Source organism: Oreochromis aureus, linkage group 13, assembly GCF_013358895.1.
Source record: "Oreochromis aureus strain Israel breed Guangdong linkage group 13, ZZ_aureus, whole genome shotgun sequence".
Taxonomy (NCBI): domain Eukaryota; kingdom Metazoa; phylum Chordata; class Actinopteri; order Cichliformes; family Cichlidae; genus Oreochromis; species Oreochromis aureus.
In genome coordinates, this window is record NC_052954.1 from 29,891,517 (window position 1) to 30,013,412 (window position 121,896).

At 39.8% G+C, this 121,896-nt stretch overlaps 1 protein-coding gene across 1 annotated transcript; it reads right to left on the reverse strand.

Annotated features, from left to right (window-relative positions):
* Positions 1-38,228: 38,228 nt before the first annotated feature.
* LOC116309924 lies at positions 38,229-121,506 on the reverse strand. The gene is made up of 5 exons (XM_039621384.1): positions 120,442-121,506; positions 63,234-63,338; positions 55,793-55,929; positions 50,957-51,081; positions 38,229-47,859 (listed from the first exon to the last, which is right to left on the reverse strand). The coding sequence occupies exons 1-5, from the start codon at positions 120,550-120,552 to the stop codon at positions 43,562-43,564; spliced, it is 4,776 nt and encodes a 1,591-aa protein (XP_039477318.1). The 5' UTR covers positions 120,553-121,506; the 3' UTR covers positions 38,229-43,561.
* Between the last annotated feature and the right edge of the window lie 390 nt (positions 121,507-121,896).

Below are 121,896 nucleotides of genomic sequence, written 5' to 3' on the forward strand. Positions count from 1 at the left end.
CCAAGGCAAAAAGTGCTGAAGTGCCAGGACCGCGGACTGCAGCTCTAACATATTGTTGTGGCAAGATGCTCATTTGGCCGGTCCAGTGACCGCTCCCCATCCTACCAGGGAGGGGTGTGAGGAGACTTGCTGGCAGTGAGTCATGGGAGAACATGGGAGACCAGGAGGGCAAAGTGGCTGCGGCACTGTTGCTGTTGCTGACAAGGCGCAGACCAGCCAGTCGTCCGGTTAGTTCAAGACTCTGAGGCCCGCAGCCTCATTGGAGCTAGGGCCGCATCTATACACCAGGTGAATGTCTAGAGTGCCAGGGAGATGCCAAAGGGGAGGACTCGGAACTTGAAGATCCGCCCCTTGATCCTGAATCTGAGGAACCACCAGTGTCCCTGCCAGATAGAGATCTGGAAGTAGACATCCTTTAGATCGATGATGGCAAACCAATCCCCTATATTGATGGCCTAACACACCCTGGGGACCGTCAGCATCTTGCATCCTGTCCAGAATGAGGCAGAAACCCCCATCCAGCTTTTGGGGACCAGGAAGTGGGGGAAAAAAACTCCCGCTTGACGGTCCCTAGTGTCTACCTCCCATATGGCTCCCTTTACCAGAAGCATGACCAGTTCTTATTGGAGCACGAGGGCCTGCTGGGGGTCATCCACTGAGGTAAAGGTCAGGATGGTTGGGTAAAAAAACATGTTGAGAGCCAAGGCATAACACACATTTATCATGCCCATCCTCTAGTGGAGATATCATCTGAATTTCAGGAGCGGGACCACTGCTCCTTCACGGCCCTTCCGACCTCAGACTATAAATGCCCCCTCATTTCCATGCGAACATCCCTCGTCGTCAAACGTCTGGCGAACTTTCTAAGAGCTTAAATCCTACTCACCTCTTTTGGCTCATCACCATGGATTCCCTGTCACTCAGCCCATTGGACCAAGACCTCACTCTTTCTCTACCTGATTTTCCCCAGGCAGTCCTGGACCTGCATCCTGAACTTTCTAGCGGGACAGCCGCGGAGAGCCCGATTACCACCGGCCCATCTGGGGAGCGCTCCAGCGGCAGTTCTCGCCACTCGGCTGTCAGGTGCACTGTGTCCGTTCCACCGAACTCCTCTCTCCACTCGATTCAGGAATACAGCGGCTCTGGTTGCTCCTCATCCCCGCGAAACTGCAACCTCCGAACCGCTACTAGAGGACTACCCACCCCCAGCAAAAGTTCACAGCAGAGCTCTGAGACGCGTCTCCAGCCCCGCTGAGCATCCTGGAAATCCGACCCATCTCCGTGTCCAACTCAGAGGACACGCCGCCGTTCCCACACCCCGGTGAGGTCTGCCGAAGACTCTTTACCGTTGAAGATCTCAGACTGGACCGTCGCCCGTCTTCAAAGAGTTTTGAAAGAGAGAGGCATTCGCTTTCACCGATCCGACAACAAGGCTACATTATTCCACTACTTCTTAACGTCCCAGCGGTACCGCTCTCATTCGCCGAACAGTGTTAATTCCCCTCTGGGCGTAAATGAAGCCAACACCTAACGTTGCCTCCTCGCTCCTCACAGCCTCACCCAGCCAGCAACAGCCACATCTCATCACCACTTCGCACGCTCTCTCCTCAGTTGCTCTTCCCACTCGGCGGGGCACTCTGCGAGGGTTGCCAGTTCTATGGTCTCCATTCCCTCTTTCGCAACTCGCCTCAGCAAACCCTCAGCTATACTCCGCCAACCTCGGCACCAGGTTGCCAGGTTCTCAGTCGCTCATCCCTCCTCTGTTAAACCCTGCAGCCAGCCTCAGCACCAGAATGCTAGGTTCTGAGCCTCCCATTCCTTCTCAGCTAAATTTCGCAGTTAACCTCGGCACCGAGTTGCCAGGTTCCCACTCCTTCCTCTTCCCTTAAACTCCACAGCTAACCTTGGCACCGGTTTGCCAGGTCCTCCTATGTGGCACCGCTAACGACACCCAGCCACAAGCACTTAGAACAGTAGGCAAAAAAGAGCAATACAGGAGTGCGGGGGTTAACTCCCGAGCGATTGAGTAGGTTCCTGCTGGCCGCGTAAACCCGCAAACCGCGGGTAATACGCCAGATAGGAACCCGGCTATATAAGCTGGAGAACTCTCACTCGCCGCAGCAAGGTCCGACTGGTGCGTAAGCCAGCGAGGCAATACGCCAGGGGAACTCAGCCTACAATAGCCACTTGAGCATTGCAGCTTCTTATTGCCTTATAAGTGAGATAGGGGCTAGGGGATAGGCAGTGTCCATGGAGGCTGTGGAGACAGACTCCCACAAGCGGACACCACTGCCACACACACACCGTCATGCAGTACCACACATAGGTACCAGACAGTCAATCACACACACATACACAAGTGAAGATCAAACGATCACCAGTTTCACGTCTGCACAGCTGTTTTATAGATAAGCTGTGGGGCGTGGCTGGGCTAGCCAGAGTGTTTTAAAGTAGAGTTACCCCGTACATATGGAATATGTAACTGAGTGGAGAGATAGTCTCGATATGATAGAGAACCATAAACTTCTCAGGTAAGTTACAGAGCATTATACACAATTCCTGATGCCTTAAAAGGGCACAGTGAGCATATGCTGGGGTAATATAAGGTTGTGCACACAATGTAAAGCAAAGTGAGATTGTGCATTTACTACCTCAATAGCAAAGAACAGCAGGGGAGCACTGCTGCAGGGGGGTGGACACAATAACACGAATATCATTCAGTCTATAATGTGCGATACAACAAAACAACAGCTGTGCAGCAAATGCTAATCCTACAGGCCTAATGGTGAGGTTTGGATGAGATAGTGTGCAGAGGTGAGAGTGACTCACATGTAGTTACTCATGGAGATGGGTATGCTGTTGAAATAATGGTTTTGTAACAGAGAAAAAGAGATGTTAAAATTAGTTTGGGAGAGTCTTCTATGATAGATATATAAGAGTTGTACTGAATATCATAAACTCTAGATTGTAAAGCCCCCTTGAGACATATTTCAAATTTGCGATAATAGGCCAAAGTGACTTGAAATGACTCAAATGACTTTGATAAGGAGTCTTTCATCAACAGCCTTCAAAATTTCTTTTTGACTTATTCTGATTATTTATGACTTTTAAGGTTCTAGGTTAGGTTCAGATTCCCAAACTTCTTAGGTTTAGGAAAAGATAACGAGGCTGGATTAAAACTTAAAACCACACAGAAGCATCTTGTACATTTCAGTCGATGAAAACCTGTCCATTTAATATATGTAATATGTTTGGCTAACTTAGAAGGAGCTAACAGTAGTAAACACTCTTTATTGACAATGCAGTTTAGTTTTATGAAAAGGCACTTTTTAAAGGGCAAGGTATATTATAGGTGCACAGGTAACCTGAGATGCATTATGATTTTATTTTTTAAATATTAATGTCATGTAAATTAGAAATACTTGTGTGTTCTTTTGTTTTTAATTGAAACTCATTTTTACAAGCCAAAGCAAAAGTTGTGTAGACACTAAAAGCGATTTGCAATGACATGGCAGCGAGAGAGCATACAGAGTGATGATCCAGAACCTCTAGCAGCTATGGGCTTTTTTTAGTCTCAAGGATGTTGCTGTCATGTTTTTACTGTGATGTGACTCATTAGACTGCTGAATAGGTGGATGAATACACAAATCGTTGTGCTAACATTCAGTATTTGAGTCAAATACTCAAAGGATTCCTTTAAAAAAGGAATACAAGAAAAAAGTTTCCATTTTAATGTGTTGTTGTTTTTAAAGGTGTTCAGCACATTTATTTTGTATACAAATAAAATTAGTCCGTATTGCCAGATTTATAGGTTGTATAAAAAAAATCTAAATGTTAAGCTGTTTCAATTAGTCTTCTTGCAGTCCAAAAATTTTTACAACTTCTTAGGCAGAACAGCCACCTCACCTGAGTCATCACTGCATCTGTTTTATTCATTTTATTCATTGAGTTGTCGTACAGTGTGTTCATGCTTGAGTGCCACTTCTTTGCCCTGCAGCCCAGCAGAAGGTAAATTGTGGGAGTCTCTGCTTATGGCTGAAGGAATTCTTCCCAAGGCGGTCAAGGTAAGAGGAAAGCAATGTTTGATAAAAAGTAGGTGCTGGATATAGAAAAATCACAGAAAACAGTTCTTTAACTATTTTTATGCATACATATACATATTCATGAATAAAAATAAACATTCTCAATACTTGAAAAACTTCAAAGTACATTTCTTGAAAGGTTTACCAACTCTCACCAAGTCTTCAGTCAGAAAAGCAGAATTTTAACATCTCTTGGGGCAAAAATTATTGGATTATTATGTGTTTTTGCTGAAAATAATATAGAGTTGTATTATTTTGTACTTTGCATGGGTGGACTGGTAGGTGGGTAAAGGACCGACATCCTACTGACAATCAGATTAAAGAAAAAAAAAATCTAATTCATGTCCTTCATTTTGCATAACACAGTTAACATTGAGCATGTGAGGCTGTGAGCCAGTTGTATGGGAGGTATGAGTCCAGATCCTGTGGAGGTGTGCCGAGCTCTGCAGAGGAAGCCGAGCGGTTTGAGAAGGGTGACAGAAAAGAACAGTACATTCCCAAAGCGCTCCTCACTATAGTTCCTACACTCAAAGCAACACAATGTTTCCTTCACTCTTCAATTGGCTCCCATTACCAACCTCCTGACAATGAAAACACTGGCTGTCTGCTACAATAAATCATCCTCTGTTTGTGTTATGGGATGCCTGTGCTTGTGAGAGCTAAATTCAGAAATATACTGCAGACACACTAACACACACACACACACACACACACACACACACACACACACACACACACACACACACACACACACACACACACACACACACACACACAGAGAATCAGCACAAGTTGGACTTTGGTAAAAATTCAATGAAAATACAACCGCAGTGGAGTAACGGCAGATCCTTACTTGAGGATGTTAGGGTGAAAATTACTGAAAGTTGCATTAACATTAACTGATTTCAGAAATATACACTGAGGAACCCTTTTTTTTTTTTTTTTTTTTTTTTTTTTTTTTTTTTTACAGTTCACAGCAGTCTTTAAAGTCTTTAAGATTCTTGGAAAACAGGCGATTACAGATCTTCCATACTCTACTTATGCGTGAGCTTCATTTGTGAAATTTCCTCGCTACTAAATACTCCACAGTCAACTGTTAGTGGTATTAAACCAGAGTGGAAGTAACTGGGAATGACAGCAACTCAGCCAAGTAAAATCACAGAGGGGGGTCAGCAGATGCTGAGGCAAATAGTACACAGAGTTCAAGTCACTCACTACAGACCTCCAAACTTCACAGGCCCTTCAGATTAGCTCAAGAACAGTGCATCGAGAGCTTCATGCAGTGGGTTTCTATGGTTGAACAGCTGCATCCAAGCGTCAGTTTAATGCAGTGGTGTACAGCACACTGCCACTAGGCTCTAGAGCAGTGGAGACGTGTTCTCTGAAGTGACAAATCACACTTATCCGTCTGGTAATCTGATGGACAACGCTGGGTTTGGCGGTTGCCAGGAGAACTGTATTTGTCTGATTGCACTGTGTCGAGTGTAAAGTTTGTTTGAGGCATGATTATGGTGTGGGGTTATTTTATTTTTAGGAGTTGAGCTCAGCCCCTAAGTTACAGTGAAAGGAACTTAATGCTTCAGTATACAGAGACATTTTGGACAATTTCATGCTTCCAACTTTATGGCAACAGTTTGTGGATGGCCTCTTCCTGTTCCAACATGTCTGCAATCTAACGCACAAAGCAAGGTCAATAAACTTCTTGATGCATGCATTCAGTGGTGCTAGTTTCAGTCATTATGGTAATGTACTGTTTATAAGATTGGGGAAACCTGCAGTCAGTTGAGACTGAAGAAGTCACTTGGATGAGTGACGAAACGTTTCTCGCACTGAAAACGTTACATCCAGATGAACAGAATCAACTTTTGGGGACAAGGTCAATAAAAACATGATTGGTAGTTGCTGTATCAATCATCCATGTTGTATCTGGGAGAACAACCTAACTGAGAATCAGAAAGTCAGTTTTACGATATAGGGTGAATTTGAGCTACGCAGGTAATCTTATATACATTAACATTTCTAAATTGCACCACAGTAATACTGAAAGCTATAATGAAATCATAAAGTGTTTTCGTGAAAGTAGCTCCCTGGCATATCAAGCATGCTAATGGTGCTTTTATTTCCTAATTTTCTGAAGTAATAGTCCAACATCAAGTGAACTACATAAATGTAATTTATTAATTTTAGATTGATAGCTACCAAATAGCTTACGCCTCCAGCTGTTTCACAATGCTAGCCAATAAACATGTCATACCGATTCTTAGGTATCAGCACTGTAGATGGTGTGTGATTCAGAAAGGAAATACACAAGCCAGGCTTAAGGTAAAAAGATATCATTCCTAAAAAAACAAGTTTGTAGCGTGCATGGATGCTGTACCATGTAAGTTCTCCTAAGTCTCACCATGCAGTCAAGAAAACAAACTTTCCAAAAGCGGCAGAGAAGTGACCCAAGAAGTTTTCAGCACCTAAACTAACCAAAGCACAAATGAAAATATGTCTGAAGTGTGAAAGATTAACCAAAGAGAGTGTAAAAATGATTGGTTCTATGTGGGACTCAGACTTATGCTACATCTGACCCTCCCAGCCTCTGAATGCAGTATTTTCCACTTTCAAACCTGGAAAAAAATCATTCTGTTTACATGGGTGTATGTGATTTTGAGACCGGTCAGATGAAAAGAGGACAAAGGACAACATTTGTGTCTAGGACTATTAAAGAGTGAATTATTACATGAAGTGACACACTGTGTTGAAATATCAGTTCTTCTGATCTAGATGTTTCTGTTTCAGGAATTGATTCCTACAGTTTATGGGCATTTCAAACTCAATGATTTATATTTTTATCAATAAAGGGGGACAGAGGGGAATATGAATACTGTAGAGCACCTGTTTGGTAGGAACTGCTTTTCTTTCCTCCTGCCATAGATGTATGCAAACTCTCTGATAACTGCATGAACCACTGAAGCAGGTCTGAAGAGAAGAAGAAAGGTTCGTCAGCATGTGACAGACTTGTCACTGAGATCTTTCGGCAGTGGCATTCAATATCCAGGTACAGTGAGACTTCAGCTTGTGTGTGTGTGTGTGTGTGTGTGTGTGTGTGTGTGTGTGTGTGTGTGTGTGTGTGTGTGTGTGTGTGTGTGTGTGTGTGTGTGTGTGTGTGTGTGTGTGTGTGTGTTTGTTTGTTTGTTTTGAAGAAAAAACAGTAGTGTGCCTTTATTTAAATCAAATAAGCCACTGACATAAATGCATGTCATGCGAGTGTCACGAGTCATGCCGTGAATTGTTAAATAAACAAATGCAATAATAAATAGGCACATAAACATTAACTTGGCGTAAGATTTGAATCATCTTACATCGACTACCTTCTACTACATTCATCTATTTTTTTTAAAGATTATGGGGCTAAAATCATTTGTTTATACAATAATGTGAGTGTACAAATCCATTTTATTTATATATTCTGAGCCAGTATAATTTTTTTTGTTTTTTGGACTGGCAGCTGAGAATTTATTAACTTAACTATATATTTACCATGGCATTTAATATCACTGGATGGATAAACATTTTTAATTAAAATTCTATAAATATAAAAAAAATCAAGCCAATGTAAACCGTTGATTCTTCTCTTCTTAATATAGCACAATCTGCAATTAAGGAAAAAGAGCAGCAAGTCTCACAAGATGGCTGGTGTAATAAAATGTGTATGAAAAGATGAATGTTTTTGTACACAAGAATGTGCATCAATATTTATAGTACAAGCCTGAGTTTTACTTTAAGGAAATAAGTGGTATGGCACATCATTGGTACTCTATGCTCTATTCATTAATAAAATGAAAGCTAGAGTACTTGTTCAAATGTGATGGCTTCTCTAAGAGCGCAAAGTGTTCTAACTATATTATAATTAGATAGCTGGGTCATTATTATTGATACATTAACATGTAAACAGTACTTTAAAAAAGCGATCTCTCTCTATAATTAAGCTGAAATACTGACAGAGATACAAAACCTCTCAGGGCCTTCATAACTTCTACAGCAACTGTGTTAAACATATAAGGTATTATGAGGTGCATTTCACTTGTAGTTTGTTGTACTTTTCAAATACAACACTTTTAGATTAAATGTATGTCCATAATTTAAATACCTGACCACTACAAAATTTTATGGAAGGACAATAACCAAGCTAAGGTTTTAATATCTGGTTGAAGTCGAGTGGAGTTTTTACTGCAGTATTTACTTTGGGCTATTTCAATCAATATAACACCATTACATGCCCACGTTCCAGATTTATAAAGTGTACAACAAGGTAAGATATTTGCCTCTGAAATGACTATAAAAGAGCAGAATGAAGGGACGAGTCAACGTTCTGGGGTTATCAAATTGTAACTGGTCCCAGAGTAAATATTTAACCTGAAATAAAACATTAAGCAGCCTTTAGTTAACAAAGTATACAGTATAAAAAGTGGTGACTCTTAACAGCTCATTAAAGGGTTTAGCTTTTTATTTAACCCCAAACACGCTACAGCATTGTATGAGATTCAAATGCAGTTTTCCCGTGTTACTGTGTCATCTCAAAGCTCAGACCTCAGAGAACATAGTACTGGGGTCATGTTGTCATGGAGAAGAAAGAGCTGGCAATTCTTATTGAGGTGTCACAGTTTGAAGGCTGTGTGGACTTTAGACTTAAAGGGGCCCCAAAGTGTGGAAATAAGGAGCCAGAGTTTATTTGAAACATGAAAAAAACACATAAGCATTTAGTGCTGATGCCCAGTTTTCGAGTATAACAAAATCCAAAGTCCAATCCAAAGGAGACCAAAAACAGCAGGAGCAATGAATGAATTCCACATAGTAGTACTGACAGATAATGCTGACTAAACAAACAATCTGATAGTAAAAATGCAGGGCTACTTATACACACAGACACACTGACTGGGCAAAGGAGACACAGCTAAGGAATGAGACTGGGGAGGATGTAATGCTCAAAGCACAGGGTACAGGAGACAGCAGCTTTCAAAACAGGAAATACAGTCAGAATCCAGCAAAATACACAGACGAGACAATTCACACGCATAATAAAATAAAGGTCAACTTTAGAGGCTGAAAGTCAAAACAGCTATCAAAAAGTATGATAACATACAATCTGAGCCATAAACACATTCAAAAAAAAAAAAAAAAACCCAAACAGCAAACCAAAACAGGAACTGTAACTGAGGTATTTACAAGATAAAACTGAAATGCACAAAATCAAAAACTGAATAACTCAAACCAATACTCCACAAAAAGAATTGAGTGGAAAACCAGAGACCTGTACTACAGAAAGGATTTGGAGTTATCCAGGTAACTTTGGGGTTAACTTTAGGTTTTCTGCACTACAAAGATGATTCACTTCTTACTGGGGTCCATTGCCATGGTAACTTATTCTGTATACTTTACCTGCTCAGCATATTAGAGATCAGCACGTAGGGAAGCACTGCCTACTGTAAAATAGCCACCATTCCTGTAAGATGCCTCGGACGTCTGTGTGTAGAGAGTGGAAAGGTCTAAATTTTTTCAGTAAAGTCTTTAATAAGATTCCTTGACACAACTTTATTCAGTTGGACAACGACTTATTGTTATTGTTCTATAAGGATGAAAATATGATAATAAAATAAGACATGATTTACACAGTTTATTCCTTCAAATGACTTATAAGATTGTTATTAAGCTGTGGAATTATTACTTTTTTATATATCAACAGCACTCGACCTTGCAAAAATAGGCACATACTGCGACTGTCAGTTTTCCTCTCTTCTTTGTGCAGGCTACCTGCTTCATTCAGCGCTTATACCACTGTCACAGTCAGAATTTGATATTATGAGAAAAAGCAGGCGGCTCTCTGCTGCTCTTATTTACCGACTCAAACCGGCTTTCACATCTGCAGCTCAAAGTGTTTTGACTGTGTGAGATGCTGTTCAGATGTGGTACTCTTTCTGTTTTAGTGCACTGCAAAGGAAAACAAAGACCGGCAGTGTTTTGTCTGCAAATCATGTCTGCAAATCACCACCTACTGGTATCCGTAAGCAGATAAAAGGAAATTAAAAAGAATAACACTAAGAATGGAAATAAATGTGCTGTTGTTTTCTTTCTAAAACTTCACAGAGAACAGTAGAGCTTAAAGTCAATTAGTTGATTAACGGAAAGTTAATTAATTGCTTTGATGGGTTATTAATTAGTCTTTCAAGTAATGTTTCAAAAAAAACATGCAAAACATTTTGTGCAGATACTTATTTGTGATTATTTGCTCCCTTTTTTAACTGACAAACTGTGGCTGTGAACTCTTTGGACAAAACAGGACACCTGTTGCTTTATATTACTGCAACTCTTCACAATTTTCTGACATTTTACAGTAATGCAGATGACCTCTAATAGTCGACCACACACTAATCCCTGAAAAAAGTCTTAGGTGAAAAAACTTTGTTCGCTTGTTTGGTCCGAGGGGAAAAAATAGATTCACAAGAAGGGCCAATGCTCAGTCACACAGTCTGTTATGGACAGTGGCTATCATTTACACAGCTGGTCCTTGCTTTTAATGGATTGTAATTACAACAGTAATCAGTAAGAAAAATCATAATGTATGTAAGGAAATCCAGAGTGTGTGATAATTCCTGGAGTCACCAAGAAGGTAACTTGCAAACTCTGCAGGCAATCATTCAGATTGCCTCATTTGAAACACATAAATAGCTTTGGCTTTTGCTCACAGTGACATTAGACAGTCCTCCCTGCTGGTAGGTGTGACATTCAAAATTAGTACAACTAATGTCATTAACATGCTGCTCGATCTGTGAGTGCACTTAAAAAACAATATTTTGAAGGCTTGTTATACAGTTTGGTATTTCTCTATCATGATGCGCTGTGTCAAGGTTGTTTCTTAGAGAATAATGATCTTTCTTAGCTGGGAAGTAAAATTATTTTCCACTAAAATATCTATTTAAGTAGTTAACTAGTCACCGCATGACTGTAATATATATTAACTAATTGCTTGAGTGATTACTAGTCTTCTGTCTTACTTTTGTGTCTCTCTTCTCCTCTTCCTGGTTTTCATCTTTGTCTCTATTGTGTGTGTGTGTGTGTGTGTGTGTGTGTGTTGTTGTTGTTGTTGTTGTTGTTGTTGTTGTTGTTCTATCACTGATAAATGAAAAACTGCAGTAAATGCACAGGAGGAATCGACAGTACTGAACAGACGAATCACAATACTTGGGGGACTGCGTCAGCCCGATGTGTACTTACATTTCTGCACGTCGGGTCTGCAGTTATGATGTAGCTATAGTGTAGATTTCCTGCTGAAGCACAAATCCCCAGGAAGACTAGCTTGTACAGGGTTGGCCATTCTCCTACTCAGTGCAGAACAGTCATTCAGGCCACTTTGAAATTAGTTGCACTGATCTGGTTCTAAACCTTTACTTTCCTTACTTGTCTTCTTCCATCATACAATGACAGCCTCCCTGCCTCTGGAAATTAATGCCTGTATTCTGGAAAGAAACACACCTGCCAGGCAAAGGTGAAAGCTGTGGTACAAATAGATCTGGAAAAGCCTTAGAGGCCTTGAGAACTGAACTTGAGTATCCTAAAGAAAAAAAATCTGTTGATTAATTCTTTCTTGAATGCACAGTGCAAAATCTTGACCTATAACACCTCCCTAAGTGCCTCATTAATACCTGTTGAGCTCTCAGCTTTTTGACTGTGAGTCCTTTCAGATCACGAATAACAGAACTCTTTGGCTGCTCCTCATGAGTCATGGTCACTTTTGGGGAGATCATTTTTTGAAAATTCTGACTTTTTAAAAAGCCAAATCATTCTCAGATTCTGGCCAGTGGTTACCTGATGCATTTTGAAAAATGTCACGACTGTTTCTTTCTATATAGACCATTTACCTGCATGCAACCAAAGCTTGCTCAAACATTATTGGTCACTGGAGCTGGGACTAAAAGCTCCCAGTACTGAAATCTTGTCCCTTGCCTACAAACAGTTTAAATTCAACATATCCATTTGCAGATATGTATTTGGAAAGATTAAAGTTAATCACTTTTTGTAATCTTTAGTTGAGTTAATAATGGAAATGTTTCCACAGCAAAAAAACCCCCAAAAACTGTTCCATTTCCAGCTGAAGTAATCTTGTTTGAACCAGCTTGTTAACCTGAACATTTTGGGATATTGTTATTTGTTTTGGGGGGCAAACAGAGTAACTTTAACTCCCTATTGGAGGTTTTTTTTGTTTGTTTGTTTGGGTTTTTTTTGCACACTTGGATATAAGTTTGCTCTCTACAAACTCAGGATGAAAACATCTGACTCTATAGGTCCTATGTACTCATCTTCAGTGTGATCTTTACTGTGTCTGTTTGGTGATGCACAGGTAGTGAACAGTGGTTTATCGCAGCGTGTTTGTTGAAAAGGGCTGCTTGCTGCTGCTGCTGGAAAACGAGGTTTCTGAGAGCACTGAGGCTGAACCATACTGTGCCTTAAAATTTAAACTGAGCTGAAAGTGGCTGAAAACTTCTACAGAGCTGCAGTGGTTTGCTATGAGAGTCTTTTTTTAACATAACCATCATTTAAGTTTGGTCAAAGATATGCAGTATTTTAATATTTAAGATTCTTAGAGGTTGAATTTCCACAGACTTCAGGTAGACACTGTACTTCCCATCATTTGACCTCCTGTTGCCCTTTTCTCAGTAAACTGACACTGTCCTTGTCACTGAAGGTGTGTGACAGAGTTTGTGTATCTACCTAAAGTGGCCGACAGCCTTTGTCCCTCAGCACTCAGACTTCCTGATTGCTGCTATTTGGTCAGCCATGGCACCCACTCACTGCAATTTAAAAGATGCGAGAGGTTGGGTGTGTATGTGTGTGTGTGAGCGAGTGAGTGAGGAGAAGCGGGAGAGAGAAGAAGAGGAGTGAATGGAAAGAGAAGAGTGTGGCAATTTGGAGTAAGCACAAGTGTGTGTCTCCAAATGTGTTTGTGCGTTGTGTGTGTAGACAGTTCAAGCAGCAATTTGGAGTAAGCAAGTGTGTGCGTGCACATCGTATGTGTGTGTCTGTGTGTGTCGACAGCTCCAGCAGCTTTTCTAGTGGCTACTTTGATGTCTGACCCACTTTGGCTGTTGCTGAGTATAAAGCTATTTATTTAGTTTCGAGTGTGTGTGTCTGTGTGTATATCTGTAGTGTGTGTGTGTGTGTGTGTGTGTGTGTGTAAAGCTATTTATCTGGCAGTGGACTGGGAGAGTTTTGCTGTGTGTGCGTTTGGACCGTCAGCATCTGCTGGTGGAGACAGCAGAACATCTCAAACCCCGTCTGCTTTCCCTCCCTCTTCTCCTTTTCTGTTTCCTCTGTCCATTTTCAGTATTTTCTTCTTTCTTCAGCTCCCCTGCCTGTGCTGCTGTTTTTCCTCCTCCTCCTCCTTCTCCTCTTCACTTAGTGTAATGTGTTCTCCTCTTCATGCCTCGTAGTACCCCGTTCTTCCATCTTCCTCGTGCCATTAACTCTCTCTGATATAGTGGTTAGTTGCGGTTCTCAGTTTTGATTGGTCGAATCGTGTTAGAAGCTATTACAAAGCACCAGATAAATCTTTTTTTTTCTCCCCCTTCCAGAAAATGAACGCTGCTGTCTAGACTTGTGTAAAAGTGCCGTCATTGGAAGGGAAAACCAGAGCTTACAGTACCTTAATAATAATACTATTAAAAATCTATGTAATTGCTATTAAATATGACAAATCTCACCAGTTTTCTACTCTCTCTTTAATGAGCAATTTTATTTATTCACCAATTTCTTAATAATAACCATAGCACAGTCTCTGTGATGGGGGTGTGAGGATATCAAGTACCCCCCTCCCCCCACAGATCCACTAACATCTTATTATTAAAATAGTTTGTATTTCATGTTATTACAATCCTGGCACACCTTGACTACAAAAATTAGCATCTTCAGATGAATGTGTACATTTTTATTAATAACTTATTTTTTTATTAATATTTTTTAATTGTTTTTCATTGCAATTTAAAAAAATATTTCAGTAAATCAGTCAAGAGGAAATGTTGGGGGCTGTTTTCCGTGCAAATTAATCTACACTACAGGTCCATGCTGCAGTATCATGCATAATTCAAGTTTGTGGATATAAATGAGATGTCATTGTTGTGAAATTGAAATGATACAGTCGTTTTGTAAGGTGTTATAAGTGCATAAATGCTATACAAATTGGCCCTTTTAGCCTGTTCATAGGTAGTTGCTAGGCGACATGATGCCATCATAATTTGTGATATAAAAGACTATTCAGGGTCGTAAGATGTACCTGTGTGCCGATTTTGAATGCTCATCTGTTCGAGGGCAGTACAAATTTGTACATTTATGGAAGCAGGGTGGTGGGACTGAATTAGAATAACCAGTACTACTAAATACATACTGCATGTTAGTTGAATCAAAATTACTCCTTGCTCACAAAAAAGACACTGCTTCCAGCAATAACTGCCCAGCTGTAATGCTACACTTACATCTGCTGCAGAGAGTGCTTGGATACCATTTCTACATTACACCCAAGCAGCTTTTTTCTATACAAAAATATTGGAAAACATCGTCCAACAAACACATTTACAGTAAACTGAGAGAAAGGCCAATATGGGCTTCTGAATGTAATGATGGAAGATTGGGTGTCACAAAACTGTATCAGTGTAACATCTGTGGGTTGAATGATTTCATTTTAGGTTCTGATATCTTCATGGGCTTTATAGACAATAAGAAAATAAGACTTTTTTTTCTAAAGCTCATGTGAACTTGATTTTTGTCTGATAAAGACAACAAAAGGTGAGGCAGATCAAAACAGTTGTTTTATAAACATGAAAAATGCGATCGTCATATAATATTTTGACTAAAACACGCTTGACTAAAACTAGTACAACTTTTTGTGTATTTCTTCTGTTCTGAAAATCTGTTAATGAAGGTTTACAACAAATGGTGATAATACCACTAACTTGTTTTGACATGTGACAAAATAATCTCACCAAAGTCTGATTCTGTTTTCCTTGTTTTGTTAATATCATACAACCCTCATTGGTAGATGGAGTTTGCATTGTTTTCAATGGCTCGCTTTGACATTATATGCTGACATTTACATTCCTCTCTTTTCGTTATGTGTATTTTCTGCAACAATGCTGCTCTGTGGCTATTTTTGTACTGTGGTTTTTAGAAATCATTTGTCAGTGCAGCCAGTGCTATGACGTCTTTTTTTTTCTTTCTGTGGATAATCTGTCGACCACAGGAGTGCCCTTTTTTTCCTTTGTATGTGGTATTTCAGGGCATGTTGACTCTTCGGTGCTTTTTAAGATATAAACTCAACCTCCAAATACAGCTTAGACATTTGGACATACATCAGGTAATACTAAAGCAATGCGCCGTGCATATCGATTAATTGTTCTGGTTTTGTTTTGAATGACCTTTACAGTTTTTAAAAGCCCAAGAATGACTCCTTTGTTTGTTCTATTCCAACATCAGTCAATATCACAAAGATAGTCAGATTACACTGCTTTTAAACTTTGAAAAGCAGCAAGTTGTGTTCTTTAAAATAATTAATGCACTAGCCAGTTCACCAACACTGAATGGCCAGGAAGACCAAAAGTGGATGAAGTCATTGTAGAATTATTTCCTTGCTTAAGAAAAAGTCTACAATTAAGAGATGCCGTATTGAATGGAAATACTGAAGATTTACAAAAGAGTGCAAATCATTGATTGTCTGCATCTGCATACAGTTTACAATTTAGTTGTATTTGCATAGCATTAAATCACAACAGCATTTACCTCAAGGCACTTTATACTTGATATTGCACTTTATATCAGCAAACACTTGGCGACAGTGGGAAGGAAAAACTCCCTTTTAATAGGAAGAAATCTCCAGCAGAACCAGGGTCAGGGAGGAGTGGCTGTCTGCAGTGACCAGTTGGGGGTGAAGGGCCACGTTTGACATTCGTAGTCCTTGCTGAAATAACTTTGAGCAAGTAAAACAGCCTCAGATGAAGTTAGACTCCTAAATCCTTGGATGAGGAAGGGGAAGAGGAAGACTGACTGTATGGAGTCATATGAGTTTAACCTTTGATTTAAAATGAAAACTTCCCTGACAGTAGAAACCTTGGCATGCGATGGGATTTGAGTCAGGTCACTGGAGTTGAAGGTAAATACACACTTTGATCCACCGGCTCAGCCTCCACACTCTGACTTTGCACTTTGCAATTTCACTCTTAGACCTCTGACTGTATGTGCCGCTGCCTGCTTCATGTACGCGTTTCATGTCAGGGGAAACATATTTCTCTCATTTTTCATGCATTCAGTCATTTCTCGCCATACCACATTTCTTCAGCTCTGTCTGTCACCCTTGTTTTATTAGACAACACATGAAATAGTCTTGTGTGTATGTATACACTGGCAAAATTTAAAATCCCACCACTCCTTTCATTTAGCATGATCTTCAAAGTAAAGGTGCATTACGCCATAAGAACACTGTGCCCAATCAAATTTTAGATTCCAGCTTTGTCATATATAACACTGCAGTCTTTTTATTACACTGGTGTTAAGACTATTTTATACAAGCAATAAAAGAGCAATAAACTGCTTGACAGCTTTCTTTACTCTGATGTTAAATCAGCTAACAGGATTTTTAAAAGGCAGAGACTTCTCTTCTGAAATCACTCTGGCCTCTCGTGGTTTATTCTTTAATTTTCTGCTCCTCCAGTCTCCTCTCAACTCGATCCCTTTCTTCTTCCTCCTACATCTCCCTCTTGCTCTCCTCCTCCTCAGCTCTGTGTTTTGATGTAATTGAGGAGGAGGTGGTGTGCAGTTCTCCCCCACAGCCAAGGGTCCAGCGAGCAGAAACGTCTAATCAGTGATGTCAACAGCCGACACTTTACAACACTGCAATAGATGCTAGAAAAAAGACTGACTTTGTGGACTCGTAATGATTGTCTGAGCTCCTGACAACCAGATCACATTCATTTCAGCAAGGCTACAACAGACAGGAGCTGTAAAGACACTTCTCTATACTAACCCCAATGCTAATGCAGGCATACTCTCGCTTTTCCCCTTTAATGTGACGAGGCTTGAAGTGATGAAAGCCCAAGAGGCTGAGCTGGAGATGTGAAGCCTCACACCAAGCTGGTTGTTATTTCTTTAACAAAACAGGCTGTAACACAGAAATGCTCAATAAACGGACCTCGCTCCCTGTCCTCTTCTAATAAGTGAATCCTTCCATCGAGCAGTTTAGCTCCCGTCAGGGTGTGAAGGCTGATCTTCTTTTGGCACATTAACATTTAAATTAACATTTATGCGGTCACAGGTGTTCGTTTATTGGGTATTTAAAAATGGCTTCAGCTCAGCCAATCAGAGCCTAGGACAAGAAGTATCCATTTTATAAGTCATCATTAACATCGGCGAGCGGCACAGATGTCACACTCACTGATGTTTCTGGGGAGCACTATCTGCGTTCACAAATCTATTTCTGACTTTCTGGGATCTCGTCTCAATTATTTTTTTACACTTAAAGGCAGGCAGGACTGAAATTACCTCCCTATCTTTTCTTTATTATTGAAGGGGGAAGAAAAAACCTGATGAATAAACAGCACTTAAATGAGAGACAGAGCCTTGCACTGTCATCTGTAGAGCTTCAGCTCAGATGTCACACTTCAGTCACTGTGGATTACGTCTTTAAAAGGAGCCTCTGCGTGCATTTCTGTGTGCACATTTTCAATATATACACAATGCTCTTATTGAATTTTACTTCAGCCTTTACTCTATTAAGTGATTTTCTGAAAAAAATACATACACTTAAATGGCTGTATGGCTATTTTGTGTTCAGCTCTGAATGCACACATTAGTTGAGAAGCTATTTGTTGAGACCACAAAGGTTTCTTTACATGTTATGGCGTGTATATGCTGGTGAGAAAGTCAAGTGTAAAAGAGCATTTCAGAGTATGAAAGAAAGCTCAAATCTAAGACCTGATAAAAGAAAAAAGAGACAGCATAAAAGTACAATGACATTTTGGTGGTCTTTCATGATGGCAAGATGTTAAGATGACGAGGGCTGCAACTATCAATTATCTGTTATTCTGTTTATTTTATTTAAAAAAAAAAGAGAGAACCACAGATAAGAGCTGAAATTATATTAAAACAAGCAGCAAACCCTCACAGTACATGACCAGTTTTTGGAAGACCTAGTAACTTTGTGTGATTCACAATTCAAATGAATTCTTATTTGTCTTATATCAGCCAAAGATGGAACCCCACAGTTCATCCACTGTCTGAAGCAAGCGGTTTTTAGCTCCCCTCCCCCTCCCTTTAAGCAGTCTTTCTTTGGATTGGCTGCCCCTTGTAAACAGAAGGTTTGAACAACAAGTGGGTGGGGCTTCTTGGTTGCATTTAAAAAAAAACAACTTTTGCTATGTTGCAATTTTGGAATGTGTTTTGCTGTTTTCACTCACTTGTTAGTTTTATTTAAACATATTACCTCCTGCAGTGTTTCCCAACCAATGTGCTGCAGCACATAGGTGTGCCGTGAGAAATGATGATCAGGTGTGCCGTGGAACACTATCTGGTTCCACCTGATTAGTACTCTAAGTGATCAGCATGAGTAACGGGCAGAACAATTACATTCTCTTCCAGTAGAGGGCAGTACAACTACCTGCTCTAATTAAATGGGTTTGCCAACTGCCAGTAAAACAGAAGAAGATGAAGAAGGAAATTACATAATAGTCATGCTGTGAGACAACGCAGTGAGTAATAGCAATAGATAAATATTGGAAAAGAAAAAGTAGTCAATCTGACCTGGGTCCTGGAGAAAATTCCGACCCAGATGAAGGCCCTAGCATGAGTAGTGGTCAGAAGAAAGCAAAAAAGGTACAATGGGGACAAACCGAGCCAATTCCACTATACCTGATGCACGGGGAAAAATTATCAATATGCTTTTTGTGACGTTTTTGTTTGGTGGTGTGCTGTGTGATTTTTCTAATGTGAAATATGCGCCATGGCTCCAAAAGGTTGGGAAACACTGACCTACTGTAACCAGGGGACACCAGAAGCCCCCTGGTTACAGTAGGTTGAAATAAACCCACTGATAACAGTGACCATGCATCTTGAAAAATTCAGTTTATTCAGGCCGTTTAATTGTGGTATAAAGGAGTGTCCAAGCTCATCTATTTGGCAATGAGTTGGGAGTTAAACCCATCTCACTATTATCATATTCCACTCTATTATGTCATGGCAGATCTTGCTCCATTAACCACTATCTGTGCTTCTAACAGCCATACGTACAGATAATTTAAACAAGCAATCTGTTCAACTATTGAATCAGTCAAGTAAATGTAAAGCACTCAGTAAGCAAACCATATTTGTAGTTTTTAAAAAAAATACATTTATCTGTAGTTTTAACTTCAGTTACTTTGTTTTGTTTTCTATTTTACTGAGCTATTCTGCAATTTTTTTCTTTGCTATTGGTTCTGTTGATTGCTTTGAGTGCTGTAACACAGAAGTGGTAGAAAAAAGTACATCTTAAACTATGTTATCTTACATCTTACTCTATTTTATTTCCCAAGCTCCCACAAAAAAAAAAAAGAAACATAATGAAAAACTAAACCAAGGCCTAGGCTGTTACAGCCTAAGAAATCCCATAAAAGCATGTAGTTATGGTAAAAATGTGCAAGTTTTGCAGCTCCCTGGTAGATTCTACAAACTAAGTTTTATGACAGCAAAATCACTGCCAGCACTTAAGAGGAACAACTGAGACACTTTGACTGCAAGATGAAAGGGGAAGCTTTAAAACATATCATAAAGTACTCAAGACAAATCAGACCTGTCCACCTACCTGTAATGTAATTCAAGAGACTGACAGTCAGCACATTAATGTCACACCAGCTGAAGCACTGAAGGCCTATGCTGAACCCCCAAAGAACCACAGTAAAGCTCTCACATGAGGCCCGTTCATCCACTCTGCTGCTGAACCATAATCACTTCGCTGCTCCGCGGCTGGCCGGTGTGATCGCCACCTGTGCTGACAGCGCTGGCAACGGGAACAGCAAACGCAGCCAGGAAGTGCATCAGCATTTCACCACCACACCGCGATTAGAGCACACACTCTGTACTTCATTTCATGGCATAAGAGTCTGTGAGATTTCTGTTCCACAGCTGTGAGAATGCAGTAAAAACAATAAAGTGTGAGTTTTGCAGGTAAAATGTGAGAACTGACTGTTGTTGGCATTATGCTGCTCTAAATAATTTCCTGCAGAATTTTTTAAAACTGTTTTGACATTTACATTAATACGAAAGCCTAATTCTCCTTTTATTGAAAAAGCAAAGACTCTAAGTTATTCTTAAACTACACAATATTGCTTTAAATCATCAGACTGATCCTTCATGAGATTTTGAATGTATAGCTTTTAAGGTCTGCTATAGAACCACCATACATTAATAAATACATAGGTAAACACGATGGATTCCCATCTTACATCACTTCATGTTGAGAATTATCACTGGTACCATGATCGAGACGTTTGACTGTGACCGAGAGACCAGGAAGCAGTCTTTGCAGAGGAAGACTTCAGAGTACCCAAGCCAGAAGGAGATTTACTTCAGCATTGTGCTCCATGAATCTGTCCACAGGGTAAGTGTCAACACTATCATCTAACATAACTGTAACATCGTGATGCCTCTGAGGGAAAACACTGGTTGCAAAAATCTCAGATGTGACACGCCAGCAGTTGGGTGATCCATCACAACACTGCACAAGTTATTTTGGAGTAGTATCACTGCCCACTTGTCCTCTTCACCAGGTTCGCCCTCATGAATGAAATCCAGGTGTCTTTCACACAGCTTTGCAGACTGTGCTTTAAGGACTTACAGGGAATGTTGAATGTGCATGAAATGGTTAGCCAGTTTTTGCTTTAAATAAAAAGATCCAGCATATTACCATTTTGGGTCACACCCACACCCAAATGTTTTAACCTTGTTGGTATCTTATTTATCCCAAATACGTAAATCTATAGCAGGGGTAGGGAACTCCAGGCCTCGAGAGCCGATGTCCTGCAGGTTTCAGATGTGTCCTCTTATTCTTCTTCTTCTTCTTTGTTTTTAACGGCGGTTGGCAACCAACGTAAAAGGAGCATTACCGCCTCCTACTGTTCCGGAGTATGGATCAGACAGTGAGCTTACAATCTGTATCAAAAAAAACCAAAAAAAAAACCCCCAAAAAAAAAAAAAAACAAACAAAAAAAAAAAAAAAAAAAACCTCACACTCTTTCATACACACCTATAGCCTTCAAAAACCCCACCAAGTCCCTCACCTGTGCCCTACTACCCTCCAACACACTCTTCAGATTAAATTCCCAGATTCCCCGCTCCCTCAATCTATTCTGCAGAACTTTTCTCTCCACATCATAACCCTTGCACCGCAGTATTACATGCTCTACCGTCTCCTCCTCCTCCTGGCACACCCCACAAAGCCCCGTCTCATGTTCTCCTATCATCTGTAGTGTTTTATTTAACGCACAATGTCCCAGTCTAAGCCTGGTAATGACCACCTCTTCTCTCCTATTACCCCCATACAACCTACACCCTGCCACCTCCTTCTTAAAATGATACAAGTGCCTGCCCTTACTCCCTGAATCCCACCGCCCTGCCACTCCTGAACAACCTGCCTCCAAACAATACCCTTTGCTTCAGATCCGCTGCTTTTAATTTCCATCTCAGTCCTATGTTTAGTCAATGCTCCTTTGCCAACCTATCCACCTTTTCATTTCCACTGATTCCTACATGAGCTGGCACCCAAAGAAAGTGAATATTGCCACCACAACACCTTATTCTGCTTATAGTCTCCAGAATAGTAAACAGCATACCCTGCCTTGTCTTCGAACAAAATGATTGTAGACTTGAAAGAACAGCTGCTGAGTCAGAACATACTACTACCTGCCTGAGTTTTGAACACTCTATCCATTTCAATGCTACCAAAATTGCTACCATTTCAACTGTGTACACTGAAAGGCCATCCGAAGTGCGTCTGTTTATTTCAATATTTTTGGATGGAACTGCTATTCCAAACCCTGTAATCCCAGTATCTGGACTTTTAGCACCATCCGTGAACACATGAACATACCCAGGGTATTCATTCGAGCTGTGAAAATGAAATGCTGACACAAGATCGACTTTTCCTTTCAATTTCCTCTTCAGATCCAGCAAGTACCAGTCCACAGGAGCGGTCTCCAATAACCATGGAGGAACCACAGGAACACAACTGCAGGACATATTTTAAGTTCATACACATGACACTCCTTAGCCCACTGATTCCCCACCTTTCCAAAATGATCCTTCTGACTTTTCCATACTCCCAGCACTCCAAAAGTACCTCCTTTGTAGGATGTGCGTCACCATGACCACCAAGATGAACCCAGTAATTCACTGATACTTGCTTCCTCCTAAGATCCAGGGGCATTTCTCCCATCTCCACCTGTAGGGCACTGACTGGAGACGTTTTAAAAGCTCCACAGCACACTCTAAGGGCTTCCGATTGCAAAACATCCAAACGTCCCAACACAGAACGAGCTGCTGAACCATATGCCACACACCCATAATCGAAGACAGATCTAATCAATGCCTGGTAAAGTCTTTTCAAAGCAGAAGAGCTTGCTCCCCAACCCCTCCCAGCTACACACCCTCATAACATTAACAACTTTTTACATTTGGTTTCAATCCGGTCAATATGCTCCTCCATGTCAGTCTTGAATCAAACACAACACCTAAGTACTTAAAAGAGCTCACTTTCCCAATTTCCTCGTCATACAGTTTCAATGTCAAAGTCTCACTCACTTTTCTTTTGGTAAAGAACATCATTTTGTTTTTTCCACCGAAAACCTGAATCCCCAGTCAAATCCCCACTCAACCACCATATTTACAGCCTCCTGAACCTTGCCCACTAGGTGCTCAATATTTCTTCCTTTTTCCATAACACACCATCATCAGCGAACAAAGACCTCCCAATACCCTCAGGAACATCAGAAAAACATCATTGATCATTATAACAAAAAGCAGGGGACTAATCGCACTGCCCTGTGGCGTCCCCATTCACAACCGTGCACTGACTAGAAATTGTAGACCCAATTCGCACTTGGATCTTCCTACCAGATAAAAAGTCTTGGATCCAATTAAATGTCCTGCCACCAATACCCAACTTATGCAACTTGATTAAAAGCCCATCCCTCCACAACATATCATATGCCTTTTCTATGTCAAAAACACTGCCAAAACAGATTCTTTATTGGCCTGCGCTTTCCTAACAACATTCTCAAGTCTAATAATAGCATCAGTCGTGTTCCGAGCTGTCCTGAAACCACTTTGGTAATTGGCTAAAGCCCTTTTCTTTCCAGTTCAAAGGACAGTCTTGCCATTATCATACGCTCCATTAACTTGCACACATTTGATGTAAGAGCGATTGGTCTGTAGCTATCTGGTTTAGATGGATCCTTCCCGGTTTTCTTATTGGCACAATAACAGCCTCCTTCCAAGTACTTGGGAGCTCACCCTTAATCCAAACTGTGTTAACCAAGCACAGCAGTTTATTAAGCGCTTTCGTACCAAAGGTGCTTCAACATTAAATAACAAATTTGATCCTTTCCGGGGCTGTGGGCTTTGTTTTTGAAGCGCTCACCATTTCCTCCCGAGAAAACACCGCATCCAGACTACTGTCCATGTGTGCCTTTCTTGCTAAATCCTCCGAATATCGTGCTTTAGTTTGGCACATTCTGTCCTTTCCCAACACTGAGATGTTATCAGAGCTATGAATCTTAGCAAAGGTTTTCACCATAACCTCCACTTTTTCCTGAGCTGTTACAAAGTTCTGTTGGCCCAAGATAGAACTGGGTAATCCCATTCCCGCCGGTCACCTCCCATTCTTCTGACCATGCCCCAGACCTCCCCACTGGAGTGGTTCTTCCTATTTTAGAACAGAACAACCTCCAACTGCTCCGCTTAGCTTGTCTCACTGTTCTCCTGACCACTGCCACTGCTTTTTGTATGCAATCAGAGCTTGTGTGTTAAGGGTTCTTCGGAGAAATTTAAATGCCTTGTTCCTTTCCTTCACAGCAATTCGACATTCCTCTGTCCACCATGGCACCAAAGTCCTACTTGCCATGCCTTTACTGGTCGGGATTGAGGCCTTGGCGGCTACCATAAGCACTTCAATAAACTGATTATTCATTTGTTCAACGCTACCAGACTCATCAACCTTGCCAATTGTGTCCTCACATAGTTTTTGGAATTTTGTCCAGTCAGCCCTATGAAAACTCCACTTCTTATGCACCTCTCTTAGAGACACCCGTATCTGCCCTCCAACATCACAGAAAACAGGATAGTGGTCACTGCCTATGGTAGTGTCTGTTCTGATGGTCCACTGAGTTATTCCTGCAAGGACAGTTGAGACTAGAGTTAAAACCAAAACTGACTCTGTTCCATTAACAACATTACATCGGGTCCCCCTACCATCATTCAGGCACACCAAATTGCATGTATCCATCAATTCCTCAATTACCTTACCATTTTTATCCGTGCGTGTACCTCCCCACACTCTGCTATGGGCATTAAAATCTCCACACCAAATAACTCTACGACAGTCACTTCCTTCAATCGAACGAAGACGCGGCAGCTCCAATCTGGCACAAGGATTGTAGAAATTCACAATAACATTTGGTTCATTCCTGTCCCAAACCTCAATAGCAATATACTCCAAATCATTGCCTTTACCCAGGAGTCTATATGGAATGTCTTGCTTGACAAACGTTGCACACCCTCCCCCTCCACCACGGTCCCTGTCATTTCTTATTATCTTGTACCCATACAACACAAAATCCAAAGAAGATTTAAGCCAAGATTCCTGTACACAAATGACATCCGGTTTAACATCAAGGAGTTTGATGAAATGCTTCAACTCCTGGCCATTGACCAACAGACTCCTTGCATTCCATTGAAGAATAAGTACCATGATTACATAAAAGAACATCATGTTTCCTGACTTGACTGATAATTGAGGTTGTCCTCACTTCTTCCCATGTCAGTCCTACTAACCCCAAGTGGTTAATCGCCGCCTAACAATGAGCCGAATTTTCTCCTGCTTAGATCTCACATCAGCTGTGGTGTTTATCACTCCTGCAATGAATGTAACCAATGCCATCTTATCAATAACCATAGTATTCGTGTTGAGCCGGGTAACTCCTTGATCCTGAGATGCACCCTGTCCTGGGTTAACGTTGACCTGTTCACTCACTCTCATCACCCTCACTGCTTCAGCATAGGAGATCTTCTTCTCCACCCTCACTTTTTGAATATGATTTTCTTGTTTCATCCTCTCACATCCAGCATACGCAACACTGTGACTCCCACCACAACTACAACACTTTGGTTGAACTCCATCTCCACATTTCCCATATTCGTGATCTCCACCACACCGAGCACATCTCCTCTTTTCCTTACAGTTCTTCGCTAGGTGTCCAAACCTTTGACAGTTAAAGCACCTCAGAGGTTTTGGAACATAGGCTCGTACTGGATAACTAATGAAACCCAAAACACTTTCCTTGGCAGATTTGCTTCTTCAAAGTGTATCAGGACACTCTCACTGTCTACCTTAAGTCCTTCTTTTGTTGCTTTCATTCTGACCACAGAAATCACATTTCCTCCTTTGATTTTGCTTTTCAGATCATCCATTTTCACACTAATGGGCACCCCAGAAATTACCCCTTGCATCCACCCCCGTCTGTGCACCCACTTGCCCAGCATTTTCTACTTTAAACTTCCCCAATTGTTTTAAGTTCAAAGCCTTTTTGAGCTGCTCTTCAGTCACACATTGCACAAGAAGATTACCATCTGAGAGTACTTTAGCAGAAGCTATATCTCCCACTTTACTGTTAAGTTCAGCTGTCAACACAAACGGACTCAATTTTTTAATAAGGACTTGTGTTCTTTCATTGAATCTCAGAACAACAAATATTCTCGCTCCTCTCTAGCTTCTAAAGAATCATCCCTACCACCACTGCTCCCACCTCTTTTACGCTTTTCCCTCCTCTGCTCACCTTGCACTTGCTCCAGAGGCATTTCCTCCTCTTCGTCAAAATCAACATAGTCTTCCCAGCTGCCCACAGCTGACCCACTCACGGAACAGTCGTGCTCAACCGCCACCACAGGTGGACTGCCAACCAGGTTCGAATTTTTGGCAGTGCTCCAACCAAGTTTGCCAGCAGACGCCGCTGCCATCCGTCCTCTCTCCTCCTTCTTCTCCAGCCTCTCCAGATGTGTCCTCGATCCAACACAGCTGATTTAAATGGCTAAATTACCTCCTCAACATGTCTTGAAGTTCTCCAGAAGCCTGGTAATGAACTAATCATTTGATTCAGGTGTGGTGACCCAGGGTGAGATCTAAAACCTGCAGGACACCAGCTCTCGAGGGCTAACGTTCCCTACCCCTGATCTATAGCATAACATTTGTCACATAATTTATATTTGTCTTGAATGCTTTTTCACCAACAAAATCGGTTCATGTGTAGCTCAAACAACATATATGACCTATCTGGTGTAGTAACAAATCCTTTTTCAATTTATATAATATATATATATATATATATCTATCTATCTATCTATCTATATATTTTTTTTTTTTTTTAAGAAACAGATGGGCTGTTTGTGTGAAGAATTTAGGAAGAGGAAATTGCTGCGTCAACACACAGAGTCACTAAGTAACCATTTTGTTTTAGCACATGGTTTAGCCAAATGCTGCCAATATGTTCTCTTCTTTTGGAGTTCACTGCATCTTGTTCCTTATTTTCTGTCATATAAATATAACATAACATAAAATTCAGTTGTGGACATTTATATTAACTATTTTTTAGCATTTTGGCCAAAAAGCTCAGGTCTCAGAAGGCTCTAATTCTATGTGGTCATTTACTCCATGCACAGAATGAAACAAAAAATGTTGTTCCAAGGCAAAAATCTGCCCAATCCAGATGACTTTTGAAATGAACATATGTTCAAAAAAATAGTCTATTGGCGTAGTATTACCAGCATACAAATGTATTCTACCCAAGCATATAAATTACTGACTGGGCTCAGTCAGTTTATTAATAAATTATGTAACTGGTTAAGTTTGTTTGACTTTTTAGCAGAGAAACATTTTTTAGATGGACTTCTATGAAAATTGGTTACATTGCATGTTAGGATGCCTGGGTCGTTGACCCAGAGTTTTGAGTTTAATATATTATTTATCATTTCTAGTCTTTGGTTTCTTTGTTAAGTTCTGTCTTATGGTTTATGTCTCTGTTCTCTAGTTGCTGTCTCCCTGTGTCCAGTCAGAGTCTGTCTGTAGTTCATCCTGTGTTATGTTTCCTGTTTTACTTTGGAGGTGCATGTCTCATGTTAATATGTCTGGTTGTGCTTCCTTTGTCTCGTTAGGCCTGAGTTGCCCCAGCTGTGTTTCCCTCCTGTTACCCATTCCCTGATTGCTCCCTCTGTGCATTTAAGCCCTGTGTTTCTCTGTGTCCATGTCGTGATCTACCTTTATGCTATGCTGTGTGTTCTGTCAGGCTTCCTGTGTAAGTTTATTTTGACATATCCAATTATGTTACATTTGAGTTTAGCATTAAAGCTGTTTTGAGTTCACCTTTTGTCTGCGAGTGTCTGCACTTTGGGTCCTTTTCCTGCCTGCACACAGCCGTTCCATAACACTGCAGTCTGTTTCTGGAAGCCATGTGAGGGGCAGCCAGTCAGAAGCAAGCAGGCACATATATGGGGAGACTGGCCTTAAAGGGACAGGAGATAAAGTGGCTTGTTTCAGACAGAAGATGAATCGAAGGCCTGCATGAAGTTGAGAAGCATGAAGATGAGAGACCTATGGATTATTTTGAACACTGACATGTGCAAAGCTTCTCTAGAAGAGTCCCAGAATCAAAATTTAGACCTGAAAATAAACATAATAGGCCCTTTTTAATGTCAAATCAGGTAGTGATTCATAAGTTATTAACTTTGTGGGTTTTCTGAGAGGGTTTTATGGCGGGGATAAAAACACTTCGCACTTGTTCATTCGGGAAGGTTCCCCTGCAAAAAAAGTCATTCTTGAAGCCTTTTTCTCTCTTAAAAGTGAAACATGAAATAGCATTAAAGGCAAACACAAATCCCATAGTTGCCTAGTTTCTCTGCCAGTCACATAATCAAACAGCTTCTACTGTCTGGTTCTTGCAGCTGACGAACATTTTGCAGCCCTTCAGACATTTTTCCTTTTCTCTTTTTAAGCTCCTCGTTATGACACTCAATGACAGCAGTAATTCTTGGTTGTTCGACAGATCATTTGGTCCCCAGTTTGTTTCACTTCGCTAGTAAAAATGTTGAGAGATGTTTCCGACGTTTTTTGATGCCATTGAGGAATTTATTTTCACTTTTTTTCCCTCTGGCAGCAAAATGCATTACCTCCCCGAGTCAGAAACTACTGAACATTAACCTGATCTTCCCATTAACTTTAAGGGCTGGCTAAATCTAAACGACACACCATAAAGAGACTTGAAGAACATCGTGAGCCTAGCACCATTAAGGCTACTAATGACCCATAATGCAGTGTCACACTGGTGCTCTCTACATCCAAAAAAACTATATCTGAATAGATTAGTGTCTCGTCCTCACTTAGAATATGACCACAAATGCAATTTTCAAAAATAAATGTAGCTGCACGTTAGGGTCAGTACTAAATGAGAAATCCAAACTGCCCTTCAGTCTTTAATTTTATCCCCAAATGTTTTCGCTAAAGGAAATAGATCGTTTAACTGAAAAAAAAAAAAAGTCAATCCAGCTTCTTTGGTCGATCACGGCAAAATCAAGATTCTGCTAATGATTTCTCTTTTTTTCGGAGAGCAGTTCAATGTCAAATCCATTGCACTCTCAGACAGGCTGGATTTGACTCTGTGCCACACGTTGTGTAACTGGGTTTTAGGCTTCGTACGGAGAAGAAAACAGGTGTTTGGGGAAGCTTTAAAACAGTTGGTTATTGAGCACAGGAGCTGCTCAAGGTTGTTTCGCCATCCTCTGTTGTAATTTCTGCACAATTGGTTGTGTTTATCAGGCTGAGTCTGTAAAGTTGTTTAAGCTCACAGACAATGCCGCTGTTGTTGGGCTGATTGCAGATAATGAATCACTTTGCATAGCTAGCACTGAAGCACAGTGGAGAGGTTTTCAATCCGAAATAACCTTTTGTTTCGCCTGAACAGGAGCAACAATGAGAAAGAAACTCCAGGCGAGAAATGAGATGCAATCAGTCATCCTAAATGAGCAGAAAAGTGGAAAGGCTAGAAAAACTTTTTAGTTCCTCAGCACTAAAATACTGTCAGCTTTGAAACTGGAGAGCAATGTTGACAGCGTGGTGAGAAAGACCCATCAGAGATTCCACTGACTCAGACGACTACAAGATGTTTGATGAGTTTCTGGCAGCCATGACCCATTTCTGCACTAACAGGAGTGATCAAAAATGTTAGAACAAATGTTATTGCTTTCTGTTGCTTCCCTGTGGTTTGGGGCTTTCTGAGTCTTGACTTCCTGTGAGAGGAAACATTCGCCCATCCTGCTTAGCCATTACCAACCATCCCACTGTGTGTCGGTGCACCGCACACAGGCAGAGTAATGCCTTGAGGATCCCACTGATGCTCTGCTTCCTTGAGTTAATGTAGTAATGCCACAATGGTATAAGCCTTCGTTACAAATAGAAGTCTTTTAAGGACATATTTTCTTGGTTAACATTAGGAGTAAAATTAATTCAAATAGTCTTTGTTTTTAAACGCTCAGAATTGAAGAAATTAAAACAGTGAAGCATAAAAATCTCCAAAGCTACAGATAAAATGTTTAAGACCCACCAGAGGAAGGATTACATGCTCCTTCACTGGCTGAGGTAAGTCTCTAAAACTCTTAAGATAATGTCTAAAAGTAATTTTCATCGAGGACATATTTTATGACCCCAGCGAATCAGAACCTGCAGAGCAGCTCGAAGAGATACTTCTCAGATAAATGTAGCTGTAAAAGACAAAGTAAAATAACTTCCCACTTTCTTTAAAAAAGGAGAAATTGTATTTACCACCCACAGCTCCAGCCAAGGATGCTAATAAGCTTAAAGTCCTAAACAGAACGGATGGGGAGTCTCATGTTCCTCGGAGTCATTGAGCCTTTCAGCCCAGCAAAGATAAATACATACATTAAAAAAAAAGCACAAGCCACCTTTCAGTCTCGAGGTTTTTCTCTAAATTTATCCTCCGAGTGATATTTCACCATCATCAAGAGCGCCGAATCCCTCTCTATAAAAATGAAAATTGCTCTTCATATGTCTGTGTTTAAATTTTTCACATTTATTAGATTATATAATGCAACAGACAGAGAGCAGCATTCAGTGCTCATAACTAAATTCTGTGTATTATTATTCTGCCGAGTCTCTATAAGCTATGAGCTGGGGTATATTATGCTGTACCCTTGTTATGGTGCTCTATTGACAGAATTCGATATGTATTTATTATTTTCCAGTATAATATAATCCCATCTGCTTCAATAGCTAATATAGCTAACAGTTTCTGTGAACAGCAGCACTCTGTTTGAAAATGTTATCAATCCACTAAATGGTTTTTATCAGTCCCATATTTTTACTTGGAACCCTCCTCTGCCTACTAGAAGGCTCTTATCACATTCTGTGGGGTCATTTTGCCTTTCTGAACAGAAGTAGAAATGAATTGTGTGTTTCCAGGTTAAAATAAAAGAAGCCATATCTGGATGCCGGAGGGCTGGAAGTTTTTCAGTCCGCTCAACTTCTTCTTTTTCCCGCCGCTCCCTTTAGCAGTCACCAAAGCAGATTATCTGTCCCCATCTCACCCTATTCCTATCATCCTCCTCTGTCACACCATCGCTGTGTATGTCCTCCATCACTATATCTATTCGATCTTCCTCTTTCCCTCCTGCCTAGCAGCTCCATATTCAACATCCTTTGTTTAATATCCACCATCCCTCCTCTGCACGTCCAAACTGTCTCAGCCTTGCCTCTCTAACTTGGTCTCCAAGCTGCCCAACCCAAGCTGTCTGATATATTTGTTTCTAATCATGTCCATCCTAGCCACTTCCACTGAAAAATCTTAACATCTTCATCTCCTGCCACCTCCAGCTCTGCGTCCTGTCTTTTGTCAGTGCCACTGTCTCCAAACTACACATCAAAGCAGGTCTCACTGCTATCTTCTAAGCCTTCCCTTTCACTCTTACTGATATCCTTGTGTCAACCTTGACACTTGTTTCCACCCACTCTACCCTACCGACACTTTCTTCTTCACTTCTATTGTGCACTAATCATTACTTTAGATGGTTGACCCAAGGTATTTAAGCTTATCTGCTTTAGGTACTTCTACTCCTTCATGTGATGCATGAATTAAAGTTAACTTCATTTTGTTAAAACATTTATGTGATTTTCACATAAGATATTTGATCAGGTGAGGCATCAAAAGTTAGTGGTAACTAACTTTGTTAGTTTTGGTAAAAGAATTTTTTCACTTAAAACACACAAATTTCTGAATTTCAAAGCACATTTTATAGAGACACATTTGCCAGCTTATGGTTGTCATAGTCCAGTGGACACATCAGAGAGCAACATGAGGTTCAGCATCTTGTCCAATGATACTTGGCCATACTTGGCTAGGCATGCATACTGGAGATTGGAGCAGCTAGAGATTGAATCACCAACCTTCCCATTAGGAGATGACCTGCTCTACCTCCTGTGTTACAACCACCCTGGGTGGGGTACAGTAACATCATGGAAAAGTGGTTGGAGATGCAATGCAACCAAAATTATTGTAGCATGTGCAATGACAGTGTACAGTCCTTGCCTTCAACACTTAAAGGCTGAACAATTAAATAATTGCCAAAAAAGATTTTATTTTCTTTTTGAAAATGGAGTGTTTATTGAACCTTCTGACAAATTTAAGAAAAAAAAAAGAATTAAATATTAATTTGTATTATGTGTGCTACATTAGGCATCCTTTTTTTTTGCAATTTATTTCTTAAAAATGTAAAAATCTACATGATACACTTGGCGTGAAAGGATTAAAATGGTTGATTCAAAGACAGGGATCTAGATTTGTGACCACTTGCAGTTGGTTGCCATGTTCAACGCCACTTTGATGAATCAAGATGAGAGTAAACCAGCAGTAAAAGAGAGTCGGTCTGCTACCAGTCTGATTCGACTGCCACTGTTTTGATGACAGGTTGCCTCCCACCAGGCAACCTGTGCAATCGCCTTGCAGATTGAAGCTGTTGCACGCTTAGTGTCTGGGTAATCAAGTGACTACTGCAACTACTTGCAACTGGTTTCCGACACCAAAATAATTCAGTGCAGCAATCGAACAATCACTAATTTTTCCCAGTTGCAAAGAGGTTGATATCCTATTTTTACTGTGACTGAGTCTTAACACATTTACTGCTCACATTTTACATGCACTTCTTCACATGATCTCTAGAAGTTTTTACATCGCCTGTGTGTCTCTCCGTTTGTGGCTGATTAAATTGCATAATAACAGCCTGCTACTAATAACAACTGATCAGTGCCATAATATCTGAATCAGATGCTAGCTTCAGGGTGGCAGCTATGTAAATTTTCATCTGACACATTCCATGTCACATGTGGACGATGTAGCTTCAAGCAGAGATGAATTTCAGACTACAGCCGTCTGCTAGGCTCACTTTTTCTGACGTCACACTTCCAGATTGTTTTCAAGCTCGTAGTCATTAGCATCAGCCAGCAATTTATGAGACTTGGCTCAGCTCCCTCTGGAGCATCAAAAGGCTTTATACGTCTTCTATCTGAAATATGTAGACCTCTGACCTGTCAACAGATTTTAAAGTGTTGTTCCCTTACACTCGTGCTGAGCTGTTGGTTGATATATATACAGACAACGCATGTGCGTAGGGGCCTGTGACTGCCAAAGGCCCTGTTGCGCAAACATATTTTTCCCTTCTGCAAATATAAATTGATACATTTGGTAATTATAGGCCTCAGTACTGTCGCAGTGCATAACAATCAACTCTCTGCCCTCCGAACATAAGATTCTTCTGTGTGCTTTTCCAGCACTGCCCAGTTGGCTCAGTTGGTTAGAGCTCATCTTTACTAACATCAAACAATCTTTTGCATCAGAAATGGAAACAGTCCTGCTTATATGCATAACTGTAGCAGCTTTTAGATGTAAAACCCATTAGCAATCGTAAAGACATTTTACACAAAATGGACGAAACACATCCAATAAATGTCATCCAGTCCTTTTTTAAATTTTTTGAACCTTTGATCTCTGCCTCCTGACATCTGACCCACGTTAAACTCATGGACTGAACATACACACACACCCACAACCACCTACACACACACACAATGGACAACTGTACCCTCAAACACACAATAATAACATGGACTGAACCACCACTCACAACCACTAGCACTTTATATAGCCTCTGTAGAAATTATCCACATATCTCACTTATCTTAACTGCACTACTGTATAGTTCTGTGTAAATAATCATTCTGTACATACGATAATTTTTAATCCTACAACTGTTCATAACTTGCATAGTTCACATTTCTGTATAACTGTATATCTCATATTTCTGTATTGTTTTTTTATTCCATATTTATAGCCTGTACATAGCTTGTACTCACTACAGCCTGTACATACTTATAGTTATAGCATATTCATAACATACTTCATACCGTGTACATTATAACATACCATAATAGACCCATTTCTGTAATATACTTACATATCTATATTATTGCTAATATATATTGTAATATATCTATATCATGGCTAAAGCACTTCGGATGGATGCAAACTGCATTTCGTTGCCCTGTACCTGTGACATGTGCAATGACAATAAAGTTGAATTCTATTCTATTCTATTTTTAATGTGTGGACTTGAAAAATTTCTGATGAAATCAAGGAAAATCTTAATCCCAAAGCATCAAATGACAATTAAGAGATGAGGGCATTTCCAATTTTGTGAAAAAGGCTTTTTTCCTGTTTCAGTGCCACATGTCAGGTAAAGAAAAGGTTTGGCCATCTCAACCCTTTAACCCCATCCAAGAATTTTACAATGACCTGGATCGCCGCCTGTAAACCCGCTCTTATCGCCAAAATGCGATCGACCTTATAGATAGTCTTGTTGCTGAACAGAGGCAAATCCCCACAGTCAAGTTTCAAAATCTGGCAGGACTGAAAACAGAGAGTGGAGGCTGCGGCAAATAATAAATTGCTTTTTGTAGCTGTTAATGAGACTTGTGCAGTTCTCAGCTGGTGATTTGGCCCACTCCTTTTAAGCAAAATCTTTCACCAGGCTTGATGGGTGCCCTTCTATTAGCTGCGAGTTTCAGCTTGTTTCATTCAGGATCTATCAGATTAATATCATGCCTCATAGCAAGGCAATTCATAACAATTAATCTTTGTTTTTCATCCATGAATGCAGGGAACATGACCTACGATTGAGGCAGACTCTCTAACGCTGGGCTGATAATTTTCCGATTTCCTTGTGTCCTGAGCCAACTGCTCCAAAGAGACCAGATAACACAGCTGAGCCTTCTCTGTGTTTCACAGTAGGGGTGCTGTTTTTCTTCTTTGACAGATTCTCTTTTTATTATTGCATGAACACAGAGCTGATGAAACTTGAAGTGACAAAAAGCACTAATTTTGTTTCATCTGTTCCAGTGACATCCTCCCAGAAGCCTTGTCAACATGCATTTTAGCAAATCCAGTTGGACTTTTTTATGTTTTTCTTTTAAATGTGGGGATTCTTCTTCCACGGAGCCCACTTTCCCTCAGAAAGCCACATACCATGCAACCTTGAAGACTTTTATTTCACCACTCAAACCCTGCTTCAATCAGTCTGGTGGGTCAGTGACTTGTAGCCTTGACCACAAGCATGCTTGTCAATTATTTTCCTTTCCTCAGTCAACAACCTTCAATAATTTATCTTGTTAGGATAAAGCAGTATGACAATGAATGCTTTTCCCTATTTAAAAAGCCATTTTGCCATTGAAGATAAGTGCAATAATAATTAAGGACAATTGGAATTATTATCATTTTTCTTCAAGATCACATTTCATTTATAGCAAACAGCAGTCAGTTGCTGCTAATCAAATACATTTGATTCATCAATCATCAGCAAGTGTGGCCACCTCTGCAAAAGTAGAAGTTTGGGTAGTTTGCTGGTCTGGAGCATTCAGGTATGTGTTAACACGTGTCATAATCTTCCCAGGAGTCGATGTGTCAGCAAATTCACCCCAAGGTCAGACTGTGCTTGGAGAAATAGCAAAAAACCCAAGAGCTACATTTCAAACTCTACAGGCCTCAGTTAGCATGTTAAATGTTAAAATTCATGACAGAATGAATAAATATGGACTGTTTTGAAGCCTCTTCTCTAACAAAAAACCAATATTTAAGAATGGATCTGAACAAGCCACGGTTTCCGAAAGAATATTCTTTGGAAATATGAGACCAAAGTAGAATTATAATTCTGGCTCATGATGTTTGAAAAACTGTAAATAATAATAATAATAATAATAATTTTTGTAGAGAACAAAAAAATTCAGTTATGAAAATATTGATAAATTACTGATTTGTGCATGAAATGTTTATAAGCATGGTTTAGACAACAGATTTGTGTGCAATGGTCCAATCAAAGCTCAGACCTCAACTCGACTAAAATGCAGTAGCAGGATTTTAAGACTGAGGTTTGCTGGTATTATTTAATTAAAAGCAATCTACTGAAACTAGCACTGTAAAGAAGAGTGGGCCAGAATTCCTCCACAATGATGTGGGCGACTAAAAAAATCGCACAGAAAACTAATACTTTAACTTAATGCTCCTAAAGGTGGTTTTACAAGTGCATTCTTTTTCACATTATTATATATCTGTCGGCATTTGTTAGATTTATCAGTTAATTTCAGCAGGAGAAATGGTTTCCTTGTAAGGTGACTGGATTCTTGCAGGACCCCTGTAAGGCTGGTTCAGGTCAAACTCTGTTCTTTGTCAACATACTTACTAAAAAAATCTCAGCTATGGGCGTCAATATTTTAGTAGACAGATGGCGAAGCCAAACACCTGCTGAGCGTTATTTAAAGTGATTGTGTCGGAGTAACTTTAATGTGCAATGTTTTAATTATTTATTTATTTGTTTTAGCAAAGACGGGAAGCACTATCTAACCACATGCTCTCATCAGTTTTTACAGCTCCGCGGGCTTTTCTCTTTTACCCAAGTAGGCTGAAGTTAACTACTGTTAAACATGATAAACTGATGGTTTACCCAAACATCTGGCATTATTTTTTTAAGTGATTCTTTAGAGTGACTTTTGTCCACAAACTGACATTATTTCTTTTCTAAACATGCTGCGTCCTGTTTTGGTGGTGTTGTTGGTTTAAGTTAGCTCATGGTACATATGATATAAGTCATATGTACCATGACTTATATCATAAGTCATGGTACATATGAGAGTGCCCTGCATAGTTCCAAAGGTATTTCAAAGTAGGCCTAAGCATGCTAAAAGATAATGGAAATGATTAAAAGTTTTTATCAAGTTAAAACTTTAGTTGCACCTCACCTTCACAAAAAGGCTCAGATATATTTTAGTTTGAATTTGCTTTATTAGGAATTGCTTGAAACTGATGGTAAGGGTTGCTGACACCTGTGATAGAAGGGTTGGTCATCCATACACCTGACAAGTGTTTTACAAATATACTCTGTGTTAATGTCTTCTATGGGTATATTTTTATTACAAGGCAGCAAGTGTTTGTGTTGTTTTAGCAAACACCATCTTATAGTTCCTTTTTTTGTTTAGTTGTGATTAGCTTGTGTTAGACTACACAAAAGGAAATATCTGCAGCTTGTTTTTCATCATCAGTGTTCCACACGACGTTTGATGGAGTTAGCTTGATAGAACGATAGTTTGTCCAATAATCAGCAAGTTATGTTTTTGAAAGTGCCTGCCCTTTTTCAAACTGTTTCCAAGCAGGATTTCTGTAACCAGCCATCTGGTGTGTCAGACACAAAGAAGGAAGCATTTGGTTACACTTGTACATGTCCCAAAATTGCGTACACAAAACATTATAAATGAATGAATCTGAATTTAACTGGGTAAAACAGGCAATTTACTGTGTGTTCCTGGTAAAAACATGTCACCTTTTCAACCATCTCTTACATATAAATATTTCTACAAGACGCGAATGGCTTTCTAGCTTCGAGTGCTTCTGCTACAGAAATTATTTTTGTCAGAAAATATACATTTTTCAACATATTTTGTTTCTCATTGAGCCTGAAGACAGTGAAGGCAGCAGTTTCTGTTCAACCTACTCTCCGCGCTCCCTGTGCACAATGAGCCACTGCTGAGGTTTTCTTAACACATTGTTGAGTAGTTTCTGTGGTTGGAGCAAAGGAAGTGGACCATAATGTAGTGCCGCTGATGCACCGCGAAGTCTATTAACTCATTCACCATAAAGTGCCTGCCTGACTCGAGACATCCATCAACCCTTTCTGGCAAGTGCGGGGAGAAAAGTCAAATCACGGAGACTGTATGAAGCTGACTTCAGGGCCGAAAGATCACACGCACTCTTTGTGAAACTAATTCCATATGGTTGAGTTTTAATGTCAGAAGTTTCTTTGTTGGTTTTTAAAGGTCACCGAAGCAAATTACTGAGAACCGTTGATTCAGTAATGAGGTGAACTTGAATCGTCACACTCGCTGCATTTGTTACTTCCATACCCTAAACACGCTCACACACAGATGGAAACACTGTATGCATGTACCACACACACTCACATAGCCCCAGGTGTTGAACATGTTGAATTTTGCTGCTATTTTAGTCTTTGAACATGATGGTCGCAGCTGTCGGTGGGCCCTCTGGACACATGCACACATAGGCACACACGCATAAGGTCTCAGTCCCAAAGCAAGCACTGATCATCTGAGAGAATTCTATTAATTCCCAAGCATGTATTTGCCCCTAGTTTGTGATCCAAGTTTGAAAAATGATTAAAATATTTGCAAAATGAGCGCTGTACTCTTTTTGTCTTCATTTTCTTTATTGTTTCACAGGCAGGGGAAATTACAGGGATGTGGTGGTAAAAGGTATCGATTCACAGATTCATGAACTGGACTTATGAAAGCAAGCAAAAGGAAGAGAAAAACAGTGACAACAAGACACTCTGATATCAAGTCTACTGATTTATTTCCATTTTCAGAGTAATTTGTTTTTCTCAATGGATTTACTAGATCTATTATATTAGCGGGATAATATCATTGGATATGAGTTTGCAGAAATGAGATTACACAAAAAAATCAGCTAAATATTAGTTTATCAGATCTCAAGACAAAACAGGATAAAATGCTTTCTGAAGAAACTGAAATAATGCCTTTCCAACCCATTAATTGATGACCGGACCTTTTAAAGAACATACAGTGTGTACAACAGCTCAACAAGAGGACATAGTAGGTGGGCGTGGGGATTTGTTTACTAGCTAAAATAGCGTCAGAGTACATGATACAAAAACTGTGCCTCATTCAACTGAGGGTTCTCTACAAAAATACATCTAATAACAGCTTTTTTTTTTTTCTTCTTTTCCAATGTACACAGTTTATCACAATAATACAGAAAACCTACGTTCATAGTGAACATATGGTTTCATACCCCGTGTGGTGCACGGCTACAAGGAGAGGACACGTTGCTGTGTGAGTGCCATCACACTAGCTATGATTCTCATGTTTTCTTGCACACACTGCTGCAAGAAGAAGAATTAGTTTTGAGGTTTGCTACTGTTCGTAAGCTGCATGTATGTCACCGCAGGCACCTATAGTGTCACTGCAGCGACATGTCTAACCTACCAAAGGTGAGGAGGCAGCATTTACTTAATGATGAGCTCTGGGAAAAACAGCAGAGCAGGCAAGGCAGGCAAAGACTGTTCCTATTAAGCTATGTGTGTGTGCATGTGTGCGTGCGTTCAAGTTTCTGGGATCAATAAAACCAATATATTTTACAGAGCTTGTCTTAAGATTTTAGTGAGAATGAGGATGCCAATCTGCCCACAAAAACTGCTTCCTGTCGTTGAATTTTAATGCATATTTTTATTTGTTTTTATTTTGTTTGTCATAGCCGCCTGCACCAGAATAATCCATATTCGCTGAGATGGATAGGTGCTGCCAGTGATGCCCCAAAGCAATCGCAGCCAGATGTTCAGCTTCAGAGGAGCGAGAGAAAAACAATGTGTAAGTAGGTGTGGGCGTTTCTCTGCTCTTCCTTCCTCGTTACTCCTGCCATTCACGCCTCTGAAAGTCTGAGTGTCACGCAGTCGGGAGCGGCTCTTCGGATTTACGAAGAAGCGGCGCATTTTGTTATCTGAGACAAATTTCTTCTGCACTTCAGCCGAGATCATTTAAATGAGATAGATTTAAACAAAGAATAAGGGTAGAGCTATGCCTTTTCCGTATGTACTGTGTCGTATCCCTCTGCTTTAAAGGAAAAATCCACCCTGAGGCGTTGTTCAGATAGAAAAAGAAAGAACACTTTGAACATCCTGCGTTTGAGTGAAATGATGTGACTGCGCTTGGGTTATTTTGTCACACACCACAGAGTGGAAAATCACCTGTCAAAGTGCAACAAGCAACCAGTGAGTGACAACAGAGGGGTGAGAGTGTTAATTTAAAAAAATGGTTATTTTTTGATTACCTGTCAGTCAAATCCTCACATCTTCCTACGTTTTATCGCGGCTCTGTCTCACGGGGAAAACCCCTATTGGAGTCAACTGTATCCTGCGGCGTGCTGAATCACTCACTGTGTGCGTTTAGGCCTAAATGGGTGAGTGACTAAATGCAAAGTTAACCACCTCTTCGGGATGTTTGTAGTTCAGCTGCAGTGGAGTGAGACGGGAGAAAATCAACAGTCTAAAACGTCAAGCGTAAAGGTCAGACGCTGGAGCCAGTTCATCAGAAACAAAGAGCAAAGGCTTATTTCTGAACTTAACATTTTGTTCTGACGTTCAGCCGTCACGGCCTGAAGACACACTGCAGTACAGACTCTCACAACTTATAGACTATATAGTATATAAAAGATGGACGTAGTTTCGTGGTCTAAAAAGGGAAACATGTTGGATTTTCTTAAACCAGGTACTGTTATATTGAAGTAAAAACGACCCTAATGCTCACCTGATTTATGACCTCTGTAAACACTTTCCTGATTATTTTATTATCTCAATAGCTAGTTTCAAGCCTTACTGAATACAACATGGCGTTCTTTTAGTAACTTATGGTTGCATTTAGAGCCAAACAGTTCATAAACCAGGATATGTTTCAAGGGCAGAGGTGGGCAATTTATTTTTCCAAGGGGCCACAAGAGAAGCTGGGTCTGCTGGAGGGGTGCACCAATAGGCTTGTAAAGACATAAAATGAATATTGAAAAGAATTGAGTTCAACTTATTGGTGCGGCTTTCCACTGTGTCTCATGTGGCCCCATGGGAAAATGAATAGCCCACCCCTGATTTAGCCAGTGCCAGAATATAAATAATAAAAGCGTGACAAGGGGTATTTTACAATCATACATGCATAGGACACAGAGAAATTGAGCTATAGTTGCAAAGTGCAGAAATATCTGTCTTTGATGGCGTGTTGTGAAAAACAGGAAAGTAATTTTTCCTACGTGCAGCAGTGGATTAATGAACTCGCTGCACAGAATTACAGTTGGGGTCACAGAGAGAGCGCAGAATGTGCTCAACGCATTTCCATTTGTTTTACAATTTTTGAGTGAGATCATGCTTTCAGTTACAAAATTGTAGGATTTAATGTAGCCGAGGGAGAGCACAGTTGCTACCTTATAATAGATATACAAAGTGTTGCCATGTGAGCATGTATTTCTCAGTATGAAGTCTTGGCAATGGCCAAAAACACTTTAGTCAATGTTTCAAGATTTAACAAAGCATTATGTGAAATCATTGTGGGTTTGTCCATCTATTATTTACTATCAATGGCTTTTGCTGTAATGGCAGCATTAGCAGTCCTATATTCACTCAGATAATACAAAATAATCATTAACATTTTACATTTTACTGTAAGTTGTGTTACTCTTATCCACTGATTTTTCAGCTATTCGCACCTCCCCCTTTTTTTGAATTCAGTACTGTAAGTTATAGAATAATACAACCTAAAACAAAGACTATATTTTTGATAAATTTATAAATTTATTTATAAACAAATAAATAAACTGAATCACTTTATTGTTAAGTAGGATTTAGGACATGGCTTTTCTGTAATTTCAGATGTCAATATAAACTCTGGACAAATCCATCTGCAAGGTTGCTGTTAAGTGTTTCTTGTGTTTCTTTCCCACACGACTGGGTCAAACTTGTCTGATGCTTGGTTCCGAGATACCTGTTGTTAAGCTTTGATTGGCGTACGTACAGACTGCTCTGCGACCTGCAGTTATCCCTAACACTCATCTCTAAATACAGGGAAACCATAACTTCTGCTTCAGCATCTTTCTCTGCTGCTTTAAAATCTCTTTGAGCCAAGGTTTTCAAAGGGTGACCCACAGGCCAGTGGCAGTCCTTGGTGACATTATGTAACAACAAGGAATTCTAGATAATAACAAATCAGCTTAGAATTACCATCAGGAAATCTGCTCATCCTTGAGCAAACACAGATGTGTTTGCAGCGTCATATGCTGGCTCCCTAAATTGGCACTTTTAAAACCTCTCTCAAAGAAGGTTTTTTTTTTCTCTTTGCACTTCCTGAAAATCATTATTCACCTGTTTTATTGCTGTACTGGACAGTAAAATGAAAACATAATTTTGAAAGATAGGAGAAAAAAAGACAATTTTGTTACAGAGAGTCTCTTAAGAGACCCTTTTTTGGCTCATGCTGCATTCACATCATGTGGGACCCTGAAAATTTCCTGTTATTCTGACTGGATAGTGTTCACATTATCTCGGCCTACTTATGCTTTCACGCCCTGAACATATTATCTGTCTATTACTATGCCAGTCTTGTAGTACTCTACCATTTTAGCATATATTAACTCTGCTGGACCCACAATGGGCAAATTTACTGTTAAAGCAGACCAAAGAGATATCATCTTTTTTAATTCCATACATTTTCTTCCTTGTCTTACTCTGATTCCTACATTATCCACAGTGCCATGTGACTGTAGATGGTACAGTGCAAGATTTGAGTATGTTATGTTAGCATTGGATCCTTTAGCTTCAAGCCTACAGCTTTAGGCAGCGATGAGGAATGAGCTACATGTGCCTGCTGCTAAGCTCAGTTCTTTCCAAACTCCACACCCCCACATTTTATTCAGTTTCAAACTTAATCCCAGCCAGTTGACTCAAGGGCAACTCCCCAAGACCTGTAAACAGTGTTTGATGTGTAGAATTGGTGGAATTCTCCTTTAATTTTGCACTTTATTTAGCTCCAAGTTAAAGAGGATTTGCTGCCATTAGTTCTGTCTGGAATATCTGTGATTTTTCAAGTTTGTTTCATTATGGTGTGGACGTGTTGTTCCTGTCTGTTAAATGGATGCTTATACAGTACTACCCAGGGTCCTTTGAACAGTGAATCACACAGAGCTACTCCAGTACAGTTTAAGAATAAAAACATGTAGGTTTCCACTAAGTGAATGTGGCAACAGACTCATATTTTGTTAGTGAAATCTAACCAGAAAATACTCTTTCGTATTTGTTAAATGATGAAGCTTTCTAATTATGCAAAACAGCAAAATAGCAAAAAATAGTGTGTTTAATGTTTTTAGAACCTTGGGAAACACTAAAATTGGGTTTCTTTGTAACTCATTCTGGGAAAAACAACTTCCTGTCCTTTGCGAGTCTTGAATGTCATCAGCTCTTGAAACAAACAAATGAAAATTAAAAAAAATTCCCACACATCTACGATGGCAGACTGAAGAAATCTGAGCATACGAGGGTGAATTCATCCTTTAAAGTTACAAAATTTTCTAACGTGCCTCACGAGCAAATCGCCAGCTTAAAATGCAAAACAGCAGCTCTGACTGATTTCTGCTGAGGGAAACGAGCCCAGCTGTGTATCCCTACCACGATCCCGCTGGCTGCACACCTGAGGCTCATTTCAAGTGCGATTGCAGTTGATGAAGATAATTAGCCATCTTTATTTTTTTCAGACGTGTGAATCAGTGCTTGAGTGTTTGGACGGGGTGATGAGGTTTTCCAGTGGATTTGGCTTTAAGAAAGATCAGTTTTGTGTTTTTACGCAAGTGTTCCTGAAATTCCTCGCATTTCAGCTACAGTAAAAGTATGCAAGCGATGACACCCAAAGCTGTTTACACCCACCTGACAAGTAATTGTTTGTATCAAAAATGTGAACATGTACCACTCTTAATTCTTTTTTTTTCTCTTTTTCAGAACAATAACTGCAAGGGCAAAACTGCTGGGTGTGGAGTGGGGTACAGAGATAGGTGGTGGCTCTGCATAGGGTGAAATGCTGCTGCTAAGGGATATGGACCAGGGGCATCCAGGAGAGGGATGGGAGAAGATGCATAGAAAGTGGGAGTAAGAGCGGGAGGAGGAGGTAGTGGTGGTGGAGGTGGCGGCGGAGGGATGGGAGATAAATGTGGGGAGAAAGAGGGAATAAGATGAGGGTAGGAAGGAACGGGGAGGTGCGGTGCAGGTGGGAGGAGGGAAAGGTGATGTTGGATGATGGTGTGATGGAAGGAGATAGAGGAAGAGGAGGACGACGAAAGGGATGGCTGGAGGAGGAGAGGAGGATGGAGGTGGACGCACGATGGAGGGAGGCGATGAGGAAAGCGGGGCATCTTCTCTGGGAAGAGATGTTCAAAATCTATCTCCCTCTCCTTACTTCTCTCCTCCCTTTCCTTCTCCTTCCTCCTCACCCACTCCTTCTCCCACTCTTCATGCCTCTCCTTCAACTTTTTCCTCTCCATCTGTTTCTCCTCCTCCTTCTTTCTCTCCTTCTCCACACCTCTTTCATCCTCCATCTGCTCCCTCACGGGTGCAACATCTTCATTCACAGCATTAACACAGTGATTACAATCAGTGACATGATTACCGTTAAAATCGTCACACTGACCACCGTCAATATCATCGGCGCCACCTCCGACACTTTGCTGAATCCCTACGCAGCTTTTGTAATCAATCACTGAATCAGAGAGGCTGTTTTTGTGTCGAATGTGGCACTGCGATTTGGCTTTCTCCTCCTCGCTATGGTCACTTTTGTTATTTTTGTGGCTGTAATCGCAGTTATGACTAAATGCGTCATTGGCTTTGGAGTCATTAGACTCTATTTCATTCACTGTGTGCTTGTTTTTACATTGACAGTGGTCAGTGTGTGTGTTATTAATGCTACAATCTTCAGAAAGGCCATCCACAGGTGTGTCTGCAGTTTTCTCACTGGCTTTTTTAGCCACGTGACCATGACAAAGACTTTTGTCTTTCTCAAAAGTAGCACTAGAGATGGCAGAACTGTCACGCTTATTTTGCATGGTGCCCTTTTCATCATCCTGACTGTGGTCATTGGGTTTGTTATTGGTATGACAGTCACTAAAAGGTTTCTCCGGTGAACACTTCACCTTTTCTTCGCCTCCAGAGGGACCAACGTTAAACTGGCTGTAGTCATTAGCGTCGGCATTACTGAATTTGCTGTCATCAGAGCTGCAGTAGTTATCGAGTTTGTCAGCGGTGTTACCCTCCCTGGTATTTGAACACAGAGAGTGTTTTGTCCTGCAGAGCAAATGGCAGTCAACAGTTTTGTCCTCTGAATTGTTGCAGGTGTCTTTGCTATTGAGTTCAAGCACCTCGTTACCATCCTGAATGCAACAGGCCTCGCCTTCGTTTAAATCCGAAGTCATATCAATGCGAGCTCCGTCTTGCCTTAAAACACTGGCGACTCTCCTCGCCTGTCTCCTTCCCCTTTTCCGTTTCTTCCTCGGCGTTGTCCCAGCCTCCGGCAATCCGCTCTTCCTCTTGCTGGCTGTTGCTGCTCTCTTCGACATCACTTCCTCTGAAAGCGCATCGGCAGGGAGGGTCATGTCTACGCAGGCCGGCCTCAATCTGGGCTCTGTTTCTGTCTGTTGTGCAGAGCAGCATGGGGTCGGGCTTGACACAAGATTGCTGTGTCCTGCAGGTATTGTTTGTCTTTGACTGCACGCTGTTTCTCTAAAAGGAGGAGGGACAAGGCTAATCGTTGGTTTGCATGCTGTTTCTCTGTGAGGTTTAGGAACAAGACAAATTTCTGGCTGGCATGCTGTGTCACAACAGGAAAAAGGAACACAGCTAATCGCTGGGTTACACACGTTTTCTTCAGCTTTCGGAGCAGCGCTTATCTCTCCCTTACTCAGATTCCTTTGCTCCTCATCTCCCTGCCCGTCCTCCTTCCCTGCTTGTGTATTTTTGTGTATCACCCACGTCTCTCTGTCATTCTGAGCAGGGTCGGGTGTAATTGCAGGACAGCATGGCATCTCTATAACAGACCCAGGGACGAGGCTAATCACTGAGTTACATGCTGCATCCCTGCAGAGGAGCTTTCTGAGCCCCTGGCCCCACCCGGAGGCTGATTGCTGAGATTGATGCTGGCTGGCCTCCCTTTTCACCTGCAGACACAGCTGGTTACACCGATTACACCGATTCACAGGAAGATTACTTAATAGCTCCCCTCTCTTCTCGTCATTTCTACCTGCCCTCTCTTGCTCCGTCTGATCTCGTCTTATCCTTCTCTCTTCTCCCCTCATCCTCTTTTTTATCCCTCCCACCAGCCGATGTGCTGCAAGATTACTTAATAGCTCTTTTTCTCTCTTCTCCTCTTTTACGGTGCCCTCTCTTTGCAGCCTGTCTTCTCCTTTTCCTTCAAACATCTGATTCACACAAAGACTGCTTATTATCCTTCTTCCCCTTTCTGACTCTTTTCTGTCTGTTTCCTCTCCTCTTTTCTTTCTCCCCCTCTTTCTCATTCCTCTCCTTACCCCACCCCTCCTCCTCCTCCTCCTCCTCCCTGATTTTTGAAGGCCTAGCGTCGGAGCATGGTGGCCTTCTGCAGAAATGGGAACAAATTTTAAAGCGCTTTCATCATGGCAGCTGGAGCGATCCGGAACTGCGTCGCTACCGCTACAATGGGCTACAAGTTCCATAGGATTTCCTGCCTGTCCTCCTTCATCCTCTTCTTCCCTTTCATCTATCTTCACCTCCTTTCCTCCCTTCATATCTTCCTGCCTCTGTTGGCAGTCAGGTTGTTTGATCACAGATGGCTTTATTCTCTCGCTCCCTTCCTCCAGCCCTCCTTTCTTTTTTTCACCCCCTTCCTTGGCCCTGTTATGCGCTCTGAAGTCATAAAGTAGAGGATTGACACTGTAGGAAATGGAGGGCGAAGTTTTGGTGTAGCTGACCATCTCCGTTGGCCACAGAAGAATCCTGCTACCATCTCGGCTCAGGACACGACAAAACGGCTCTTTGGGACGACTTGGAGGCAAAGAAGCCGACTCTTTTGAGGGAGAGGAGTTTGACTTGGGAGATTGGGGATTGGGGAGAGGAGTTTGATTGGGCTGTGCTTGAGCTGATGTGGTGTCAACACATGAAATTGATTTTTTAGGCTCATTTGTTACAGGACAAGCCAGATCTTTTACTTCTTGGGGTTGGGTTAAATCTGTCTGATTTTCCACAGCATCACGGATTTCAACTTTGCTGCTTCCGCATTCTGAATCTGTGCTTACACTTTCAGAAATTTTTCCTGAAATGCCACTGTTTAAATAAAAATGAGCTCTAGTCCCACTTTCACTGCCGACTTGGGCTCCAGTCCCATCGTCCTTACATAAGGAGAGCTGGGCTCCATTCCCATTGATAATTGAGTCCTCTACTCTGATCACATTGCGATTACATAAAGAAACCTGGGCTCCAGTCCCAGAGAGTCCCACAGTTCTTTTCTCAGTAGACATAATGGCTCCAGCCTCAACGGGTCGAGTTTCAGTTTTACTCTCCTCACTGCACTGGTTTCCAGTATTCCAGTGATTTACACCAACAGCAACCATGTCTGCGGATGATTTGACCTGCTGATCAGTGACTTTCTCCCCCAGATTTGTTTTCCTGTCATGCACCGCCGCACCTTCTTGCTTCCCTGACAAGCCAGAGCCCTGCCCTGCTTGGATAAATACGGCAGCTGATTGGTGTAAGAGGACACAGCTCCTTTTGGGCAGCGAGAAAGAGACAGGGCGGACTCTGCTCAGAATGGACTGGACATCAGAGGCTCTGCATACTTCCCTGCTGCTGTTGATGCTGACATTGGTGGTATTAGTAATGGAGGGGGTGGTGGAGGTCTTGCTGATGCTGGTCACTGTGGTTTTGTTGAAAATGGAGCCATTATGGGTGGCGCCAGAGGCTGTTGTTGGGATGTTATTGGGAGTAATGGGATGGCTTAAATAATCATGAGCCCAAGGGATCTTGTTAAAGTGGCTGTTTTCTGTAGAGTTGTTGGTATCACTGCTTGTCAGGGTGGTGCTGATGCTGGGTGTAATGGTTGGCAGTTGACTGTAATCCAGATGGGTCTTGTCGAGCACGCAGGAGTCAGAAGCAGCAGTAGTTGTGGTGCTGTTGGCGTCTGTTTGCTCATAGGTCCACCGTGTGTTGCTCAGGAGTGTGGTTTCCAGAGCAGGGTCCAGAGGAAGGAAGGGCTTTATCCGGGAGATCTGAGAATCTAGATGGAGAGGGGAACAGAAAGGATTATAGCAGCTGACACTGGTTACATTTACATGTAGAACATAACAGGATTATGTGTCAAACCCAACTATAAAGAAAAGAGTAGGAAGGGATACAGAATACCCTTCCTACAAAGAATACCATTCATTTTTAAGGCTTCCTATACAGTAATCTCCTTAGGCTTTTTTGAGCATTTTGGCGCCGCACCATTACTCTTTTGTTGCTTTCAGCACGTCTAAATATGATTTATGGATGTAGGATGGACTTAGGAAAAAATAAGCACAGATTTGAATGTGTCTCACTTAGAAATGGCAAAAAATAAGACTTGTGTAATATGTGTAATATCCATCTTTGTCCAACCATTATGGGGCTTACCGTACTGTCAGACATTTATCTGTCTATACGTCAGTTTGGTGAGAGATTTAGAGAAATTGTTTCTTGAGTGAAGGTTTTAAGATGAATCATAACTTTAAAAGTGATCTATAATGTGCTACATCAGAAACCTTGTTTGTAAAGTGTTTGAATTTTAGAAGGGGAATTATGAGTCTTCCTACTCTAAAAGTGAAAATGAATTTAGGACTTCAACTCCACTTAAATTCAACCTTTCTTGAACTTTTGCACTGATTTCAACTTTAAAATGAGAAGAGAAAACGTATTGAACACATTGCTGGTGCATTTTCAGAAAAGACAAGGTTATGCTTGATTGTTTCTTTGAAACCAAAAGGGAATATTGTTAAAAAGATTCCAGATTGTTCTTTTTTATTGTTTTTTGTAAATGCACCTGTCTTGGACACAACTGTTTAGGTGAACTGAAAGAAGATGGCATCACTTTTAGATTTATAACGCATTGAGAATGGATCACAAATTTAACTTCCACCTTATTCTTAGAATTATATATTGAGAAACAAGCCTTTATGTATACTTTAGTATACAATTGTAGTCAGAGGTTTACATATGCTCATCATGTGCATGAATGTCATATTAATTTTGAGCAGCATCATTTGTGATGGTCAGAGTTTGGATGGATTTTCCGTATATATTCAAACTCAAACATATATGATAAGGGCTGATGGTAAAGCTGTTTCTCCAATTAATCGAAAGGAGGCAGCTGCTTCAGGTATGGCTGAATGGAAATAGACCCTGGGGCAAAACCGAGACACAGTGGATGGCGCATGTTATCAGTTTGGGAATACCTGGCCTCCTTGAAAAGAGCTGGAGGCGCTGGATGGGGAGGAATGCTGCAGAGCTCTGACTCGACTACAGCAGTGAAAGGAGGGACGATCTTGATGATTTTAATCTTTTAGACATTTTCTTGTTATACGTTTAAGATTCTTTGGGAAGATGCTGACTTTTGATCTTGTTGAGTTGTCCTGTGTTATTCTCACAGGTATTTCTAATCTACTGACACATTCGCATACACTGTGAATGTGGTGGACAAAATACTGTAATCTCAAGTACAGTATAATAACAATAATAATAATTTATCTCAAGCACAGTTTTCTTCCTCTTAACTAAAGGAGAAGTAAAGTAAAAAGTAGTAAAAACTAAGTAAAAACTCTATAATAGTAAGCAACTTGACCCAGAAGCATCCTTTAGTTATGCTGCTATAGGGAGGTTGCTGGGGATTTCCCATGATGCACTGAGTACTTCTTCTCCAGGCCATGCTACTACAGCATGTCATTAACTCTTGTATTTTTCTTTCCCAGAGTTTGACTGATGTTTTTGTTGTTCATGGACTCTCTATGAGGAGCTACAATCTTTTCTGTCCTCTATATCCTCATGGCTGCACCTCCCCTCTCTCTACCTCAGGCTTCTTCCTGTTACAAAGAAGTTCCTTCTCCCCACCTTCACCAAATGCTTGTTCATATCATCTGGGATCCTCTGATCATTGATAATTTGAGTTTTTACCTTACAAAATAAGCCACCTTGGGACAAGTATTCTTGGTGCTATATCAGTAAAACTGGCGCTATATGTGTGAAATTAAATTCAGTTGGAAAAGTGTTTTTGTAAAAAATACTAAATCTTAAGTTGTGATAGTTATGTACCTTCCACCTGTGTTGCTTCCTGTTTCTTTCATTATTCTGTTCTGCTACAGTGTTTCCACTATCTCAGGTCCAGCAGGTAGACTAATTAAGGATTACCTTGCCCCTGCTTAAAGGAAGCTGGGAGAAGGGGCTCACTGTCTCCCAGACCAAGTAGCTCTCCAGCATCCCTGCTTCTTTGCTTATTTTCTGGTTCAGGACTCATTGTGTGGCTTGCCCAGACTCTTTTAATACTCTTGTTTCTTTTTTGCAAAACTTCCAGACATTTACTTCCCGTTTTTTCCTGGTAAACTGAAGTTCAGGTGTTGTTCCACTGGGAACAACAACTTTGTAATGTGTTTAGGTGAGCGTTTTTATTTTTCATCGTAACTATGATAGTCAAGCCACTTCCTTGCAGAGGACTGTAAAAGCAGAGATATAAGCGCTATGTAAATGCCACCATTTATGCCCAAGCTCCTTAACACACAACTAAAATAGCCCAGAGTCCGCCAGAGCAAAATATAAACTATAAAATGCTTCTGTGGTGCGACACAACTCATGTGATATGATTTATTCTGGAGTCTTAAGCCATTCCATTTGCACAAAGGTCAGCACTGCTGAGATGGTTTGGAGTTGGTCAGCAGCAAGAAATTGTGTGTCAAGGTTCATCAATGTTGAACACAGGGCAAAATGTCTGTGTTGATTTATTACAGGAACTCCAATGATAGCTTAATTTTCCCTAATATTCACTGCAACTACAGAGCCCCTAGCATCATTTTATCCAGTGTCTAACCAACCAGATTAGATTCTTGTTATGTTGTACTCCACTTCTTCCCTCAAACCACACCCTCTCATATGTGTGCATTTCAGGTCTTACACATCGATGTCAGAGCTTTCACTTCTTTTCCAGAGTCTGCTCTCAACAGAGATATTTCAGCGATTCTGCAGCAGACCACACGCTATTGAATCCCTCAATATCAAGAGTGATATCCTCATCACCCAAACCAAACACATACTCATAAAGTATTTAAGAAGCCTAGTACATGCCTTTTTAAGTGGATAAAAGCTCTTACTTGTTCCCAGTGTGGTGCTGCTTGGATGAATATTGCTGCCGTTCTGCACAATCTCTGGTCTGGACTGATCGGCTGAGTCGACTGCCACGGTCGTGGACCGGAACATGGGACCAGAACCTGGAGCACTGAGGAGAGGAGGATACAAAGATCAAAATGTTAAAAGACCACAAGAACAGGATGCAGCAATAGATCAGAGAATGAAATAAACAGAATAAAAAGAAGAGACGAGAGAAGAGTGCAAAGACAAAAAGAAAGAAAAGTAGAAAGAAAGAAAGAAAATGGGAAACAAAGACAAAAAGATCAAAGTAATCAGAGAAAAATGACAAATGAAAAGATAAGGAAATCAGAATGAGGGAGATAAAAGGAGATGGAGAGGAAAAGGTTAGAAGAAAGAAAATGCAAGGAAAAGAAAATGAGGAGACAAGAAGAATCAAATGATGAAGAAGAAGAGATGTGAGGAGAAAATGAAGTGGAAACAAAGAGGAGAGGAAGCAAGGAGATAGGAGGGACAGATTAAAAAAAATAAAGGCAAAGAGGACAAGAGAAATAAAGATGGGAAACTGAAAGGGAAAAAAATGAAGAGTGGAGGAAACAAGAAGATGAGCATTGAGGAGGGCAAGAGGAGAGTAGAGCTGAAATCCAGCTGAAAATCAATTTGGCCACGCTTCTCTTCTCTCTCCTTTTGTGCCAGGAGCCAAACTGCATTGTTGCAAATCTGAAAATGGCTATGACAGCCGATACTGATACATGTACAGTGAGTGGGTTCAGCCGTGCAGCGTGATTGGTCAGAAACACTTCATAGCCACTCTGAAAATACCCGTTAAGCACAACAAAATGCATTTTATTGCATTGTGACCAAAGAGATTCTCAGTGATCTCTTTTTTCTTCTTTACTTGCAAGACTGAGAGACAAACATAGGTCAGTCCAGGAACACATGAAGAAAACTCTCATGCATGGAGTCAAAAGTTGGATGTTAGATCGTGTCTTCAGAGAGTATTTTAAGGCAGAGATCAATGTTCACTTTACGTGGGCGTGCTCGGATTGTGACTTGCAGCTTTGAGCTCAAATTTTGCATTCGTGTGCAATCGTATACATTTTGAGAAATCAATTTTTTGTGCTTGGTAGCTCGCCAGATGAACCTTTCTCATCACACGCTTTGAGCAAGAAGCAGCCAAATCTGCATCATCTGTTTCTGGACCTCTCTGTTTGTTTATCATTATTCTTACAGGATTTTTTTTTTTTTAAGACAAACAGCACGTGAGCACAACACTGTTTGGCAGCCCACTTGAGAGTCCCAGATGTCGGAGCTTCCCACCGGCACATGAACAAACAGACTGATATGTAGATTTTTCAGCAACATTAACACGCAGCTGTAAAGCAGCTCTGACAGACATAAACATGGCGGGGTGTTCCCCGTAATGGATAAGCCAGCTCACGCAAGTTCATCATTCCTACCGTCTGATGATCGTAACTCACTGCAGCTACATGAAAAGGACAGGACCGATTTAGTAAAAGTCATTCCTCTTCAGTCGGGCGTGAGAAAGTACCCACCTCCAATATTTTGTGAGCTTCTGTTGTGATAATTGTGGTAATTTTGAGGCATATTTTCCACTCATTTTGAGTCTTATCTGCTGTTTTCAACCCCTTTTTAGCTATAGTAGATATTTGTTATCATTTTGTGCGCTCACAAATTTGGAAGAATACATAAAGTTCAAATTAAAGCCTTAATTTGTTGGTCAACTATTTGTTCAATATTTTGATTACATGCTCATATGGGGCTTTATTACAGCAAATATTAGGTTATTTTTACTACTCTGACAACTAGACTGTAAACATATTGGAACAAACATAATAACTGAACATGCATATTATTTTACGTAACACCCATGATTTGCTTCTGCAGACCCAGAACTTATCCAACACACTCACTCTGGATGTTACAATAGTACTAGACAAATGCAACTACAAAGACACAACTGAAATAAGTACAGTAAAATTATCCTGAATGGGTACTGCACATCTGTAAAATACTTCAAGTTAATTTAAATATAATCAGTTACACCAACTTAAAAAGGTCGAAAATTTCAGAGAAAATGATTGAACTAGGATTTTCTAAAGTATAAGTTTTCATACAGTTTTATCCAATTATGTTACTATTTGTCACCATGCTCTTCAATCTGAAGCCACCCGTGGGTAACTAATGTTCAGGTCCTTAAGTTTTGTGGCGTACTGTATTTGGGTCTCACAGGGTTGCCTAAACACATAATTTTAATCAGATGAGTGTATTCATACTAACAAGCGCAGCCACATAAAGTACTCTACAAGTTCTTGAAATATCAAAAGTTTGAATGTGTTCTCACGAGGGTCACCACATGGGTTACACAGGAAACAGGGAATGTCTTTGAAGCATGGACGTGAACACATGAGCAGCAGCGAGGCCAGTACGAGCGCTTTGGTGTTTGTGCATTTTAAACTGTTTTCTTGAAGAAAAAAAAGATGTGCCCAGAGGTTAGACAAGTTTCAAAATGCAGCAGGTCAGGTTCGCTGTTTAATTGGAGACATTATTATCCTGTAATAATTCACACTTGGCATATTGTTTACACTGAGTACTGAAGTAAACCAGTGGAGGTGTCAAGTGGGACACAGTGTGAGGCTCTTAAATACAAGGCCATCATTAATTCACATTTGAACTTTTGAAAGTGTCAAGTTCACTCTGCTAACACATGACTGTACTGCACAGTACAGCTAAAGTCACATCATCAAGTTTGCAGATGACACAACAGTGGTGGGTCTCATCACCAACAACGGTGAGTCTGAATACAGAGAGGAGGTACAACACCTGGTGGACTGATGCCAGATCAACAACCTGTCTCTAAATGTTCAGAAGACTAAAGAGACGGTTGTTAACTTCAGGAAGACTGCGCATCAACGGATCTGCTGTTGAGTTGGTCAACAATGGGAAGTTCCTGGGTGCGCACATATCAAATGACCGCTCCTGGAACCTGAACACCACCACCATCACTGAAGAAAGCCCAACAACGTCTTCACTTTCTTTGGAGGCTGAACAAGGCCAGTCTCCCTCCTCGCATCCTCACATCTTTTTACTGGGGAATCATTGAGAGCGTTCTCATTCCTCACTATCTGGTACGGGTACTGCACTTTTGCTGAAAAGAAGTCTCTGCAGCGGATAGTGAGGACAGCAGAGAGAATCATTGGAGGCCCTTTCCCACCCATCTCCCAGCTCTACAACAAACACATCATCCGATGTGCGATCAGCATCCTGAAGGACACTTTCCACCGCTCACACGCACTGTTCTCCCTTCTTCCATCTGGCAGACGGTTTCACAGCATCAAAACTGTAACGGCCAGACACTGTAAGAGCTTCATCCCCCAAGCACTCAGAGGCCTCAACTACCACCAAAGGGCCGATAAACATAAACACTTATACAACCAAACACTTTGACAAACATAAAGACCTCTACAAACATTTTTACAGTACTCACCAGAAGACTCAATAATAACAACACAAACTTTCACATCTATATTATGCTATACTTGCACGTTTTACATCTTTCACGTGTCTTCGTCTTGTCTTGTCCACAATATCCTGCCCATAACTTGAACCTAGTAATCAACACCAACATCTCACTTAACTGTAACTGCACATGATCACTTTTTATTGTCTTTTGTCCGTGTTTATTATACATAGATATAGTTAGTATTAGTACCTTTTCATCTTTTTCATTTAACTTAAATATAGTGAGTTATTATTTATTTGTAATTTACAGTTTTATATCCCCTGTAGATATATTTTGATACTCCTATAAATGCACCATCGGGGGTTTGGGGTGAAATGGTATTTCGATACGCTGTATACTGTGAATATTGTTGTATTGACAATAAAGATCTTGTATCTTGAATCTTTTCCCGTCGTCTATTCTGGAATGAGGATTGTCACGGTTTTAAGTTATGTGTGATGATGATGATGATGATGAAGCAGAAGACAAACTAAGTGTGGACAGATTATTAATAGAGGCAGCCTGATATTGTGATTTATTTAGCTTAAAAGATAGAATAAGTTTGACATTAACTTCATGCAGGACAAATGTACTTATTTATGAGCAATTATACAAACTTCATATAAAAATAAATGGCAATTAATTTTTTTATTTGATAACATTTAATTTTACAATAATGGATTACACAGAACTGGACAATAAATGTCATTACACTAGATGTCTTTCTGAAAGTGCTCCAACTACTTTTAAGGAAGTAAGTCCTTCACTGTTATCTTCTTCAGTGCCATGTGGCAGGAAAAAGCAGAGCAGCTACCTTAACTCTACTAGTACAGAATGCAATACAATGCAAAACGCCTTGAGGTTACTGTTGTTGTGAATTAAATTCAATAACAACTGAATTTCATTTTTAGCTTATTCAGTAGTCCATCTAGTTTTTTCCCCTAAATCTGCTGCTTGGAAATGGTACTCCTGAGAGCTGGAAAGCGAACCAAAACTATAAATCTTCTTGATCATAAAACAAAAAAAAAACAAAACAGATTTTTTTATTTATGCTCTGTAGGGCTGAAGAGAAAGGCAGATGTGAACATTGTACTCTTAAAACTGCAGCATTAAGTCCTAAAAAAAGACTTTAAAAGATAAACAAAAGCACAATATTTAACAGTTTCACTGATTTTCGGAAAACTTATTTTTTTACCAAGTCTATTTTGAAACATATTCCATAAAATATAAATGGAGCAACTGCTACAATTGAGCTTTTTACACATAAAATATAATAAATGAGCTGAAAGGAAAGAAAGAAGTTATGGATGCTACTAACCACTCTCCCGTCCTCCTGTCTTCATGCTGATTGAGTCTCCTCAGCACTCTCTCCTCTCTCTTCTCCTCCCTGCGCCTCCTCTGCCTCCTGCAGGCCAGCGCTCTGTAAAACTCCCTCTGTTTCAGCTCCTTCAGTCGCTGCAGGACAAGCAGAGTGATTAACAGAAGCAGATGCAGTCGTATCAGGGCTGCATTAAAAAGGAGATGTAAGAGGTCAAATGGATAATACATTAAAAAGATGAATTTAAATGTTTAATTTGTGAGGTAAGTGGGTGGGGTTATCAGTCTTGTGTATCTGCTCTGTCTGTAAGCATGTGTGTGTGCCTTGTTTGTGCATGTGTGTCTATATGCGCCGTCTAAGTCAGCCAGTGTCAGCTTTAGTAGAGTCCAGACCAGCTTAATTCACTTATTGAGCTCTGTCTGCAAGCTGTCTGCAGACCGGAGATACTGATACAGTGTGCAAGTGTCATTTGTGCCCGTGTGTGTGTGTGCCTATGTGTGTGTCACAAATAATAATAATGATAATAATATACCTGTGGGTTCACATCTCAAATAGACAGATGACAAGAGACAGACAGCAAGGCGGGCGGAGACACCAGCAAATAGATAAACAGACATAAATAGACAGACAGATAAAACATGGAGGCAGGCAGGCAGACAGACGGACAAACAGAGGGACAAAGAGACAGGCTGGAAGACAGATACTGTGGGGTTTGTTAAAGTTTGTTATGTAGCCTGTGATTTTTCATGGAAGGTGTACATACAGTGTGAAGGGTGGACAGAATGACAGGAAGCCTCACGGTAGACTGTAACAACACGACAAACTAGGGCTGAATCAACACCGTTAGCATACAGTCAACCGTTAAACTGTGAAACATGTGGACTGGTTTACAGCATATCAATATAAATACGAACATTTGAAAAAAAAAAAAAAACCCATGACAGTTTCCTGTAATACTGATGATTTTGCCTATTAACCTGCGGTGGAATGAAGGCTATGTCATATTCCAAGAATGGTTGGCATACTCTTTTGTGCAAACTGAGCCCAAATGCTCTTTTTTGCTAACATTTGAGTGATTATAGCAGCGTATTTTTTAGCATTGATTTAGGCCACATTCATTCATAACACACATATTTACTACGTACTTTTAAACCTATTTTTAAAAACCTTTCACGCACTTACAGGAAAATTCAGGGTATTCAGGGGAAATGTGGGGTTAGGTATCATGCCCAAGGACACTTTGACACTTTGTGGAATAGAACCAGTGTCCTTCCAGATGGTCAAGCTGCACTTAATCCTAAGCTACATCCATTCAGGTGTGCCCTACATACCAAATCATGTTGTAGAATGATTTCTTCTTTCTGGGGTTTTTCTTGCATATTTTCTTGCATATATATATATATATATATATATATATATATATATATATATATATATATATATATATATATATATATATATATATACAGATAATTCATGCGATTAACTGATTATCCACATTTTTTTAAAAACTAAAATTTCATCAACCAGCTCAGATTAATGTCAGACCTTTTGAATAAATAAATCACTTAAGTATAACCTGTCTGACAAAATGAAGTATACTAACAGATCACAAATCAAAAAATCATGCTGTGATCTAAAGAAACAGATGAGAAACAAAGCCATCTATCAGTCTGGAAAAACATTATAGAGCATTTTATAAGGCTTTGGGACTCCAGTGAACCACGATGAGAGCCATTATCCACAAATGGAGTAAACAGTGGAACAGTGGAACAATGGTGAACCTTACCAGGAGTTGCTGGCCAACCAAAATTACTCTAAGAGCGCATCAACAACTCATCCAGGAGGTCACAAAGGAATATAAAGAAAACATCCAAAGAGCTGCAGGCCTCAGTTGTCTTTGTCAGTGTTCATGAGTCAACAATAAGAAAGAGAGTGGGCAAGAATGGCATCCATGAGTTTCAAGGCAAAAACCACCTTTGGGAAAATATTCAGTGTACTGAAAAGACAAAAGTCGAATGTTTTGGAAAGTTTGAGACTCGTTACATCTGGTGTAAAACTAACACAGCATTTTACGTCATACAAACAGTCAAACATGGCGGAGGTAGTGTAATGGTCTGGGGCTGCTTTGCTTCTTTGGGACCTGACGACTTGCTGTAACTGATGCTATCACGAATTCTGATGTCTGACCATCAGTTTCAGATTCATTATCAGTTGTTGCAAACATTTGATTACAGTTCTTGCAGGCCAGGGTGGCACAACACCCAACACAGGTACTTTTAGATACAGTTCTTTTCTCTGAATAAATGAACTGATCATTTAATAACTGTATTTTGTATTTACTTGTGTTTAATATCAAAATATGTTTGATGATCTGAACATGTTAGTCTAAGAAAGATACAAAAATAAGAGATTAAGAATCACAGCATTATACATGCTCTACAACCAGCTGGGAACATGAAAGTCGCCCATTGCGAACAGTAGAACCTCTAGGAGTCTGTTTTAGGAGAATACATAATGATTTTTTTCATCAAAATTTCATGTTGTCACATTTAGCTGAATACAGTTTGAGTGATAAACAAAAATAAGCTATTTCCCAAAACAGAAACATGATATTAACGGATTTTCTGTTTTTTCCCCTGTTTGTTTTCAGTAATTAATTTACCCTGTGGTACACAGCAAGATAATCAAATCAGAGGAATTTCCATGTACTTTACATTGTATCAGCTGGGATACTGAAGCGTCATTACTCAGATGTGAAGCTATCAACCAATGCATAGTGATTATAAAACAAACACTTCCCTCCAATCCCAGCATCATGTAGCAAATTCCTTTTTAAAAAAAATATATTAGTCTTACTGCTGTATTAGCAGCATTTTTAAATTAGACATCTCCTTTTGTGTGAATCTTTTTTGTGAATATTTCTAAAGGGGGCCCTGGTTCAAGGGATCCTTACGCTTAATATTCAGCCACAATCCAAGGCTGCATTTTTTCCTCCCATGCTGATATTGTTATGTAGTGGAAATGATGCTGACCATGTGAACTGTAGATAAATTACTGCTGGCAATAGCAAACTGGGAATAACAACTTACCCCAAACATAATATAATCAATTTGAGTGTTTCACTACACTACACCATATAGAACATGAACAATAGATTTGAGATTTGAGATCCACATCGAACAGTACAGTTTGTATACAAAGGGATACTGTATCTAGAAAGATCATCAGCTGTAAAGCATTGGCCGAAAGTCGGTAGTTTCACCTCGAGGATTATTGTTTCCTTTAAGATTCACAGTGCTGGAGTGCACAGCACACACAAGAAATGATGTGTCACCTTTCTGCTACTGACAGGTCTCACTGTTTAATTTATATATTTTATAAGATAAAAAAAATATGTCTCTGTAAGCAGCATATATAGGATAAACTGTGCATGGTTGTTTTTCTCAGTCTGGCTCGTTTCATCTGTCACAGCAGCACACCAAGCGCTGGTGACGTAGCCCCTCTGCAAACCACTTCATTTCTAAAAGAAGATGGGACCGTGACTGACCGTGAACCAAAAGATGGGCAGCTTAGCCGAGTGTGTGCAGGCTAGAGAATATTAGTGCTGGAAAATCCATTTCCTGCAAGTGTTGCAGTCTCGAACAATATGCCCTAAATGCTCCGCATCCTCAAGTAAACCTAATAACTCTGACACACAGCTAACTGTGAAAAATATTATGCCTCTTTCATCACTTGCAAGTGAACAAATGGTAATTGCAGCAAATACATTCCTCCCAGCACCTATAATTTTGTAAACACCCAAACAGCTGCAAGTTCTCAGAGTTGCCTTCCTCCACATCTCTCTTTTTTACATCCAACTGAAGAGAGAAAAATAATGAGAGAAGAAAGAATGTTGCAGCAATGCGACAATTTCACATATTTAGTTTAGGTAAGCAGGCTGCCTTATTGATAATCTTTATGTTTTTATTTAATTAGGAGAATTTGTACTGTTGATTTTAACCTCAAATGACCCTGTTTGCCTACTATTGGCTTTATAGATTTCATTTAATCTATAGGTCTTACTCTATAGAGATATAGAGCTTCTGAATATCTTCATGAGGAATGTCTATTCATGCTGGTTAGTCAACCACAAGATTAAAACCACTGACAGGAGGATAATAACATTGATCACCTCATTACAATGCAATGTCCAGCTGGGAAATCTTGTGAAATAATAGGACTGAAAGCTATATTCTCTTGGGTGAAAGTCCAGCATCTGACTTACGCCATTGCACCTTCCTCCTCTGGACTTTGTTTCTTATCACAATTTACTAAGTTGAAACCTGACACTTCAGTGTGTAGATTTATGAGTAACCAACACACGTGGAGCTCTTTGGCATTGATTCTCCAAGCCTTTGAACTCTGCTACAGTAACGAACACCATTTTTCCAAATGATATTTCCTCATTTGGTGTTTTGTTGATGATGGAAAACACATTAGTCTAATGTCTTCCTTAAGACTTCAATTCAATTCTAGTGACTGTTTCTAGGATACAATTCACATCATTTTCAAACTTATCAAATATGTGACCCCTCATACCCTATCGATATGATTACTGTCATCCTAGAAGACACTCCTCCCATTAGGACAGAAATGTGTCATCATATGATGAACGTGATCACTCAGAACATCTTTGTATTGATTTGTGTTGACCTTATCTTCTAAGAAGACCCAAACCATGTCGCCCACCGTCAACTATCTGTACATAGAAAGTCAAACCAATGACTGCTTTTGCCCAATAAAATAACTCGTATATATTAAACACTGATTTTTTCAGTGTTTACTCTTACTTTTTTATATTATTTTCTTTCTCTCTTTCTCAAGTGCAAATGGCCTGTGGATGATATGTATAAAATCCAATATAACATTATACATTATTTTGGGGGCATAATACTGATATACAGTGGGCTGTGTCATCAGATAAAACCGCCATGCATTATGTGAAAAAAATCAATTGTTAATGGATTTTAAAAAAAGAGGAGAAGAATATTTGTCTTTGGCGAGTCTTGTAAGTTGAATATCTGACTGGTTGTGATACTTAATCACATTGATACGAAAATCATTTTTAAAAAATCTAATGCTGCCAAAAAACAGTTGTCCTTATTGATTTGTAACATCAGCCACAATAGTCTAACACACACGGGCTGTGTAACTGTTAAAGGGACAACAGTTTTAAACAAACTAGCTAAATTTCTGCTTCAGATCTCTTGGCATATATATGAAGTATATACATTCAATAACTGTAGCAAGGAACTAATAAACACTCATTTGCCACTTTCTTAGGTACACCTCTTCAACTTCTTGTTAATGAAAATCTCTAATGAGCCACTCACATGGCAGCAACTCAGCAATTCAGGACAAGGGATGAAATGTAATTTAAGTGACATTAAGTGTAGGCGGTCGGAGTATTTCAACAACGTCTGATCCACTGGATTTTTTACACAAAACCATCTTTAGGGTTTACAGAAAACAGACCAGATAGAGAAACTCTACAGTGAGCGGCAGTTGTCTCGGTGGAAACACCTTGCTGATGTCAGAAGTCAGAGGAAAATAGCCAGACTGCATTTACCTGAGAGAGGCAACAGCAACTCGAATAACCAGTTACAAGCAAGATATGCAGAAGAGCATCTCTGAACACACAACAACTTTGATAGCAATGGATTTCAGCAGGAGAAGACCACAACAGGTGCCACTGATGTAGACTAAAAACAGGTAAGTGAGGCTACAATTCACACAGGTTCACCAAAATTGGTCAATAGAAGATTGGGAAATGCTGCCTGATATGAGGAGCCCAGATTTATGCTGCAACATCTGGATGGTAGGGTAAAAACTTGGCATATGCAGCATGAAAACCTAAAGCCATCCTGCCTTTTATCAGCAGTCCATGCTGGTGGTGGTGTAATGGTTTGTGGGATACTTGCTGCACTTACCTCCCTTTGAGCCTCTTAGTACCAACGTACCAACTGAGCATCGTTTAAACTCTACAGCCCGTCTGAATGTTGTTGCTGACACTGTCCATTCCTTCAAGATCACAGTGTGCCCATCTTTTCCAACAAGATGGAATGCACCATGTCACAAAGCTTAAGTAATCTCACACTGGTTTCTTGAACAGCACAATGAGTTCACTGTATTTCAGTGGCCTCCGGAGTAATGGGACCTCAGTCCAACACTGCACCTTTGGGATGTGGTGGAATGGGAGATTCTCATTATTATCATACAGCCACCAAATCTGCAGCAACTATATTATGCAATAATGAAATCGTGGACTAAAATATCTGAGCAATGTTTCCAGCACCTTCGTGAATCTATGTCATGAAATTTTAAAGTAGTTCTGAAAGCTAGCAAGGTGTGCCTAATAAAGTGTCTGGTGTGTGTAATTTTGTTGAATACGAATATATTTGAAAAGTAGATCAAAAAATATATTTCAACACACATAAAGTTGTTCAAACCTCTGGTTTCTTCTCTTGAGTGTGTGCTTTCCCTCTCGCTCTCTACCACAGAGAGCTAATTACTGTAAACTCAGCTTTTTTATTTTTTTTGCTTTTTTTAGCACCACTTGGTCAAAAGATGCTTTGATACATTTTCTCTGCTCATCACAGAGGAAAGAAAAATCCAGGCTTCATGGTTTGATGTTCTGCTTGCTTGTCTTGTTTGCCTATATGCTCTGCTTCTGTGCGGTGTGTGGGGCAGACCATCAGGTCAGCTGCAGACACTTTGGCCCAGCGTTTCATCCATAAAACTAAACCGTTCATTGGACCTTTGGGGGCCCTTGTTCCATATGCATCTTTCCTTCGTGCCACTCAACATTCCCACCAGCGTACTGTTCACTAATCCACTCACACTTTCTCTGTACTGATAAAACTGACTTCCAGAGCTCACGGTCGTCTTTGTGTTGGTATTTTTATGTTAATTTCATGTTTTTTGTTAAAATAAATTAGTATTTACTGGCCTTCACCCTGTGTCTCTGTCTCTTTTCATGGCTTCTGAGCTGAGGTCTTGGCAATTTGCATATATTAAGAATATTATTATCCATATTAATCACATTATAATAGTGGATTACCAAACAACGGGCTTTGCCTAGTGCTACTCTGTCACCATGTCCACTCCAAGTAAAAAAAAAGAGCTAATCCTGTCATAATGTAACTGTCAGTTCTTCCATGAAATGAATCAGAAGTGCTGCAATTTTTAGTCATAGTGGTCATGAGGATGGATACGGTTTTGTGTTAGTGGGATTTTGTAGACCACAGCGAGTGTTCTGCCGTGTGTCTGAAACCAGACTCGAGTGCTTGTTGTGGCACTGGGATGTAATAAATCCATGACCTTGGTCTGGAAGGTTTAAGGTGTTCTGTGGCAGGATAAACCAGACCTCTGGGTGCCTTGTTAAGGTGGCATGACTCACCTGCTTGTGGTGATGGTCGTAGGAGTTGATGTGGTTGTCAAACTGTTGGTGTCTCAGATACTGCTTATCGCAGAGCTCACAGTAAAACGTTGAGTCCCCCTCCTCCTACCGAGAGAAAAAGGTGAGAAGGAAATCAGACAAGGAGAAAGGAGTGAAAGTCTTAATATGAAAATATAATTTCTTATATTGTGTCTATATTGTAACCTTGGGAGTTATTGCTCCATTAACAAGACATATGGCTCTTTATTCTCAGTTTATGATGATTTTTTACAAGAAAAATATTCATTTTTTAAATGGTACTTTTTGAAGCATGTCCCCAAAGTTTTCTTTATTTTATGTGCAAAAGGATTCTGGTTAGTGAAAAGGGAGTACAGTGTAAAAAAAAGGAGAAAAACAAAGATGAATCTGTACCACACAAAGTTTCTTTCCAGATTAATTTTCTGCAAACTACCACAGTTTTATCTCTTAAAATGTTTGGCTATAGCTTCCTCCTCTACACACTTTTTCCTTTGGACCGTTGAAAATGAAAGATTTTAAAAACAGACTTAAATCATTCTTTTTTAATAAAGCTTATAGTTAGGGCCAAATCAAACTCAGAATTTCTGTGATACACAGACCATTTCTTCCCCACCCTCCTCTATTTACTTCCTAGGTGTTTTTACACCATCTCTGCATGTCATAAAACTGTGTCTTCTCTGTGTAGTGCTTTGTCACTGGGAGGCATCTAATTGAAAACCTACTGGGTTTCCATACTGGTTGTCTGTTTCTCTGTGTTGGCCCTGTGACAGGCTGGTGACCTGTGCAGGGTGTACTCTGTCTCTTGCCCTATCATAGCTGGGATAGGCTCCAGCAGCCCATGACCCTGAATTGGATAATCAGAAAAGAATGGATGGATGAAGTGAATTGAACTAGCTGAATGTATTGACTGGATACTGAAACCTTGACTCTTCAGTATGTCCATTGCCATCATGGTATCTTGAACCCTGGCAGGAAGGTTAGGGTGAAAGACGAAGGGCCCCCCAGGTTTATACAGTAGCAGCCTGTCACTGACAAGAGTAGAAACCCTACTTACCGTAGCATGCCTTGCTTTATCATCCATTTTAGAAGGGACCATAATTTTCTAAATGAATATCATGGTATAATACACAAGACTTGCAATCAGTGACTGAGACTGTAAACTCTTCTTAAACTGTTACTCAAGTCATAGTCTGAGTGAAAAGTGAAGTCATATTCTCAAGGACTTCTTTACAGTTGGACTTCTTTTGTGCAACAAGAGACGTCACCCGAGTGCTGGTCATTAGAGTTAATGCAGATCTGAGATCTTTTCGATTTGTCTATGTGTGCAGACCATAATGAATTTTAGGTAATGGTTTTTCTGTGTAAACACTCTGGTTATTACAGAATAAGAAAAAAGATTTGTAAACCCTCTAATATATATTTTCTACATATCTCCAATAAACATGACCTAAACATCATCAGATCTGCACACAAGTCCTATAAGGCGATAAAGAGAACCCAATTAAACAAATGTAATGAAAATATCATTACTGGTGATTGTATTTTTCTGGGCTAGATGACATTTTAAAATACATAACACTATTCAGATCACAAGGCATGCAGCTTTTAAAAAATGTAGAGTTTGTTAAATTAGATTGAAAATGGTCCTTTTCACAATATCCCAACAGAGATTACAAAAATTACTAATACTAAAGCACTGTAAAATATTAACTAGCTAATATGATTTCTGCATTCAAAACATCTGATCAAGATATTAAATACAATGCATAAATGTATGTGAAGGCCCTGAAGGTGTTTTGAGAGAAGTAGCTGATTACAAAGATGTAGATTGTTATGCAAAACCAAACAAACTAACAAAGCCTCAGAGTTACACAGACTGTTTTTATTTTCATCTTATTGCACAGGATAAAAAAATAAATATATGAACTTCAAGGACCTTCAGGCTACATGATTTAACTGTGAAAAAGCCCAGTTTGCATGATGAAAACTTTTAGTTTTGATACCCTTAAGGAATTTGACTTCTGCCAAGTGGAATTTAAAATGCAGATGTTTTTCATATTGCCATTTTCACATAAAGGGGACCAATGATGCTCATTTTCATATCCTTTATGTAATCTTCGGGTCTGCTACAGTAGCTTTGAATATCTCATTGTTCAAAATCAAGGATTATTTTGATGTTATACTCTGCACTGGTGCAGCCACTTTTAGTTTATGCCCTGTCTGTAGCATTTTAGCATCCTTTCCTCTTCCTTTAAGCCAGCCTTGCCCCTTATTAGCACAAGGATTGAATGTGCCTACAGCCAGGGCTCTGTGCTTGGGATGAGCATATAAGGGATATCCCATCTGTCTGATGTCTTACAGTTCAAAGTGTACAAAAAACTGAGCATTTAGAGCAGTCTGAAATTTTTTCGCTCACAGGGATCGAATGCACATACAGGGACTTCAAAATTTGGCCATGTTTAATATGAGCATCCCCAATTCTAGTGAATAGTTTACCAAAAATAATTAAAAGCACTTTAGCTGTGCAATTTGTAAAGTGTAAATGTATCTTATGACCATGTCTAAAGCAGATTCTGCCTCATATTCTCTTTCCCTATCGAAGAGGAAGAGAAGAAAGAAAACCGCATTAAGCCGCCTGCAGATTATTAAATTATTAGCCGTAGACACAAAAAATCAGTTCCCAGCCATTTAGATTATTTAAAGAAAAATAAAATTTGACTCATCAGATGAAGACGGAAAAGTACATTTCAAAGTGTGTTTGCATATTTATAAATCATAATTGTGAAAGTTGGCCATAGAAGCAAGATGAAAACAAAATGTGTTTGTGGAAAATCCCTCTGTGTTGGCTGGAGTGGTAAATTACAGCCATAGCCAGTATAGGTTGTAAAATGCGTTTATGGGGATGTGTATTCATCATACTCAAGCTTTTAATTTGTTACCTGTCATATTGTGTGTGCGTGAGTGTTTGTGTGTGTGTGTCTGTGTGTGTGTGTGTTCATTGTTGAGTTTGTCATTTGGAGTGATGCTGTCTCTATTGCTTCCGATGGCTAATGGGCCCTTCAATCACAATTATTGATCAGCAATCTGAGTGTCTGAGTGAACACACACACACACACACAAACAAGTTGATACACACCTAAATATACACGCACAAAAAAAAACACACACATTTTTGCAAACCCATATGCGATAATTTGTCTTTATAGAGAACATACAGAAGAGTGTCTACAGCCCATGTGCCTTTACAAATGCAATGCAAGATTTTAACACACATGCACACACGCACACACACAGACACACATTCTCCATTAATGGAAGATTGATTTATCTTTAAAAGTAGGGAAAACTCAATCTGTGACACGACCTTCAGTGGAGGTCTGGGTACTCGGCTGTGTGTGTGTGTGTGTGTGTGTGTGTGTGTGTGTGTGTGTGTGTGTGTGTGTGTGTGTGTGTGTGTGTGTGTGTGTGTGTGTGTGTGTGTGTGTGTGTGTGTGTGTGTGCGTGTGTGTGTGCGTGTGTGCGTGTCACAGATTGCATAAGTTGGAAAATTCCAACTTTTTGTCTCTAAAAATCGAGAAGCTTCCTGAGCTCTGTGAGCATTGTGAAGAGGTCTGTGGGAGAGGAGGGGCCGGAGACAGAAAGACAAAGACAGAAAATGTGATAGAGGACAGACAGAGACAAACAGGAAGACTGTGACAAAAGCAGAGGGGAAACACAGACAACCTCCCTTAATCCCTCAACGTCCCAGAACGGCTGCCATCCTCTGCCATTACCGCAGGGATCTCCTCCTTTACTCAGCATTAGCTCATCAGAGAAGTGATTACCGTAGCTACCATAATTCCATTAACTAACAAATTTATGTTGCATTATTCTATTACACAACGAAACATTACATTTGCATTATTTAATCAAAGACGGCATAGGTTTGCATTATGTCATTAAAGATGTCGTTGGGTTGCATTAAGCCCGCTGAGGATGGGTTTCCATGTCCATTACACATGACTTGCTGGATAGCTTGGAAATTGCTGCTCAGTAAACTCAAATTAAAACACATTACAGTTTAGAAGCTTTTGGTGCACTGCTGTGCAACAAAATAAAGATGTTTTCTTGTTGTTCTTTGAAAATCTCATTCCTTTTTTTATTTAATTCTTTTCTTTTTTTAGTTCAGTTATGGGAGAGCTTTGTGGAAGAGTTTGGGAAATTGTCTGACCTGTAGAGTGAATGAATTTTTTAAAACCCTTTGGACAAACTCTCAGATGCACAGCTGTGAGGCGAAAAAGTAACCTCCCAAATCCACACTACATCTTACAAGCACAGTTTTCAGTGTGAAAAACAATTTCTGAATAGCTGCTCAGTCAGACCACACGTATAAAAAAATAAAAACTCAGCTAACTGAAGTGGAGGTGAGTCACGACATATCAGTCAATCTCCAAACGCTGGTAAACAACTGCATTTAAAAATACAGATGTGATGCTGGCAGCTGCATTCCCTGCTTTAATTTCCAGTTTATTTCAGTGGTCAGGTGTTTGGTTCATGAGAGAATGAGCATAATATCTCAGTGTTCTGCTTTGTGACCTAAGTGGGTGATTGGTAATTCATCCATCTGTGTCTGTTCAAGCATTACTCAAACATTATTCAGTTGCAGATGAGTTTGAAGAGACTTAAGTAAAAGTAGCTGCAGTAACATTGTCTCGGCTGTTTGACTCTCTATGTCTTTACACACCACTGTGCACTTAAATATTAGTTATTATTAATCTCTGGCTCTCTTCCACAGGACGTTTTTTGTCCTGTCTTTCTCCCCTCATCCTCAAACCGTGGCGTCCCCCCCATGAAGCTAGTGCCTTCCTGTTAAAAGGGAGTTTTTCCTTCCCACTGTCACCAAGTGCTTGCTCATAAAGGGTCATCTGATTGTTGGAGTTTTCTCTGTATTATTGTAGGGTCTTCACCTTAAAAAATAAAGTGCCTTGAGGCAACTGTTGTTGTAATTTGATGCCATATGAATACAACTGAACTGAAACTCTTCATGACACACCAGGAAAAAAAGAAAAAGAAAAAACAGGGAATTCACTTTCAAGCACTTTCACCAAATTTACTAAATAATATAAACAAATAGCATATTTCCCTACTTCTGTGTGGAGCTTGCATGCTCTCCCTGTGCTTGCAGAGGTTCTCTCTAGCTGCTCCCACATTCTAAGTACATGCATATTTGGTTAATTGGTGATTAGTTCACTCTGAATTAGTCACAGGTGTGAATGTGAGCATGAATGGTTTTCTGTCTCCTGTGCTGGCTCTACGATAGACTGGCAACCTGTCTCGTGTACTGGACCCTATCCTAGTGCACAAGCCTGAATTGGATAAGCAGTTAAAAAGATGGATGGATGGAAAAGCAAAAGCAATTCTGATGGACCTTCATCTTGTCAACTTACTAACATGCCAATATGAACCAATATGAACCTATTGGCTAGTCTGCTGACTTGATTTTCTGGGTACAACTCCCAGTTTTTAGGGATTCTGGTCTAGCCACGATCGTGGATTCTACAGCCAGTGTATTGTATCTATACCCTATAATGAATTTCCAATTCTTTCATTTCTAATACTTTAAAATGAAAATTGATGCTTTCAAGATTGTATTTTGGTACCTGCGTGCAGCATGTTCAAACATGACTAGTCACCAGAAATAAATCAAAAACTAGAAGGCTTCTGGTACCGAAGGTCTTGTCCCTTAGTTACAAATTTTACATATTTATATGATGATATTTGTTTATAGACATTTACAAGAAGTCAGTGGGTAAATTGTAAATAAGATACAACCATTAGACGCAGAGCAACATGAGCATCCTCTTGATGTCATGATTTTGGACACTTGACTAATGTTGTAAGGTTGTAATGAAGCTATTTAGAGGAAAAGATGACTTTCTCCACAGACCTACAGACAGCTGGTATACATTTGTCTGAATTTGTGTTTCCTTTTTCATATTATGAGACCAAAACAGGGCTTATATCTGCTTGGAGATGCAGAATTGTCTGTTATGCCTTGTTACTGTAATTGTCAACATCCGATTAGACCTGAGTGTTTCATCTTGACTCCTCTGCTTTTTTTTTTACATTTCAAGTTGAAGAAAATATATAAAAGAAATGGAATAAAAAGCATCAAATAGTCCACATTTTGCCTCGCTCAACTCAATATCTTGAAATGTTTTACTTTTGCTGAAACAAAGCTGACGGCTGTAACTAATTTGATTTTCGATGTCTTGTAACTGGCTTGATAAGTCTGAAGTGTGAAGTGAAGCCCCTCTGCAGCTTTTTTCCTGCCTCGCATGCTCGCTGAGCTGCTCCTGTAAATGACTTTCTTACTGACAGATTTCTCTTCCTCTGTCTCCCTCAGGGTTATGTTCTTTCTCCAAGCTTGTACTTTCTTAACACTAATGACAAACCACAGTCAGGATGTAGATAGACGCTTTTATCAGGTTTAAGGGAATAAAAAGAAGAATATTGATCATTTCATGCTGCCCGTGGTGTGGCATAATCATCACCTCAATGCACTAAAAATTTGGGACAAGGTCAAAACATTTTTCAAAAAAAAGAAAGAAATGAAAGAAAGATGAATTATTGAATATTTTCTGTCAGTGTATGAAGAAAAAGACAAGATCTGTAGGAAATGCTGCGGCATTTGTTCCCCTTTATACCGAATGAGCTCTTTAAATGTTCTTTCACTGCTTATAATGAATACCGGCTGATGTGACAACTAGGTGATAAGTAGCCTGGAAGGTTAGCGGCATTCAATAAGAAAAACTGAGTCAACCTTTTAAAGAGCATGCAGCAAGGAAAGATGAAGTCACTGCTCACTACTAGTAAGGCCTCTGTGTAATATCTCAGAGTGCCAAAAGTCAATAAAATATGTAATATAAGTAAATATGGGGTTACTTTATTACCACCGACCAAAGAATGACACATTTTTTATTGATCATCTTTTCAAAGGGCTATATGGAGCTATTGACTCGTGTGCTGTTATTTTGTGTCTTTATATCAAACGCAGTTATAATTTTCTGTGCGTTTGATCAGTTTTATTTATGTGTGGTTTTGGCGGGTTTTTTCATCATAACATCCCTTCTGGAAAAATAAAGGCTTGCAATAAAAAAGGAAAATCAAATTCAGTTAAATGACACTGTTCTCGTGTGTGTGTCGTGTGTGTGTCATGTGCGTGTAGTCGGGATAAGTATGTTCTAATTGCAAGAAGAAGGAAACATGGTTCACCATTTTACCAAATGTACCACTCACCAAGAAGGGCTTATTATATTATATTATATTATATTATATTATATTATATATTATATTATATTATATTATATTATATTATATTATATTATATTATATTATATTATATTATATTATCTGTAGGTTCTGGTCTTCTAGAGGGGAAATAAGCATTTATTAATTTGTTGTGAGAAGATCCAGGCCTTCACATTATGGCAGACCAGCTCTATTATAGTTTAGAAACTAACAGACTCAGTTTGAGAGCTACAGAAATGTATTTTACCTTCAGTGGATAAATATAAAAACCCTTCCAATTTAAGGCTAAAAATGAGAGTTTCAGTCCCTTTATTTCCTCCATGAGTCTTCAGTTGATGAGGGCTTTGCAAGGTCTGGTAGTCCGGCAAATATTGTCCCTTGTTCATTTACTGGAGATTGGAAATGGTTCAAGAACGGAATGACCCGTCCTGCTCGAAGATGTACAGACAAGCTCATGTACATATAACTGAAAACTGAATTGGTTGCTCTTTGAAAATAACAGTGTTGGTTTAAGGGAGGTAAGCTGATTTAGAAAGAAAGAAAGTAAACATAGTATTTGCAGTAAAGGTCTTTTTATAGCCTTGATGCTGTTCTATAGGAATTAAAGGCAACCTATTTGGATCAAGTCCAGGTATGCATTTCTATTTGTTGGACTCTAACAGAGCAGCTTTACATGCCCTCCAAGTCATCCAAGTCTTTTTAGCTTCACCCTCCCTCAAAGCCAACTTCCTTCCAAACAGCTCTGCTCTGTATGATATCATGGAAAACCAAGAACAAAATTCTATATATAAATAAAATGCATATGCTCATTTCATTATTTGAAACTATGGCCACCTTTAACATAAACGTCCACCATTATAAGTATTTAATATATAGGAAAAGTTAAAAACAAACAGTTGTTTAAAAGAAAGCTGTCTCGATATTGTGTACATATTCTTGTCATACATAGAGTTTAAATCACTGATGCCAGTAATGACTTTGTTTAAAAAAAAATATATGAAAAAATCAAAGTTAGATTTGCATGTTAACAGGCTCGGGAAAAGACATTCAAGGGAAAAATGGGCAATGCAAAGAACACTTGTCTGCATATAACACTTTGCAAGAGTCTTGAGTCTTCTTTATGGTTTACTAGGAAAATGGGAAAATGCTGCAGCAATATACTGAAACATATATAGGAATACAGCATATAGTATCACCACAGCCTGAACCCTTTTAGGCAGCTTTATTGTAATTTTTTAAGCAGACTTCGGGAATACTTCTCCAGGCTTCTTGAAGGACATTCTTCTTTGGATGTAGAAGGACTGGACTGAAAGTAAAACACTGAAAAACCTTCAGAAAGTCCAGAGAAATATTCTTAAGTCTCAAGACCACTTAAAAAAGTCTGCATCTCAAGAGGCAAAATACAAAGAAATGAGGGATGTAGCTCAAGACTTTTGCACTATTATTATCATTATCATTATTATTATTAATCAGGGTAATAATTTTATATTGCTATAGGTAACTTGCTTTACTTTCAGTATCCACTGATGTGAATTTATGTCAGAAGAGCTGCACAGAAATGTTTGGCTGCGTTTCAACGCTTTGCTCTGGGGAGCACACTCCTGCTCACTCAGCTGTTGGAGCTGCTGCATTTCGGTTAGCCAAAACAACTTCTTGTTTTGTACATGCAGGGGACCTGTGGGATTACTACACATTTTATAACATGTTGTCAGAGTCAAAGTATGCTGGTAGAGTCAGAGTTTCTGCACTGAGGGACTGCAACAAAGACAGGCTACTGCTGCTGCTTTAGCCTAAAAGCAACACCAGTAGCTGGGACTATAAAGGCCGAGCCCCCCCCCCCCCCGACTGGATGCGTCTGTGCTTCACCTGCTTATCGCGCTGCAGTGAGGTCTTCTCTGGACTCTGTCTTTTTATGCTGTTGCTGACAACAGCACTGAAAGGATGTGTGTGGAGTGTAAAAGGGCTCAAAATTGTCCTGGGTGTCAAACTGAAGGAAACTGCTGGACAGCAAGAACTATTATTGGCATTTAAAAATGACTTATTGAGTCTTTCTGCAGTGATTTAAACAAGGTGTGCATCAGTCATGGTTTTTCGATTTTGATCATGCTTAGCCTCGGGCGATTCTCTGTGATCCCTTTTCATTGCTGTCAGTTTAACTTCCTCCCTTTGTTGGTTTTCTCCCCAATTTCCTCCACCACCTGTTCTTGATCAGTTAATCGCTCTCCCCAGCGTACACACTCCCCTGTTTCCCTCGCCAGATTGTCTTGTCACTGTCCAGTCAAGCTTCCAAGTGGATATTCCTTGAGCTAGATTTGACTCCTTGTGTTTTTCTTTCCCAGCATTTATCCCACGTGGGTGGTTTTTTCCCTATTTTTTTACCGATTTTAAATTTTTCTTGCAAGTTTTTCATAGTGTGATTCTACTCACGTGTGACCTTTTACCAGAATAATTTGCCTTTCTGACTGGGAAACCATGTATGACCATTGGTAACTTAGAAAATAAGGTTTTGATTTGATACTTTGCATTGTTTCATGTTTTTGGTTTGTTTGTTTTTGCGCCCTCTTCCTCATTGAATTAATACATCATCAGATGATCATCATCATCTTTGGTGTCATTACATCACACAGTAAGTTCAACTACAGTCAAAGAAGACACTTCTACACTGAGATAAAAAGTGCAACACAAAGTGATCAGTGCAACACCCACAACTTGATGTCTATTAGATCCATGAGTTTTTACGATTGTTAAAATCTCATTAATCTGTACTTTTAGAAGCAGTGAAACTGGATCTAAGCTATTCTGTCTCTAGGTTGCATGAATAAACACAGTCACAAATTCATTATGTTTGTTGCATTATCAGAAATGCATTATATTATTTGGTGTTTATGGCTAAGACAGGCTAGTATAAGGATATCTTACTCGGTTTACTTGGTTGTTACAAATGTGGTTATTATTGTGTTGGTGGGACAGCATGCTTTCTGCAGTTAGACATTAAAGGCTGCAGCCAAGTAAATGTACTTTGGTTTGAGTGTTTGCTTCATTCATACTGGCAGCCAAGTAGAAAAACATTTGTCAGCTTCGTGGTTGAAATAACAACTAGTAGATTTAGGGAATATCAGATGGCTACAAGTTCTCCTGCGTGAAGACGAGCCAAAAAATAAGTGCCAAAATGGCTCCAAAGCCACCATTGCTGGCACTTTACTAGAAGTAAAATCCAAGAGTACAACTAATTACAAGAGACATAGACAGTATGACCTGGTCTGTTTATTTATACATGCTTTAAATTAGAAGCCCATTATCCTTTTTTTTTAAAAGGCACAATTTAGGCTTCTGTATATCTGGAATGATTATGGGTCTAGAAATAGGTGTAAGCCACTTGAGAGTAATGTGTGAATGCTCGTCCTTGAGTGTATTTTTGTCATTGTATGTCAAAACAATGTGAACATTGTGAAATATGGTACAGTACATGCAGGATCTCTGAAGTGGAGAGATTTTCAGTTTGTAAAGGATGCTGAAGTGGTAATTAACGACTCATGCAACCAGCACAGACTGACATCCACCTAATTAGAACAAAGACACTGGAAGGTATTTTTGTAAAACGTGCACACCTGGTGGCTCAAAATGATACTGATCCAACATAATGTCTCTCACAGAAAAGTGACAAATTGTTCTTACCTCCAAGTTATCACATATTGATATTTACTCAGAACACATTTCCACTTAGAGGTTAGCCATTTACCATTAACTTTTTTCATCTTCTTGTGTTGTCAAGTAGACTTCAATGTGTTTGCTGGTGTTTTCACAGAACCATTTAACAAAGGAGGAGAAACCTTTTTGCAAATTGAAGAAATTTGTTCTTTATCATGTGGTTCAAATTGTTCAAGAGTGTATATATATCCAAATCCCTTTCCCTAAACATAACCAAGCAGACAAAGTGCCTAAACACAACCAAACCAAATGTGGAAAATCAGTTCAATCTATGATTCTGTCCCCACTTAGTGTCATCGATGAGTACAAACTGTGTCCATAGACGGGTATAAGATTGCAGTTGCAAGTGGGGCAATTAGCTTCCCCCGAATGGTGTCTGGGTTCCCCTCAGTGATTTGGGTGAACCACTGCTTTCCTGCATAGTAGTGTGGCATCTAACTAGGATGCCTCCTGGACGTTTTCTATGGGAAGGTGGTTTAGAGAATAACCAACTGGGAGAGGACCCCGGGGCAGGCCCAGGACATGCTGGAGAGATTATGTGTCTCAGGTGACTTGGGAAGGCTTCATTATCCTCCCATATGAGCGGAGGGAGCTTTCTGGCGAGAGGGCGCTCTGGGCATCTCTGTTTAGACTGCTGCCCCTGCGACCCAGAGCCTGATAAGTGGGAGAAAATGAATGAATATATGGATGGATGGATCAAAGTAAAATAAGTGGAAAAATAGTGGTCCCAAAAGGGATATGAACCCCCTTCTTCTCAAATCGAGAGATTATGCCAACAACATCACTATGCAAATTTGACTCATCTGGCAAAATGGTATTCAGGAGCCTTATTGTGCATGTTACCTGGTGAGAAAGCTCCAGTCCAAGTATTAGTATGTGAAAAGTTGGGAAAGTTTTCCATCAAATGGGGAATCCAAACACAGAAATACACAAACAAGCAGTATTAACAGTCAGGGTGCTTCATGACTTTATAGAGCTTTAAACTGACACCAATTTCTTTAGACCCACAACACATGAGGAGTTTTAACCTCAGAAGAGATGTCGTGCTAAAGATGTCAAACATATGGAAGTGCCTCTGGCTTCATGTCCATAACAGATTTTATGCACTTTTTACAAGTTGTGTTGCATAAACAGGGTGAGGATGTGTAACATCTGGAATGGGGCTGTGCTGCAAACACATTTAAACTGATGTTTCTGGCTAGTTTTGACAATAGCACCCCCAAAGAGCAGCTTATATAATGTGGATGATAAATACTGCGTCCTACTCTGTGCTCGAACATCCCAGCTGGGGATTCAAACCTGAATTGGCCATCCTTACAATGGTTTTGCAAATCAGTTGTTTTTTAAACTTTGAAGACTTTGAAATGTTTTTGTACATTTATTGAACTGCTGTCCCCTGGTTGACTCACACTGTTTTGTCCCTGCAGTGCCTTGTTAATTGCAACAAATTAACCCAATTATCTTAATGGGACATTACCTCGTTATAGAACTATGATTGACCTCAGTCGGAACCAGGTAATTGCGGAAACATCAACAGGTCTCTGGGATAATGTGTGGCAGCCATTAATGCATGACAGAAATATTCCACGAAGATTTAATTTGATATTTTAGAGGTTTTAATATTTCTGGATGATACAGAGACAGAAATATCTAATATATGGTCTCTGTAAAAGACTGAATTTAATTTATTTCTGTTATTTTTTTTTTTTATTTTGTCACAGATTAAAAAAATAATAATAATACCCAGCCTGAAGACACTATTACTTCTAAAAATGTCTTATACATTATTTTGTGAGACCTAAATGTCAATGACAATATCAATACTTTCATGAAAGACTTCTACATCTACATTATGGTTTAAGTAGCATTTTTATGTTACTCATATTTCACCTTTTTAACAGTAAAATTGGGTTTGGGTTATAAAATAACTTTTTCTATAGATTTTTATTACATTTCTTTAATAAAATTTCAATGAAACTTCAAATACACCATTTAGGTTATTTAATGTTTTGCCATAAATAACTGATGACCCAAAGATATTGAAACAAAAATGTCATATGTAAGTATATTTTCTTTTAAAAAGAAAGATATGGCAGAGGCAGAATATGAAAACAAATCTACAAGGTTCAGAATGAATGGTAGCTAACTTGTAAGGATTAACATGAATAAACATCTCTTTTATTCTGTTATTGTCAGTGGTCCAAAACATTTCTTAATTCTTAACAGACATTTCATTAAATAAATAATATTTTACTTATCATAATAAGGACACTGTAAAAGAAAATGTGATTCATACTCAGCTTCTCCCAAGTGACATAACTTGCATAACCTGCTGCCCTCCTGTATATTTGTAAATCTGCCAAATTTAAGAGAAAAAAGCAGGCGTCCTGTTTGCTGCTGGTGCAACTAAAGATCTTTGACCATTTGATAAATTTGCATAACGTTTTGGGCCATAGTTATGCTTGATCTAAATATAGAAAAAAAAATATGTGGCCATCTTAGATGATAAATTATATATATATATTAGATATTTAACAACTGCACTGGAGCTCCAGAGCCCACTAAGAATTGTTTGATTGACTAAAAAAAACTATCCTTCTTATTCTACTGTGGTGGAGTAATTTAACATGAAAACACAAAACATGAGTGTAATCATTCATCATTTGATATTTTCAATATATTGATCCAGAAATCTATCCCATAACTATATCCCAGCTCAGGCAACAATTATTAGTAATTTAGACACCTACATGTTTACCACAAGGAAACAAGAGGTTCACTTGATTGCATCTCTAAACCTTTTCTTTCATGGAAATTACACAATTAAAAAAATCCTTTGTGCCTGAAAATGGCTTCGATGTATCTCTACGCCCCCTTAAATATGTGCAGATCTATGCATCTATGAATATGCAAATTGTTCTTTGCTTCGGTCTCCACCGTCCCTCCACCATGAGCATACCTGCTCACCTTCGACTCTGCAGAAACCATTTGAAAGTATGCAGTGGGAAGTTATATAATTGGAGTACTTCAATAGTTCATGCTCAAACTGAAAAACAATACTGAACAATAACAAGAAGAGTTGTTCTGGGTTGTCTTCATGGGAATGTATTTGATGTATTAGTCTTTATGGTAGAAGTGGAGTGAAAATTACTAAAATGAGCCTTAACAAACAGATAAAAATGTTCTGCCAGTGTTATATTAGCTGAACCTTCATTCCTGAAGCCTGCTTTGAATAGACAGCCCCACCCTGGAGTTGTTTGAAATTATTCTATCGGTTTGTTATTTATAAACAGATGTCTGAATCTTTGTTTTTGAGGCTTCCTTTGGTCCACTGCACTCGCTTTGTAGTAAAGGAGTGGTCAGTGGCCCCAAGTCTGCCTACCCAGCACAACCTATAAGTGCTTGGTCATAGAGCTGAAGATACCACCAGTATTATTTATCTGGTAGACCTTTCTTGCAGATTCTACTTGAGTCTACTCTTTTTAATTGCAAATATTTGACCAGCGGAACAAAACTTACCCATTACCTTTTTGGTATTTTAGCTTTTAAAACAGTTGAAAAAAATGTTCTTTTATAAATTGTATCAGATTTATTTTCTCATTAATTGAAGGTTATCATGGTACCTCATGGTACACTTTGATATGGGAATCACTCTAAACTATAAAGAAATCATACAGGTGAATGATCAAAAAAATTGACTATTTGTCCAGCTGCAATTTGCCACACAGACACAGAGTGAGACATCAGTTTCTGTACCATAATGGTCCCAGCAAGGGAGCCGTACAGAAACTGTCCCACTCCTCCACTGTAATTTCATGGCAACGCTCACCTGTGGTGTCGGCTCTTTTGTCTCATTCATCCCTTTATTCATCCCCTATTTTCTTGTTTTTTAACTAATATTTGAAACGTTAGCAACTATTAATAATATTTTGTATATTTTTTAATCTAATTTTTTCACATGACAATTTTTTCATAATCCTCTATTCTCATAAAATTTAAATGAATGAGTTTTAAAATGTTCTTCCAAAGTGTTTGTGTCATTTCACTTATCTACCAAATTTAGAAAATAAAACTTTTTCATTTCTAACATTTTAACCAAATCTAATTTTTTGGGTTTCCTTTAGATGCCTAAAAAATTGTATGTTAATTCCTCAGCGAGCTTTGTCCACCTTTTTAGTTAGCAGCTCTTGTTTGGTAAAAATTTCCTAAATTGCAAGTTTGTTCACTATATGTATTTCAGAGGTGCTTAATTAATAATGTTCTACAATGCTGTAATGAGTAGAGGCTGTGCTTTTTAAGTCAGCTGCACATGCAAAAATTATTCTGCACAGCAGCATGCAGCTTAACATGTAGTTGAGGAAAATGTTTCTAAGATAAATTTTGTATTGGATGAGTGTTTACCCCTTTATTAAAAATAACGATATTTAGTTTTCTTTAGGGACCTACAGAGAAAATTACATGTTTTTGATGATTCAGCAAAACCTGATATTGTGGTCAGTGATAATTCCTGCAAGAATATCTTCACATAGCAACTAGTCAAGTTTAGGGGATGATTGCGGTTTATTAAACAATAAAACACAATCTTCTGTGCTAATTTAGCAAATTTGCTTGTGAGATTTCTGGCTGGGATCTCCGTGAAACATCCTCTCTCCTTGGCTGGTCAGCTCTGCAGCCGTGACTGGATTCACAATTTTTAGCAGCCAATTTGATTTCTTGCCTGCCAAATTACTTTTTGGATCACAAAAGTCAGATCAAACGCAGGTGGGCTACCTTCCAGAGTGGCTAGTAGACCTGACAGACTTAAAGCCAAAGTCAAAATGCACACAAACACCCACTCTCATGTGCACAGCCTGCCACCCACACACAGAGAGATACACACACTCAGAAACTCTCTCTGTGTCTTGATGGCGAATATTTCATGGCTCATTTGTCTGAGTGTCTGAACAACAGAAAGCAAGAGAGACAGAGAGATAAAAACTAATGATAGAGACATGAAGAGAGAGGATGAATAATAGAAAGAAAAGATGAGAGGGAGTGCGAATAATAATGAAAAGAGAAGATGAGACAGTAGAGGGAGAATGGGTGTTGAAGTAATGATGCAGGAATAACATCCTCCTTATTGTCTCAGCGTGTCTATGTGTCTCCTATCTTAGTCTTATTCTGTCTCTTCCCCTTGCCTCTCCATATCTCCGTCTTTCTTTGCCGGTCTCTCATCTTTCAAGTCATTTCATCATCAGCCATGCGGCAGAGACAAGGCCGAGTCAAAAATCACTCAGAGACATTTTTTTTTTTCAGATTTTCACTTGAACCAAGACCGCAAAGGACCTCTTTGTGGTTTACATCAATGGATAGCTTACTAAACATGCCTACTGAAGATGATCCATGACACAAACAAATACCAACCGAACAGAGATTAAACAATCAGAATGAGCCAGAAAATGACCATAAAGAGATACAAAATCACTACAAAAAGATAGAAAATATAGGCACATAGAGAAAGGATATTACCATAAGAGCAAAAAAAAAAAAAGATAACATATCACAGCAAAATGGCAATGCAGACACTTAAAAAGACCAAATACACAAAATAACAACCAAATCACTCAAGAAGTGAAAAATGAGCACAAAGAGATTCTAAATGACTACAAAGACAACCAAAATTGACAAAAAATTGTCATAAAAGAGATGCAGAATTGCCATAATTGTCCATGAAATGGTGCAAAATGGCCAGGGAAGGCATGAATTTACACCAGAGCAACACAAAATGACAAAAAAATGGTCAAATGAAGAGCAATACTATATAAAATTACATCAAATAAACACAATATTTTGCAAAGTATGACCAAAAAACAAAATGTCAATCAATAGACACAAAGTAACTAAAAGGATGTGCTACTGGCAAAATGGAAATGGAATGGCCACAAAGAAATGATCATCATTACAAACAGAAAAATGGGTGTGCAATATCCATAATTAGACACAAATGACCAGAATAAGATCGTAAATTGCAATACACTTAAATCCTAGCAAAGCAGCAAAAAATGGACACAAAGAACCTGAAAATGACTATGCAGACGGTCCTAATCTCCAAAAACAGACACAAAATGACTGCAAAGAGATGTAAAGTGACAAACGAGATACAAGCTGCAAAATTTCTACAAAGAAACCTCAAATGTCTACAGACTATAATGACTGAAAGGAGAAGCGAAAGTGCTGTAAAGGGATACAAAATTACCACAAAGAATGCAAAAGTATGACAAATGGCCCACCATGAAACCTTAAAGTGACAGTAAATTGCAGCAAATTTGACAAAAAAGACATAAAGCAGCCATAAAGTTACATCAAAACCAAAAAGACAAAAAATAACCAATCTCAAAGATACAATGCAGCAAATGAAAGAAATGGAGGTGAGTCCAAAATATGCCAAGGGAAATACAAAATGTCAATAAAGTGACGTGAAGTGCCTTCAGAGAAAGTCAAAATACCAAAGAGATGCAAAACAACTATAATTTGACACAAAGTGGCAACAAAGAGAAGAAAATTTATGTTGAAGTATTTTTTTTATGTCTACAAATAGAAATAAAAAGAAGGCAGCGAGGTGGTTATATGGCCTTAAAATGACTCAAACATGAAACAACCACAGGAATAGTTCATTGGCCAAAAGCAGTACAGAACCAAAATGAATGCATAACCATAAAGTGAAATGAGAAACAACTACAGAAATAAGTCACAAAAAGAGAACTGAGACTCAAAATGACCATAATCAGAATTTAAAAAACGGACACAGAATGGACCCAATGAAAAAATAAATATTATATAGCTACAAAGAGATAGACAATGACAATAAACAGACAAGACAAACAAACAAAGAGAAACAACATTCAAAACTACTATGGAGAAATATAATAGAGTGTCTCTTGTAGTCTTGGTGTCTTGTTGTCACGTGAAAGAAACTGGCGGTTCTTTTACATCAGCGGTCCCCAACCCCCGGGCCACGGTATCGTTCTGTGAGTCATTTGGTACCGGGCCGCGAGAGTTGAAGCTCAGGTGTGAAATTTATGGTTTTCAGCATATTTATCGGTTTTTATTGTTATTTTTTTAACCGTTTTTATCGTTAACTCTGTTTCCCTGGGTCTTTTCCCGTGTGTTATGGTAAATAACACACGGGAAAAGCTAAATAAAAAAAATTTTGGTACCGGTACTGGTTTTATTTTGTTGTATTTATCCACGACACCTTAAAGGCTGGTCCGTGAAAATATTGTCGGACATAAACCGGTCCGTGGCGCAAAAAAGGTTGGGGACCGCTGTTGACGTATCCCCTTGTCTTGTGTTCACATTTGATCTTCCCAACTGTTTCAAGAAATCCGTTCCACTCTCAAATATAACACAGCAAAATGCACATAAGTTTCCCCCTTGCACCTTTCTCTCACAGCTAATTTAAAATGAGTGGGTTCGTATGTTTCAGACATTGGCTCAGCATCTCCAGGGAGGTTCTTAGGCTACACGTTACTTTACTCTAACTTTAATGCTAGTCTTAATTAACACCCCACTGGCATCACCGGCTTCTCTTTTCTTACTCGGACTGAAGCGATCAAAATATGTGTGTCTTTGTTCTGTCATGCCTGTTTTGAATTACTTAATTCCAAAACACAGAGTTACAGTGAGGCTCAGAGGAACAGGAAATCAGTTGCTTGTCTGAAGAGCTTGTTCCTTTGATAGGAGTTTGACATCCTCGAATCATGACTTCTTTCTTCTCAGCCTCTCCCTCTGACCCACCCCTTTCCTCCTCGTCCTCCACCTCCTTGTTCTCCTCATCCTCCTTTTCTTCCTCCCCTCCGCTGCCTCATTACGTGCTGCTTTAATTAGCCTGTCTGATATTGCAACCGGACTTCAGAGAAACGGCAAGAGATGAAGATAGAGAGATAGAGACAGGGACGGAGGAAGGAATAAGTAAAGAGGGTTTTTGAAGTCGACAGTGTACTTTGTGGGTTAATTACACAGCTTTTCCCTCCCACTTCTCTTTCACTTTTTACTGTTGTCAAGTGATAAGTGCATGTAGGGATGTTGGACTGAAACTGACAACAAGCATAAGCTTGACACACTCCCATACCATCTGCTGAAGTCCTCAGAATTAAACATAATTCAGTTTTTAATAGTTTAAAAAAAATTAAGACATTTGGAATTTGTTTTCTATTTTACATTACCTCATTAAAACTAGTAGACTGACTAGAGGCTGTAGTTAAAAAAAAAAAACTGCACTAAAATGCAAGTAACACAAGTATAAAAGCAGTATAAAAGTAGATCAATAGAAACATTGCGCTTCTTACACCCTTGTCTCAAACTCTAAGCCACGCCCATTAAAAATGTTCCTGTCCAAGGACAGCTGGGAAACATAAAACCACAGAGGGTATGTAAGAGATGGACATTGCTACTGAGGAGTTTGTATTTTGAAGTCTTATTGTTGGGTTTTCAGAGCCAGATGTGACCAGATTTGGTCAAGACGGTGGAGCACTAAGTTATCAGCTAATGCTTGCAGGCTTTGTTAGCAAGATGCATGAGTAAGCTACAGGGCTAAATGCACAGACATGCATGCACTCATTAGCTTTTTAAGTTTCACAGCTGCGTCTTTATGTGAGCAGAACAAGCCACTTTTAACTGTGTTCCCTTATTGTTTTGTAATTTTATTGCTAGGTGTCAAACACTTGGGTGTCTGACTAGAAAAGCACAAACTTCTGAGACAGTCAGCACCACACTGCAAGAGTGACTTAGAATTATGATCTAAATTATTAATTGGTTAATGGAGAAATGAACCTGCAGGTTAGACAATAACTTAACAAGTTGCTGCAGGTCTGATAAAAACAAACCTGTTTTTAAAATAGCTTATATGTGCTACTGGTGACTTTGGTTTGAGAGTTATTTGTTTCAGCCTTTAGAAACCATATGGGTTCAACTCCCTTGTGTATGTGTTGTTGTTGTTCCTCAGCGTGCTCCCACACAGGACAGATATTGGCCAGATTGCCAAGCTGTGCTTCATGCCAGCTACTTTTTAATGGCGATTTTGCTCTCAGTGTGAACTCCTATTCGGGAAAGCAACTTTGTTCCGTAAAAGTAATAGTCGCTTTAATGCTCAGCTGCCTGCATCGGATAAGGTATGTTTTTTTGTGATATGTCTGCAAAAGTTTCGCTTTCTTTTTGTCCTGCAGTCCTTCATGCTTGTACGAGGAGTAAGAGATGAAACAGATTTCCTGCCAACTCTGTTTCAACACAATCACAAAGATAGATTTGGATTTCTTGGCTGCTTAGTCATTCTTTTATTTTCTCTTTCTTTGTTTTCTCATCACCATTATCGTGCTAACATGCCTGCAGTTTAGTATTTATTAAAGTATTTCTTTCTTTCGTAACTAGTTTTGTCCACAGCTAAAAGGACATGATATCAAGAACATGTTCTAGTACTTTTAAGATTTTAGTTTTTTAAATGACATCCATGCCTAGTTGGTCACCTTTTCAACAAGTTTTTCTTGTTATTCAGCTTTTCTACAAGCTGTAAGGAGTTATTTAAAGGAAGAAAAAACTAAGACTAACAGTCCTGATTCCCAGCTTCAAAACTGAGGTAAACATTCAAACTGAAAAAATGTACAATTTAAAGAAAGAAAGAAATTAGGTCATTTAGTATTTGATGGTAGCAACAGATCTCAAAAAGGCCACGTTTACCACTGTATAGCATCTTCTCATCTTTCAACAACAGTCCCTAAAAGTCTTGGAACTGAGGAGATTGGTTGCCGGACTTATGGGAAAGAAAACATTCCCATCCTTGTCTGATAGAAGATTCTTCCTGCTCATCAGTCCTGGGTCTGCGTTGTTTGTTGCATTGTTTGTTTCATGGTGCTCCAAATGTTTTCAGTTGGTGAAATGTCTGGTCTGCATGACAGGCCACTCTAATAGTACGACGTCATGCTGTTGTAATAGCTACAGTATACGGGTTAGCATTGTCATGCTGAAATCTGCAAGGCTTTCCCTCAAAACATATGACTGGGAGCATATGTTGGTCTAAAACCTGGTTATACCTTTAAATTTGCAGGCTGCCAATTCCATAGGCACTAACGCTCCCCCATACCAGCAGAGATGCAGGCTTTTGAACTGAGTGCTGATAACAAGCCAGATGGTCGCTCTCCTCTTTACTCCGGAGGATGCATGTCCATGTTTTCCCCCCAAAAAATGTCAAATTTCAATTCGTCTCACCACTGAACAGTTTTCCACTTTGTCTCAGTCCATTTTAAATGAGCTTTGGCTCAGAGAGGACAGTAGTATTCAGGATCATGGTTACATGTGGCTTCATCTTTGCATCATGCAGTGATTTCCATGACAGAATCGTGTCTGTTTTTAATGCAGTGCCGCTTGAGAGCACGAAGATCACTGGCATCCAAGATTGAGTCTCGGCCTTGTGCATTGAGCATGGATTTTTCCAAATTCTTGGAATTTGTCGATTGTTACCACAAATTCTAGACACTTTTTTTTTTTTGCAAATTGTTGAACCTCTGCCCATATTTACTTCTGAGAAAGCCTCTCTAAGCTACCGTTTTTATATCCAGTCATGTTACTGACCTCCTCTAGCTGTCCAGCCTTTAGTTTTCAGCCAAATTCAGAATAAGCTGATATATTTCATGAAATGGTACAGTTTCTCGTTTAAATAACTGATTTGTTTTCTATGTTCTGTTGTAAATATAAAATGTGGGCTTTTATGAGATTTCGAAATCTTATTTACATTTTATTCAGCATGTCAGTTTTTTTTTAATTAGGGTTATATTTAAATTGTATGTAAAAGAAAACATTAAAAGTATTTACCTTGTATTAGTTGGGCTAAAAAGCCAATGAAATGCATCCGCTGTTGAAATTATTTGTCAATATTTCGTATTGTTATCTGACAAAGTTGGGGGTACTCACTTGAGAGTCCAATTTTAAAACCAATGGTCAAAACTGAAGCCAGAAAAGTCAAGATGTCCTGACTTTTATTCCCCAGAATGAAAGATCAGCTTGACTTGGCAGCTTGAGCCTGATAGCATCTTTTGTTGAATCCTTCCTGCTGAGGGATACAAAACTCTTTCATATTGCCCTTCACTATTTATAACACAGACTTTGTGTTTAAAAAAGTTTTAACGTAAGGTTATTTGGACAACGCACTTCATATAAAACGGCAAAGTGCTTTCTTAAGCATTGAGGATCTTCAAAGTAAAGCAGCATAAAAACATTACTGTACTAATTAAAAGAGTTGAAACTGAAAATAAAAGAAAAGCATGCAAAACAGATAACACAAGTTTAAATCAGAGTTAATAGAATATGTAAAAATGGCATCTTAAATAAGTAAAAACACTGGGTCTGTATCTTAGATTTAAAAATGACAAAAGTTGGGGAAAATCTAAGTTTCAAGGGGAGCTGATGTTTGGGTTGAACTCTGGATGTCACTATCTAACCAACCCCCGAGGATCCGAAAGAACAACCAGACTTGTGCTCAGCAAAAATATATCTGATGTATTTTGGGCCCAGACCACTGAGAGCCTTATAGATAATAAGTAAGGCTTTAAATTCAGTTATATATTCACGCTAACAAGAGGCCGGTGCAAGTATCTAAAAACTGAAGTAATAGCTTTTCCCCTCTTGGTGTTTATTGAGACTATCCTTCCCCCGAAAATGACCTCGTAGGTGATCGTACAAGCTGTTGTTCCTGCAGTTATGTTTTAAAGTGAAGCAGCTTCCAGCAGCCTTATGAATAAACACAAGTGAAACATATACTTGTTTTGTCACCTTTAGTGCAACTCACTACCCTGGTAACCTCTGAAAAAGTACGCTTTGTAGCATTTGTTTCACATGAGAAGGGTAAATCGTGTTTGTGTTTGGTATGTTTCAGACAGCAGGAACCAACAGCCACTATAACTGTTAGTTGCAGGGCTGAAGTAGTTTTGTAGAAGCAGCGCGTTTAATGAGATGTTCACTTTTCCTACTGGGGAGGCCAAAGAAGAGTGTGTTACTGTTGTCCATCCTGCAAGAGCTCAAAGTACAAATGAGGTTTTCTAAATCTTCCTTAGACACCATGTTTCTCCTTTTAGCTAATTTAAGATGCCAGGATAAAGCCTGAGTCATAACTTGGAAGTGGACAGTGAAATTTAGATCTTCATCAATGATTACACCAAGATTCTCGCCTTGGGTTTTAGTTTTTAGTGCTCTTTACACTGTGTGAGTGTAAGTCTTCCTTCTTTATTGCCAAAAGAATTACTGCACTCTTATCTTTATCTGGTTGAGGAAAGTTTTGTTACAAATCCAAGCTGAGATAAAACTTGGCATTACAAAGGGTTTTTTTTTTCAGACTGAAACCACAGAAGAGGTTTTTAAAACAGCTTTCCCAGGTTGACTAACAGTACCTGTGACTTGCTGCCTGTCTGATGCTCTGTTGCATGTAACACCAATGTAATATCTCAATTTTGTCGTGTTAAAGTCTGATTTCAATGAAAAGTAATGGAACGTTTCCTTCGCTCTGAAGTTTCAGTATTAAGAGTAAATTAAAGGGTTACACCGTTTGTTGAGTGTAGACCCTCCAAATCTGTGACACTGGGATGAAAAATGAGACGGGCATATTGACATTAATATTACATCACTTTCAAGAGTGTTTGCCATGTTGTTTCATGAACATGACGACCCACATTCTCGCCAAACAGCCTAATCCTATGAATAAACATTGTTCAAATTAGACAAGACATGCTCTCCCTCCCTCACCGATGCCATATATTGTCCTCATCACTAGGGCTTCAACGCAGGGCTCATCTCTCACAATTATGGCAGTTATTTCATATTAGACTGAGACTCTATTACTCACGGTGGATTAAAGAAAGAGCCAATTGTGTTTTGTTTTTAATGGAGAGGCCGAGAATCACCTTTCCATCCCCTAAATAAATGAGAAGCGAGTCCGCTCCAAAATGAGCCGGTGGGCCTGCTGCACACCCACCATCTCCACTTTACAGTCAATATTAAAGGCTTTCATCCAAGAGACTGCAGAAATATCTTGAAATGGAGAACAAAATTTGATTTATGATGTAAATTAAAATGTATTTGAGTGGCAGCTTCGATAGGGAGCATTGTCTTTTAAGGCGCAGGAAAACCAGTGCGTGTACTGTTCACTCGTGAGTAAATGTAATTGTGTGCATGCCTGTGTGTGTGAGATTGTGAGAGTGTGCGATGTAGCAGGGAGGTATTTGCAGCCAGAGGGCCAGATGGAGACAAATGGATGATCTTTCAAGACAACAGCTCTCCAATTAACACAGAGGCACACTCACAAATCACACTCACACAAGCCACATCCACACACTCATACAAAGAAAACAGGCACACAAAGCTGCATCAGCTATACTAGACACACTTTCACACACACATATATACATGCTTATTTAACACTTAAGAGACTTTAAGATGTATAGAGTCACAAGGGGTCTCATGGGGTCACATGGGGTCACATGCTACCTGAATAGTTATAGCACCTTTCCTAAGTTTGGAGGACTGTGCAGAGCGCTAGATCATCCTGCAGTAAGTCATGCACACATGCATATGTAAGTGCAGCTGCTAAATTAAGTGAAAGTGGAGGAAGTGTATCAAGATATGTATTAATCATCCAAGTTCAGTGCAACTTTAGTTCATGTCAGATTATAATAATGTTGTCATTGACTCTTATATAACTCATAACTGAGATCTGAGTCTTATTAGGCAGTGGGTGAAGGATCAGTCAGCGAAAACTTTTGGCAAGTGCCAAATTGGTCAGATAACCGCATTTCCAAAATAACAATGCTTGTGGGGAGCTCTGCATTAGTTATAGTTTGCATTAGAGGCAAAATAACAGTTGTTTAGACTCAACTAAACAGCTTGTTTAGTTGAGTGTAGGCACAAGTACACCTTTTTTAGGTTTAGGTGAGAGACTGAACTTTAGATTGAAATGATTCATTATAGCAGACACAGTTAAGGTTATTGACTCAAAGTGCATAGTTTGAAATGGAGAAACAAACATCAGTCTCCCATATTAAAGGCGAGTGTTTTATAGACCCATCCATCCACCTGACCACCTGTCTATTCAGACTTGGCAGCTCTGTAACTGCATCACAGCACTGCCTTCTGTGCTCCTGTCACAAGTATTTGCAAGGTACTAAAGCACCTTTAGAGGTCTTGTAGAATCTATGCTTTGGCAGCAAAAGGTCAACAGCATACTAGTCAAGTGGTCATAATGTGTCGGATCATCTGAATAGAACCACATGCCTCAGCTGCCATTATTCATCATCTATTATTGTGCTTCAGCCTGAACACGATCTGACCTTCATTATTTGTAGACTAACTGACCAGCCTAAATGCAACAGAGTACTTGAGCACAGTTTAAAGGACAAACTTAAACAATTTTGATTCAAATACGGTCTGTCTATTTAAGAGCCATTTGAAATAATCATTCACATTCTTTAGTAACCAAATCATATTTAAATGCAGCTTAAATGTCTGGCATTTTGCTCAACATTGTACAAGTCAAGTGGCTTTATTGTCATTCCAACCATGTGCAGTGGTACAGTACACAGTTCCTCCAAGACCATGGTGCTACATATGACATATAACAGACAATCAACACAGGACGACATAAAGTGCAATGTGCAGAAATTGCACTTTATGTGTTCAAAAACTTTACATTTTCTGTTAATTCAAAGAAAATGTCCTATTTTTTACTTTAGACCGACACTGAAAAAATAGGAAATTATCTGGGGGGTTTTGTTTGTTTTTTATTATTTCTGTTGACAAGTTTCCTAATTTTCTGTTTTTGATGCTTTGCCTATTATTCTGGCATCAAATAGCAGGTCAAGGTTTTTATTAAATGGCTGTAAGCATTACTGAAACCTCTGGACCTTCAGTTTGGACTCTCATGATGTCACTCTTGAGGACTAAATATAGCTAAAATTCCACATTTATGTCTTATTTAATTTTAATTTTCACATTTTGCAAAGCCATGCAGTTGGTAAATTGGAAACTTTGATGGGCTGGTTGTAGCCCTCAGGCAATATATTAACACCTCTGATCTTGTTGACCTATCCTGCACATTTATTTTTAAAATTTTGTTTCAAAGCACCCAGTAGATTGATTCTAATGTTCTGCTTTTTATTTTGCAGGCGAAATATACTTAAATAGACATTTCCAGAAGCTGCAAAGTTGTATTGTTTAGATGTGTGACAACCCTCCTACTCCTCTGTCTCTAAGTCTGTGGGAAGTCCCCACATGCTAGTGACAAATAGATACACTATTGATCTTCTGTCTGATCTTTCTAAAGAGAATATAATTCATTCAAAATTCACACAGAGCATATTTTGGTAAAGCAAAATCACTGCATATAAGCTATAAAGACTGTGATTCATAAGAGATTTGACGTAAAGACAGACCTGCACACACTCCACATTTAGACATTCAAACACCTTAATGTTCCACCATATGGAGCCCAAACATCTGTGCCGTGCTGCAGTATATCTCTGACTTGCAGCACTGTAATCTGAGCAATAAACCGTTGATGAACTGCCCAACATGCCAGGATTCTGCCGCCGTGTTATGGATTTCCTGGAACCTGCAGTGTGACCAGGAATAATGATTTTGGATCCCGGCTTCATGCGTGGGATCCGGACAGGTTAGTGCTGCTTGTAGTTACACGGCCCTGTCTTTAACCCCCAGCAACCCTTCCCCCTGCAACCCCAGCTCGCCGCTTCCTCCCGTGCGTCTGTTTTCCGCCTCTCTGGGCCAGCAGAGCAGACGTCCGCTTGAGCCGGCTGAGCAAAGATAGCGTGACCAGGAGGAGGCTTAGTTTCACTTACTACCCCTGCCCTTTACCCGCACATTTAATAAAGTGACTTTTTGTTGAACCTGAACTTTCCCTCATTGCATTCTGGGAGCTGCGTTTACCTCCAGTGAGGCAAATACACACTTATGTAGACGTGTGCGTATGCACACACACACACACACACACACACACACACACACACACACATATATCTCAGGGCAGATACAGCAATCAGCCTACGACTCTGTATCAGACTCAGACACACATCCCAAAGGCTTAGTTAGGATTAGACCACACACACACACACAAACACACACACTGCAGATATTCACTCACATCCACACACACACAAACAGATGCTCGATTTAGACACACATCCTCTGTCATACTGTCTCTCTCTTTCACACACACACACACACACACACACACACTGTTTCTCATTATCATGCATAGTGGTAGTGGCTACATTGATTTCCACTCTGTCTTAAACTTAGCCCACACAAAACGTGTGTGTGTGTGTGTGTGTGTGTGTGTGTGTGTGTGTGTGTGTGTGTGTGTGTGTGTGTGTGTGTGTGTGTGTGTGTGGTCAGCTTGGCAGAGCTTCTCCAGGCTGAGTGAAGATTATGGCTCAGAGATTTTTCACTTCTCCTCCTTTTTCATCCCTCCCTCCCTTCTCTTTCCCTCTATTATACCCCCCACATACACACTCTTACTCCCTCTCCCTGTCTCTTTATTGCTGTTCACTCCATCAATCTCTGTCTTTCCTTGAAAAAAAAAGAAAAGAGAAAAAAAGAAAAGTGCCGTTAAGGAATTTCTAAGAGGCAACTAGAGGGAATAGAAGGAAGAGAGAGAAATAAAAAGACAGAAGGAGATGAATTGATAAGAGAGGCGAGGGAGGAGCACAAAGAGGAGAACAGATAGGAGGAGGGATGGAGGGAGACAGGGGGAGGATAGAGGGAAAATGCAGGTGGGTAAATGATAGAGAAAGATGCCTAGGAAGATGAGAAAAGGTAGGGTTTCAGCCAAAATCTGAAGTTATTTTGCAAATAGGGAAGCTGTGACAAAATCCACTGAAAAGGATTGATGGATGAAGCAGAGGGAAAAACACTCTATCATCTCATCTCGCTGTGGTGCTTCTAATATCTGACGTCCAGCTTCTCAGACGTCAGATAATGCGGCTGGAAGCTTGAGTCGCTCCCTTCCAGTCAGAGGGGCTGTTCACACGAGATCTCTCAGGCATTATAGCTATATTATGGGATGTCTTAACCACTGGCATTGCTCCACTCTAATTAACTACCTCACAGCGTATATCTGGCTCCTCACACATTTAGTTAATGGTTTGCAGCAAAGCATGAGCGATTCAATACCACAATTAGAAAGGTTTACTAACTATCTAGCATGAGATACCTGCAACATAATTACTTAAAGCTTAAATCCACAATAGCGAGACCCCTGTTTTTTTTTTTTTCTATCACAGATTTAGGTAATGAATTTCAGAGTGGAATAAATGCAGTTAATCCAATAAATCACTGTCAGCTGAGCCAGCTCAGCCTGTATAATTCAAGCATTTGAGTAGTGAATAATAAATGCTATACAGTATGGTGCAATTTTGCATTTACATACAACTTGGGCCAGGCAGTAAATCAGCTGTGTTTCTTGCATTAGATTGGGCTGAGTCAACAAGAAAGAGCACCTCATTTAATTTTTGTGCATTTGAACCCTATAGATGAATATCACTCAGCTGTACAGCTTTGCTAAGCTTTTCAGCCTCTTTTATCCACTTGTTTTGGTGGGATTTCACTTTATTGGTCAGTCCTGTTACGCTCATTAATTCTGGGCTCAGAAGCACCAAAAGAGCAAATCAGACAAAATTAGTGACTGAAAGGTCAACATATAGTAGTTAAAAAGTCAAATTATTCTCACAAGAGAAGAAAAAAGAGGCTGTAGGAAACGTATCAGATAAATATATATGAATATATATGATAAACTTCCAGTGTGAGTGCTTGTCTAAGTAAACCCTTCTTTAATGTATATTTTGCCCTTATTCCTGCCATAACTCACATTATGAAAAATATAATCAGAAAGACCTGAAACTAGCTCACCCTAAAAAGTTGAAAGAATGCAGGTTAAAGGCACTTCTTTTCAAACCTGACAAATGTGTCCATCTTTTATATACAGTCTGTGGTGTAAACTGCCAATCAATTGTTAACAGCTACAACTTTGAAAGCCAGGAATTTTGCACCAATTACATTAGTCAGTTCAACCCAAAACTCTTCCAAATTAAATGTGATTAGATCTGAATTTGCTTGTCGTTGTCTTCTTCTGTTTTATGTATTCATTTCTGTCTTCCCGTGTTCTGACTTCCTGTTTTGCTTTGGTAATGCCTTTCCTTCCATATCTGCAGTGTTTTTGCTTCATTAGCTTCCTCTCCTTTGTGACCGTCTACCTGTTCCTCATTAGTTTCACCTGTCTTCAGTTGTTTTCACCTGTGTCCAATCAGCCCTCTGCGTAGTCTCTTGTCAGTTTGTTTGTTTGCTCTCAGTTCACCCTGCTTTTTTTTCACTCACACCCTGTTTTTGTTCTGTTCTTCTCTGTTGTTGTTTTTTTAACCAGTTAAGTCCCACTTTTTTATCTAAAGCTCTCTCTAGTCGATCCAAAAACTTGAGAAAATGTTATATTTAGGTATCTAAATATGATGATCACCAGTTTGATCATGCTATATCTAAAACACAGTTTCTATGCATCTGAAAAGGAAAGAAAAGTGAACATACCTGTGGGCTTGTGAAGTGTTTTTGTTAGCTACAGAAAAGCTGACATTTTGGAGGAATGGAAGTGGAGATGGAAATGTTTTGGCGGGGGGTGTCCATTGCATACAGCAGTCTATAACACACTGATTGCATAATGAGGATTTAAAGGATTTAGTTTACAGTTTTTGGATAAAAGGTTGAAAAGATGTGTCAAGACATGTTTTTATAGGAACAATGTTTTTTTTCACAATTCATATTCTCTGGGACGTAAATGAAAATATCTTTATTTTCTTAAACTGCAACTCGTGTGAAGGTATTTCCCTACAAACAGTTTTAATGCTCATTAATTAAAATGGTGTTTATCTAACACAAACATACATTTTGAAAAAGACATTTCGTAGTTGTGTATTAGGGGGAGTTAATGCTCTAATTCTTTCTTGGCTAACGACAGCCAGTGGCTTTCAGAGTCTTCACAGTCGTCACAGTAATAGCTGGAGACGCAGAGATATATTGGCCAGATGGAAATGTTTGCTGTTGGTTAGTTACAGTTTGTAATTTTCCTAAAATCGCAGACTGTTGAAATGTGTTAATTAGTGAGCTTGAGGTGTGTTCTTTAGCTTCAGACAAAGCCAAGCAAGATTTATCAAATACAACATATGGTTTATTGTTGGTTATGAGTTTGAAGAAAGCATTTTAACTGAACCTGTTATAAATTCTGGGAATGAGAAATAGGATGACAAAGGGAAAGGGCAGATGATTATTCAGGTTTTCACACAGAGTTAGTGTGAAACAGATCAACTAAAAGGACTGATGTAAACCCAGCAAAGTGCCGTTGGACCGTTAGATACTTTTTCATCACTTTCTTGACCAGATTTTTTTCATCATGTAAATGTACGCTCACTAGAGAAGTGGACGAAAAAAGAAAACATGTATTTTTTTCATTTCTACTCAGGAATTGTGAACAGAAAATAAAGTACTAAAGGAAAAAAGGTTATCAGCTCTCCAAGTCCAAAGTAAAGGACCTTGGCAGAGGTGAAACGAAATAATCCAACTACAAAGAAACAGCAAAACAGTGCATCACTCACACGAGGAAGCCAGAGTGTTGCCCACCGCAGAAGCTATTTATAACAACCACATTTAACAATAATAATGATTCTTAATAAACTTGAAAATATATTTATATGTATAATAAGCACCCAAACAGGAACGCAAACAGGAACTATTATCAGCGATGTTTGGCACATGAAATTACCTGTTTTGTTCGATGTTAAAATCTCCAGTTTTCATATCATTCTATCAGACTTAATGCTCTAAAGACAAATGTATGCATGGTTTTAAGTATGCATGACATCAGCTCATTTTCACTGCACCTTCTTCCTTTACAGAAACCTGTTTTTATTGTGAGGGAAAAGGCACGTGTGTGGTTTTCGTGCACATACATCATACATCTGATTCCATGTGTGGCTGTTATGTTCTGATGATATTGTAAAGGGTGAACACAGTTTACTTCAGAGTACAATTTTCTTATTGTATAACCTTACGTAATATTATCGTGTTATGTAGAAAATTTAAGGCACTTTTAAGTTTATGCCAGTAATGACAATCCAATGCTATTCTAATTTTCATGTTTAGCCGATTTTCAGGTTTGCAATCTAATTGTGATGTTACAAAGCTACTCAAAATTAGGAGCCTTAAATCTAACTTTAAAGTGTGAATAGTAAAAATGTAGGAATAAGTGAATGAGGATCCAGTTTCACAGGCTTACAGACTGACCTTCAACCCATTGGCGACCATCAGCTGCGAGTTGCAAGTATTCTCCAACCAGGTGTAAGTGGTTCCTAGAGGTACCTACTCCTGATCGCTTTGGGCACCAGCATAATGCTGTGCTCATAGTTTAAAAAATTGGCAGGCTTGTCAACAAATGCTGTCAAAAGTTGCAGTTTGTGAAACACAACTGTTATTTTAAGGGCAAACTTCTGTATATAGAGCTGGCACTGCATGTTTTTCAAGTTTTAATAGTACTCGACTAGTAGTCAACGAGTATTCTCAGTCAAATAAGCAAAACTACACGCAACCATGGCAACCATCAGCTAACAACCAAAACAATCACTAGTAGGTTTATGGTACAAGCAATTTTACCCAACTTCCAGCAAACACCACCAACCAATCAGAAAATGTAAATTTTTGGTGTTTTTATTACATCCAATCTGGTAAACAACTCTTGAGTAATGTGCACGAGATGTCACATGAGAAACCTCAATACTGGGCCTTGGTGCTGCCCCATAGTTCATCGTGGTGTAAATGAGACACGGCGGGTCCAGAGTTCATAGTTTGAGGCCATCTTTATTCATTCCGTGGCTGTAGCTCTTGGCTGTCAGCCGCACATGCATCACACCACAACCACTCACAAATCCTAATTCCCCGTGTTTTAACTCGCCGAGCGTGATTACGGATGCCGTGCAGGTGTGTCCGCACGGCACCGCAGACCACACCTCCGCCACATTCATCCTTTGGGTAAAATGTTGCAATCAGCTTTCTTTTGATTGACTGCCACTCACAAACATAAGGTTTGAATAGCAGGTGGGTGGGTTCTTGTGCTCACAGTAAGAACTGTGTGGTGACCATACTCAGAGTATCCACTCCCCACTATGTAGTGTAGGTGGACTTTGAATTACATCTTTACTAAGAACCTGTAAAGATGTCACTCTGGTAGTCACAGGGTAAAGGTCAGAAAGTATTGGTACACTGACTAACCCATGAGTGGTGTTTCTGTTTTCTTTATAGTTGCCATCTACAATCTTGATAGGATTACCTTAACTTGTAGTATAGCCACAGTAGCTTTATCTGTTCTAAGCTTCAGGTTTCAGGGAGTTTTATTACCTTCCAAACAGCCTATAACATGTATTTGTGAGAGGAGCTTATTTGCTTATGCATTACTTGTTCTTTCATATGTTCTGCTTTGTATGTCTTTACCCCCTAAATGTGGAAATTATATATTGTCAGTATAGCGGCGTTGAACTGACAAATGCAAAGTACAACCTTGCTGCATCCTGCCTCAATCCCTCATGTCTCTTGTCTGCACCAGCCATAACTAATTTTTTCCCTTCTCAGCTAATCCCTATACATCTTTTTTTTTAACTTGTTCACCTTCCATCACTCATTTCCCTGCCTCTATGTCTTCCTCCATCATCTCACTTTCGCCCTCATCCCTCCGTTTCTCTCTCTTTCTCCCGTCTTCTCATCCGTCTCCCGCCTCACCACTTTCCTCCTCTACTCCCATTTCTCTGCCGTCTTCATATCTATCTCGCTCTCTGTCAGGGGTAGAGGAGGCAGAGTATCATTTAGAGAAGATAGCTTTGGCAGACATGCTGATGCACTCGCGCACAAATACACACACTCACACACATACGCAAGTTAGCTCAGCTATCCATTGTCTCTCAGTGCATCTCCGTGTTTTGGTGTGCAGCTGCTAAACTAGATGTTATAAAGTGCAACTGGTGCTCTGTTTGGGGAGAGCTCGAGAGTTAGAAAGAATTGGTAAGAAAGGATGAGGAGAAAGAGGGAAGGAAGGAGGAGAGGACTGGGGAACGGTGGATAGAAAGAGAGAGATGAGGCGGGGGAGATGGAAACAGGAATGAAACACAGGAAAAAGCGAGGCGGGGGGAAAAGCAATCCTGTTGGCGCTGATAGATTTCTGGGAGAACAATGTTATCTCTGTCTCCCTCTCCACACACACACACACGTACAAACACACACACACAGATACACACTCAAATGTGCACATCTTGTAATAGAGAGAGCTAACAAATCTTTGTGGAGAAGTACATGTATCCGCAGCCTTTATTTTACAACCAAGAAACACTCCAAAGGCGGCGCGACAGACTTACAAAGAACTCGAACCGGCCCGAAATAGAAACACAGCGGAACTCGTTGCCGCATACAAATCTGTGTTGCGTGCGCGTGTGTGTCTGTCTGCGTGTTTCTGCATGAGTGAGTGTGCGCGCTGGCTGTGGATTCGCAGTGTTGGTTTATTTACATTCCACGCTGCATGGGGGCGCGTGGTGAGGAAAGAGGTAAACCGAGGGAAGCCGGAAATAGCGGCGTTAGAAAATCTGAGACAGGTGAGATTCAAGCTGCGGCGAAAGAGTGGCAAAGAGGAAATGTCTGAAAGATATCTGATTCGTTGAGATGATCATCTTGTGGTTGGAGTCACCTTTAACCGCAGTGACTTGGAGGTTAAAAGGAATTGGAAATCTATCTTTTGAACAGCAAATGTTAATCCTCTGTGGGTTTGAGTGTCTGGAGCTGACAGAGCAGCTTTGATTCACAGTCACGGAACAGAAACTTCTCAGACTATTTCTGCAATATAACTGACTTCTTCACAGTTCATCTGCAAGTTTTAGAAGTGAAAGATTTTCAGTTCATTAGAACTTTTAATTACGCTGTCCTCTAGCTGAGACCTAAAATTTGGCTTGGGTATTCTTAAAAGAGACGGCTGAAGCGCGTCCATGTCGAGCCTCGGTATCACCATAAAGAAAGGCTCAGGGTGAACGGGCTGGGTCAACCAAAATGTAGTTTCTCACAGTTGTCGCTCATTTTGCAAGATTTTGAGTCTTAATGCGGGTCTGCCTCTACAATCTATCAATTATACAGAACTGCAAAAATTCTTGTTTGTGTCTTTCAGTGACGACACTGTTCGCTGAATGTTCTATCACTATTTCAGTGGTGAGAAAAACTGCGCAGAGTCAAGTGAGAATGTGAAAAAAGTGTTCCCTTTATTGCTCTCCCAACATGTCTTCATCCCCATGATGCCAATCTTGTCACATGCCACTGATGACTATCTGTTTCACACAAGGTGTCCTTTGATATGTTTGCCTACTGTGGATAATTGTCTGCAGAGAATTATCATTGCTACATTACCCCTACAAAGCCCAGGTTTGAGGACTGGAGGGTGGTGCTGGGCCACATACAGGAGCTGCTTTCCAGTGGAAACCCATGAAGCTCCCAGCACACTGTCTGTTTTTGTGCTCAGAGAAGACCTAAAACTGCCCCACACATTGTGACCTTGTGTAACTTTACATTGTCTGCAGGGCAGAAGGGAACAAATTTTGGAAACTGACTTGTTGCAGTGGTGGCGTCCTGTTACAGTACCACACCGGAATTCAGTGAGCTCTATGGAATGAACTATTTTTTCATGAGATGATTAATTTTATACACCTGGGGCAACAAGACCTAAAACACCTGAACTCAAAGACAAAGAGGTGTGGTTTATAACTTTTGTCCATATAATGTAAGTCTCAGATTTGTTGGAGATACATAGTGACTCTTTTTTGTGATATTTACTTTTCCTCTTGCTGATTTAATGAAATTCTCATCCCCTTTTATTTACCTTTATTTTAGGCAACAAAATATACTGTTAAAGTTTGCCTTTTGGGCTACAGTGTGAGCCTTCGCAACACTAACCCAGCACGTTGAAGAATGTCAACTCTGGAGTGACAAACCTGTCTCACTGATGTCATAACCTGATACATCAGACTCTGTCACTAAAGGACATGTTGTGCATAAACGAGTCACGCCATCAGCTGTGACAAAACAGCCTTAATTGATGGCTCGAATGAGAACAGCCTGGCTGAACACACAGGCTGTTTACCTGTCTGCAATCTAAGTCAGTCCCAGTGTGACTGAACTATGCAGGTCAGACAGAAACTAAACTGTACATTCATGTGCAGATATCTGTTCATAGAGAGTTAGTGATTACATGCCATTATTTGTAGTGTTATAAGCTTGTTCAATAACTTCCATTATCGTCCAGTAATGATTGATTACTAATCCTTCTTTATTATCATTTTCATAAAGCATGTGTTTTTTCTTTGTGTAGTTTTTTAACAAAAAGGTATTATAGAGTTTCATTTATGCATTATAAAATCTAACCGTGAATCAATTCTTAATTATGACAGTATTTGACCATTTTGGCATTTCATCTGGCACAGTTATAGACAGACACAACACAGACCATGTGTAATCTATTTACTTCTGTGCTGAGGCGTGCTATGTGCTATAGCATTGCATTTTGTTCAACATAATAACTTGTCTGCAGCTCTCGCCAAAACCTAGAGCACCCGAGGAGTCCAAACATGCAGGTCGAGTGAAGAGGAAGCTCTAAATTGTTCATTAAATGTGTTTGTTCATGCACTGAGACAGCAACAAGAAAGGTGAACTAAAAAGTCAAACTGACCTGAAAAACAAACACAGTCGCACTCAATTCCTAGTTGCATACAAATGTGCAGAAGCTTTCAGCACCTGTTTATCTGAACTCCCCTCTACAAGGAGATTAATGGGTAAATGTAACCTCCAAGCAATTATCAGCTTGGGGATTTTGTCAGTTAAAATTCAGGTTAGAATTAGGCACAAGTCGTCATTGTCATATACCTTTAGATTACCTGTTAACTGTAATTTCAGGGGTATTTATTCCGTATTTCTGAAAGATTCAGGTCCACCTGTGCCACAAAAATCCCTCTCCCACACAAAAAAACATACATAGAAATGCTCTTGAAGCAATATAGCAAAGGAGCAACAAAGCCAGCTGAGAATTTGAGGGTTCAGCTTTCATTGCTACGGTCGACCACGAGGCAGTGAACCAGAAGGCAGGAAATGGAGACGCTTTTCCACAGCGCAGCACCACCAATCATGTGGCATTTTACACTTGTCACAGACGGTCACAAAGTGGCGGCTGGTGTGTGAAACATTCGCCGAGTTCAGCTTGCGAGTGTGTACACAGCGTGTGGAAGTGCAAAGCGAATGTGCTGCGTCGTGATTTTTTTTTTTAATAAATGTGCCCTTTTGTCTGTGCGAAACTGTCAAAATTAGATTAGTTTTCCACAGCAAGCATGGCCTTTACACATATACAAACACACTCAAAGAAACACAGACAACTGGGCGCTCATTCACACACACCAAGAAGACAAAGAAGGACAGATAGAAACACACAGACACACACGGACATTCAGGGATAGACTCTGTGTGTGAGGCCAATTCATTTTGCCACAAGTGGTCCCAGATTGGATCTGGTCAGAGTCCCATTACGCCTCACCTTGTCTGACCTTAAGCTGCCCGACCCCACCCCCCCAACACGCACACACACACTTACAACACACGCACGTATACGCACAGGCAAATGCACCCTCTCACACGCAGGTAGCATCACAAAGACACAGGTCAGGTCATCATTGCAGACACACACAGACAGACATACCGAGAGTGTTATTGATTGTAACGTTATCTAAATGGGATCATTCCTATTGATTTAGAAAGACGGGTCATTCTGATCAATGCTATCTGCTCATCTGCAGTGTCATTAGAGCAGACCCTGAGTGCCAAAATATCTGGCTATCTTCTTTTCCTCTTAGAAAAGAAGAAGAAATTACTTGTTTGATCTCAGGTATCAACAGCAGCCGACGCTGCCGACGTGCCCCAGAGCAAGGGCATCTATATGTCATCTGGGTTTATCTGTGTTTACACCCTCCGCTCTGCTACAAAGGAGCTGTACTGGACATTAGCTAACAGCTAGTAAACAGAGATAACAAGAGGAGTGGTTCATAGCACAGCTTCTGTTCTTAATGGACACTTAGAAACCTTCAACAAGTATTTTTGAAATATTCTCGTTTATGCTCGGGGCTGAAAACAAAATGGAAAGGAGTAGTGTCCCCACTCAAGGACTGTAGATGGGAAAAATATTATTTATACCTGGTAAATATCCTTTCTGTGCTTAGTGAAGAAAATCAGTCAATATCAGTCCTTATACCTTCACTGAAATATGTTTTCATATATTATATATCCTTTATACCGTGTTCCATTTATTAAGACTGAGAAACAAGCAGTCGCATAAATAATCAAATATCCTGATGTTGGTTCACTGGGTAAGTTTTTGATTGCTGGTTTTCAGAGGTAGATATATTCTTTTTGAAGTGTGAAAATGTATTTGTTTGAGAACATGACAACCTTCACACTCACAGCGGTGATCTTTGCACTTCAGTTCCCATTGTTGCAGCCTTTTTAGTGACATTTTTGGCTGATTTAGCAAATTCTTTTTCGATATAAAAGCACATACAAAAGAATCCATCGATGTGTACCTTTGAAAAAGGCACACTTCTCTATCCCTCTGTACTGACACACTGAAAATTTGACTTGCAGTGATACAGCACTGAAGTTGGAACCTAGCTGTAGTCCATTGTGCTCCACCTTCATATTTTTATTCATGGACATTACTAGAGTATATTTACATGGTTCATATATCAAAATAATCCTTAATTATTTCAATCGGGCACCGGATGCAGCCCTTCAGTTCCTCCTCAATATAAAAGTTTACATTATCTGCAGGGCAAAAGGTAAAATTATTATGTAGCTCCTCCCACTGTACACCAGCTTTCTTGTCATTGGCTGATCTTCACAAACAGATGGACGGAACAACTGATAGAAGGACCTCTGTGCTCAAAGCCAGAGCTGAGTGCAAGAGATATCTCCCCTCTCTGACATCATCCAAAAATAAAAAAAAACAAAACTGCAGAAAACAGTGTTTCATCCACATTATTACATATGCAGCTTTAATATCATGATCAGTGGAAATCCACTCTCTACTTTTGTCGGTCATATTTCTGAGTTATCTTTAAGCATCATAAAGACCAGAAGGATTAGCGCTGGCGGTAGATGTGGGCAGCAGAATGGCAGATGTCCCTAATGGCAACCTCCATGGTTCAAGCCCCACATCCTAATGCTGGCAGGACTAATGTTTGCAGACTCTCAGTAGAATTTTAAGTACTTAGGTTAGTATGCTTTCTGTTTCCAAAAGCCTTAAAAATGTTAAGCTCTGTTGGTTTTCTCATGTCTGAGCTACTTGTTTAGTTGCTCGTGAATAACACAAAAGAAGCCAGAAGTGATGATTAACTGCCAGAAATGCAGGCCATATAGTGACCTATATTCAGTGGCGATAACACCAATTATTGGCAATGGAAAGCATCTCAAACACATTAACATTGTCCACTAAAAGGACATCTTCCATTTCATTATCTTGTAGTGTTTCACTGGAATACAAATAAATATACATTTTCATGAGATTAGCAAAATCAGGGGAATCGTGTGTTTTAAACTCAGATGCTTTGAATGATCTTTTGGAAGGCCAGCAGCACTTAACAGACAATATCGGGATGTCTTAATTGGATGAAAGCAAAAGTAATTATGCAAAAAGCAGAAGATGACCAGATAGGAAAAAAATCATCAGAGGCCACACAGTATCATTGCTTTCTTCAGTCTTTGTTTGCTTCAGTGCTTCCTACTTATTATCTTAAATGTGTTTATACCAAGCGTAAAAACAGTTTTAAAAAGTTGTTAAATACAGATCATCAAATAGAGAATCTTATTACATGAAAGAAACCGCTTATCCCAAAGCAGACTCCAAATAGCCTCACCATTATTAGTTTCCACAATATAAAACCACACAGGTGGTACAGTGTTTGCCCTGAAAATGGTGGAGAATAAATAATACAGTACGGATGCAATCTGATTACATGTGTTCACAAAATTTTGTTGTCCACTACTACATGTAGGGAGAGTTTAAAAGAGCTGTGTTTCTCTGTGTGTTAGTCGACTCTCTGACAGACATAATTTTGTGGAGAGATGTTTTTGACAGGAGACTTCTGGAGAGGACATGATTGATATCGGGTCTCTGGCTGGGTCACAGTGACATGTGCTGTTGGTGCTGCATTACCACATGTTTCTCAGAAAACTGGGATGATGGGAGAGGAAAAGTGCTTTTTCTCTTCTATAGAAAACTCGAAGCAAATTTCTTGGAAGTGGTGATGTCTGCAAACCCTATTTTTTGTTTGTTTTCAAAACTTTGGATCAAAAAGAACATTTTCCATCAGAGCTTGCATTCAGGGTTAAAGTTTAAATTTAGATTTTGACATATCGCTGCTGGAGTCTTCCACTGTGCGCGTCCCTGGGGCAGTTATGACCAGATGTGCCCCTTTTGCCATATTTTTGTGCACCGCTGCTTTGCAAACTGGGCCCCAGCAGTTTCACTGAGGAGGTCAGTCCTTACATTAACCCACCTCTCCAGTGACAAATCATCCACTTAAATTTGAAACTGAATTTACATTTTTAATCCCAAAGCTTATCAGGTCTTACTAGATTCACTTAGAGAATACTGCAAAAGTCAGACTTATACTGTCAACCAATAACTTTGTACACTCTATAGTCTCTTCCCATCTAGCCTGTTATAGCTCCAGATTTTTCCTATTTTCTATGTTTTGCTATGTTCTCTATATATAAATGTACAAATGTACAATTAAGAGCCACTTTATTAGGTACACATTGCTTGAGTAAAGCAAATTTAACCAGTTTGAGATGATCTGAACTTTATGACACTCAGTATTCTCCTGCTGGAAGCAAACATCAGAAGGTGGTCAGCAAAAATGTTCAGGTAGGCTGGGAACTGAAATGATTCTCAGTTGGTGTTAAGGGGCGAAATGTGCCGAGAAAATATCCCTGACACCATTACACCACCAGCAGCAGCCTGAACTGTTGATACGAGGCTGGATGGGTCCATGCTTTCATGCTGTTTATGCCAAATGCTGAAAAATCAAAACTCATTAAACAAGGCAACATTCTTCCACTCTTATCTTGTCCAATTTTGGTGAGCCTGTGTGAACTGTAGCCTCTTCTGCATACTTCAGCTCAAATGAGTGGTTATTTGAGTTTCTGTTGCTTTCCTATCAGCTGGAAGCAATGTGGTTATTCTTCTCTCACCTCTGATATCAACAAGGCATTTTCACCCAGAGGATTTTCACATTCACTGGATATTTTCTCTTTTTCCCACCATTCTCTGTAAACCCTAGAGATAGTTGTGTGGGAAATTCCCAGCAGATCAGCAGTTTCTGAAATACGCAGACCGTCCCGTCTGGCACCAACAACTGTGCCACACTCAGAGTTGCTTAAATCACCTTTCTTCCCCATTCTGATGCTTAATTTGAATTTCTGTAGGTCATCGTGACAAAAAGGCCACTGAGTGCATGTTTTAGTTTTGTGGCATGACTTCAGGGTATGGTTCACAATGACGCTTGCAATCAAATCTGCGTGTTTGTACACATGTATTAATAAATGCATGTATGTTTGAATGTGCATTTTTTATGTGAGGAAGATTTAAGAAGGAAGGGGATTAAAAAGAAATCAGAATATTTGATCATAAATAAATGTAGAAATCATTAGATACAAATTTGACGACCGTGAAAAGTAATAAGCTGTACACCAGTTTAAACTCCAAAGCAAAATCCTACCTAAATAATCCTACTTCAGTAATTGTCTAAAAGCTTAAACATCCAAATATGCTTAAGACAGCAAAGCAAAAGTATTCCTTATGCGGTTTCCTATTCATTACATGATAAAATCATAGTACTGATTCATGAATGTGTACATCTCTTTGATGTTATAGCTGGAGATCATTTTACTTTGCTGGATAGTATAAATATATATATATATATATACATATATACAAATAAAAGCATCATTTATTGGGACGATTATATTTTAAAATGGTAAATATGTAAACTGGGGTTGATGCCACCAAATAACCCCCACCCCCTGGGCGCATTTAGTGACACATTAACACACACATCCGCTTCTGTAACGATTAATACTTAAAGTCAGTGATTAAATGTTAAAAGATCTTCTAGAATGCTTTAAATGTTTCATTCATTCATGTATTTGCAGTTTCAGTGGTACAACCAGACATGACTGCAGTGATTTCCACTTGATTATCAGTTTTTACTAACTTAGCCCGGCATCACTCCCTGACCTCCAGGTGTCTTTAGTCTGAAACGTTCCCTTGAGTATCGACAAAAATGTTTCAGGATTTATCTCATCTTCCTGCGGCTGCGAGGACACGAGGTTCACACAATGACAGGAGTGAATACCCTCTCTGTTCACGCACGCAGTCTCGCTCTATCTCTCTCCCCATCTCATACACACACAATGTAGAGTCGCCTCCAGTCAAGCGTGTCTTATTGGCCTTCTGTTTGACTTCCTACTCGGCTCGGTGTGTGCGTGAGTCTGTGTGGCGGTGTGAGAGATCCAGATGGAGATGGGTTTATAATCACGGGACAGTTGTTGTTTTTATTATTATTTTATCGTTGTTTTTACTGCTCACTAAACTAAGGGAGAAGAGCTCAGAGGAGAGCAGAGCAGAGGAGAGGAGGGGGAGAACTGAATGCAGGAAAGAATGAATAGAGGATTTAAAAAAGCAAAGGAAGTAAAATGAGAGAAGAGGAGAATAAACAGAAAAAGATGATGAGAGGAGCAAGGGATATGGAGGAGAGATTGCAGGAGAAGTGAAGGAAGAAGGAGAATCTGAAGGAGAAGAGGGTAGGGAAATAAAGGATGGCAGAGAAGAAAGGAAAACAAGGAGTGTAAAGGTAACAATGGGAGAGGCAGAGAGGAAGCAGGTGAAAGAGGAGAGAAAAGGCAGATAAGAGAAGCGGCAAATAATGATGAAAGGTGAGCAGAGAGGAGAAACAGATCAGTTGAAAGCAAGGTTGGAAATGCTTCATTGGAGAGGAGAGGAACAGGTAGAACAAGCTTAAACATGGGTAAATATAAAGACGAAAAAGATGAGCAGAAGGCAAATTTGCAAAGATTGGGTTTAAACAAGAGAACAAAAAGTGCTGAGGAGTGAAAACAGAAAAAGGAGGAAGAAAAGAACAAAATGAGGGAGAAGTGAGCGGAGATTGATGAAGCGGAGAAATGAAAAGCAGAGGTGAGGAGGAAATGAGAAAAAAGGGTGTAAGATTAGTACATAAGTATAAATGACGGAGGGAGGACACAGATGAGAGGGTGACAAAACCCAAAAAGCCCTGTTAAAACCATGAGAACAGTAAAGTGAAAGAGAAGAGAGCAAGCAAAGTGCAGAGGAAAAACAAGAGAGAGCAGAGAGGCAACGAAGGTGAGAGCAGAAGCAGCTGAGGAAAAAGCAGCAGCGAGGTTACAAATGTATAAAAACAAAGAAGGGAAAAAAGAGAGAATATGGAAGAGCAAAGGATGAGTCCAGGTTAAAAAGAGGAGGAAGAAATGGTAGCATAACAAGTACATTCCTATCCCATTCAACTAAAGCTGTGCTTGAATCTAAAGGTGTACTCACGCTAGGGTTGGTTGCCTTGTACCCAAACACGACTATCGCCACTCCCCCACTGCCCCTCACAGACACTGCAATTAATGTTCCAGGCCCAAATTTGCTTCAGTGGTCACTCCCTATTCTTCATCCCTTTTCTCCCAGTTTCCATATCGTCATTATTCTCTTTCTCACATAGAGGGATGCTTGTTATTAAGGTTCATGATTTTATGGATTTTGTGCCTTAATTGGGGCCATTTTTGGACCTGTGCATGATTTATAGATCTACTATTTAATCAACACACCAATTTTTAGCTGAGCTTCATGAATGCAGCTGAGGATGCACTGGAGTCGCCCAAGTCCACCCTAACTATGCCCCCGCTTCTCTTATTTATTCTGATTGGTTGCTGAACACTCGTTGTGTGAATATAATCCTAGAGAAGGTGGAGTAGGGTGGAGAGCAACTAGCCTCCTCCCTAATTTTCTTCCAAATCATCTTTATCCTTCAGTTGTTTTTACAGCTTTGTTTATTAAGTATAGGTTGAGTTGGGAGTTACCAGCACCTCCTGAGACAAGCCAAAGCCATAGCATGGTTGGTTTGTTGTTTCCTTCCTCTCTTGTTAGTTTAACCCAGGGCTCCCATCTCTTTCTGTTTCCATTTGTTCTTTGTAAGTACTATACATCATTAAAAGCATGTTGAAGAACAGCAACATTGTGGTATCTGCTATGTTTTGTTTCTTTCAGCCATGAATTTAGGAGCTGCAACACAAACTAACTGGACTTTGGGGTTCAAACATGCTTGGGCACAATACAGATCACCAAGCATGAGTACATCTTTATCTTTATGTCTTCATACGACATACCGTCACTGGAATGTTTTGGGGGGCAACCCAAAGAAGAAACTCTTTCTGGAGTAGCACCAATAGCTGAATTTATTAACAGAATTTCCAATTTACCAGTAAGTCCTATGATTTTGTTTACTTTCACGCCTCTGCCTGCTCTCAAATAAACAATAAACTTGTCCTTGGAGAGTCCACACCTCCAGGGCTAGGTCACTTTTTTACTGAAGTTTCTGTAAAAATTTTAATTTGTGCACATGATATGCAGTCAAAATGTTAAAAATCAACAAGGAGTCCTACAACAATGAGTACTGTTAAGGTGGCTACTTGCAGTTTTAGGGCATGTGCATATTTTGAAGTATGACTGAAGGATTTATGCATGAGTTCAGAGGAAAAGTGTTTTTGAAACAAGGGGAGAAAATGAGAGGAAAGATGAAGAAAGGAAGAGAAAAAACACGAGTGAAGACAAAAAAAATGAGTGTGCAAATGTTTTTTTCAGACAAGGGGAACGGACTGAAAGATGAGAAGAGACAAGCGAAAGGTGAAAAGCAGGACGTGCAAACTTCTCATAGCAACCAAACATTACCTCATTTCAGCGTTTCTTTCTTACTTTTCTCCATCTGCTTTCATTTCCTCTGTCACTTTATCTCTCTCTCTCCGTCCCTCCCACGACATTTGCAGGGTTCATCCAAGTCGCGTTGACGCCCACTCACCTCCAACATGCTACCTCAGTTTCCATGGTAATCGAGTAACGGCCATGCTACATAAATATATACTTTAACATTCAGCACTCCACAACTCATTAAGAACATCTTCGGATGAAAAATTAATCTCTCAGGGTGTTTTTCTTCTTAAAGGGCCACATCGGCTAAATTAAAAGCACTGACAGCACAAAAACCTGTAAGGTCAATGGAAAGGAATGTGACCGGGTCAAGTCATGCAGAATGAACTCGCCGTCTTCCGCAGAAGCATTTAATGAAGGGGGAGAATAAAGTTCAGCAATACAGGTTGACACATGTGAAGCAATCCTCTTCTCTGAAATTCACCCTGATAACAGTTATGTGAAAATAAGCCTTTCATGTGTAATTAATATATCACAAACATCGCAGACAGCAGATCAAGCTCTGCAGGCCCCCCGCAATGATGCTGATTATTCCTACACATGATGCTCCTCGTGTTACATGAGCTTTGCCAGGCACCTCTTTTGAGGAAGCCACTCTAATGCCGACACTTCACGTAAATCGTGAAGTGTTGGCAAATATTAAAAGCTTAGCTCAGCCCCGCTCTCCAGACAGAAGCAGAGCCACATTAATCAGTGGGTAAACAGCACCCCTATACTTAAAACATAGTGTAATCTAGAAAGAGAGCATCTTCCACATTTCTACTGTTGTGTTTTACAAATGTAGCCTTGAGTGTCCGAACCACAAACGAGCAAGTGCATGCTCTTCAAGCAAAACAGAAAGCCCTTTGAGGTACATTCAATTTTAACCCAAGTACCACACAACAAGTAACTCCAACCTCTTAGGCTGGCAACACAGAGAAATGAAACAGTGCAGGCTGCTCTCTCTAAATCACAGCTACCACTAATGACAAATTGGCAGCCTTTCTGAGCCAGCTGCTGCAGTAAGCTGGAGTGTGGTTGGGGCACAGGAAAAGGGCACCAGTCAAATCAGGGATGGTGGTAGGTAGGAGGGTGAAGCACTCAAGAATTGGAGGGTGGGATAAGGTCCAAAAGTAGGCACCAATCAGGAGCGTGGGTCTACACGTGGTAATCGGTATACAACAAAGTTAAACCAAAACCAGGGGAAGGAGTGCAGCAACCCTGGGCCACAAAACACATCTATACTACTTCTCTTCTCTTCAAACTGAAACTTGAAACTGAACTGATCCTTTTCATCTATGACCTGTTTCAAGTCATCTGAGTTTTGCTTTGAGCTGGAGTGACTGTATCATAGCACACATTTTGATATTAAAGAACTGTCAATTGAGCTTCTTTTCTCTACACCTGGTCCTAATTTTTTTTTGTTAAAAAAGCAAAATGCAAATTAGAAGTTGTGTTGTGTGAAAAACACTGAAGTGTCACCTTACTGGACTTTCTAGCAAGATTGTATACAAGAATTATTTTATACTATCCCTTTTCTGACAAAGACTAAATAAAAGCAATTATTCTTGGCTGAGAACAATAAGAGACTCGTGAAAATTAATCCATGATGGGGGAGGCTCAAACTAGTGACATTAGGGGGTGTAGGTGATGGCTGTGACAGTACAGGCTACAATAAAAGCAGCTATAAAGAAAATTAATGTGTGTTTAAATTAAACAGGTAACAGCTGGTAATAGTCATCTGTGTAGATGGGGTGGACTTTGTGTGGCAACCACTTTGTAATCCAGTATAATGGTAAAAATGCATGCAAGGATAAATGTATAGTAGGGTTTGCAGAATCTGGGATCTTCAACTGGTGCTTCACAGCTTCGACTTTCAGGGGACAACTTTAGTAAATATGACCCAGGGGGATTTTATGTGTAAGCTACAAGAGAACATTTTCTAATTCATGACTCATGAAGCAGATTAGCTCCAACATTGTATTTACAGACTCAGTCTTCCATTCAGCTGTGTGCGAAATGTATGAAACCACAAAGAGTTGACAGTGAAAAATAAATAGAAATATGATCCACAACCGGTAGCTATCATAACGACCGACCAACACCTACAGAGACCCCCTCTCCAGACCCACATCTCTTCCACTACCTCAAAAATCTCAGTGGATTTCTCCAGATGTTTTCCCTAGTCTTTCTACAAAGCATGCTCCTGCAGATTGTGCTCTTCACTCATTCATAGTTCAGTGGAAACCTAGTTTAAAATTACAGTGTGTGGATGGAACAACACCATATATGCATGAATCTCTGCAGTTGGCTTGCTATCAAAGCCTAATGGGAGTTGGCCACATGCAGAGAGGCTCCAGCTTTATTTGAAGGGAAGGATTTAATGGGGATGAGATTAGATCCACCAACATTTCACAGAACATTTCAAAGTTTGTGGACTTTGCAAATCATGTGTTTCCAAAGTTGATCTGTCACAGAGTGGCTTGGATTGTAAGCTAAAACATATTAAAACCAAAAGATGGAAAACTAACAATAAAATGTTTTAAATTTAGCTCACGCAAGAAAATAAAAAACTTCTTTCACCTTTTTGTGTTTTTCTATGTGCACTACCATCAAAGTTGGATCACCTTTATACAATAAGGATGCTGTAATCACAGGTGTTGCTGCTTCTTTAGAGATGCACATTTACGCACCCCAAGCATGGTTTTCCACTTTATGTGAAACGCTGCATTTTATTTTTAGCAGGAGGAAGACAACTTGCTCTGCAACAGTGCAATTGTTGTGCTTTAGTACATTGTGTAACTACGCTTTAGTGGTTTTTCATTGCAAAACACTCACCTGTTTTTAGTTAATCAAAAATTTACGGCATGTAATTCTTGGCAAAACTGTAACTTAAACTCAAAATTTCACTCATACTTTATACACACCTGATCAATAAAAGGCACTATATTAAATAGTTAAAATAGTATTAAAAATATATTAAATAGTCCAAGCTGCAGCCTGTCAGCATCAACGGGGAGTGCGTGGAAAGGGTCTCCAGTTTCAAGTTTCTGGGTGTGCACATAGACACAGACCTCCAATGGAGCTCTAACACCTCTGCGGTCTTAAAGAAGGCCCAACAGCGTCTCCACTTTCTGAGAATCCTCAGAAAAATGGACCTGAAGAAGGAGCTGCTGACCGTCTTCTACCGCTGCTCCATTGAAAGTGTGCTGACATATTGCACCGGTGTATGGTTCTCCAGCTGCACCACAGCACACAGAAAGGCACTCCAGAGGGTCATCAATATGGCCCAAAAAATCATTGGACATCCTCTTCCCTCCCTGAAGGACCTGTACAGCACTCGCTGTCTCAAGAGGGCACGCAGCATCCCACGAGACTGTACACACCCAGGACACCGGGTGTTTAAGCTGCTGCCGTCTGGCAGGAGGTTCAGGCTGCTGAGGTCCCGAACAAACAGACTCAAGGACAGCTTTTACAACAGGGCAATAGCCCTAATCAATGCAAATAGCTGACCTGATTGGCTACCTGCCTGGACGTTTTTAGGGGAGGTAACAATGTTTAAAACAATAACAATAATAATATTTATATTTATAACAAGGTGCAATAATAATTAATGTGCAATAATAACAGTGTGCAATACACATAACACTTATTCTTCTTTTTTATTTCTAAGTTAATATACTGTGTTGTGTTGTTTGTGTTGCGTTGTGATGTGTCATATCGTGTCGTGTTATATGTAGTACCGACGTAGGACAGTTTTTCCAATTTCATTGTACTACTGTACTATGTATGACTGTGCAATGACAATAAAGAATTATCTTATCTTAGTTGCTTATTCATGAATCTCTCTTGAGAAACTAGTGGTTCAAAGCTGCATTTTTCTTTTTCTTTTTTTAGCACCTGTGATGCCCGCATTGACTGAGTCTGCTTTTGCTTCTGAAATACCAGCCACGTGTCTGAGAAATTATATTCATACAGCCTGCAATCTGACAATGTGAAATCTTCTGTTAAATGGTGAAATTTGCTTATTTAAATTTCTGCACACCCTATGGCTCATACACCGTTCAGATCAAATGAGTGTGTGCATGTAAACACAAGAGTGTATGAAAACCGTATCACATGTCAGCACTTGGGAAATCTTCAGTTGGAATGATTTCAATCAGAATTAAAAAACTGCGCACATGGAAACGGCTGGCAGCGATGCAGTTCATACATGTGATGCATCATTCATTCATTCAAAAAGAATATAATTGTCGCCTCTGAACATAATCCAGCCCAAATGTGAAAAGAATTTAGTTACACGGGAATGCAATTTCAAGACGACAGACTGCATCTAAGGCAAAACAAAAAAGCTGGCATGTAAATTTTAACAGAAGCAGACAGAAACAAAGTTTCATCCTGAGGAGGATTTGAAATAATTATTAGATATTTTAGCTGAGTGGGAATCAGCTTGGAAACTTCTTGATGTCCCACATGCACAAAAAAGCAGCAACTTGTTGGTTCGGGCAAGTAGTCAGTAGTACACAGACATTTACGTACATACACTGCACTGTCACATAAACCCACTCATGCATGTAGAGCAAAAATACGTTCTCATACACACACACACACACACTTGCACTCCATCTCTCCCTTTGGAGCAGATGGCTCCACAGTCATAGCTGATGTTTCACACATCAATGAAGCACACCATGTACTCACAACTACCGAATACACAAACTCACTCCATCACACACACTCATGCCATGCAAGTCACAACAGCTGAACGCACTCACACAGATCATGCTTGCACACGCAGACACACGTAACCCTTCGAAACCCAGATGAACTTGGAACGGTTAAACACACACATGCACGGACGCAGTCACACGCACACACTCACACACACACAAATCATGCACGCAGCGTCCTCCTCTGTGATAATTTATGGAGCGTGGAGCCACGTTGTTGGAGAATTAGCTCAAATCTTATAGCGCGCACACACAAACACACAGGTTTAAAGCGTTAACAGCTGAGAGGCAGTGGGTTATGGTGTAGTATTGTCCTGGGTGTTGTTAGGCCTGATGTGAAATAGCCGATAGCACCAAATGAGTATACTGCACAATAACCCAGCGGTTCAAGGACATTATTGGTTTTATAAGATAGTCTGTAGCACCTGTGGTTTTAACTGAAAACACTCAGCACTAAATGCAGACTTCTGATAAAGAAAATAAAACAGTCCGGAGTTAAGGAGCTATGCTGCTGGAGCTCCGGGGCAAAACGCTGTCACATCCTCCGCGGCAACTTCGGACAAAACAAAAAAACAAAGAGTCAAGGGGAAGTTCATGTCAACTTTTTATGCCAAGTGGGGTGCAGAAAAGAAGCGTTATTTAACTTCCGGGAATCAATGTTTCTATAGCAACATAACGCCAGCCTCGCTGATATTGGGAAAGGTGTGAAAAATTCCCCGACAGCTGGGCAATCATAAATTAATGTCACCGTGGTGTCGCTGTCATGCCAGCAAAAGCACACATTTAAAACACAAGCAGACACACGCGTGATGAAGGACAGAAAATCGATATGCATGTACACCTGTTGAATGATTTCAAATGTTGCTTTAGGACCTTCGTGGACGGCATGAATAGTAACACAGAGCGAAACGCAGGCGGCAAGCCCAAATATCTTTGGCACCTTAAAGCAATTAAGGTACAGAAAAACATTTGATTCAAGGTGTTAGAGTGATTTGTTTTCCTTTGAAGAGGAGTGAAGTGGGTGATATCAGCATGCAGTGTGAGATGTGTTTTCTCTCTGCAGCAGGGAAACGCTCACCTGTCGGACAAAAAGGTGTCAAACATCTGAGGAAATTAGACTAAAATGCTGTTTATTATAAGCATTACACAAGGTTTGAATTTTGCATATTAGTTTCAGGTGTTTCTCACATGATAGATGCCTGTAATCAAGGTACTTTTATGCAATAAAGTTTGATACGTCCATGATCATTTTTTTTTTAGGGCTTTAGAAAATTTTACCACAGTTCCAAAATATTTTTAAATACTCGTTTGACTTGAGAAAATAATCTCACCAAAAGGTCAAATGTGATTAAAAGCTCCAGATGGACCTCATAGTGAGATTGTTTTCATAGCGGCTGTTTCCATGCGCAACATTGAACGTTGAACCTCAATTTTGAGCCAGCATGGGCACGATGTCCTTAAAGAGGTTGGAAAAAATTAAAGTCTTGCATTTTCATGACGTCTGAGAAAGTCCATCTGCTGGCGATAATGATTGAAAGAACAAGAAGAGAGGGGTGCTGCTATAGCTCACCTTGTTGAGCAGGCGACCCATGTTCCACCTCGCCGTATGGTGTCCTGAGTTTGAGTGCTCTTTAAGCCATTTCAGACATGTTGATCCTTTGGAGTCTTTCTCTCTCTACTGTCCTCATGAATAAAAGCTTAACATGCCCAAAAAATAATAAAACATTTCAAAAAGAAGTTACTGATCGGGGTGGATAAAAATGCATGCTGGTAATGTATCATGGATAAAATAAAAAGCTTGGTATAGTCAGCCTAGAGCAGGGGTCTGCAACCTTTTACACCCAAAGAGCCATTTGCACCCGGTTTCCACGCAAAAGAAAACACTGGGAGCCGCAAATACTTTTTGACATCTAAAATGAAGATAACACTGTATATATTGTTTTTTATCTTTATGCTTTGTGTGAACAACTAAGGTGTGCTGCTTATGAAATCCATGAAGTGCTACAGAGAAAATTAAATTATATTTATGTAATCAACACATTTTGAACTCTTAAAGAAATATAACAAAAGGAAAGACACCAACCTGAACTAAAATGATCCATGTAGCAAACAAAACTGTTGTCAGCCACCACCCTTATATCGCCTTTGGGCTGTTGGAGCCTTGGCCTGACTCTTAAAAAATAATTGGAAAAAGCTCTATGCTGCTGAAAAATGAAAAATAGATATTTGCAAAATTCTGCCTAAATATGAATTTTACCTGGTTAATGCGTGTGGCGGGCGTGGTTTGCAGCGCCGCTGCAGGGGAGGCGGACGCACCTGAGCGACACCCGCAATCACGCCTCGCCGCCTTTACGTCTGCGCTGTCTGTGCTGTTGTGTTGTTGGTGGTGTATGTCGGGCTGTGAGCTGAAAAGCTACAGCCGGCTGTATGCGTACAGCAACCGTGTGTTAAAAGTGCTCAATAAAGAGATGCTCAAAAGCATGTTCATGGAAACATCGTCGGGTCTGCCGTGATTTGTTTACAATGGGACTTCTGCTCCTGAACCTCTGCGCACAGTGTCCGCAAATCGGGGCTATACGAAGTCAGTTTACGCAGGACTGTAAGCTGTCATCTGTCAGGCGTGAACGGTGTTTGTCTTTAACATAGTTCACGGTGGAGAACAGCTGCTGACATAATGTGGATCCGAAGATCCATAATTGGCATACCTGGGGTTGAAAGTCTCGATAAATGCACGGCGTTTCGACTCAACACCGGCTTCCGCGAGTGTGACGCTTATTTTGAGCGATGAAAAAATAATAGAATATAATTTTGTTATATTTTAATATCACAATAATCTTCCAATTTAGAACTACGAGTTAAAAAGAACTAACATAAATAAAATACACTTCAGCTAAATACTTCTAATTTACTTGCCCAAACCAGGCGGAGCCGCAGTATAAGGACTAAAGAGCCGCATGCGGCTCCGGAGCCGCAGGTTGCCGACCCCTGGCCTAGAGGTACAGAGCTAGGCTTGCTGTTTCCCCCTGTTTCGCTCCTAAGCTATGCTAACTAGCTGCTGACAAAAGCCAGATATTTACTGGACAGATCCTCTAATCTCAACCTTTTTTCCAAAATGTTACTTGCTAGCCAGTTCTGAAGAAAGAGGTATGGCAAGGTAAAAGAAGGAAGCAATTGTATGGCTGGATTCAAACCTTTTTTAAACAATGGGAGATAAGTCTTGATCTGTACTCTCATTCAGGATGTATGTTCCTACATCTCTGTAGCTCTCTGGCAACGCAAGGAGATACACTATGTAAATTAAACCTATACAGAAGCTATGGAAAAACACTCGCATGTTGCCGTGGTGTCTTTGTAATTGCCCTGTGGCAATAACACTAGCATCCTGCTTAGTGAAAAGTTGGCTTGAACAGAAATAGAAACAACCACAGAGTTTAACATTAAGAGGAAGAAGCACAAGAAAACCATCAAAGATCAAAAAACCCTCTATGAGAAGCACTCACATCTCTACAAAACATTCTTTATGACCTCCATCTTCTCTTTAAGCTAACGGATCAACAACTGCACAAACATAAAGTAGACAATATCGGTGCTTGTTTGATATATTTTTGACACTTCTCTCTGGTGACAGTACACAGCTACAACATCTATATGTGGGTTTACAAAAGTCTGTGTTGCACCTACAGACTACCAATGCACTACCACGCCATGCCCATTTCCCCCTAACAAACACCTACTCTACTGGGAGCATTATAGCAGATGCTAATATGTGTCTGTCTGTCTGTCTGTGGACAGATGGCTTCACCACAGTAGCAACTCAGCCATGCAAAATGCACTCTTAAAACTTTACAGGTGTGTAGCTGTCATCAGATTGAACACTGTGTCCAAAGATGGGTGATAACTGGACAACTGTACTGTACTGTAATGTGATTGATATGACCAACACTGAGAAAAGGTTATTTATGTTGAGTAATTCCAACTGTTTAAGGTAACTTTTTGATCATGCTTTACAAAAAAATGCTAAAAATATAGTTTGTTAAACGAGGAGTCAAGTTGAGTCATTTGAGTTGAAGGAAAGTCATCCATCCTACTGATCCCAACACTATTTTGGCGTCAGACTCTGCTGCCTATTTCTGCCCATGTCTCTCTCATGCAATTCTTTTGTGCTAGCGCAAACATATCGCTCTCATTTTCTGTGCACAGGCCATGTTATTTGAATTTTTAAAACCTCATCATTTCATGCAATTTCATCAGACCTGGCTGCGCTAAAGAACTTGAGGATAAAATTAGCTTGGGTATATGAGGATCCAAGGTGACTGGTGATAGTCATGTGTGGTTGTTTGCCAATTAAAACTCTTGATATAGCTTTCTATTCCTGGATTAGGTGACGAACAGAGTTGAATACGTGCCTCTGAAATGCCACAGTTTGCTTGTGTGGGTAATTAAAGAACATTTTATTTATGGTACTCTGTTAGCAGTGGAAAGTTTACCTTATGTTTTCTTAGTTGGATATCATTTAATAAGTCTGAAAGCTCTAACTTGTTGAAGGTGCTATAACAGCTTCATTAGTTTGTCATCTATTTAATGAAGCACAATAATTAATGTGTTAGAAGTAAGTGATCGTCTTTTTTTCTTAGTTTTTTATGACAGTCTTTAATGAGAAATGTGGCTTCAGCGATGAAGTTAGTTAGAAAAGAGTTGGAAATAGGCCCTGTCAAGAAGATAACTTAACAATAAATATATATATATATACATATATATATATATAAACTTCATTTCAACAAACCTGATTAAACATTAAAACTGCTGACAGCTGAAGTGAATAAAATTGATCATCTCATTACAACACAACCTTCTCCTGGGAAACCCTTGGTCCTGACATTCATGTGGCACATACCACCCACATAAGCATTGTTTCAGCCCAGGCATGCCCCCCATCTCCCCACTGTGAACAGATATTACAGTTTATGTTTGACTGCAGTACATCCTGTGTCCTGTCCTGTCCAAATATTCAACACATTTCGCCAAAAATGCACAGATCAAACAGAGCTCCTGCATTCCTGATTAAGAGATAGAATGGCAACTGAAGTGAAAGTTAGTAGCTTTAATAGTTAGTGGACTGAAAGAAGTACACCAATATAGAACAAAAAGTTAGGAAAATAACATTCAAATGAAACAGAATATATTTCTCCATCACATGACCTATGCCACTTCGGTAACCTGCACAGTATCTGTTTATTTTTAAGACAGATATCTCCAGATTTCAAAATTCTTCTCAGTACAGTGTAGTAATATTTTTTAAAATAAACGTCCTATTTCTATAAACTGTGCTGCCAGACTATGGGTTTAAAGCCCAGAGTTTTTGTCTACATGGAGGAGCCAAATGAAGAAAACAGCAGACAAACTTTGATGTCAATATGTTTGAGACCTAATTTGAAGTTTGTAAAATTGGTCTATTTAGCTTGAGCCAGAAATAAAACCGAACCCAAACTTTAACCTTAGATGGATCACCAGAGACCCCGTGGATGTTAAGAGGTTAATAGGGACTAAAGTCACAGCAGCTATTTTTAAATGAGTAGTAAGAGGTTAAGCAAAGGTTAGTTGCTTAATTCGTTTAATTTATTATTCGTCTTTTACTCTACTATATATTGTAAGATAAAGACACTACAAAATTAGGAGGGGAACCATAAAACTATGATGAGGCCTTATGGGCAACAACTTAGAAACAGTGAGGAGGAAGAACTCACTTTCAAACAGGAAGAGCCCAGGCGCAGGGAGGAGCTGCTACAATAGCGCAAATGATTGGATTACGAGGGGAAACTAGAGATAAAGACAGCACAGAGAGACCACAAACAACAAACTAAACATCATGTTTGCTAGATGATCTTTTTGTTGGAGTTCACCGAACATCAACAGTGAGTCAAGGTTCAAATGTCCAGATGTTACTTAATTAACAACAACACATACACAGCATTTAGCAGAGATAACATTTCTCTTTTCCTTTACTCTGTTCCTCTGTTTCCTGGCCAAATTAACAGGTCTTGGATCAGCCTATCCACTGAACCCATAGCGATCCAGCAAGCCACTGAACAAGTACTCTTAAGAGTAATACTATATTGCAGTCATTGATTTTCCACTTTCAGTCACTATTCAGAACTAAAAAACAACATTAGTATCTCCTAACCATGACCATAATTATCCTCTGAAGTCAGCCAAGTGTTTATTATCGTCACCGTATCATCAAAAATCCCCTTACTTTGAAAACCTGTGATCTTTTTCTAGCCTAACCAAACCTCAGTCACAGCAGAGTGAAATCACAAGACACAGTCGCAGTTTTTTTAGGACACTAAGAAATAACTTGTCGAGTTCTTAAGAAACACTGACAGATTCAGCAAGCAGAAATCCCCAAAAGATAAACACGCAGGCTTTTTTTTCCTGCGGAAGGTTTGTTCTGTTGTTTTTTCCTCACTCTGTTTTTAGGAAATTTGGAAGATATAACATTGCTGATAGAAGTGTTTGATAAGAAATCACTTCTTTATATCACTCTAGTTAATATAGAGCGTAAACACAAAAAAGGGGTGGTTGGGGGGGTGTTTGGAGGCGATGGTACAAAAATTTAATTAAGGGCTTTAATATTAATGCTTCATCACATGCTGGTGCAGTGTGCATGGACTTAAATCCACTTTAATTTTAACAACTTAGGCTGTGCATTGTTGCTTTTTTATTAAAAACACAATAACACAATCCACAGTGCTTTGGCTGCACAGCGCTCCACCGCTGCTGTGGGCTCTGTTGTGCTTTCTAGTTAATTGCACGCTAAGTGAAATGCATTGTTGATTTTCTGTTGTCCAGCCGGGCTCTCCTGAAGACTTATAACCCTATCATTTCACCATGACAAGCCATCGTCATTTATGATCTATGGCTGTTATTAAAAGTATTGACACAGGTGAAATATGATCTAACGGTCCTATCACATGAGGCGAGCTGGTTGGAGTGATAGAGATGGAGCAGAGATTTAAAATGACTTCTTTATCAGCAGAACGCTGGCTTTTAATTGATTTGTAATGGCCAATGCACAGCTCCCATCAGTGCGTTTGCTGATAGAACATAAAATCAGCCATGTTTTGCCATGCCAGGGTTAAACGTGAAACTTTTGATTGATTTAAAATGACAGACTAATTTTATTTCTTCTAAACCTTGCAGCAAGTGTTTTATGCCTAATGAGCTTACTGTAGTTCTGCCCTTACGCAACCTCTTGACGTCTCATGTGATGTGTCTCTTTGAAGCCTGTTGGAATCTTTGGTGCATCTCTACAAGGACTCTCTGTAATTATGTTTGCCTGCAACAGTCAGCACGAATGAAGTACAAGGTTTAGTCTGAGTTTAGAGAACTAGAAAAAAAAGTCAAGAAGCGTGTGACTCATCTGGTCGGGTCGAAGCATCCCACACAGTTTCATGACACCACAGTCGTTCTGAATAACTAATTTTCATTCAGGTTTTAATAAAATGCAGCGAGGGGTTTTTAATTTGTCTCTAAATGTTATCTGACTTTACTTTTAGATACTCCCCACTTCATTAACATAAGGAGGCTTGTGATAAGAAGATAAAGGTGAAATTTACACTACAAGATGTGCAGAAAACTGCGTGAAAATGAGCCAAGTGCATGTGTTTGAAACAGAGTGCTGTTGTAAAAGTGCTGAAGTGGCGTGTCAAACTAAGGATAAATGTAAATGTAAAGAGAGAACACCCACCTGACTTTTTAACTGAACTCAATCAGTGAACACTTGAAAGGTTAAAAGGGAAAAAAAAATCTAATCCTGGGCATGTTTAAGCACGGACTCTGAGCCAGAGAAGCTCTTAGTGCAACAGACGGGGACCCTCACCAGCCTCCCCACCCCATCTGCATCTTTCTGCCTCCAATACCGAGTCAATTAACCTAATGGAAGTGGCAATTAATTAACTCTACAAACACTATGATTAAGGAGCTGACAATCAAGTGAGTGGGAGTGGTTTAACTAATGATAATTTAGAGGTAATGATTTCCTGGACGTGTTTGTTGCAGGAAAGTAAAAACACTAATAGCTACACATATGAACTCTGGATTAAACTGGATTTATGCCAATTAAATGTAGACAGAATCTAACTAACCTCCTGCCACCAAAAAGCCTCGAGTTCAAATATCAGAAAGACTCCAATAGTCTGGATGTCAAACACAGTTACACTTATGTGACTTTTTTCCCTTCTTTTCTGCAAACTCTGCAGCTATGAAAGAAGTAACTATTTGGTCTTACCGTGTTTCTTTGGCCATTGGTTCCTATTGGTCCTCTGAACACCCCCTTGATGCTCCTCAGCTGTCCGTCACGCAGGTGGGTGGAACTGATCACAATGTAGTAGCACGCCATTGGATATACTTGGCTTTCATGTAGTTAAATATCTACCTATATCTCTCTTGATCTATCTGGACTTTGCCAAAAAAGCCTTGAAAACTGCTTCCTCTCCTTCTTCTGATGTTGTACTACTCAACTCTCTCCTCACTTCATCTCCCCTCCTAGGTTTTATCAAGAAGAGGAGGGACAGAGGAAATAAAAAAAAGAAAGGATGAGCGCAGTTTCCCTTCCCTCTGCTGCTCTGATTTATTCTCTCTCTTCTCTAAGTTTTTGCCAGTGACTCTTTAACTCTGCGTTCTCCCTGCTCATTTCCCCTCAGCTTCTGTCTCTTCTTAAATATTTCACCCTCTGCTCCCCCTTTCTTTCCACTCTTATCCTCCTGTCCTTCTCTAAATGTTTTTTTAATTCTTCTCCCTTTCTTTTCTAAATTTGCCTTCCGCTAGATGCCCCTGTCTCCTCTTAAATATTTCTCTTTAAGTCTCCTTCTCTCCAGATGTTTTGCTCCCATCTTTCATTAATCAATCTTTCCCTGTCATTGACTCCCTCTCTTGCTCTCTCTCTCTCTCTCTCTTTTTCTCGCTGAGTCTAAATTTCTTCCCGAAATCTCAGCCGCTTATTGATCAGTCTTGCAGTTCCTTTAACTATCTCCCGTCCGTTCTCCTCACTCCACAATCTCTCTCTAGCCCCTTTTGTTTTCCCTCCCTCTTTGTCTCTGTATCTCTGTAAGTGGCTGGGAGGGATACTTTTTCCCCCTCCTGTTACTATCTCAGCATCTCCTCTGTCTCTGTCTTTGCCCCTCTTTTTGCTCTCTGCCTCCTTGTTAGTGTGAAGAAGAAGTACTCAGTCTTCTCCTCCCTCTCTTTCTCTTTCTGTCAGAGCAAGCGTGCAGCTTCCTCTCAGATGCTCCTCTCCTCTGCTGCGCTGCATGTGTTCACTCTCCTCCCTCCCTCTATCTCCCTCTCTCCGCTGATCTCTTGCTCTGTGGCCAGCAGAGTGGTTTGCTCCTCAGTTACCCGCGGTTACCATCTGCCCTTTTAACACATGGAGTGCTGACGCTTGCTCTCTACTCCCTCCCTCCCTCTCTCTCTCCATCCATCCCTCCCTCCTTCCATCTCCCTCCCTCCCTCCCTCCCTTCTCTCTCTCTCTGCCTCTCCTCTTGCTGTCTTTCTTCTCTCTTTAATCATCTCCTTCTCTCCCTCCTTCTCGCTCTCTCTCAAGCCAAAGGAGACAAGCTCCACCTACTGGTAAGCAGGAAACGCACAGACAGGAAAGACGGAGGAATAGAGCTTAAAAGAAAGTGAGACAAATGAATGTGTTATTTTTTTCACCTTTAGTGCCTTTGAATTAACTGGATGGAT

Coding starts and splice junctions, on each gene's coding strand:
- LOC116309924 (XM_039621384.1), bottom strand. CDS start 120,552: ATGGCGTGCTACTACATTGTGATCAGTTCCACCCACCTGCGTGACGGA. Junction 63,339..120,441: donor CCAATGGCCAAAGAAACACG/GTAAGACCAAAT, acceptor TTCTCTCGGTAG/GAGGAGGGGGACTCAACGTT. Junction 47,860..50,956: donor CAGCACCACACTGGGAACAA/GTAAGAGCTTTT, acceptor CTCTCCATCTAG/ATTCTCAGATCTCCCGGATA.